Source organism: Bos taurus, chromosome 1, assembly GCF_002263795.3.
Source record: "Bos taurus isolate L1 Dominette 01449 registration number 42190680 breed Hereford chromosome 1, ARS-UCD2.0, whole genome shotgun sequence".
NCBI classification, from domain to species: domain Eukaryota; kingdom Metazoa; phylum Chordata; class Mammalia; order Artiodactyla; family Bovidae; genus Bos; species Bos taurus.
The window spans coordinates 150,489,714-150,633,892 of record NC_037328.1 but is presented as its reverse complement, the minus strand read 5'-3'; the positions used below and the strand labels follow the sequence as shown (position 1 = coordinate 150,633,892).

General features: G+C 43.7%; 1 protein-coding gene and 1 long non-coding RNA gene across 10 annotated transcripts; one reads left to right on the top strand and one right to left on the bottom strand.

Annotated features, from left to right (window-relative positions):
- Positions 1–36,494: 36,494 nt before the first annotated feature.
- On the bottom strand, positions 36,495–94,031 carry KCNJ15 (potassium inwardly rectifying channel subfamily J member 15). Of its 8 annotated transcripts, XM_059884657.1 has the most exons (5): positions 45,244–46,503; positions 43,405–43,550; positions 42,430–42,534; positions 40,939–41,072; positions 36,495–39,966 (listed from the first exon to the last, which is right to left on the bottom strand). In XM_059884657.1, the coding sequence occupies exon 5, from the start codon at positions 39,944–39,946 to the stop codon at positions 38,819–38,821; it is 1,128 nt and encodes a 375-aa protein (XP_059740640.1). In that variant the 5' UTR covers positions 39,947–39,966; positions 40,939–41,072; positions 42,430–42,534; positions 43,405–43,550; positions 45,244–46,503; the 3' UTR covers positions 36,495–38,818. The 8 variants fall into 8 exon arrangements, with proteins under 8 accessions (XP_059740640.1, XP_005202132.1, XP_024845302.1 ...); XM_005202075.5 differs by lacking the exon at positions 40,939–41,072 and having other exon boundaries at positions 45,244–46,502; XM_024989534.2 differs by lacking the exons at positions 40,939–41,072; positions 43,405–43,550; positions 45,244–46,503 and adding an exon at positions 93,944–94,031.
- LOC107132222 (uncharacterized) lies at positions 92,159–98,044 on the top strand. 2 transcript variants are annotated; one of them, XR_003036450.2, is made up of 4 exons: positions 92,159–92,692; positions 93,887–94,047; positions 94,550–96,949; positions 97,315–98,044. It is a non-coding gene; the product is annotated as an uncharacterized lncRNA (long non-coding RNA). The 2 variants fall into 2 exon arrangements; XR_003036449.2 differs by having other exon boundaries at positions 94,550–98,044.
- The last annotated feature ends 46,135 nt before the right edge of the window (positions 98,045–144,179 follow it).

Here is a 144,179-nt window from a genome sequence, read left to right as displayed (position 1 = left end):
GCTTGCCAATGCAGGAGACCCGGGTTCAATCCCTGGGTCAGGAAGATCCCCTGGAGGAGGAAATGGCAACCCAACCCAGTATTCTTGCCTGGAAAATTCCAGGACAAAGGAGCCTTGTGGGGCTACAGTCCATGGGGTCACAAGAGTCAGATATGATGAGTGACTAAACAGCAAGCAACAGCAACAACAAAAGTCTCAACTGGATGAAGCTTTAAATTGGCTCTTGTTTTTACTCCACGCCTCTCTGCTTTCCTGGGCTCCCCATCTAAAAGGTTGAGTATATCTCCACACCCCAGTCCATGGTTTTCAGACAGTCAGAGGATTATGTCAACTGGATTCGAGACTGGACTCGAAAAGATTTTCATTTTCTGCAAATAGACACAGCTCCCATCAGCTGGGCAGCCTCTGTGAGTCGGGCTGTTCTCTGAGTCTCAGCATTCCTGCCAGCAGGCTCCTAATCTCTCCTGTAATCAGGGTTCAGTCTCTCGCTGGGAGACCCGCACCAGTGGACACCATTCAACCACAGTGACCCCGAGACAGACTCAGCATAAACAGGGGTGAGTCCAGCTCCTGGGAGAAGTGAGCCAGGACTGGGCTGAAAACCGGAAGTGGGTATTGTTTCAGAACCGTCACCTGCTCTTCAGCACGCTCTGTAGCCCGGAGCTGGTGGGGTTGTGGAGTGTGTGCGGGGTCCAGAACTACACAGAGGCCAACAGCTTATCAACACTCACCAGCCAAGTAAACACTTGATTCACTGACTTTTTCCTGGCTTCGCTCTACTTGATAACACAGCAGAGGAAGTGTGCTGGGGAGAGAGGGTCACTGCAATGTCAGCAGAAATCACCGCTCTAGCATCAGGGGTGGTGGGTTTCCAGCTCGCTCCTGGGTTTGCCTGCACAGACAATGCCACAAGGGCATTGCTCCCCTGAGTCAATGGCAGCCTTTGCCTCATGTGAAGCTGTTGAGTTTGACTTCATGGAGGCTGAGGACTATTTGATTGTTATGAAGTGGGAAAGCCTGAACAAAACGATTGTCTCACAGTTCCAGTTATTGAGGCCATCAGATGAAAGGGACTGCTTCTTTCAACTTCACACCATTCCTGCCATTCTCAGAAGACCTACTTCTCTCTAGCCTACTGTAAGGCTTTGGGGGCATTTGAAGGGTCAGCATCTCTGAAGAAAATGCAAGACCAAAACTCTATAGTTATACATATGATTATGAATATGTTATATTGACAGCCTGGGTGCTTCAGAGACCTTCTTTTTAAAAAAAAACTGGGCTATAGCTTCTTTGGGCTTCCCCAATGGCTCAGTGGGTGAAGAATCTGCCTATAATGGAAGAGTCACTGGAGATGCGGGTTTGATCCCTGGGTCAGGAAGATCCCCTGGAGAAGGAAGTGGCAAACCACTGGGTGAAGCTTTAATTTGGCTTCACCAAATTTGACCTGTCTCAGGGTCACTTTGGTTGGGTGGTGTCCACTGGTGCGGGTCCCCCAGCAGGAGACTGAATGCTGATTACAGGAGAGATTTGGAGCCTGCTGGCAGGAAAACCGAGATTCAGAAAACAGTGTGAGTCACAGAGGCTGCCAGGTGCCTAGCTGATAGGAGCTGTGTCTACTTGCGGAAAATGAAGATCAGTCTCAAGTCCAGTTGACATAATCTTCTGACTGTCTGAAAACCATGGACTGGGGCTTGAATATATATATGCAGACTTTCAGATTGGGAGCCCAGGAGAGCAGAGAGGAGTGGAGTAAAAACAAGAGCAAATTTAAAGCTTCCCCAGTTGAGATCCCCTGGAGAAGGAAGTGAAAATCCCATTGTCAGAGGAGCCTGGAGGGTCACACAGAGCTGAACACCACTGAGCGATTAAGTACACACACAGGTGCTTTACAATGTTGTGTTAGTTTCTGCAGAGCCCTTTTAACCCTCAATTATGGTTCTTTTCTACAGTTGTTTCAGGGAAGTGAGGAGGTTGAAGGGAGAGGAATGAAAAGGAATTTGAGCAGATGGTTACGGAGGTATTTTTTGCTCCTTACCAGCTTAGGGGTTCTGGGGCTGAACCTCTCCCCATACTCCTATTCACACTTGGAGGTCAACTGGCGAAGATACTAGAAAAGCTCCCACCATGTGCTACAAGTGGATATGAGAGAGTGAGTTGGTTAATGAGTAGTGTACTCAGAGACCCAACTCTTGGTGGTAAAGATTTAAAGTTTTCTCTTTGGATGAAGACCTGGTACCATTTGCTCTTGGAGATATTCTGAGGCTGGCCTGGCAGAACATAGGGGGCAGTTAGAAAGAAAAAATTTCAGTTCAGTTGCTCAGTCATGTCCTACTCTTTGGGACCCCATAGATTGCAGCACGTCAGGCCTCCCTGTCCATCACCAACTCCCAGAGTTTACTCAAACTCATGTCCATTGAGTCAGTGTTGCCACCCAACCATCTCATCCTTTGTCATCCCCTTCTCCTCCTGCCTTCAATCTTTCCCAGCATCAGGGTCTTTTCCAATGAGTCAGTCCTTCACATCAGGTGGCCAAAATATTGGAGTTTCAGCTTCAACATCAGTCCTTCCAATGAATATTCAGGACTGATTTCCTTTAGGATGGACTTGTTGGATCTTCTTGCAGTCCAAGGGACTCTCAAGAGTCTCCTCCAACACCACAGTTCAAAGGATGAGTATAAGTTCATCCTTTCATGAACCTAGTAGAAGTAGGTTTACCTAGTGGGGTGTGGGATTTTCTAATCCTCCTGGTCTACCTGACCTTGAAAAGAGTCTTCTTTTAGAAGCATTGGACAGCACAAGTGCCTGGGATGAAAGGTAATATAGGTGAGTTGGATGAAGGTGACCCCTTTATCCTGTTGGGGTGGTGATGAAGTCCTGCAAAGAAATCTCTGCAAACTCTGAAAAGTTAGAGCAAAAGGGGTCATCATCAATGATTTTTTTGTGTTTGATGGAGTAAAAGCTTGATAAATGCCCTTTCAAATCAGACTGATTATTCATTCCATCAGTATTTGTTTAGGTATCAGCAGTGTGATCTATGCATCAGGGATAAAACAGGGATGTCCTTGCCTTCACTGAATTAAAATGCTATTCCCTGGAACAACATGGCAAAAATTAATTGAAGACATGGCTACCACAGACAACAGTATGCATTTTCCCAGAACTCTATCAGGCTTCATACCTTTTGATATAGAACATATGAGATCTCAGCATGAAACGTCTCACACTTCAATATTTGTATAACCTCAAGGATGAAGATACATGGATGAAGGCTCAACAGAGAAAATGTCCATTTAAGCCTCCCGACTTCTCCAAGGCTGAGACACTTGACTTTGCTGTATCAAGGGAGTGAGAACTCTTGGTCACCCCGGGGAGAGCACAGGCTCTACCAAGGGTGTGTCTGGAGCCTCAGAAGTCACTGGAGATGACTTCACATCTCTGTTTTTGCCTGGGGCTTGTTGTCTTGGCCCTCAGTCTAGGCTCTGCCCACATGTGTCCTCTGGCTGAAGTTCTGGTGATCACACGAGGGACTTTTCTCAGAGGCAAAACAAGGTTGTTGGTTAGTTAAGAAAGTGGGCTGATGGCCCACAGGCAAGGATGCTGGTTGTGACTCAGAGGCACCAGGAGTGGGCCAGGAAAACCCTCCTTTATGAAAACAGATAGGGTCCTTGGGGAGAAAGAATGGAGACTTGCAGTGGGGAATCTGCAACTCTGGGCAAAAATAAACCTGAAAGGAAAGCGAAGGCGTGACTGCCAGGAACCAGGTCTGCTGGGAACTGCCAGGGAAAGGGCCAGCCAGGAGCACCTGGCCAGGAAGTCAAGGACACTGCAGCCTCTGTGCTTCGAGGCTCTGTAGGTTGTGCAAGAAGGCGTTTGTTTCCATGCTCCTCCCCCAAAGAGGACAAGTTATCTGACTGCCCTACATGCTAATCTAAGGATAACAGATCAGAGTATTGGGATCTGGAGTCTACCCAGAAAAATCTAAATTATGTAGCTGTCATGTCTGGGGGGAGGTGACGCTTCTTCTCTGCCCCATGTGGAGGGATATTCATTGCACAATTTGACCTCCTATTTGTCTTTATTTACTAAAGGCTTGAGAACATGGGAACCTATGAGTGGTATTATTTTTTTCTATTGATAGTTACACTTATATTGTTCATATACATCTTTAAAAAAGGATGAGAAATCTTTCCACTCCATGTATGTGTTTTATAAGTTAGCATCTAAATGTTTTCATCATAAACTTGAAAAAGTCTATTTCTTGGTAATAAATAAGAATATACAATATTCTATATGATGAAATTAGGTGTTGATGGATGGTAATTAGAATAAATGTGATGTGACTTGATAAGTGTTAACTACATAAAGTTGTGAGTAAAACACACAAACTCTAAAAGGAATCTCATAAAAATTTTATGTGCACACTTTGCATACTGTATCTTGAGGAATTCAATAATCACAAAGCATTCTGTTTACATTTATAAGAACAAGTAACAAGGACCTCAACTACTTTAACTCCTCTATATCCAAAACATCACAATATAGGTCCAGATACACTATTTCTAATACCAAGATTCATCAGGTAACAGGAAATTCTATCAGATAGGGAAAGACAGGAAGCCTATGGTTCAATGCCTCTGTTTAACCAAAAAAATAGGATTTTTGTGCAATGCGGAAGACCTGAGTTCAATCCCTGGGTGGGGAAGATCCCCTGGAGAAGAAAATGGCAACCCACTCCAGTGTTCTTGCCTGGAGAATCCCATGGACAGATGATCCTGGTGGTCTACAGTCCATGGGATCACAAAGAGTTGGACATGACTGAGTGACTAACATATATGTGTGTGTGTGTGTGTGTGTGTGTGTGTGTGTATGGAGAGAGAGAGAGAGAGAGAGGAGGTAGGTAATTAGGTCATGAGAGTGTAGCCTTCGTGAATAGAATCAGTGCCCTTGTAACAGAGACCTCATATTGCTCTCAGCACTTTTCCACCATGTGGGGGCACAGAGAGAAGGTATTGGCCGTCTGCAACCTGGAAGAGGACTCTTATCAGAACCCAGCCATTTGGCAACCTTGTCTTGGACTTTCAACCTCCATAAGTGTGAGAAATTAATTTCTATTGTTTATAAATCACCTCATCTAAGGTTTTCTGTTATTGTTGCTGTTCAGTCACTCACTCGTGTCTGCCTCTTTGAGACCTCATGGACTGTAACACACCACTCTTCTCTGTCCTTCATTATCTCCCAGAATTTACTCTAACTCATGTCCATCGAGTCAGTGATGCCATCCAACCATCTCATTCTCTGTTGCCCCCTTCTCCTCCTGCCCTCAATCTTTCCCAGCATCAGGGTCTTTTCCAGTGAGTCAGATCTTCTCATCAGGTGGCCAAAGATTTGAGCTTCAGCATCAGTTCTTCAGGGTTGATTTCCTTTAGGATGTACTGGTTTGATCTCCTTGCAGTCCAAGGGACTCCAGCACCACAGTTCAAAAGCATCAATTCTTTGGTGCTCAGACTTCTTTCTGGTCCAGGTCTCACATCTGTACATGACTACTGGAAAAACCATAGCTTTGACACTATGGACCTTTGTCAACAAAATGATGTCTCTGTTTTTTAATATGCTGTCTTTTTAATACCATTTTTAATTTTTTACATTTTTAATGCCGTTTGTCATATCTCAAATGGACTAAGACCATCATTACCCCTTGTGCTGTCCAGATCTACTTTCTTCTTACAGTAAGTTTGCCCAGAGTGGGAAAAACTTTCACAGGATTCTGTGCGTTTCTGTTTTCTGGGCAATTACATGAGAAGCACTTTCAGAACCATTAGCACTTCTGCTGCTTCAGTTGGTCTTGAATTCATACTTGTCATCCCCCCTATCAACTATCCTGTATTGATTACCTTATCCTTGGCCCATCTCTGCAGGTAGGGGCAGTCAGTCTGATAGGCTGATGCAAACTCTTATCTATGAGGAATCTGAGTCCCTGTTTCCAACACCCTTTTAAGCTATGCTTACTTTCATTGTTTGGTTTGGGCATGAGAGCATGAAGAGCTGCCCAAGCCTTTTCCCAAGTGTCAAACATATTCTATCCTGTGTCCTTGGTGTAGCAGCAGCTTGACCACCTTCCAAAGATCAAGCCACTCACCACTGACAGCGTGGCCACCCCCTTCCTCACCCACAAGTCTCTTGGGCATAAGGAGCCTGAAGCTACTGGAAGACAGCTGTTGCACAAATTCCAATGTGACTCGATCTTCTCTCCCTGGGAGAAGCACTTCTCCACTCTGGGAACTAGGAACTTCTAGAGTTGCCTGCTCCTTGGAAGAAAGGCTATGACAAACCTAGACAGCATATGGACTGGTGAATTTGGTGGGCTACAGTCCATAAAGTTGCAAAGAGTCAGACATGACTGAAGCGACTGAGCACGCATGCACGCATACCAAACACATCATCTAAAATTCCCAATCACACACTGTCTTAAGAGACGATACTGCATGAGACTTGCATATGTAGATATCTCCAAGTATTGGAAACAATACCCTGGGTGCTGCCTGCTGAATAGATTTAAAATCCCAGGACCATTAAAAGCTGGTATTGATGCAGGGCTCTTGGTGCACAAGCACATAGTTTGGTGGAGGGAAGGTAGGGGCAGACTGAGCTCGAAGATCTCAGTTGTCTGCTCTTTTAACCAGAAACTCCTATCTTCACACCACTCTGTGTGCCAGTGAGATGGAGAAGACATGAAAAAACAAAGATCGGGCTGGTACTTTCTGAGCCCTCTTTCTAGAAGTAGAAAGAAGCTGAGATTCTGGCTTCATGGGTTCCTGGCTGTGCAGTCTTGGGCAGTATTCCCATTAACCACCCTAAGCCCCTGTTACTATCTCTCTAACATATGGATTGTAAGACTACAAATAGTAATAATAGCAGTATAGTCAAAGCTATGGTTTTTGCAGTAGTCATGTACAGATGTGAGAGTTGGACGATAAAAAAGGCTGAGCATTGAAAAATTGATGTTTTGAATTGTGGAGATTGAGAAGACTCTTGAGAGTCCTTTGGACAGCAAGGAGATCAAACCAGTCCATCCTAAAGGAAGTCAGTCCTGAGTATTCACTGGAAGAACTGAAGCTGAAGCTCCAATCCTTTGGCCATCTGATGTGAAGATCTGACTCATTGGAAAAGACCCTGATGCTGGGAAAGACTGAAGGCAGGAGGAGAAGGGGATGACAGAGGATGAGATGGTTGGATGGCATCACCAACTCAATAGGCATGAGTTTGAGTAAACTCCAGGAGTTGGTGGTAGACAGGGAGGCCTGGCGTGCTGCAGTTCATGGGGTCACAAAGAGTCAGACACTATTTAGTGACTAAACAGCAGCAGCAATAATAACTTCAAGAAAATTAATTCAATGCGTGTAGGTATAACCTTGTCAGGGTGCTCAGCACCCAGTTTCTCTGTGGGTGGGAGGGGTGGTTGTAGGGTGGTTGGCATAGGCAGGTGACAGGTGTACAGGCAGGCTGGTGAATGGCAGCAGGGCAGGCTTTGAGCATGTGGCAGGGCTGGGGCACAGTGCTGGAACAAAGGGACTGATTGATTCTGGTCCATGGACCATTGGATCAAGGTTTAGCTGAGAGCCCCCAAGTGGCTCCAGAAATCCTGGTGTGCATGAATCCCTGTATTTTGTGTTGAACTCAGCCTCCATAGACCCTCATGTTTCCTCCTAATTCCTGTCTTATTGTAAACCAAGCTCAGTGTGATTTGATTGAACCACGAAACATTGAGGGTGACCTTGGGATTGTAATCATCTCTGGAACCTGGGAAGCAGGTGTGGGTTGTGGGCTTGAAGCAGGAGTAGAGGTCTGATGGCCATGCTGCTGGGATGTCAGGAATGACATTTCATGACTACAGAGAGAAGGTCTGGGTGTGATGTCAATGCAAATCTACTGGCTGGGAAGTGGACTTGCAGGAACACACCCGAAAGTTATGGGCTCCTCCTCAAAGTACGGTCTGTGCACCATCTGCAGCATGTGGATCCCCTGGGAGCTTTCTGAAATGCAGAGACTCAGGCCTCCATGGCTGTGTCAGCAGCTCTGGGGTTCCTCTTATGGTTGAAAGACGCCTTCTCTGGTTTCAAGATTCATGTTCTCCCAGGCCACGATAGAACCCAGGGAGCAGGAGATGGTATATCCATCCTACCAACTGCCATGACAAAGGAGAACAGATCGGGGGCTTAAACACAGAAATGAATGGTCTTACAACTCTGGAGGCTGCGAGTCCAAGCAATAAGATGTGGGCAGGGTTGGTTTTTCTGAAGCGTCTCCTCTTGGCTTGTAGATGACCATCTTTTCTGTGTGTCCTCCTGTAGTCTTCTGTCTCTGCATGTCTGTGTCCTCATCTCCTCTTATTTATTTAGTTTTATTTGGGTATAATTGCTTTACAATGTTGTATTTGTTTCTGCTGTACAATGACATGAATCAGCTCTAAGTATACATATATCCCCTCCCTCTGGAACCTCCCTCCCACGCCCACATCCCACCCCTCTGCCTCATCACAGAGCACTGAGCTGAGCCCCCTGTGCTATGCAGCAGCTTCCCACTTCCCATTTTACATAAGATAGTGTATACATGGCAATGCTACACAATGGAATATATCAGCCATAAAAAAGGAATGAACTGGGCCATTTGTAGAGATGTGGATGGACCTAGAGTCTGTCATACAGAGTGAGGTAAGTCAGAAAGAGAAAAATATCACATATTAATGCATGTGTATGGAATGCTAATCTCTTATAAAGACACCAGTCATGTTAGACTTCGGCTCACCCTGGTGATTTCATTTTAACCTAATTAACCCTTTAAAAGCTGAATTTCCAAGTACCGTCATATTCCAAAGTATGGGGTGGTTAAGACTTCAACATCTGGGGGGACACAATTCAGCCCATAACAAATGGGCTGGGGAAACAATAGAGCTCTCTTTGCTTTCCTCTTCCCTCTGTCAGGAGGAAAAGTCTTTCCCAGATTCTCCCCAGCAGAGTTCTTCATGGCACAACATCTGGAAATGGGTCATACAGTCACCTGAACTGCAAAGGACATTGAAAAAGAGAGTGTCTGGCTTCTTTGACCCTTAGAGCAGAGGGGAGTGTGGGAGGAGGGTGTCAGTAAAGAGTAAGGAAGGGACTCAAGTAAACTTTGCTCCAACCAGTGTTGTGACCTTGGGGATGCCACTTAGCTTTAGTTTCTTTAACTGTGAAATCTGGGGGTTGAATTGGATGATATATAAGGTGTCCTTCAGTGCAAAGGCAATTATTCTAGAACTCCAGTCCCCATTGGCATACCCAGCATGCATGTGCAGGAGGGTAACTAATTTGGGGTTGTCTGGGCTTGGGATTTTGAAGCACCTGGGAGCTACATGAGCTGCTTGGATGGGTTCTTTCCTCTGGACTGTGTAATCAGAGAGCTTTCCTGGTGGCTCAGCTGGTAAAGAATCTGCTTGCAATGCAGGAGACCTGAGTTCGATCCCTGGTTGGGAAGATCTCCAGGAGAAGGGAACAGCTGCCCAGTCCAGTATTCTGGCCTGGAGAATTCCATGGACTGTATAGTGGGGTGTAATTAGAAATATGTCTGGACTGGCTGGGTTTGTAGACATTTCAGGGACCACAGATTAAAGTACAAGATTGGATATCAGAGGCAGAGCCTGGCTGCTAGTGGTCAGTGGGACTGTGTTATTAACATGTTTGCCTTGGGAGAAGGTTGAGTGGAACTCAAATAGTCAAGTGATAAGCCATGAAAGTAACCATGCTTGTTTAACTGAGGTTTCTGTCTATGGGGATGAGGTGTATTTGCTGATCTCCTTAATTTCTTTCTCTTCCCCTCTACTAGTTCATTTCTAAGATGGATTGTTACATCTGTCCTGGAAGCCATGGTTTATGGAGTTAAGTTCTGGGATTAGCAAGCCCAGATTTGAATACCAGCTCCGTCACTTACTACCTGGCCAACACTGAACTAGACACTAGCGCTTTTAGCCTTGAATCCACCATATGTAAAATGCTATGGTAATATTCCATAAGAGTGTTTTGATGATGAAGTTAGTTAGTTAATTTAACTAAAATTCAGTAATAAGTTAGACCTAAAATTAAGACTCAATATTTTGTCTTCCTTAAAGAGCCTCTTGATGAGGGTAGAGTAGAGTGAAAAAACTATCTTGAACTCAACATTATGAAGACTAAGATCATGGCATCCAGTCCCATCACTTCACGGCAAATAGAAGGGGGAAAAGTGGAGTCAGTGACCAATTCTATTTCTTGGGCTTCAAAATCACCATGGGTGCTGATTGCAGCCATGAAATTCAAAGGTGCTTGCTCCTTGGAAGGAAAGCTATGACAAACCTAGACAGTGTATTAAAAAGCAGAGATATCAATTGGCCAACAAAGGTCCATATCATCAAAGCTATGGTTTTTCCAGTAGTCATGTATGGATGTGAGAGTTGAACCATAAAGAAGGCTGAGCATCAAAGAATTGGTGCTTTTGAACTGTCATGTTGGAGAAGACTCTTGAGAGCCCCTTGCACTGCAAGGAGATCAAACCAGTCAGTTCTGAAGGAAATCAACCCTGAATATTCATTGGAAGGACTGATGCTGAAGCTGAAGCTCCAACACTTTGGCCACCTAATGAGAAGAGCCAATTCATTGGAAAAGACCCTGATGCTGGGAAAGATTGAAGGCAAAAGGAAAAGGGGATAACAGAGGATGAGATGGTTAGATAGCATCACTGACTCAACGGACAAGAATTTGAGCAAGCCCTGGGAGATAATGAAGGACAGGGGAACCTGGTGTGCTGCAGTCCATGGGGTCGTAAAGAGTCAAACACAGCTTAGTGACTGAACAACAACAGATGATATCTATTCTCATCAGAAGGGCCCCAAATGGCCTAGCCTCTGGTTTTTAGTTCCCTTTGAATGTTGCTGCTGCAATTAAGCAACCCCCATAGCCAAGCAACCCTCCTTATCAAACAGACCAAGTGTAGTTCTTGCTCTTCCTTGAGTAGTGGGTTTTATTCAGTTCCCTGCCAGCCTACAGAATTATTCAAGCAAGCTGATCACATCCTCAGACCTATAGGAACCAGGGGTTACCCTACCCTCTTGTTACTACAAAGCCAGTTTGTTCCCTCTGTGCCCCAGTTCAAGCCCTATCTTCCTCCACTGGGAGATAATGAAGGACAGGGGATGAGCATATATGAGTGTATATATTTGATAAACTGCTGTTGGTCTCATTTTCTAATTGTTGAATTTTCTGTGTTTGGCCATTCCCATAACTCTAGGGTAGGATCCCTCCCTTATCATACTTTTTGTCCATTCATCTATTGATGGACACTTAGATAATTTTCAAAACTTAGCTGTTGTATATGTTACTTCAATAAACATGGAGGTGCATATATCTCCATGTGACAACATGGATGCACCTCAAGGACATATGCTAACTAAAATAAGTCATACAAAGAAAGACAAATATTGTATGATCTCTATTACATGTGGAATTTAAAAAAAAAAAGAAAGAAAAGAAGCTCATAGGTACAGAGAAGAGACTGATGGTTTCCAGAGGTGGGGATGAGGAGATGAGAGAAATGGATGAAGAAGATTGAAAGGTAAAAAAGTAAAAATAAAAAGAAGTTGATGTAAAACAGACATAGAAATTTTGAATCATATTCAAAATGTTTATATATATGTATATTAAGAACAAAAATAAATGGAATTTATAAGTGAATGATCAAATGAATAGATGGATAGATGAATAAATAAACCAAAACTTTTTTTCAACAACCTGTTAGAATCTCTAGCTATTCAGATCCCTCTCTGGTCTTCTTTAGAGCATAACTTCTTGAAAGTGTTGTCTATAATCATTGGTTCCATTTCCTAACCTGAATTTTCTACTCAACCCACCCCACCCATCAATTTCTTCATCAGCACTGTTCTCCCATGATCCTCAGTAAATTCCATAACAGTGAACTCAAAGGGCACATTTTGTCTTCATTTTTTTTTTTTTTCAGTTCCATTTGCTAACCCTGACCTTGGCTTCTGTGACATTCACTATATTTTTTTTCTCCTCTTGGTGTCCAAAATAAAATTAAAAAATAAATAAAAGTCCTTTTTAAGTTAGAGTAAAGCTGTAACTCAGTGGCTTCACCCAGAAGCCACACCCAGATGAGAAGGAGGTTGACCCCTCCCCTGGCTCCCTACCTGTATGTTTCTGGCAGGCTGCTGTGACATGTTCACCTTGACCACACTTTCCAGCCGTCTCCGCTGGCTGCTTTCTATGGATGATGAAGCAAGAAGTATGGTGTCTGCTTCCTGAAACCTCACCCACCTGAGACTCTGTGGCTTGACTGAGCCTTCATCTCTGACCATTGCTCTGCGTCTTGGCATAGGTCCCACCATGGGCTCAGGCGTGAATTGGACTGGACCCCGATAGACCTTTATAGACACTCATACAACCATTTCCTCAGGGTGCAAGCCTGTCATCACCATGACAGGGATGGAAGTTTCTAGCATCAGAAACCTGACAAATCTTGAATTCCCACCACCTTCTCTTGCATGGTATTGATTCACCCAATAAATTAAAGAAAATTATTCAGTAAGGAGTTTATTGTATAAGCATACAATAACTTTCATAGACACTATGGAAACAGGAGAAAAAACATCCCAGGCCTCAGAGCCAATATTGACGGTGCTATTGCCATTTCCTGAAATTTGGCTTAAATCAAGATCCACTTCATCTGCCCACTGTGTCTTATACAGAGGGAAGAGTTTCTCTCTTTTCCATTTTATCCGATTTTATCCTATTGTTGTTGTACAGTTGCTAACTTGTGTCTCACTCTTTGAGACCTCATGGGCTACAGCTTCCCTGCCCTTCACCATCTCCTGGAATTTGCTCAAACTCATGTCCATTGAGTCAATGATGCCATCTAACTGTATCATCCTCTTTCTCCTTTCTCCTCTAGTCCTCAATCTTGCCTGAGGTCAAGGTCTTTTCCATTGAGTTGGCGCTTCGCATCAGGCGCCCAAAGTATTGGAGCTTCAACTTCAGCATCAGTTCTTCCAGGGAATATTCAGGGTTGATTTCCTTTAGAATGGATTGGTTGGATCTCCTTGCAGTCCAAGGGACTCTCAAGAGTCTTCTCCAACACTCCATTCAAAAGCATCAATTCTTTGGCTCTCAGCCTTCTTTATGGTCCAACTCCTATCCTTCTATGCCAATACCCAGAGTGTGTACCAGCAATTGGCATGCTGTGCCATCTGGGCAAACCAGGAGGTCGGCAGGTGGTGGTTGCATCAGAGGAGGATGCTGCATCTCCACCTACACAGCCAGGGCCCCTGTTTCATGAGGATAAATTTCCTCTGCTTCGTGTAGAAAGCCGCCTGCAACTTACTGCAGTAAATGACCTGGAAAGCATGAAAGCTTTCATGCTCACCTTGCCATCTCAGTATGCAGCTTTAGGACAGGGGTCTGGTCCACATAGTTTGAATAGAACAGGTTAGGCTCCTTTTACTCGTTCATGAGACCAGGGAGGATTGTAAGAACGGAGCAATTATATCATTACACTCCATCAGCCTGCTCTGTGAAGGATCATTGAAGCCCCTCTTTCCAATCTTAGGTGCAATCAATCATTCCATCCCCATCAGCTTCCTACAAGCCTGCTCTGGAGTAATAGTGTGATTTGAAATGCACCCACAAATTCTATGATACTCTCTTGAAAGTCAATCCCCCCTGCCTTGAATTTAGTGACTTACTAATAATAAACAGGGGGAAAAAAGCAGAAGTGACACAGTGCAACAGCAGAAGCTAAGCAAGAGAAGGCACGGTGGATTCCTGCTTGCTTTCTCTCTTGGATCACTCTCTCTGGAAGATTCTGGCTTTCATATCATGAGAATGACTATGGAGAGGCCCATGTGGTGAAGACTGAAAACTCTAGCCAATAACCAGTGAGAAATCAAGTCTACCTATTATCAGTGGATTCTCCAGCCCCGAACAAGCCTTCAAATGACTAAGGGTCCTGCCAACACCTTGCTTGCATATCATAAAGATGCTGAATCAGAACCACCTAACTAAGCCACTCCCACATTCCTGACCATCAAAACACCAAGATAAGAAATGCTTGTTGCTATAAACCAGCACCTTCCAAGATCAGTTTTTATGCAATAATAAGATAACCAATACAAGGTATCATTACAGTCTCAGAAACTTCAAAGAGTCTAGCCTAAAATCATCAGTTTTATTACTATCAGAGCATCACAATGATGTGTTTTAAATCAGCAACTCAAGGTTTACAGTGTGTGTTAATCGGGCTGGTTACCACTGGCTAGTGTCATAAACAAGCTTCCCTCCACCCACAAATTCCAGCTGCTTAACAGAGTAGAGGTTTAGTTCTTCTTTGAACTCTGTTGGCCAGAACCAATCACACGTCCTCAGCCTAACTACAAAGGAGACTGGGCAATGTCAGGTTTCCAAGGAATATTGGTCATTGCTATTGTCACTGTTCCTACAATGGCCCTACTTTAGTCTTCTACTTTCAAAGCCAGAAATTTTTATCAAAATTAACAGTTAAATCCGTAGTTCTAAAGAGATGTGTAACCTATGTTACACCAGCCTGGGGATTAAAATGGAGAATATACTAATCATAATAAACCCTATTCTATTGTTGCTTCCTGCATAAACTTTCCACTACAAATTGTTTTCCTGGGAATTCCCAGGGTATGTCTCCTAGGCACCTGAGACAAACTTGATCAGATTCCCAAAGAGTCCACCATTTCCTTCTTTTCTCCTGCTGGGCAGCGTCCCTTGCTCCACCAACTCCCCATCCCACTCTGCACAGAAGCGGGGCCATTAGTGATGAGTTTTGTGCTTCCTGAACAAGGCAAACAGACTGTCCCAGGGTTGGGGACAACTGCTGCTTTCCTGTTTGTGGCTTACTTTGTGCCCTGGAACTTCGGGATGACCTTTAAGTGAAAACGGTTCTTTGGAACTCACGAAGGAATCTGTGCTCTGAGCCACACCTCTGAAACAAAGATGGCCCCGAGGGTTCCCCCGCCCCACATACGCCCACCTCCTGCAACACATTTCTTCTACCCTCTCTGATTATGAAGCATTCCACAGCAGCTCCTTCATCATACATCTTATAAAAAGTAGAGATACATGGAGATATGGAGATTCATGCTGGCAGATGATGCTAGGGTGCTATAATTCTCCCCCACGTTTCAGTGGCTACTAGAGTTCCTCTGCCTGAGATAGATGAGAAAATCTGGACCATGTATTTAAAACGATGTTGTATTTTCCAGATTTCCCCCAAGCCTATCCTTATTGAAAGGACCCATCTTTCCCTCACTTTTCAAGAGATTTTCAAATACATTCCTTTAGCACATTTTTGACTGCATACCTCATATGTATGTAATTCTGGGCCTTAAACCCCACATTTTCTGGCATATACAATTTTCAACCTTCTCCATTGTTTTCTTTCCCTAAATGAAAAAGATTGAAAAAGGTTATAAAATATTTCTCACCCTTCCAGGAAATTGCATTAAACATCTTGATAAGTGAGGTGTAAAGAAGTTGAAATAGGCAGATCAAATTCCCTTTAAAGAACGTGAAGCCTCATACAAATGAGGGGACATGTGCTTTGCAGAACACTGGTTTTAGATTTTCTGAACCAAAAGCACTTGGGGAAAAAAAAGAGTTGGAGACTTTCAGCAATTCCAAACTGTGGCTGGGCTCACCCATCCCTAATTTCAAGGGAAATTAAATCCATGTGTTTCTCATTCATTTACACTCAGTTCATCAAAATATGATTCGGTAAGAGCAATGGGCTGCCCAGGAAGCTGCCCAGGCTGCTTTCAGCCGTGTTGTCCTCAGCTGGGAAGTGGGCTTGGCCAATGGCCATCAGCTTCACGGGCGGTTGATCTTCAACATGAAACCCACAGAGTCCTAACCGACTCGACACTGCTTGAGGTAGGCTCACAGACATGTGTGGGCCCAGAAAGGTCAATGGTCCAGCCCCTGCCTCGGGGCAGGTCTGCGTTGAGAGCCCTGATTACTCCTGTTTAGCTCTGTTTTCTTTGTTAATCCATTCTTGTCATCAACAACGCTTCCTTTCAGGAAGTACCTCCTTCTAGCCACCCTGGAAGGCTTGTATACCTTTCTGGACACTGTTCATGCACTACTCAGAGATCCTTGGATATCTTTTTTTTAATTGAAGTGCAGTTCATTCACAATATTGTGTTAGTTTCAAGTGTACAGCAAAGTGATTCAGATACACACACACACTGGACTTCCCAGGCGGTGCTAGTGGTAAAGAACCTGCCTGCCAGTGCAAGAGACATAAGAGATGCGCGTTTGATCCCTGGGTTGGGAAGACCCCCTGGAGGAAGGCATGGAAACCCACTTCAGTATTCTTTCTCAGAGAATCCAAAGGACAAAGGAGTCTGGCAGGCTATAGTCCATGGGGTTGCAAAGACTCAGACATGACTGAAGCGACTTAGCATAGCACATATGTACACCTACATATATGCAGTGTAGGTTCCTGTTTATCTATTTTATATATGTATCTGTTAATCCCAAACTCCTATTTTACCCCTTCCCTGTCCCCTTTGGTGACCATAGATTTATTTTATATGTCTATGCACCTATTTCTATTTTGTAAGTTCACTTGTTTGAAAATCCCACAGATGGAGGAGCCTGGTAGGCTGCAGTCCATGGGATCACTGAGAGTCGGACACAACTGAGTGACTTCCCTTTCACTTTTCACTTTCATGCATTGGAGAAGGAAATGGCAACCCACTCCAGCGTTCTTGCCTGGAGAATCCCAGGGATGGGGGAGCCTGATGGGCTGCCATCTATGGGGTCGCACAGAGTCGGACACGACTGAAGTGACTTAGCAGCAGCAGCAGCAGAAGTGATATCATACGATATTTGTCTTTTTTGTCTGACTTATTTTACTTAATATGATAATCTCTAGCTCCATCTACATTGCTGCAAATTTCATTATAAAATTTGACTTCCTGACCATACCTAGTCACCTGAATGGGATGCTCACAGCCTGTTCATGGGGATGCTGAGGCCACTGGAAAACAGGAAGATTTAAACTTTGCCCCACCAGTGTCCTCTTGGAGGCTGGATGATGAACCCAGGGTACCAGCTGTCTCCCCACAGACTGACTGAAGGGAATGTTTGACGGGCTAATAGGATGGAATGCCAAAGTCACTTCTGCCCTAAGAGTCTCAATGAATTTCTGCAAGTTGCAGGGATATCTGAACAATACTCCATTCCTTTGGGAGCCAGAGACTGAAATGGCAGCCCAAGTCCCCAGAGGCTTATGGCATGCATCGCTCATGGTGGGGGTTCTCTGATTTGAGGAGACACCAGGGCAAAGTGTGGGGCTGGTTCTGCTGGAACAGGACACCTTGAACAGAGGAGGGTGTAGGGAGCACCAGTCTGCATTCTTGGTAAACAGACACTGCTTGGATGCTGGGAAAGGTGACTCAGATGGTAAAGAATCTGCCTGCAATGCAGGAGACCTGGGTTCGATCCCTGGTTTGGGAAGATCCCCTGGAGGAAAGCATGGCAACCCACTCCAGAATTCTTGCCTGGAGAATCCCCATGGACAGAGGAGCCTGGTGGGCTACAGACCATGGGGTCACAAAGAGTCAGACACGACTGAGTGACTAAGCACACAGCACAGTATGTAATCAGGAGAACACAAAGAGCTGGCCCATCTTGTGGACAAGGCCTGATACAGAGCAAGTGCTGAATACATATTGAATGTTAAAACAGTCAAGTCCTCCATAAAGAACAGCAAAGTTGGAAGATTCTTGGACACAGATTAGTGGTTCTGAATTCAGGGCCAGAACCCGCCACATTTGGAGCATGACGATTGCTCTGAAGAGAAGCCAAAGAGCACAATGGTTAAGTGTGTGATGCTTGGGATTGAATCTGCCTCTTCTTGATTTCAATCATGACCTTGGGCAAGTCCTTTAAATTTTCTGTGCTTGGTTTTCGATGTTTGCTAAAATAGTAGGGATAAATAGTACTACCTGCCTTTGCATTGAGGATTAAATCAATAAATTCATACTCAGCTGTGAGAACAATGCCCAACACTCATGTGTATTTAATAAATGCCAGATGTGATGGTTATCATCCTTAGAAGTCTCGTGGCTGGATAACACTGTAGAGGAAGTTATGAGACATGACACAGCTCTATAAGAATGAGACCAGTGATGCTAATCACACATGGAGAGAGAATTTAGAAAATGCTCTTCGGCTGTATCTTATCTAGATTGAATAGTTGAGTATTAGGCTCCTTTAAGGCAGTGGCTGGAGAAGGCAATGGCACCCCACTCCAGTACCCTTGCCTGGAGAATCCCAGGGATGGAGGAGGCTGGTAGGCTGCAGTCCATGGGGTTGCTAAGAGTCGGACACGACTGAGCGACTTCACTTTCACTTTTCACTTTCATGCATTGGAGAAGGAAATGGCAAGCCACTCCAGTGTTCTTGCCTGGAGAATCCCAGGGACGGGGGAGCCTGATGGGTTGCTGTCTATGGGGTCGCATAGAGTCAGACACGACTGAAGCGACTTAGCAGCAGCAGCAGCAGCAGCAAGGCAGTGGCACCCCACTCCAGTACTCTTGCCTGGAGAATCCAATGGATGGAGGAGCCTGGTGGGCTGCAGTCCATGGGGTCGCTAAGAGTCGGACACGACTGAGCGACTTCACTTTCACTTTTCACTTTCATGCATGGGAGAAGGAAATGGCAACCCACTTCAGTATTCTTGCCTGGAGAATTCCGGGGACCAGGGAGCCTGGTGGGCTGCCGTCTATGGGGTCGCACAGAGTCGGACACGACTGAAGTGACTTAGCAGCAGCAGCAGCAGGAGGCTCCTTTAAATGTGGAACTTAGACCATCTCTTGGGTGTCACTGGAAGCTTGTACAAAATACAGAATCTCAAGGGGTAGCCCAAATTTAATGAACTAGACCCTTCATTTTAACTAGCTCCTTGGTGATTACCACTTATATCAATTATTTAATCCAATTTTATTATGTTATATTAAGAAATAATAACTGTGTGTTTAGATGATCCTGATTGGTGTTTAGCTTATTCAGGTATAATTGATATACAAAATTGCACACACATTAATGTACACATCTTGATAAGTACACATTGATATGCCATCACCACAACCAAGTACTAAAACTACCAGTCACTTCCAGAAATGTCCTTATGTTCTATTGTGTAATTGTGCAGGGTATGTTTGGAAAATCACCTGGCATGAGATTTATTCTCTTAACGTAGTTGAAAGTGCACTGTACTGTATTGTTAACTATAGCTACCCAGGTCTCCCACATTGCAGGTGGATTTTTTACCAGCTGAGTCACAAAGGAAGCCCAAGAATACTGCAGTGGGTAGCCTATCCCTTCTCCAGCGGATCTTCCCAACCAAGGAATTAAACTAGGGTCTCCTGCATTGCAGGTACATTCTTTACCAACTGAGCTCTCAGGGAAGCCCATATCACAGAGCAGATCTCTAGAATTCAGTTTTGTGATATATAGACCTGTGAGCCATCATCATAATAAAAATTAACATGATCTCCAATCACTTTGATTCTAGGAAAGATTGAGGACAGGAGGAGAAGAGGACGATAGATGAGGTGATTGGATGGCACCATCAACTCACTGGACATGAATTTGATTAAACTCCAGGAGATACTAAAAGACAGAGAAGCCTGGCATGCTGCACTCCATGGGGTTGCAAAGGTTGGACATGACTTAGCAACTGAACAACAACCATCACTCTCAAGAGATTTCTCATGCCTTTTTGTGGTCCATTTCTCTTTCCATCCCTGAATCCAGTGAACTGATGATTAGTATTCTGTTACTGTAGATTTTTTAGAATATTTTAGAATTTTATATGAATGAAATCATGCAGTATGCACTCTTTTATTTTAGCTTCTTTTACTTATATTTTTTGTTTGTTTGTTTGTTTTAAGATTCACCTGCATTGTCTTCATTAACTAATACTATATCATTAATTTTTATTTATTCCATTGTGTGGGTAAATCTGCTGTCTGTTGTCACCCTGTTTTCTTAATTTATACACAGAGCACATCATGAGAAATGCCCCACTGGATGAGTTACAAGCTGGAAGAAAAATAGGTGGGAGAAACATCAACAACCTCAGATATGCAGATGATATCACTCTAATGGCAGAAAGCAAAGAAGAACTAAAGAACTTCTTGATGAGGGTGAAGGAGGAGAGTGAAAAAGCCAGCTTAAAACCTAGAGTGAAATAAGCCAGAAAGAAAAACACCAATACAGTATACTAACATATATATGGAATTTAGAAAGACAGTAATGATAACCCTGTAAGTGAGACAGCAAAAGAGACACAGATGTATAGAACAGTCTTTTGGACTCTGTGGGAGAGGGAGAGGGTGGGATGATTTGGGAGAATGGCATTGAAACATGTATAATATCATATATGAAATGAATCCCCAGTCCAGGTTCAATGCATAATACTGGATGCTTGGGGCTGGTGCACTGGGATGACCCAGAGGGATGGTACGGGGAGGGAGGTGGGAGGAGGGTTCAGGATGGGAAACACGTATATACCCGTGGTGGATTCATGTTGATGTATGGCAAAACCAATACAATATTGTAAAGTAATTAGCCTCCAATTAAAATAAATAAATTTATATTAAAAATTTTTTTGAATTAAACAAAAACAAATTAAAAAATTAAGATCAGGGCATCCGGCCCCATTCAGTTTAGTTCAGTTCAGTTGCTCAGTTGTGTCTGACTCTTTGTGACCCCATGAATCGCAGCATGCCAGGCCTCCCTGTCCATCACCATCTCCCAGAGTTCACTCAAACTCACATCCATCTGGTCGGTGATGCCAGCCAGCCATCTCATCCTCTGTTGTCCCCTTCTCCTCCTGCCCTCAATCCCTCCCAGCATCAGAGTCTTTTCCAATGAGTCAACTCTTCAAATGAGGTGGCCAAAGTATTGGAGCTTCAGCTTTAGCATCAGTCCTTCCAAAGAACACCCAGGGCTGATCTCTTTTAGAATGGACTGGTTGGATCTCCTTGAAGTCCAAGGGACTCTCAAGAGTCTTCTCCAACACCACAGTTCAAAAGCATCAATTCTTCAGCTCTGGGCTTTCTTCACAGTCCAACTCTTGCATCCATACATGACCACTGGAAAAACCATAGCCTTGACTAGATGGACCTTTGTTGGCAAAGTAATGTCTCTGCTTTTCAATATGCTATCTAGGTTGGTCATAACTTTTCTTCCAAGGAGTAAGCGTCTTTTAATTTCATAGCTGCAGTCACCATCTGCTGTGATTTTGGAGCCCCCCAAAATAAAGTCTGACACTGTTTCCACTGTTTCCCCATCTATTTTCCATGAAGTGACCCATTACTTCATGGCAAATAGAAAGGGAGAAGGTGGAAGTAGTGACAGATTTCCTCTTCTTGGGCTCTGAAATCACTGCAGATGGTGACTGTAGCCATAAAATCAGCAGGCGATTGCTTCTTGAAAGGAAAGCTATGACAAACCTAGACACAGTATGTTGAAAATCAGAGATATCACTCTGCCAACAAAGGTCCATAGAGTCAAGGCTATGATCTTCCCAGTGGTCATGTACGGCTGTGAGAGCTGGACCGTAAAGAGGGCAGAGCCCCAGTGAATTGATGCCCCTGAACTATGGTCCTGGAGAAAACTCTTGAGAGTCCTTTGAAGAGCGAGGTGATCAAACCAGTCAATCTTAAAGGAAATCAACCCTGAATACTCATTGGAAGGACTGATGCTGAAGCTGAAGCTCCAGTATTTTGGTCACCTGATACGAACAGCTGACTCATTGGGAAAGTCCCTGATGCTGGGAAAGACTGAGGGCAGAAGAAGAGGGTGTCAGAGGATGAAATGACTGGGTGGCATCACTGACACACAATAGACATGAACTTGGGCAAATCCTGGGAGATGTGAGGGACAGAGAGGCCTGTTGTGCTGTAGTCCATGGGGTCACAAAGACTCAGACATGACTGGGTGACTGAATGACAGAAACAATGGGTAGATCAGATTTTCTCATCCATTTGCCTACTGATGAACATTTTGGCTGTTCATAGATTTACTGGCTATTACGAATCAAACTTCCATGAACAGTTAAGAATAAGCCTTTGAGTGGACATATGTTTTCATTTCACTTGGATAATTCCTAAGAATGGAATGGCTGTTTCTCAGCTTAATTGTGCATTATATATTTGACATTATTCTGCAGATCCCTGGGACTTATTACCTTTCTGAAGTCTTTTTTTCTTTTTCTTCTTTAGTTTGGATAACTCTGCTGATATATATTCAAGTTCACTCACCCTTTCCTTTTCATATCCATTGTCCTATTCAACCTATCTAGTGAATTTTTAAATTTCAGATATTTCATTTTTCAGTTCCAAAATTTCTTCTCAGTCCTGATTTATATGTTATATGCCTGTAGTAAGGTTTATCTTTTTTTTTTTTTTCATTCATTGTCGTATTTTCTCTACCTCATTGACCATAGTTTTAGCAATTGTCATCTTAGGGTTGGCCCCTGTTAATTGTCTTTTCTCTTGAGACTAGGTCACATTTTCTTGGTTCTTCATATGTCATTTAATTTGGAATTGTATCCTAAACATTTTCTAAGTCAAGTTGTAGATAATCTGAATTCTGTTCTCTTCTTACACAGTGTGCTAATGTTTTTTTTTTTTTTTCTTTGAGCAGGCAATCAACTTGTTCAGAGTTAAAATTCAAACTTGATTTCACCTGTGGTTATTTAGTAGCTATGTTCTCAATTTAGACTTTGCAGTCTGCCCTACATGTGTATGGTTCAGTGGTCACCCACAGACTTTTCTGGAGTTTATGTACAGACAGGATTCACAGTATGTGCTCTTTCCTTTCTTGGATTGATCCCACCCTCCAGTAGCTCTGATTGCCCTGGGCACCTTCCCTTTTCTCCTGAGCCAGAAACTTACTAACTTTCCATTGGTGTTTTAGTTGACCCATGAAACACCACAGTTGCAATTTTCCTTTGGGCAAAGCTGGAAAGATGGGGATATTCCCCCCTTCTCACTGCTTCCTACGAGTTTCAACTTTCCTCAAATGTTTCCTTGCCTTTGTTCACTCCAAAGAGTTGAGTAGTTGATTTAATATGTTTCCCAGCCCCACCCAGCTGTTATCTGTGGAGGATAAGTTTGTTACCAGAAGGAAAATTGTTATATATGGATTTTTCTATTTCATTGTTCTTTATAATTCATCTTGAATTCAGTTTTGTTTTTAAAACTTCTTGAAGCTAGAGCTTAAATCATTGATTTTTAGGACAGGTGACCTTTATTTTGAAGGATAAGGTTTTGAGTGAGAAAATCATATAATTGGATTTTAATATGATGAATTTTAGCATGGGCACAATGTGATGGAGTGGGAGGGAGAAAGACTAGAGGTGGTACAGCCAAGTGTAAAACTTTTCAAAGACACAGATAACAGAGGATGGTGGCCTGAGCTAAGGGAGGAACAATTAGAATGAGAGCAAAGAAACTGATTTGAGAGCCATTTCAGGGGTAGTAAAGACAGGGGTCTTCTATGAAGACCTATAAGACCTTTTAGAATGAACACCCCAAAAAGATGTCCTTTTCATTATAGGGAATGGGAATGCAAAAGTAGGAAGTCAAGAATCACCTGGAATAACAGGCAAATTTGGCCTTGGAATACAGAATGAAGCAGGGCAAAGACTAATAGAGCTCTGCCAAGAAAATGCACTCGTCATAGCAAACACCCTCTTCCAACATCACAAGAGAAGACTCTACACATGGACATCACCAGATAGTCAACACCAAAATCAGATTGATTATATTCTTTGCAGCTAAAGATGGAAAAGCTCTATACAGTCAACAAAAACAAGACCAGGAGCTGACTATAGCTCAGATCATGAACTCCTTATTGCCAAATTCAGACTTAAATTGAAGAAAGCAGGGAAAACTGCTAGACCATTCAGGTATGACCTAAATCAAATCCTTTATGATTATACAGTGGAAGTGAGAAATAGATTTAAGGGCCTAGATCTGATAGATAGAGTGCCTGATGAACTATGGAATGAGGTTTGTGACATTGTACAGGAGACAAGGATCAAGACCATCCCCATGGAAAAGAAATGTAAAAAAGCAAAATGGCTGTCTGGGGAGCCTTTACAAATAGCTGTGAAAAGAAGAGAAGTGAAAACCAAAGGAGAAAAGGAAAGATATAAGCACCTGAATGCAGAGTTCCAAAGAATAGCAAGAAGAGATAAAAAAGCCTTCTTCAGTGATCAATGCAAAGAAATAGAGGAAAACAACAGAATGGGAAAGATTAGAGATCTCTTCAAGAAAATTAGAGATACCAAGGGAACATTTCATGCAAAGATGGGCTCGATAAAGGACAGAAATGGTATGGACCTAATGGAAGCAGAAGATATTAAGAAGAGGTGGCAAGAATACACAGAAGAACTGTACAAAAAAGATCTTCACGACCCAGATAATCACGATGGTGTGATCACTCACTCACCTAGAGCCAGACATCCTGGAATGTGAAGTCAAGTGGGCCTTAGAAAGCATCACTACGAACAAAGCTAGTGGAAGTGATGGAATTCCAGTTGCGCTATTTCAAATCCTCAAAGACGTTGCTGTGAAAGTGCTGCACTCAATATGCCAGCAAATTTGGAAAACTCAGCATTGGCCATAGGACTGGAAAAGGTCAGTTTTCATTCCAATCCCAAAGAAAGGCAATGCCAAAGAATGCTCAAACTACCGCACAATTGCACTCATCTCACACTCTAGTAAAGTAATGCTCAAAATTCTCCAAGCCAGGCCTAAGCAATATGTGAACCGTGAACTTCCAGATGTTCAAGCTGGTTTTAGAAAAGGCAGAGGAACCAGAGACCAAATTGCCAACATCTGCTGGATCATGGAAAGAGCAAGAGAGTTACAGAAAAACATCTATTTTTGCTTTATTGATTATGCCAAAGCCTTTGACTGTGTGGATCTCAATAAACTGTGGGAAATTCTGAAAGAGATGGGAATACCAGACCACCTGACCTGCCTCTTGAGAAATTCGTATGCAGGTCAGGAATCAACAGTTAGTTAGAACTGGACATGGAACAACAGACTGGTTCCAAATAGGAAAAGGAGTACGTCAAGGCTGCATATTGTCACTCTGCTTATTTAACTTCTACGCAGAGTACATCATGAGAAACTCTGGGCTGGAAGAAGCACAAGCTGGAATCAAGATTGCCAGGAGAAATATCAATAACCTCAGATATGCAGATGACACCACCCTTATGGCAGAAAGTGAAGAGGAACTAAAAAGCCTCTTGATGAAGGTGAAAGAGGAGAGTGAAAAAGTTGGCTTAAAATTCAACATTCAGAAAACGAAGATCATGGCATCTGGTCCCATCACTTCATGGGAAATAGATGGGAAAACAGTGGAAACAGTGTCAGACTTTATTTTTTGGGGCTCCAAAATCACTGCACATGGTGACTGCAGCCATGAAATTAAAAGACGTTTACTCCTTGGAAGGAAAGTTATGTCCAACCTAGATAGCATATTCAAAAGCAGAGATGTTATTTTGCCAACAAAGGTCCATCTAGTCAAGGCTATGGTTTTTCCTGTGGTCATGTATGGATGTGAGAGTTGAACTGTGAAGAAAGCTGAGCGCCAAAGAATTGATGCTTTTGAACTGTGGTGTTGGAGAAGACACTTGAGAGTCCCTTGGACTGCCAGGAGATCCAACCAGTCCATTCTGAAGGAGATCGGCCCTGGGATTTCTTTGGAAGGAATGATGCTAAAGCTGAAACTCCAGTACTTTGGCCACCTCATGCGAAGAGTTGACTCATTGGAAAAGAGTCTGATGCTGGGAGGGATTGGGGGCAGGAGGAGAACGGGATGACAGAAGATGAGATGGCTGGATGGCATCACTGACTCAATGGACGTGAGTTTGAGTGAACTCCGGGAATTGGCGATGGACAGGGAGGCCTGGCATGCTGCGATTCATGGGGTTGCAAAGAGTCGGACATGACTGAGCAACTGAACTAAACCGAACTGAACTGAAAGACAGGGGTGGGTAATGCTTTAGATACTGGTGATGAGGGAGCAGGAGAAGACAAGTGAGGGTCTCAGGTTTCCTGCGCTGGAGGAGGAGATGCTTTGGGCAAGATAACAGGATATAAGAGCATTGTTCCCTGAATGACATGGTGCTATCTGATTCAGCAGCATGAAGCAAGCATGGGCGAACTCCAGGATACTACAGCATGTGAACTGGCAATGGCTACAGAGCCATCTCCAAGAAGCATGTCTTGGTTGAAGGAAGGGTTTTTAGTAATCTCTGCAGGAGGAGACATGAAATGCCCCAGAATGACAGACACAGAATTATGAAATGCATTTAAAAGTCAAGTACTTTCATGTCTTGGGAAATCAGCAAACTCTTGGTGGATAGCACTTGGAAGAGGAAGCCCAGTGTATGATTAACTCGTGGAAGCTAAAACTAGCCTCTGACTATTTGAAAACCAGGGTTAAAAAGTCTTCCTGTGTACAGAAATAGTGGACAGAACATCCGAGGAAGAAGACATTTTGTTCTCTACACTGAGAACGGAAAGCCCTCTCAGCAGTATCTAAAAGCATCCACTGGCATAGCTTTTAACAACAGAGCATCTGCTGCAAGTTTGCTTTGCCTGTCTATTCTGAAGAACTGGGGAACCAAGGACAATCACCATCACCAGAGGGACCCTTCATCTCTTTCAGGGGGAATGAAAGGAGGCTGAGCATAACCAAGCTGGTGAGGAAGCAGAAAGGAAAGAAAAGTGTTATAGATTGAATTGTGTCCCCTCAAAGAAACACAAGGAAGTCCCAATTCCTAGTGCCTTGGAATGGGACCTAATTTGGAAATAAATTTCTTACAAAGATAAAATGAACTCATTGAGAGGTCCCTCATCTAACTTTTGTCCTTATAAAAACAAAAAGGAGGAAATTTGAACACAGAGACAGACACACAGAGAGAGCAGACAGTGTGAAGACAAGGGGAAAAGACCATGGGAACATGGAGGCAGAGGTTTGCGTGATGCTGCCTCAAGCTAAGGAGCTTCTGGGGATACCAGAAGCTGGAGGAGGCTAGGAAGAACCCCATCCTACAGGTCTCAGAGGGCCACAACCCTGCCTATGCTGACTTCAGACTTCTTGCCTCCAGAACTTTAAGTTAACAAATTTCCACTATTTTAAATCATCAAGTTTGTAATCTGTCACAGCAGCCCTAGGGAAAGAATACAAATAGCATGGCCCTCCCAGGAATCTGCTTTTATCCTCTAATGCAATAACAGTGACTGCAGCCATGAAATTTAATGAGGCTTGCTCCTTGGAAGGAAAGCCATGATAAACCTAGACAGTGTATTAAAAAGCAGAGATATCCCTTTGCCAACAAAAGTCTGTAGAGTGAAAGCTATGGTTTATCTAGTAGTCATGTACAGATGTGAGAGTTGGACCATAAGGAAGGCTGGGCACCAAAAAACTGATGCTTTCAAATTGTGGTGTTGGAGAAGACTCTGAGAGTCTCTCCGACAACAAGATCAAATCAGTCAATCCTAAAGGAAATCAACCCTGAATCTTCATTGGAAGAAATGATGCTGATGCTGATGCTGAAGCTCCAATACTTTGGCCACCTGATGCGAAGAGCTGATTCATTGGAAAAGACCCTGATGCTGGGGAAAATGGAGAGCAGAAGGCGAAGGGGGCGGCAGAGGATGAGATGGTTACATAGCATCACCACCTCAATGGACATGAATTTGAGCAAACTTCAGAAGATAGTAGAGGACAGAGGAGGCTGGCATGCTATAGTCCATGGGGTCACAAAATGTCAGACACAACTGAGTGAGCAGCAACTCCTGTTGTGGTCAGCCTTTTTATGCCTGACTTCCAGCCTTAGATTTTAGACCCAGAAACAAGGTTTTGCTTGTTTCCTTTCTTCACTGACTCTTCCTGGGAGTTGGGTCCTGTCTCTGATTTGCCTGCCGTGGGTTTGGGTCCTGAAGTTCACTCCCTTGATCTCCCCTCTTTGTGGTGGATTTATTCACTATGTCTCTCTCACTTGCTCCTCTCTTTACCCACCTGTCTGTGAAATAGGGAGATTTTCAGCTCGGTCTTCCTGAGCATCAGGACATATCTGTCAGAACTTCACTCCACAGTCAACTTCCCTGGCATGTTTGCCCTGTGTTTCTAGCTTTTCTTGGTGTCTGGGTTCTGAGCCTGCCTGCTTAACCCTGGTCATTATGGTAGCAGTGACTGCATCTTCCAGGGCCACTCACTTGTCCCCACTAGGTCACCTACACTCAGGATCAAATTCTAGGGTATCTATCGGTTCTGTAGTGATTGCTCATCTCTACACAGCACTCTTTGTCTCTCCATCAGCCAAGATCTTAAAATGATCTCCAAATATCTCTTGGAGGTTCTCTGAAAAGCCCAGTATAAATTCTTGCAAGTCAGGTTTTCAGAATTCAGCAAAATAACCCCTTGGAAACTTACCACTCTAATGGTATTGGCAGCACTTGGACAAACCCCTTATTATTTGCCTTGCTGCTCTTCAGTATTAGTTTAGCTTCCAGGGGTCAGGTTTGTGGCAACATAGCAACTCAACTGTGGTTTGTTTTCACTTGACAAAAACACATGAAAGCTGAACAATGACTTCTTTGTTCCAAGAACATCAACTACCAAATCCTCCAGGCTCCTTTGTTCCAAGAATATCAACCACCAAATCCTCTAGGCTCCTTTGTAGGAAAAGAGCTTAGGAAGGAAGATGGACTTTCACTTTGGTCAGTCCTGGGTTTTCCTCCCAGCTCTGTCACTTCTTAGCTATGTGACTTTAGCCAAGTTGTTTAACTTCTCTGAACTTCAGTTTTATCACCTATAAAATGGGGATCATGACACACTTGCTTCCATGGTAGCTCGGTGGTAAAGAATCCACCTGCTAATGCAGGAGATGTGGGTTCAATCCCCGGGTTGGGAAGATCCCCAGGAGAAGGAAATGGCCACCTGCTCCACTCTTCTTGCCTGGGGAATCCCATGGACAGAAGAGCCTCACGGGCTATAGTCCATAGGGTCATGAAAGAGTCAAACATGGTTTAGTGACTTAACAGCAACAACAACAATGCTTACCTGATTTAAGGAGATACAACTCAATCATAATGGATGTAAGGAACTTAGAAGCGAACTAGCTACATACACTTGGCCACCAAGATCTTCCTCTGGAATTTCTTAATTCTGGTTACCACTCTGTCGATTCTTCGGCCAACTGTTCATCCCTACTCAGATAAACAGTCGGTTTGTTGGCTTTGTTTAAATCTTAGTGAGCAGTGTTCATATTCCTGTGCTCTTTTCTTTCACCTGATGGATTAATATCATTTCTACCTTCTGAATACTTATCCCATATGCTCAGCCTCTGAGTAACAGACCCCTGGTAGCATTCAGGACCTCCATATAATTATTCCAGGCTCCCAGATTCATGCTTTCCCTGGTTGATCTATTCTATCATCACCAAGCTCTGGTTTTGACCCATCACATGGAGAAACCAGCTCCATGGTGAAATTCCCATGTTGTAAATCTAGGGGATGGACTATTAGACCAGAAGGGAGAGACCTACATCACTGCACTGGTTTGTTGGGTGACACGGGATGAGACATTGAACCTCAGTTCGCTGTAGGGTCTTCTGTAAAGTACAGAAACTAGACATGCTACACTTCCTTCATTGGCTATAAAATGGACCAGTAAGTGTTTTGAAGTGGCTTAAAGCATTAAGAACCTATGAGTGTGTGTCTTATTTGCTCTCTGCAAATCCAAGTTGAGACTGGAAGGCTTGGGGCTTGTGTGCATGTGTGTGTGTGTGTGTGTGTGTGTGGCTTATATAAGTAGAAGAGGCATGTTGCAACAGAACACGCTACAACATGCTTCCCATGTACCAGGTCAGCCCGATTGATGGTGGGAATGAAGGTTAGGAAAACCACATATAGTTCCATGTTGGTGCAGAATGGGGTGTCTGTTGCTTACAGCAGACTTATGGCAGATCTCTAAATCACATGCAGATCTTCAAACCACATATAAACTGAGATCTGACAGATTAATAGAGGTAAACAAGAAAGATACAGAAAACAGCTCTAGAGGCTGGTGCGAACACATGTGGGACATTCAAATACGAGATTCCCTGGTGGTTCAGTAAGAATCTGCCTGTCAATGCAGGAGACACAGGTTTGATCCCTGGGTCGAGAAGATTCCCTGAAGAAAGAAATGGCAACCCCCTCCAGTATTCTTACCTGGAAAATCCCATGGACAGAGGAGGCTGGTGGGCTACTTAGTCCATGGGGTCACAAAGAGTCAGATGTGACTTAGCGACTGACCAAAAGCATGAGGTACTATAGAGGAAGTGTAAAATTCAAGTAAAGGGATAGAAAATTTGGGGACTAAAACCTCAAATTAGGTAGAAGTTTCTGGAAAGAATATGGACTTTTGCATTAAAAATTAAACCACAAAGCTTGTTTATCTGAAATCAAGGATTTCTGAGAAGAGAAATTATGGCTGCCAGGATGCTGTGTTTCCAGCCCAGAGCAAAGCTCCCGTGCTGCTGTGACAACGCCCCATACATTCACCGCCACAAAGACATGGTGTGGTGGAGGCAAACCTCTTTCATGTCTTGAACATAGACAGCTCAGTTCTTGGCCAAGGTCATCCCACGAGGGCAAGCAGATGCTTGAGATAATGGAATAGATGATATGTGTCTGAGAAATTTCATGCAAATTGAAATTAATAAAATGTCCTCCAAACTGATGAGCCTTATTACTGTATTCCAGATTACTGTGCACTTTCTGGAAAACTTTTTTTTTTTTTGGCCCAAACAGCATCCTCCAATTTGACTTCCTACCATATGCACCAGCCTTTTATATTTCCACCTATCACATGCTCACTAAAAGAAACTTATCTTGCCATCACTGAAAATACCACAATGAATCACCCAAGATTTCAAAAGAGCAGTTCCAAGAAACACCTGTAGAAAGTTTGGAGCTGTGGCAGCCACTTTGTTGTGTGTGTGTGTGTGTGTGGTGTCCCCATAGGAGGACCGTGGCTGTCTCTTGGGTACAAATCTCTACAGTGTGGATCTTAAACAGCTGTGCTGCTTTGCGGTCACACCCATACTGATACCTTTAAGGCTTATATAATTATGTGCTTTCTTTTTACCCATAAAAGTAAAAAGGCAATGGAGTACAAGAAACTTTAGTAAGAAATAAGGTGCAGAAAGGATGTTGTTAAATTGTTAACTTGATCTTTAATCATTGACTAAAATAAAATGAGCAAGTAGAACATCACGGCAAAAGAAAGACATAAGGTAGAAATTTCATATTCTTTTCTTTGATTAGAAAAGAAACAAAATACATTCCTTTAGGCCCTGGTAGAAAATACCATCTTAAAAAGTACCTGCTTATCCCCAAATTATTGTAATTACCATCATCAGAAAAAGATGTTTCAAATGAGAATTTTCTTCTGAGCTCTCTAGGAAAATATTAAATCCTTGTCCATCAAAGCATGAACTATAACATCATAACCCTTCCAATAAAATGAGAAGAAACTCAAGACTTCAAAATTAGCTTTATTGTATTTGCTATTATTTTACAGATGAGAGTGATTCTATATATATAATTAAAGACAGGTGATAGAGTTACATATAAAAACAAGAAATGGTTTGATAAATAGAGGGATGAATCCATAGAAAGTAAAAAGACCTATTTAAAGCTGATTGGTCATTGGGTTCAGTAGTGACTGAGTACACACACGTTAATTTGAGATTTCTAAAATGTACCAAATAGTAGCTCAACCTTGAGAAGCAGGAGTCACTGCTACGCTAAGACAAATTTAAGACTAGTTAAAAATCAGAAGAAAGCAAGGACATGCATCTTGCCGCATGGTATAGCGATCAGATCAGATGGAGTGCTATATATAGCAAGAGAGCATGGTGTGACGGAGATTTTGGTAAATGCACACTGCCAGGATTTACAAAAAGTAGGACTGTTCGCTTGTAAAGTCTGCCTGTCATTTGGGATTTCCATCTTCATAACATTCCCGTGAATTTCATTAAGTGGTATTTTGGAGTGAGTCCTTTTGGAATGGAGAAGACTGTTTACCAAAGCATTCTTTTTTGTAACTTACAATTCCATGACACTCTACAGAAATAATTCTTCAAAAATAGATCCAAGTTGGCTCTCATCCTGCCTTCCTCTCCTGACTGCTGTTAAATACTTTCTGTCAGCACACAAACACAGCTTCCTCTTGTGATCTGGAAGTTTGTTTTTGTAAAAAGTCCCTGATACCGTCATACTTCCTGTAATGATTTTATTTCATGCAACATCCTTAGTCTTAAGATTTGATTGCAGATGAAAGAATATGGTTACCTTATAGTAAACGGACAAAAAAAAAAAAGTCATTCCTTTGAACTCCCATCCAATCATGCTCTTGGAACTCTTTACTTTTTCAGCAATATTAAAGACATTAGCAATAATAACAATCATAGGAATAATAAGCTAAAAGGTCATACATCTTAGCTCGAAATCAACAGCTTCTGATTTTTTTTCTAAGAGAATGTGTACTATGCAATCAATTGTAGTAGCCCCCTTAGAGTCTAAATTTGAGTAGGTTCTATGTCTAACATGAATATTTTTGAGGGGTGAAATTAGATATCTTAGATTGTTGTGAAGGCATGTATAGTAGATAAGATTTAGCCTTGAGGAAAGATAAGATCATAGCTAAGTACATCACAAGGTTGGAGCTGTTAAACAAAAAACGTGGTAATGGGCTTTTAGGCAGATGCCTTTATCTTTGGTTTTACCCATCTAGTGGTGGTTAGTAATACAAAATGATGTGCCCATTGTTCCCAGCCTTTCTGTGATAAACAAAGAGCATGCCCAGAATTTACCCAAAGTCCCTGCATTTGGCTGAAATTATCTTTACTAGGGGGCTTTCTAGGTGGCACAGAGGTAAAGAATCTGCCTACCAATGCAGGAGACATGGGTTCAATCCCTGAGTTGTGAAGATCCCCTGAAGGAGGAAATGCAACCCACTCCAGTATTCTTGTCTGGAGCAAGACAAGAATCCCATGGACAGAGGAGGGCAGTGGGCTACAGTCCTTGGGGTCACAAAGAGCTGGACACGACTGAGCTCGCATGCGCTGCACTACCTTTACTAATCACATGGCCTTTATCCACATATATGACACCTTTGGCATTTATGCTCATGTGCCAATTATACCTTTTGACTTCCATAATCAATTCTTGTAATTTTATTAGGAATTAACTAAACACTCCAATCAACAGCTTTTTCTCTGTCTTCTATTTTAACATACTAGCAACGTACTCATTGAAAGATAAGAGTTCCTATCCCCAGTTTTTAGGCATCTAAATAGATGCCTAGTACAAATTATTACTACTAATTTGGATTGTTTATTTTTAACCCACGGGTTTATTTGGCTTGCTAGAATGGTTGGCAAGGATGAGGTATAGACAACCAAGCACATGGGCAGTTGAGAGGAAACTGACTCAGGAGAGCTGACAGAGGATGAAGATGAAGTGAAATGCCTGGAGCTTTATTTTTGCCTCGTGTTTCTCTCTCATTATGTATCTAGTGGAAAAATTTTGGAAAAAAATGTTGGACTTAATTCATCAATGTTTCTTAAGAGTTAGGAAAATTGCTACCCCTGGGAAGCCAAAGGATATGATGATGGTTTGTTGTAATGTGAGACTGAATGACCAATATTTTCTCTGAAGTTCTTTTTCACTGGCAGAAGTCTGTTTACATGGAAGCCTAGCTAAGTCAACTATTAGCTTTTTTTTTTTTTTTTACACCTTTCTCACTGCCTTCCTTACTCTGAAGACAAAGACTTTGTTTCAGATTTCTTTTAAAAAATCAAAACAACAGAACAGCAATTAAGAAAAAGTCTACCAAAGAATATACAAATGCCTCAAGAAGTAACTGCTTTATTTTTTTAATCTAATTCTAATTATAAAATTAAACTCTAATTATACTTTTTCATTGCAAATTCTTACTCTGGAGACTCAAAGTCTTCTTACAAGGTACCTTACTCTGAGAGAATAAGCCACTCTTTGCTGCCCAGAAACCCAAGGACGGGTTGGCAGGACATTCTGATTAAAGATAAACTGAAATTCACAAAAGGCAAAGTGTATGTATTAATAGTTAATCAATTAGAAGTGAAATGTTAAGCTTTAGACCTTCAGGGCTAAGTCTTTCTAAGGGAAGAAAATTAAGTGCACCTTGGACTTACACAGAGTCAATTGCTGACACACACATGCACAGTGCAGAACTTGGAAATTAAGACTTGAAATGCTGCCACCTTTCACTTGAGAAAAAAAATCCCTTCCAGAAGGCTATGATAAAATAGCCTGCATTCAAAACTAGCTATTTCAAATATTTAACAGAAAAAAAAAAATATATATAGCATGCATGAAAGCCAAGAGCGAGAGGCTGGATGGTTTGCTATTGTCACATCATTGGATGTCTAACTCTTTGACCAGAGACCAGGTACAGAACCATGCCTGAAGATGAGGCTGCTCCTTTACTGAGGTACCAGGGCAAAGGCTTCAGGTCTTCCTGACTTTGCTTTTTTCTTTTCTTCTTTCTCCAGATGGAATCCTGAGGATTCAAGAAGGAAGAAAGAGTCATCCTGCAGAAGTGTCCCTTTTTTAAAAAGTCTGACTCATTTAATCAACCCTGAATATTCATTGGAAGGATTGATGCTGAAGCTCCAATACTTTTACCACCTGATATGAAAAGCTGACTCTTCAGAAAAGACCCTGATGCTGGGAAAGACTGAGGTCAAGAGGAGAAGGGGGTGACAGAGGATGAGATGGTTGGATGGCATCACTGATTTGATGGACATGAGTTTGAGCAAACTCCAGGAGATAGCAAAGGATAAGGGAAGCCTGGCATGCTGCAGTCCTTGGGGTCACAAAGAGTCAAACATGATTGAGAGACTGAATACAACAAAATTTACATTTTTATGGGATTGAAATCAGTTAATTCAGAGAAAAATCAGACGAAATAATTGTCTAAATACCTAGTCCACTCATTCATGGCACTTTTTACTTTTCAGTTCAGTTCAGTTCAGTTCAGTCGCTCAGTCGTGTCCAACTCTTTGCGACCCCATGCATCGCAGCACACCACGCCTCCCTGTCCATCACCAACTCCCGGAGTTCACTCAGACTCACGTTCATCAAGTCAGTGATGCCATCCAGCCATCTCATCCTCTGTTGTCCCCTTCTCCTCCTGCCCCCAATCCCTCCCAGCATCAGACTCTTTTCCAATGAGTCAACTCTTCATGTGAGGTGGCCAAAGTACTGGAGTTTCAGCTTTAGCATCATTCCTTCCAAAGAAATCCCAGGGCTGATCTCCTTCAGAATGGACTGGTTGGACCTCCTTGCAGTCCAAGGGACTCTCAAGTGTCTTCTCCAACACCACAGTTCAAAAGCATCAATTCTTTGGCACTCAGCCTTCTTCACAGTCCAACTCTCACATCCATACATGACCACAGGAAAAACCATAGCCTTGACTAGCCGGACCTTTGTTGGCGAAGTAATGTCTCTGCTTTTGAATATGCTATCCAGGTTGGACATAACTTTCCTTCCAAGGAGTAAGTGTCTTTTAATTTCATGGCTGCAGTCACCATGTGCAGTGATTTTGGAGCCCAGAAAAATAAAGTCTGACACTGTTTCCACTGTTTCCCCATCTATTTCCCATGAAGTGATGGGACCGGATGCCATGATCTTTGTTTTACTTTTAACCAGTTCTTTTAGGTTTCTGGAGTCATTTCTGGGCTGTAATTTCCTGATAAGTAAGAAAGAAAACCAAAGATGGTTTGTCTTGGTCACTGAGTGAATCTTTACTGGACTGTTTGGTGCCATTGCCTACTGGATGCCACGTCAGCACAATGCTGTTGTCGTTGTTTAGTTGCAAAGTTGTGTCTGACTCTTTGGCTACCCCATGGACTGTAGCTTGCCAGGTTCCTCTATCCACAGCAAGAATACTGGAGTGGGTTACCATTACAATGCATTTTATTACATAAGACACGGCTTGCAGATTACACTAACTTGCTGCTGTTTACATTGTGATTTCTCAAATGGAACAGGATAGTTCTGAACAATTGCACTAAGAAGGCTTGATGCCCTGGAAATGTTTCAAAATGCAAAAACCCTTTTTATGGGTCAAAACACTCTATTAGTTTGACTGTCCTTAGTTGGATGTTGAGTATGAGTCTGTTTCAGTCAGATTCATGTCCAGATATAATCAAATAATTTTGCCACCTGAATCCTTTTGTGAGCATGTTAATACGAAAGGATTTTGTACAAAGTAATAATAAGTAAGTGTGCTTGGAAAATACTAAGCTTCAAATCAGACACAACTTTAGTGCTATTTATTGAATAGTTTCTTATAACATGATTTATTGACTGGTACAAGTATTGGGTTTTGAGAAACTACATATTTATTTTGTATGTATTGCAGATCAGATGATCAAGTCTTCCATATTTGGCCAAAACAGATATGCAAAGTGAACATAAAGAAAGACTTTTCAATCTTATGCCATATCATTGTACCATATACAATATAAGTATGTAAGATTCCCCATCTTCATCACACTTAAATTAGCACTGATGTAAATCTGTGAAAAAACTTTATGGTACAAGCAAAAAATTGTAAACATGCCGAGGCATTATTTTCCTGTGATTTCACTACATTATACAATTAAAAAGTTTAATAATTGAAAGGGCTAATATCTAACTACACTAACGTGATTTTTTAAGAAGAATGAAGATCTAAAACAAACTGCCATAAAGTGATCAACAGAAACAAACAAAAAAAAAACTTCCTGAATAACTGAAGACAATAACTTCTTGTGCACTAGGATTGTTTTTTAAACTTTTACAGCTTCAACTCCATTGTTTTCATACCTAAATGTTCACTTCTGGGTCAGAGGTTTCAGGCACATTTTCTGTTTAATGGAGGGAGACTTGAGATTATGGTAACATATGATATGACACCGTTTCACAGAAAACCTGAATCCAGATTACAGGCCCTGTTTGCTCCGAGTCCCAGCGCTCCCATTCTTAAAGAACCAAATAAACATGAGCACATTTGTCGAAGACTTGCTGTCTTAATCACAAATGTCTTTGTGGATGGTTTCCACAACCATGACAGAAGAGCCAGGAGGAGCATGCCTGTGTATGCGTGTGTGTGTGTGTTTAGGTCTATGTGTGTGCAGGTCAGTGTATGCATATACATGGGGTCACGCACACATCCATTCTTCTTGAATGAATGTTCAAATCTGTCCTTGTCTGAATGAAATGAGAGTTCACCTTTCGCAGATTTAGCTAATCCTAGCGCATTGATTCTCCGCCCCCAAAGAAATGCTCTAAATCTTGCCAAAATCCAAACGTTACTCTGTAACACTGAGTTGTATGAGACTTATTTCAATACTGAGAGCACCCTTTACATGCTATCAGGTATCAAGCTTTGTTCATGCTTTAAGGAGTCATCTGCATTTGAACCCCTTAGCCTTGGCTCCTCCTGTTCTTCATGGCCCCAGCCAAACTCCTGGATTTCAAAGTAGGAGCAAATTTTCGATTGTTATGAAGCTGAAATTTTCTTTTGTGCTGATTGTAATCAACAAGCATGTACTTGACTTGAGAGAGACAACCATTACTATCAAGAGTGTTATTTTGTTCTTGAAATGTCCATGCCAGTTCCTCTGTGGATAAGGTATTTTAACAGAAAGGAAGGAAACCCCTGAAAGGAATATTGGGCCATAATAAAGAACGGGATAAGGGATGAGCAGAGTCCCCTGGCTTCAGAAAGTTACTTCAGAAACTCTGTTGGGAGTGAAGCTTTTCAAAATTTCATTTTTGCATGAATCACTTGGCAATTCTGTTAAGATACAGACTATGACTCTCTAAGCCCATGTGGGGCTAATGTACTAATAAGGCTCCTGGATGATGCTGATGGGTGCTGCTTGTGAACTTCATTTTAAATAAAAAGGGGCTAGTACATTTCAACAAAAAATTTAATGTGAACAATCACATCAGCTCCATTTGCATATTTTTACAACAGTTCATTTCTAATTTGATCAATTTCACTCTATACAACAACATTCACTGAAAAAGGTAAAAACGGAATTATACTTTGTGAATACAGAGTCCCTTTGCCCCAGTTTATGTTTGACCAGATAGCCTCCATTATAAATACTGTTTTCTCTGCTTGAAAAAAACGAGTGTGTTTTAAAGCAACAATGTAAGTGGATACCGAACCACATTTCAGCTCTTGGTTGTGATGTCTTTCATACTTGGACTGAATAAATACCTCATATTATAGCTGACGTCCTTGTATAAGAAGTACATTTCCTTTCAGTATCAGCATCCTGAAATGTCTGTCCACTCAGCAGGACATTGTTCCCATAGCCCTCCACCAGCTTTTTTGAAATGCAGCCCCCTTTTGGAAAATTTGAATTTAGGGAGTTCGCTTCAGACAGAGCATTGAAGAAAGGAACCCTTTCAGATGTGGCAAAGGTTGTTTAAAGCCATCAGATCAGAGGAACAGGTCTGTAACACGCGCAGTGTTTCAGGGTGTGTCCACACATTTTCAGTTCCCTGGTGATCTCTGTGTTGGAAGGGATCTCAGATGCGAAAGCCGCTCGGAGATAAGCCGAGGCGACACCACTGCCGTCAGACATTGCTCTGCTGCAGCAAAAGCGTTCTCAGCTCTCTTTCCCTCTGATCCTCCTGCCTGTATTTCTCTTCGAGTTTCTGCTTCTCAGAATCCGCGCAGTAAAAGGTACAATCCGGGCTCTTCCGGATCTGTTCAAACTGACTGAAGTCAGCCACGTACTTGCCGGTTTTCGAGAGAGAGACGACAGGCACAAACTCAAAGCCCCAGTAGATCTCCTCCGGGATGTAAGATGTGCGGCTCTGGCACACGGCGCTGGTGGACTCCACGGTGGCATTGAGGAGGACCACCAGCTCAAACTCCTTCTCCTTCAGGTTTTGGGGGGTGAGATCCCGCAGGGGGCTTGTCTCATCCAGCACATGGTAGAACGTCATGGGCAGGATGAGGAAGGGGCTCTCAGAAGAGGAGTCCACGTGGAACTTGACGGTGGCCTGGTTCAGGAGGATCTGCTCGCCCTCCTTGGTGACGTGGGTCTGGAGGAGCTTCCCCGAGAGCTGGCACTGGATCAGGAGACTCTTCCTCATGTTGGCCACCTGGATCACCAAGCACAGCTTCCCGTTCTGCTTGGTGATAACGGCGCAGTGGCTGAACTTGATGGTCTCCGCCCGCTTTTTGGGTCTGGCGATTTTGGCCAGGAAGGTGCCCGTGATGAAGATCTCAATCAAGGTGGTGATGACCAGCTGGGCCACCAAGAGGAAGATGGCATGAGGACATTCCTCGGTGATAGAACGGACTCCGTAGCCGATGGTCGTCTGGGATTCCAGGGAAAACAGAAACGCCCCAGTGAGGGAGTCCACTCTCATGATGCATGGGGTGTGATTGGAAGGAGGCTCACTGGGCTCCAGGTCCCCATGGATAAAGGCGATGGCATAGTAGATCACCCCGAACAGGAACCAGGTCATCACGAACGTGGCAGCAAACAGGGTGAGCTTATATCTCCACTTCATGTCGATGACGGTAGTCCACAAGTCTTGGAGGTAGAGCAAATATATGCCATCCACTTTGTCAATTCTCACGTTGCTGTGCCCGCTCTTGGACATGACTCGGGGTCTGCTGGCCTTGAGGCCAGCACCAGCAGTGTGCTTCACCAGGGGCGCGCTGGCCATGCTGATGTGAATCGGGTCCATAGACCAGCTCACAGGGCCACCTAAGGAAAGGACAAAGGAAGATGTCCCCTTACTGTCACGTGTCCAGAAAGTAGAAACAGGATACTCCTATGAGATAAAAGTGAATGTACACGGAAGTTCACAAGAAAGGTGAAGACTGAAGGCCAGATTCATGGATGTGTACCTGGGGATGGTGGTAGGAGAGAGTGTGGAGCAGAGACTGGAGACAAAGAGACTGGGGTTAAATTCTTTCTTTCCAACTTACTCACTGTGTGACTGGGGCATGCTATTTAACCTCTCTGGACCCCAGCTACCTAATCTGTGAACTAGGAATACAGTCTACTTCTCAGAGTTTTTGTGATGGTTGAATGAGATAATGGCTGTAAAGTGTCAAAACAGAACTTCACACTCAAATGCAAATCTTCTCTTTCTGATATCATACTCACAAGCATCCACCCCACAGAGTATTATGAATATTTATGTATATTCTGCTTTCAAGGATTTTCAAGTATAGAAAATTAAAAAATAAGTTGACTTAGCATAGGGCCAGTACTGATATAAATAAAATGCACCATCCACAAGATACTTTTTGATATAGTGATGGAAAATGTTAGCACAAACTTTAAAACCTTGGGTACTATTCATAAAAAATTTTTAAAGCTGTTCTTTTGCATGATATAGCAATAGCCATTAATAGCCATTGATTTCCCCCCATAGTCTGATGAATTATTTGGAATCCTTGATCTGTCCCAGTTTTTGATTACAATGGGAAAGATCAAGTTATCCAACAGCCAAAAACAAACTTAGAACAAATAATCAAACTTTATTAATAGCTGGTTATGCTGAGATAGAAGTTATCAATATAGAATATTAGGCGTGGCATTTAGGTAAGGCACAAAAATCCTGCCTTACTTCTTTCGAGCTAAGTAGAACCAGCCTAAGTATCTATTTTAAAGAGCTAGTGAACAAATACATGAGTACAGGCATCTGACAATGTAGCAGAACAGACTTACCTGCAAGAGGTACTAGGCTGCCATGCTGAGCCCCAGAGAACGCTCCGCATTTACAGACAGGGAAAAGCTGGGGTGAGGCCACACAGCATCTTATAATGCCTGCCTTGTGACTGAGATAAGTTACCCCTACATTCCTTGGAAAAGATAATGTGAATGATTACAGGGTAACCACCTGGTTGGCATGATTTTCCACCTCAGTGGCATTTTAATAATAATAAAAAATTTCTCCCTTTAAAATGACACTGGTATACAGTGGTCTATGATTCATGCAGTAATCTTTGCTGTTGGAATAATGTTTTCTCAGCAGAGTTTCTAAAATAATCCTCTGGGCAAATCCCTTCAAGGAATCTGAAACTGTATCCATTAAAGGCTAACACCTGTTGAGGATACGGCTAATCTGTTGGGCTTTTTAGTTTTCCTCTTGCACTGTTAAAGTGTGCCATTTACTGCCTGCCCCTTGAAATGATCTTTTTTTTTTTTTTCTCAGAAAAGGGGAGTCTCTTTTTCATTTTCCTTGCAAAGAATGGCCCTATGTTATCCAGAATTTATTTTTCTTGTTGAAGCCTATCCCACTAATTTGGGGACCAGTCTAGATGAAAAGTAGGCTTCCCTGGTGATTTAGACAGGAAAGAATCTGCCTGCAATACAGGAGACCCGGGTTCAATCCCTGGATCAGGAAGCTCCCCTGGAGAAGGGAATGGCAACCCACTCCAGTGTTCTTGCCTGGAGAACCCCATGGACAGAAGAACCTAAAGGGCCACAGTCCATGGGGTTGTAAAGAGTTAGACACGACTGAGTGGCTAACACTTAGATGAAAAGTACAGGATATAATTTAGTGTGGGCTTTATCAGACCCTCAGCAGCCCCTCTCAGGAATCAAGAGGAAAGCGACCACAGTGGAAGTTTGGAAACATAATGCCAGGCTGGCATGCCCAAGTGCCTAGTCAAGCTCAGAACATGGGCGCTGGCAAAGACAAACGTAGCTTACGGACAAGTAACTGCACGAGCTTAAAATAAAACAAAGCTCTTAGGGGCAAGTGCATGCCATTCAACCCACCGAAGTGAAAACAGAAGCTTAAGTTTTCTTGTGCGCATGGTACACAACTGTCCTGCGGCACAAACGAAGCTCCCAGCTCAGCCTTCTGCCAGAGGCTGGGAGACTTGGCCCTGTTGTTACAAAGGCAGGGCCACGACGCTTCTGTTTTAACCTCTCCTTCAAAGGGGCAGAGGCTAGGGATGAGCTGACTCTGTCTCCTCTCTCTCCCCAAAGCTCCTGTGCTACAGTTTTGCACAACTGTTGTTGGAATCAATGACCCCAACGGCCATCTGAGGATGGGGGTCATATACGGGGGAAGAAAACCTAGATGGATGGGGATAAGGGCCTTGGGATCAGCCTCTCACTGTGGAAAAGAGTGGCTGGTGGACAGCACCCCAAGGCTAAACACCCACTCCCTCCCTCCCAACACCCCGTGCCCCCAGAACCGCATGCTACCTGGGGGCTCACTCAGCAGGCGGGTCAGATGGTGTCTTCTCCAAGGCAGGTGGATGGTCCTCACTCCCCTTCGCCCACCTGGCTACCATGGGACTCTGCTACTTCCTGAAAGAAAGAGGGCCACGTGGAGCTCACAGGTGTTTACTAAGAAACTGACCCAGTGAAACTGACCCTCAGCGTTCACCTTCCACCCCCGCACCCCCTGGCGATCTGGCAGGGTGCCCAGAATAGATCAAAGCTCAAGGAGTGTTTCAGGAATGAAACTGAAGCCCCAGCCACAATCCTCACTGTAGAATTCCCACCCTCTGGAGGGAGCTCAGTAGTAAAACACCCTGGAAAGAGTGGGTTAACTCACCCCCACAGAAGCCCACTATCAACTGGCCGGCAAACAGGGAGGCAGGAAGGGGAAGTGCAGAGGAAGTAAACAGTGAGAATTGGAAGGGAAGAGTCTAGAATATTTTTACCGCCTGTGGAAATGCATTATTACTGTTGAGTCATAGAACATTAGAGTTTAAAAGAATGTCAGAACCAAGGCATCTGACACACGGTTTTCAAATGAGGAGACCTGGGAGGTTGCAGTGACTTGTCTTGCCCATGGCAGAACGAACAAGCTCCAAAGTCTTTGGGAGCTAGACCAGCGTTCTTGTCAGCACACAAATCCCTCTTAAACCTCCGAAGTTTAATGCAATCTGTTCTGATGTCACTAGGCTCTTTGGCATTTTGGCATGCTCCTTTTCTGAAATAGTTTTTACTAAACTCTACTTATATATATATATGGTAAGAATGGAAGATCAAAGAAATGAACTACTGTGAGCTGGAACACACCATCCCATCAAAGAGAAACCTACCTGTAAATGGACAGAGAGACCCTGACCAATTAGGAGAAATACATATGCAAACACTAAGCAAGAACAGAGTAAGGACGGAGCCAGAAATGGTCCAAATTGGGAAGTGTTAGTCACAGTCATATCTTACTGTGTGACTCCACGGACTGTAGACTCTGTCCATGGAATTCTCCTGGCAAGAATACTGGAGTGGATTGCCATTCTCTTCTCCAGCGGCTCTTCCTGACCCAGGGATCGAATTCAGGTCTCCCGCATTATGGGCAGATTCTTTACCATCTAAGCCATCAGGGAAGCCCAAAGTGGGAAGGATACAGAAAATAAAACGACAGTAATGAAGATTCAGGTGAGTGGCAACAACACTAAAGCTTCAGATCACCAATTACAGTACTCATCATCATAAACAGATAACACTAGAGCCAGGGACCAGCCTCTCTCCTAGGTGCTTTTCATGTGTGGCCATAATTAGCCCTCACAGCATCCCCATAAGGAGGAAACAGGGCCACAGAAAATCCAAGCTCTCAACAGCTGGCACTGGGCAGAAGGGTCCCTGTGAAGCCCCTGTGCCCACATTCTTGACCAGCCTGACGAAGACGCTCAGACCCTAAGTGCCTGAGAACTTCCTGGCAGGCTTGGCATTTTTGATTTGGTAGGTTTGGTGTGGAACCCCCAAAAACTGCAGGTCTGAAGAGTTCCCAGATGATGCTGCTGCTCCAGGAACACACTTTGAGAACCAACACACTGGATACAGAAATTGAATCGTTATCAACATCTTAACAGCTCTCCCCTCTTGGTGAATATCCTATCCCCAACTCGCCCTTAGAGTCCTGAAGTAACACTATTGCATATAGACGTGGAGAACATCTGTTTATTACTTTCCAGAAATTCCCAGTCTCCACCATCCTTATAAATAAAGGAAAGCCAGTGACCCAGTGGCCCACGGCTAAGTATTAATTCTTTAAAGGAGCAGTAGGGCTTCCCTGGTGGTTCAGTGTCAAAGAATCTGCTTGCCAATGCAGGAGACACGGATTCAATCCCTGATTAGGGAAGATTCTGAATGTCAGAGAGCAACTGAACCCAGCCACCACAAATAGACTGTGCCCTAGAGCCCAGGACCTGCAGCCACTGAAGGCCACGCACCGAGGGCCTGTTTCCACAGCAAGAGAAGCCGCCACAGTGAGGGGCCTGCATACCGCAACTCGAGAGTCACCTCCACTCTTCACAACTAGAGAAAAGCTTGCTCAGTAACAAAGACCCCGCACAGCCAAAAGGAAGACAGATAAATAAATAAAATTATTTTTTTAAAGTAGCAATATATGGAGAATCTGATCAAAACTATAATACATTATCTATATTCATCATATAAATGTCATATACATATTGTGTTACAGAATATGTAAGCATTATATGCAATAAAATTTATGTTATATAACATTTACAGTAAACATGTTTATGTTTACTATACAATTTATGCTTATAATAAAATTTGTTATATAATATTTACAGTAAACATACAGTAAACATTTATATTACATTAAATATTTAATGGAATATAAATAATGCTAGTAGACAAATTAGCCAACATTAAGCATAGGCAAGTCTTTCATTTCCACAATAGACTTTCACCCACAACTTTTACTAACTAAACTGTGTTTACAGAGTATTTGACTCTCAAAAATGGGATAATCGTGCTAACTTTCATGTAACACTTGGTTAGGAAAAGAAAATATGGTTTAAGAAGGGTTTTTTTTTTCTCTTAGTACAACACTGAGAACTTCTAAGAATTTAGAACTCTGCTGAGTCAAATTTTGGAAGTTTTCAGTTTGTCCATCCTGGGAAAAAGTTCTGTGTTCCATGGTGGGCTAACAGAATGCATGCAGTTGCAGAAAACAATAATTTAAAAATGAGGAGACAGTCGCTCCCTAAACCTGGAGCTTCTCAATCACGCCTCCAGTGATATCATTCTACATACCTTCAAACGGGGTGGCGAGGCTTAAAGTAAAATTCAAATCCAACTACAACTTCCTGATTTCCAGACTAGAATTGGAATTTGAGGGACTCTGACTTGAGAACGCTGGCAAAACAGCTGCCTGTTTGTAAGAAAAGTTGCTTTAAAAGCTTTCTCAGGTGTCAAATATTTCTGACGAAGCAAACTTTTGATGATCTCTCTCTTTGCTACGAATCCGAAACACCTGGCTGATATTTTACTTGAAGGGTACATGGGTTTAAATATTAAGTGCTGAAATATGTTTTTTAAAAAGTGCTTGACAAGAATGTAGTTGGGGTTCACTGCACTCCAAAGGTTTAAACGTAATGGAAAATAAACTCAGCGAGGCTTAGCTATCCTGTCTTTGGGTCCTGTGACTGTGGTCACATAAACACGCGGGGGGGCCTTTGGCGCTGGCCTCCCGCCATCTTCCCCCCGCTCTTCCGAGCAGCCTCGGCCTCGCTCCAGCGGCTGCGCCTCCTTCTCTGAATCCGCTTCTTGGCTTCCTCCGCGTCAGCTGAGGGCACGGATGGCTTTGCCCAGGTGGCCTCAGAACTGGGCGTGCTCATTAACGACAACAAGGTGCCCCGAGTGGCCCCTCAACAGGTTCCCAAGGGTGCCCCTTTGGTTGTTATCTGCCGGGGAAATGACGCTTTCCTCCTGCAAACCCTTCTGAGGACTAAGGGTGGCTGGGAGGACTGGCAAGTTTGAGAGGCTGTGCCGTTGGACATTCTCCTCCATGAGGAATATGAGGATCTGGTTAAGGTTACGGCAAATTCACCACCCGGTGTCCTGTATCTTAATGAGCTGTCTTTGAAGAGAGGAACTTGGAGCCTCATTGGGGGAGCCACGGTCGCTTTTCCTTGTGGTGGTTGTGGCTTCCAGTCTCTGGGGGGCCCATCGTCAGTCTATGAGCCTCCTTACCCGAGGCGGTTCTGCTGGGGGATGTGTGTTCATCCTCTGGGTCAGATGTGGTCACGTGACTGCTTCGGCCAATGGCGTGTCCGCTGCGGGGACCCAAGTCTCACCTGAACGGAGTGAGGGTGGCTCAGTTCTGGTTCTGCCCCTGCTCTCAGGGGAGGCTCGGAGTGGACCGTTTCTTCCTCTTGACAGCGATGGGGACTGGGGTGGGGAGAAGTGAGCTGCAGCTGAACTCAGGCTGACTCGTAACACGGGAAAGAAAAGAGTCCCGTGACCTTGTTGAGTTCTTGGACTTGTCTGATACTGTAAGTGTTAGTCGCTCAGTAGTGCCCGACTCTTTGCGAACCCATGGACTGCAGCCCACCAGGCTCCTCTGTCCATGAGATTTTTCCAGGCAAGGATACTGGAATGGGTCGCCATTTCCTTCTCCAGGGGATCTTCCCAACCCGGGGATCAAACCCAGGTCTCCTGCAGTGCAGGCAGAATCTTTACAGACTGGGCTACAAGGGAAGCCCCTTGTCTGATACTGAGACACAACCTGGTGAAAGTCTGACTGCAGCGATACTCTTAGTACATATTTTTGTATTTCAGGACTAAGTGTCTGATCTAAAAGGTACTGTATTTAAAGAAAACAGGTTAAGTCTTGAAACAGCCCTCAGTGTGAACTTCAAATGTTGGTCTATGGCTAAACACCGAATAGGAAAAGAATATTTATACTACCATGTGTAAAATAGATAGCTGGTGAGAAGTTGCTATATAACACAGGGAGCCCAGCCTGGCACTCTGCGATGACCTAGATGGGTGATGCAGGGTGGGAGGGATGCTCAAGAGGGAGGGGACATGTGTACTTATGGCTGATTTTCATTGTAGTAATGCAGAGACCAGCACAGCATGGTGATTTTCCTCCAATTAAAAAATAAAGAAAAGAAATATAAACCTCTTAAGATTTCAACAAGAAGAAAGATTTGCCTGATCCTGAAGGACAGCATAGAAAAAGTGAATAATTTTTCTCTTTCCAATAGTTTGACATTGTGACTTAAATTTCTCAGGATAAGGCGATTTTTCAGGGTAAGATGTAAGAGCCTCAGATCCTGTTGTTCTTATTTCTGTGGCGCAAGAAGCCAGTGTTTAAGGATCATGTAGCACCATGATCTGTGATGCCCAGCATACCAGACTCTTATGTCATTAGTAGCCTTCATGTGGGCTGGGCGCTGCTTAAAAAGGGACTGGGCCCTTTTCAAACCCTGGTGGCTCCGATGGTAAAGAATGTGCCCGCAATATGGGAGACCCAGGTTCGATCCCTGGGTTGGGAAGATCCCCTGGAGAAGGAAATGACAACCCACTTCACTATTCTTGCCTGGAGAATTCCATGGACAGAGGAGCCTGGCAGGGTATAGTCCATGGGGTCGCAAGAGTCAGACATGACTGAATAACTAACATACACACACACAGTATTTTATTTAATCCTTCTCTTTACCTTGTGAAGAAAGTGTTTTCTCGATTTTCTAAATGAGGAAACTAAACTGAGAGATTCAATCATTTATACGCGTTCATAAAAGTTAAAGGACCCTGTTGGCAAGCCAGACCTGTCTTCACACCTGTGCTCCTGTCTAACCAAAACTAACTGTCCTCAAAACTAACTCATAGTAGACATCTCTCACTGTTGAGCAATTCTGTGCAGCACATTGTAAAATGAGTTCTGGCTCATTACATGTTAGTAGTCCTTAGAGAACAACAGCTATAATTGATTTATTGCTTATCCTGTGCACACCTTATCTAAGGGGCCGTGTATTAACTCTCACTTAGATTCAGAAAGGATTAATGCCATTATTCCAGGCGTCCAGGTAAAGAACAGATCCAGCACAAGGTCTGTTTGAGTCTGTAATCCTCATTTCTCACCTCTGTAACATGAGTTCTAGAACTTCAGCGAGCATCAGAATCACCCGGAGGCCTTAAAATACACATGGCTCTGCCCAGGAGGTTTAGAGTGCTCAGTCACTCAGTCGTGTCTGACTTTGTGACTCTATGGACTGCAGCCCTCCAAGCTTGTCTGCCCATGGAATTTCCCAGGCAAAAATACTGGAGTGGATTGCCATTTCCTCCTCCATGGGATCTTTCTGACCCAGGGATAAAACCCGTGTCTCTTGCATCTCCTGCCTTGGCAGGCAGACTCTTTACCATTGAGCCATCTGGGAAGCCCCTCGGATTAGAGGAGAGCCTAGAAATCTGCATTTCTAATGAGCTCCCAGGTGATGCTGAGGCTGCTCATCTAGAGACGATACTTTGAGATTAGAGTTATATAGAATCTGTGGGAAATTCACAAGCACATAAACTAGGTTACCTAAAAGTTCAGTCCTGTTGCTTTCAAGCAAAGGAGTGGGCCCTTGGGTGTGCGAAGGAATAGCAAGTTAAAGGGGCCAAGAATACAAATATATGATAGCTGTTGGGTGGCATTTTCAGTTAGCCAGAAAAGGGCCTCCTAGGGTTTAGAAGTTCAGATGAATTGTCTTGAGGGGGACAATGAGAATTTGGGGGGAAATGCAAGTAACTGTTTTAAAATTTCTCCAAGTTTTCTTTCTAGGATGATGGATACCATCTTACAGTAGACGAGGATTCACAAGCTAAGAACACCAGAGGCTGGAGGAAAGATCCTGGAGCTTAGGACTGAGAGCTGAAGCTAGAAGGGCCTTAGCAGTCCTCTTGCTCAGGCTTCCCCTAAGTGTGTGGCTCAGATGGTAAAGAATCCACCTTCAACGCAGGAGACATAGGTTCGATCCCTGGGAAGATCCCCTGGAGAAGGGAATAGCTACCCACTCCAGTATTCTTGCCTAGAGAATCCCATGGACAGAGGAACCTGGCGGGCTACTGTCCATGGGGTCAAAAAAATCAGACAGGACTAAGCGACTAACATAGATAACTGGTAGAGGTGCTCCACAAATAAAGTGACTTGCCTTGCATCCCGAACCCTCAAGTACCCCACTGTCTCTACCTACTGTAGACTCACACTGCACATCTGTTTAGTACAGGGTCTGAGAATTCTATAGCAAAGAAACACGCTTAACCCTCTAAATCCTCCACTTGGCCAACATTTGAGAGCACCCTAAGGAGGGCTGATCTGGTTTAAACTTTGCACTTTGTATCCAGGGAAAAAGAGGATCACAAAGGTTGAGTGATTTATTCAAGGTCATTGAGTCAGTGGCAGAAGTAGGGCTGGAAACAAGGCTTTGTGAGTCTTAGTCCATTTGATGGGGGGATGTCTAGCTCTCATTGTGGACATGAAATATCCTGAGATGAGCTATCCATCACCCTGGACCCTGAAGACAGGGCAGCATATAAAAGAAGGCCAGAAGCACCAGCATCACTTAGAAATGTTCATCAGAAGTGCCAGCTAAAGTGGTCCTCTGCTTGGGCCACTGAATCAGAACCAGTGTCTTAAAAACACCCGACTTCCGAAAGGATTATGTGGCTGGAGGTTCTCGCTTGGAGAACTGGCAAAGTCTTTTGTGCCTTATTGTATGTTGGAAAAGCATCAAGTACTGCTTTAAAGACAAATCCCACATTTGACATTGCATGTGGGTCTCTAATGATCCAATTTGCCTCTGTGGTCAAATATTTAGCCTTTTTCCTATGTTTCCATTCCATTATTATTGTTTCAAATTCCATAAGTAACTAAAAAATCCTTTTCCATCTCTCCATGCGGTTTGCATAGTTATGCTCTTTGCCCCTCAATGTAGGCTCTTCTAAATTTTTTTTTTTTAATTCTGTAGAATATCAAGCTTTCTCTGGATAAAGACAGGTTTAAACAGATACTGAGTTCACTAGCAGACTCATTTTCCATTTTCCATGGCAAAGAATCCGAGCCCTGGAATAAGGTATCATTTGCTGAATATTTTTCTAAAGACAGTTTAATTTCAGGCCCTTTATTTTGGGAGAGAGCTGGCTAACCCAAATAAAACATTATACATCTGTCTGTTGTTACGAGTGACCAACTTCAGCTGAACATCATTACTTACTAACAGTTAACTTTCCTATAGAGTAAAAATGTGCAGCAGCTAAAAAGCAAATGGAAATTTCCTTTGGTTTACCACCCTTGATCTCTCCATGCTCCGACATGTGAAGAACTTGGGTAATAAGCATATACTCCCCTCTAATCACAGCATGGTTTGGACATGCATTGTTGTAAGATGACTGGCAAAACAGGAAAATTTATGTCTGAGGGGAAAAAAAAACAAGGCCAACTGGATTGCACTAGACGCCCTAATGCACTGCTTCCAACTTTGTCTTTAGGGAAGAGATTTAAGTAGCCCGCGGAATCTTACTTTCTATTCTTGTCTGGATTCATTCAAATGTGCCACAGGGGAGATGGCTCCAAACTTGAGATAAAGAGGTGAAAATATAGAGTGTTCGGGTGTGTCTGATCATAACTGGTAACCTGGAAATAATTCAGGACAGCAGGTACTGGTTTTTTTTCAGATGATACTTGTAGAGAAACAAATATTGTATTTAGTGTATTCTATTCAATGAAACTTCAAACTGGGTATCGTCATAGCTCTAAAAGAGGACGAAAAAAATGGAAAGCAAGAAAGCAAGTTTGTTTTCTCAAGCCCCCATCTCTGGCCTTCAAAAGTTGCTTGAGGCTAGATCACTGCACTTATACATTGCATCAGTATATAATTTGAAATATTCAGACTGACTTTTCCCTAAAATGTCTCACTCACTAAGACGTCGAACCCACCGCCTTTAACAATAACAATTTTTCTTTGTCTCACATTTATAATATATTTTTTACTATGACGAAGGCACAGATTTACAGAAAGAGTGTGTGTGCGTGTGTGTGTGTGTGTGTGTGTGTGTGTGTGTGTGTGTGTGTATTCTCAGCCACTCAGTCATGTCCAGTTCTTTGCAACCTGTGAACTGTAGCCCACTAGGCTCCTCTGTCAAGTAGATTCTCCAGGCAAGAATACTGGAGTGGGTTGCCATTTCCTACTTCAGGGGATCTTCCTGACCCAGGGATCAAACCCATGTCTCCTGCATCTCCTATGTTGCAAGTGGATTCTTTGACCAATGAGTCACTGCTGATAAAAAGAGTGTCGTATTATAAATATATGTACTGAATTTCAGCTGGCTTGTTTTTCTGGCTTCATGTTGACTAGTTTCTTCTGTTCAAAATAAATTTGGACTTCTTGGCCTTGAACAATTAATGATTAATGGGTTTTGGTGTGATTCCCCTGGACGCAAGAGTGAAATTCTCCTCGGTCATTTCTATGCTCTTCATTGTCATGATTGAAATCTCATCCCAGACAAAGGAAATTATGACTATTCCTTGATTTAGAACCAAGGAGTTATTTAACAATAGAATGAGTGTCAAAGGTTTTGAAATTCAGTTTCACTGTCAGTCTAAACTTTGACCACATTTCTCTGATATAGAAAATGAATTATCATGAGATCTCAAGGAGACACAATCAAAACTAAAATTCTTGGATGGTGGTCAAGGTACTTTAAGGTCTGGCAATATTTCTGAGTTGTCCACTTTTCCCAAAGTTGAAAATATAGGTGTTTGTGATCACTGAGTAATAATAAGAAAATTTCAGACTTCAAAATATTAATAGCATCACATTTAGTCTGAGATCTTTGGCAGTTAACTAACCTCCATCAGTCAACAGAGTAAGAAAACACATTCTAATCATCTGTTGGGGAATATTGGCCCAATTTTAGTGTTTTTAGGGTTGCCAGATAGGATATGAGATGGTGAGTTAAAACTGAATTTCAAATGGACAACAAATGATTTTTAGTTTAAGTATGTCATTCAGTACTTGATAAATATTTATTCTCAAAATTAGGCATTGTTTATTTGAAATCCACATATATGTACCATATAGATAGAGTCAAAAGGAGTCCTATATTTTTATTTGCTAAACCTGGGAACCCTAGGTTAGAGCAGACCAATGTTCTAGAGAAGCTCAGAAAGTAAAAAAAAAAAAAAAAAAAAAAAACTCAGACAAGGTTCAAAGCACAGACAACTTTCTTAGAAGAAGAGCAACCCATACTTTCCCAGTACTAGGAGTCCTGGAAACAACTCAGACGTTAATGGGAGGAAAGCTTTATCATGTGTGATGCACCAGAAGGTGTCAGGAAGTCCAGTCAATCTAGTAAGCTGGCCTCATTTTTAATATTTCAGCTCGGAGATTCTTTTAAAAATGCCTTTTATTGAAGTATAGTTGATTTGCAATGTTGTGTTAATTCCTGCTGTGTAGCAAAGTGACTCAGTTATACAGATGCTTATATTCTTTTTCATATACTTTTCTACTATGGTTTATCACTACGGTTCCCTGTGCTATACAGTCGGATCTTATAGATATGTTGTTAATCCATTCTGTGTATAATAGTTTGCATCTGGTAACCCCAAACTCCCACTTCATTCCTCCCCCTCCCTCATGGCAACCACGAGTCTGTTTTCTACATGGCTCAGGGATTTCTGGGATAAGGCAGTGGCACCCCACTCCAGTACTCTTGCCTGGAAAATCCCATGGACAGAGGAGCCTGGTAGGTTGCAGTCCATGGGGTCGAGAAGAGTCGGACACGGCTGAGCGACTTCACTTTCACTTTTCACTTTCATGCACTGGAGAAGGAAATGGCAACCCACTCCAGTGTTCTTGCCTGGAGAATCCCAGAGACGGGGGATCCTGGTGGGCTGCCGTCTACGGGGTCACACAGAGTTGGACACGACTGACGTGACTTAGCAGCAGCAGCAGCAGGGATTTTTTAACCATTTTTGCATTATAGTCCTTTTTGGCAGACAGGTAAGACCTAAGACTGCCATCTCAGAATGTGTTTAAATACATAAAAATAAAACAAGTATGACTACAAAAGACATCAATTATTTTAAAAACAAAGTTGCGCTTCTTTTGCAAGTATTAATTAGGAAGAGCTCACCATATTGAAGGGCTTCCCTGGTAGTTCAGCTGGTAAAGAATCTGCCTGCAAATCAGGGGACCCAGGTTGGATTCCTGGGTCCGGAAAATCTACTGGAGAAGGGAATAGGCTACCCACTCCGGTATTCTTGGGCTTCCCTGGTGGCTCAACTGGTAAAGAATCTATCTGCAATGTGGGAGACCTGGGTTCGATCCCTGGGTTAGGAAAATGCCCTGGAGAAGAGAAAGGCTACCCACTCCAGAATTCTCGCCTGGAGAATTCCATAGAAAGGGTGGTGAGCTGAAATGTTATTTCAAGATCTCTGAAGCAACTGTGTGTTGAAATACCATGACTTCCACTATAATGAAATCACACTTGGGACTAAAATGATGGTGGTGTGTTACACATTCATAGTAAAAAAAAAAAAATAAAAGTCTAGATTTTAGCTACAGGTGATATTCCCCTGCCCTACCTCATCTGTCCCCACCATCCCAGGTCACAGACATGCTTGATTCTACCCCTCATTTCTCCAGGTTTCATGGACCTGGGTGTAAACCTTGCTGTGGGTGAGACAGTAATTCTGATAATGTCAATAATGTCACATCTGATAATGTTAACATCTGATCATGTCAGTTGGGCCAACCTATTGAATCCTTCTTGATTAATTTCCTGTAAACACTCTCTTGCCATTGATAATGACTAGCCTTTCAGATGGAGAAGGCAATGGCACCCCACTCCAGTACTCTTGCCTGGAAAATCCCATGGATGGAGGAGCCTGGAAGGCTGCAGTCCATGGGGTAGCTAAGAGTCAGACACGACTGAGTGACTTCACCTTCCCTTTTTACTTTCTTGCATCCGAGAAGGAAATGGCAACTCACTCCAGTGTTCTTGCCTGGAGAATCCCAGGGACGGGGGAGCCTGGTGGGCTGCCGTCTATGGGATCGCACAGAGTCGGACACGACTGAAGTGAGTTAGCAGTATCGGTAGCAGCAGCCTTTCAGATAGATAACTTCCCTGGTAGCTCAGGCAGTAAAGAATCTGCCTGCAATGCAGAAGACCCAGGTTTGATCCTGAGTCAAGAAGATCCCTTGGAAGAGGGAATGGCAACCCACTCCCGTAGTCTCGTCAGGAGAATCCCATGGACAGAGGAGCCTGGCAGGACACAGTCCATGGGGTTGCAAAAGAGTCAGACACAACTGAGTGACTAACACTTTTTTTCACTTTCTTCTTTTTTCAGATAGATTCTATTTCTTTTGGAAGAAGAATTGGGATATTTCACAGCTGAAATCACCGTGGACTCCTTTTCTGGTAAGACATCTCTGTGGGCGCTAGCATTGGCAGTGACCATTCCTTTGGTGCTCACATCATTGGAGCAAGCATACCCCCCACAGAGACAGTCCAACATCCCCTCCTCTGGAACTCACGGCTGATTTCTCAGGACTGGAAAGGTGAATTTTTGCTAACCAAACACTATTTGGTTGCATGCAACTATATGCTAGCATGATTTCATCATAACTCTTACCAGGAAAAAAGAAAGCTTACTTATCTGGAGAGTATTGTAGACAATAGACACCTTCATAAATCCTCCAGCAGCCTCTACTGCTAACAGGATAGATCTTGATCACCTTCACAAAGCAGAAAGCTCTTCTAAGCCCTGGCTGTCTATCCTCTTCAGCTTTGTTGCCTCCAGAATGTAGCCTGAGTGTGTACTTGCCTTTTCCTGACCGCTCAGTGCATTCGTGGCTCCATGACCAGCAGCTGCCCCTTCCTAAGGGCACTTGTCCTGCTCTCTCCTTCTCTGTCAAATTCTACCTGTTCTTCAAATGGCAGGTTGATTATTACCTCCTCTGTACTTAAAATAAATAAATAAACCCTTCTTCAGAGGCAGCGTCGTGTAAAGGTTAAGAGGACAGGGTCCTACGTCCACCCTGCTCTATTTTAAAATGCCCAACCAACAAAGACCCACCATACAGCTCAGGGAACTCTCCTCAGTGGTGTGTGGCAGGCTGGATGGGAGGGGAGTTTGGAGGAGAATGGGCACATGTGCAGGTATGACTGAGTCCCTTTGCTGTTTACCTGAAACTATAACAATAATGTTAACCGACTGCATCCCAATACAAAACAAAAAGCTTTAAAGAGGAGAAAAAAAATCATATAAAAGAGGATAGGGTCCTGTTTCTGCTAAAAGTTGCTGTGTGACTTCCAACAACTTAATTAAACCCTCTGAAATTCAGTTTCCTCCTCTGCACAGCAGTGCTAATAATCATGCTGATTTATGCTAGGGTGGTGTGAGGTTAAACATAAAAAGCACCTTAAAGCTCCACCTGTTCACACTCGTGATGATATGAGTTAGCTGTTACTGTCATATGCTTGCAATGAACAAAACACACAAAATGTGACTTACCCAGAGACAATTTACCACCGAGGACAGAGTTCTTGTAAGTCAATAGAAATCCTTTTCCCCCAAATAGTAACATTTACAAATAAACAATTTCAAATAAACGCACTGGAAGCTATTTCAACAGTTATTCATTCATTCGGTCACCAAGAGTGTATGAAGCACCTCCTACGTGCAGCACTGTGGAGGGGCCTGGAGATCCAGCAGGCAAAAAGACTGACTCGCTGCTTGCTTTCATGGAGTGTCCAACAGAGCAGGGGAAGAAAGTACTAAATAAGTCATTAGAATAGAACATGGGGTGTACAACATGTCCTAGCACGGGGTTCCAGGAAGACTTCTTTGGGGGAGGTGGCATTAAGGTGGAGACATCAAGAAGGATGAGCACTTGGCAGGTTAGCAGGCAGGCTGGGAGAAGGATGAGTGTTCGGGCAGAGGGCCACTTGGCATTTGCCAAGGCTTGGAGTTTTCACCTTCCAGGAAGTGAGTTGGGGAGAGTGGAGGGGGTGTGGGAAGGAGCTTAGGGCTGAACCACTCCATGCAGGGCTTGGTGGGCCCCACTGAGGACCATCAGCATCTTCCTAGGTGAACGAGAAACATCTCCGGGTTTCCTTCGAGGAAGAGAAAGGATTGGACTTGCTTTCCAAAATCATCAAGAGGCAAGCATAGATGCTGGAAGTCTGGTTATCAGGCGCTTTCTATAAACCAAGCTAAAATCACTGATGTGTGTGTGGACAAGCATGGTGTCAGTGGACCAAGAGGAGCCAGGAGCTCAGAGTCACACACTCCAGGTAGAAGCAATATGCATCTCTGACAGCTGGGTGCTGGGGGGTGAGCGGAGTGGTGGATGAGGTCTCAGAGATGACTCCTGACATGAGAAAGAGATGGATTGGGTGTGGGCGAGCTGCGGATGCAGAGGACACAGGATCTTCACCTGTAGCTAAAAACCACTCCTGCATTATCAGATACCCACATTGTTAGAAGGTTTTGATATTGATCAATGTGGAGCTCACTCTGGTACAAAATCTCAGTACAGAAACAGGATCCTGATCTGGAGGTGAGGTTCGAGGGGGTGCACTAGGGTAGGCTCCGATGAGAACTGGGGTCTGAGCTGATGGACCTGATGATGCCCAACAGAGAGGGCTGGGCAGGATGGATGCCTCTATTGTTTAAGTCTACAAATAGAGTGAGACATGGAAATGGATGAGCTTCTCCTAGACCTAGGGTGTGAAAGAAGCAGCCCCAGACTGAGGCGTGAGCAGCCCAGGGGCCAGGCAGAGTGGAAGGCCTTGGCAAACCAGACCAAGAAGGACTCAGGGATCCAAGAAACACAGCTTACTGATCAAATAATCAGAGATTTTAAAAGATGTGTCAACATACTATATCCACAAGTGTGCAGAGATAAATGGCTTTGTACACAGCCTCAGATTGAGTCATTTGGCATAGCTTTTTTCTGGCAACAACTTGACCGTACATAACCAAAGTTTAAAATTACTTATTTTTAATCTTTGACCCAGTCAATTTACTTCTAAGAATTAATAAAGTATGCATCAGGATTATGTACAAGCGTGCTCTCTACATTAGTTATAATACTGAAACCTCCAAGCCAACCTGGATTATCAGTAACATGGACCCGATTTTAAATTTATAAAATATTTATAAGCTGAAATACTATGTAGTCTTTAAAAGTCATGACAAAATGCTAACCACGTTAAATTTTAGAAAAGCATTTAGCTGAAAGGACAGGATAAGTGCTCTACTTTTCTCTTTCTTTAGATAAGATTAAAATGTTAACAAACAGCAGTTAATCTCTTCAAAGGAAAACAAAATTAGGAAGGTCTTTTTTAAACCAGACTTTCCATTTTTATGCAGCTAATCTGAAAATTCAATTTTCCTAACCCAGACCATTCCCAAACATTCCAGATTTTACTGTAAATGAGAAGTACTCACCGTGCTGTGCTGAGAAACTTTCCACACGCTGTCGTGGCCAAACCATACGAAATCATTTACTCTCAGAGTTGTTTCGAATGTGCAAACCCAAGAGCCTACTGTTCAGTAAGTGCACTGGGTTATTATTACACATCAATTTAAATCACTTCATTTAAATGACTGAGTTAGAAGACTTTGTCCTTCACCCAAGAGGAATGCTGATGAAGCAGGTTTCCTGCCTGATGCTTTTGCTCAGGAAGGTCCCTTTACCTCAGACTCCTTCTCTGTGCCCTGTGTCTGGCAAACTCCTATGCATTCCTTGAAGCCCAGCTCAAATGTCACCTCCTCCAGCTTTTGGAGGGAGTTCCTCTTACTCCCCTCTTCTGCCTTTTGCAAGTTGTCCACACCTGATGGCAATACTTATGTGTTGCCATAATGATCTGTTTTAAAGCTTCTTTTTCTCCTTAAACCAGGTTCTGTGGCATGGGTGGGCAATTTGTCTTTTAATCCCAATGTCAACACGAGACTTGCCACATGGGAAGGACTCACTGTGTGAGGAAGGAAGAGGATGGGCAGAGACGATGTTCAAGTGACCTCAGAACCATCCAGATTTAATAACTGATGTAATTCATCAGTTATGTTCTAGGTCACAGGGAACCTCACCAAAGCAAGGTACGTTGGAGAACAGGGGAGACCAAATATATTATTGACTTGAATGACTGAACTAGAAGTAAAGATTTAGACTTCCTATTTTGACTCATAGTGCAAAGAATATCCTACAACATCTTACCTTGAAGAGAGAAAAGAGTTTTGCATTTCTCAACTGATGAAATTGATGAGCGCTAAATACAAATGTGTGAAACATGTGGTGGCTCAGATGGTAAAGAATCTGCCCACAGTGCAGAAGACCTGGGTTTGATCCCTGGGTTGGGAAGATCCCCTGGCGAAGGAAATGGCAACCCACTCCAGGATTCTTGCCTGAAGAATCCCATGGACAGGAGAGCCTGGCAGGCTATCGTCCATGGGACTGCAAAGAGTCAGGAACGACTGAGTAGCTAACACTTTAACACTTCCACTTCACAAACATGAATGCATATGCTGGGCATATGGGTTTACCTATGGGAGGCATAAATATATTCAAATTTAGCCCCACAGATTATTTTCTGTGCGTGCTTTGTGCTCCCTGCAGCACCCTGACAAAGTGTTCTAAGATTCCCTTCAGCTCTGTGTTTCCTTCCTTAGAACAGGGGTCTCCAAAGTATTATACCCCAGTAACCTAAAAGGGTACATTAAGAAAGCAATCAAATTATTCAAATTTAGCTTCTACTTTATCCTTTGAAATGTTTGTATCTTGTGCATACTTTAACTCATACATTATATATTCATAAGAACAAAAAATTTATATACTTTACATGTGTGTCCCAAAGTGTTCATGAGTGTGTGTGTGTGTGATTGTGCATTTTTGAATCCATTGCCTTGTGTGCTAGGTCACTTCAGTTGTGCCCAACTCTTTATGACCGTATGGACTGTAGCCCACCAGGCTCCTCTGTCCATAGGATTCCCCAGGCAAGAAGACTGGAGTGGATTGCCATGCCCTCCTTCAGGGGAACTTCCCGACCCAGAGATGGAACTGAATCTATGTCTCCTGCATGGGCAGGTGAGTCTTTACCACTGGCACCACCTGGGGAGCCCCATCCATTGCTTTAGACCAGTGCATATTAAACTGTAATGTGCGGGCAGATATCCTAGGGGTCATGTTAAAATGCAGATTCTCATTTAGAAGGTCTGGACTGAGGTCTAGAATTGGCATGTCCAGTAAGCTCCCGGGTGAAGTGCTGCTGAGGCTGGAGGCAGCTACACCTGGAGTGGCAGCCCGCCTTTTGCAACCCCAGGGCCTCCTCTGAACTACACAGCACAGAACACGGATGGTGGTGCCGGCACTGTTTTCTGGTGGCTCCCACGGGGAGCCGTGGCTAGCGTCGCTTGAGAGCAGAGGAGAGACAATAACTCATTCTAAGCAGAGGAAGCTCAGGGCCACAAAGGCTGATTTAGGAGAAAGGGACCTCCGAGAAGCATGCTGGCACATGGCTTTTCAGTTCAATTCAGTCGCTCAGTCATGTCTGACTCTTTGCAACCCTGTGAACTGCAGCACGCTGGCTCATGACTACCTACTGGAGAAAGTTCAGGCACTAGCTGACTTCATTAAAAAAAAAAAAAAAAGCACTGTTTAAAATCACCATCAGTTTTATAAAACAGTCCTGGGGTCAGCATTTCTTGCTCAGTGTTTGGCTTCTATGTGACAACTTCCTTTATGAGAAACATAGCTGGAAACCAAGGTCTTGACCACTTCTGATGGTCAAAGACCCTGGGGTGCTAACTTACGTGGCAGAGTGCTGAGTCTGGAGTTTCTGGCTAATCAGGGCCACCTCCATATACCCTCACTCAGGGTATCAACCCTGATATTGAGTCAGCGTGTTACAGACATTCTCCATCCAAAAGAAGAAGAGAAAAATGACACAGATACACATATAGTCCGCTGGTGAATATTTGTGAGTGAATATACACACTCATAGGCTTCCCAGGTAAGTGGTGAAGAATCCACCTGCCAATGCAGGAGACATAATAAAGACAGGCTCAATCCCTGAGTTGAGATTATCCCCTGGAGGAGGAACTGGCAACCCACTCCAGCATTCCTGCTTGGAGAATCTCATGGACAGAGGAGCCTGGCAGGTACAGTCCCTAGGGTTGCAAAGAGTCAGACATGACTGCACAGCTGAGCACGAATGCATACACAGTCTCACACACATGCATACACATTATTGATAAATAAATTGATTCCCCTAGTTCGCAAAGTCTACCCAGCAATTCATGTTTGGGTGTCCCATACAGTTTTATTAAGACTACTTCAGTCTAATATGAACCATATGCCTTAGTTTGATTTCTGAGCTGGTTTACTATGCAAAAGTGGTTATAAATACATTTTCGAATATCTAACATCTTCTCCACTGTGTAACTTGTGTCCACAAAAAGGTTATGTATCAATGAATTAGAGATGCTTCTTCTGACGAGGTCTGCCGTCCATACAAACATAAGGCATCCTAACAGGACTCAGCCTCTGACCACATCAACACAATAGAGTACATGTTCAAGATTAACCATGAAAATGGAGACGTGAGGATGAAGAGCACGTGCCAAGGGGCCTTTATGTTGTCCACTTGAGATGAGTTGGGCCCTAAATTCAGACCTACTTGGCCAATTCTTAATATTTTACTCTGAACCTATCTTCAGTCCTGTTTCAGCTGAGAGAGCCAATTTTGAGAGCTGACATTTTAAGGCGCCCTGGTTGAAAGACCCGGGCATGGCCCTCTTATTTGTTCTGGCTGACATCTTTTGTTTCCTCTTAATTATTGGTAATAAAAGTCATGAAATGAAAAAGGCCAAACCACCTCTCTTTGGGATGTGGGGAGAGACAAGGAGGATACCTTGTATCACAAAGCCAAATGGCTCATGCAACTTGATATTAAAAAAAAAAAAAAAAAGCAACCCAATCAAATAATGGGCAGAAAACCTAAACAGACATTTCTCAAAAGAAGACATACAGAGCAACAAGGACATGAAAAGATGTTCAACATCACTAATTATCAGAGAAACACAAATCAAAACTACATGAGGTATCACCTCACACTGGTCAGAATGGCCATCCTCACAAAATCTACAAACAAATGCTGGAGAGGGTGTGGGGGAAAGGGAGCCTTCTTGCACTGTTGGTGGGGATGCAGATTGGTACAGCCATTATGGAGAACAGTGTGGAGTTTCCTTAAAACACTAAAACTAGAACTATCATGTGGCCCAGCAATCCGACTGCTGGGCACATACCCAGGCAAGTCCATAATTCAGAAAAGATGCATGCACTCCAGTGTTCATTGCAGTTCTGTTTGCAATAGCTGGGACATGGACACAACCAAAATGTCCATCAGCAGAGGAATGGATAAAGAAGATATGGTGTGTGTGTGTGTGTGTGTATGTATGTATGTATATGATGGAATATTACTTAGCCGTAAAAAGGAATGGAACTGGGTCATGGATGGAGAGACATGGATGGACCTAGAGCCTGTCATACAGAGTGAAGTAAGTCAGAAAGAGAAAAAAAATATATAAAGTCGCTTATATGTGGAATCTGAAAAAAGTGGTATAGATGAATGCAGAGTTCCAAAGAAGAACAAGGAGGGATAACAAAGCCTTCTTAAGTAAACAATGCAAAGAAATAGAGGAAAACAATAAAATGGGAAAGACTAGAGAACTCTTCAAGAAAATTAGAGATACCAAGGGAACATTTCATGCAAAGTTGGGCACAATAAAGGACAGAAATGGTATGGACCTAACGGAAGCAGAAAAGATTAAGAAGAGGTGGAAAGAATACACAGAAGCACTGTATAGAAAAGTCTTAATGACTCAGATAACCACAATGGTGTGGTCACTCACCTAAAGCCAGATATCCTGGACTGTGAACTCAAGTAGGCCTTAGGAAGCATTACTACAAACAAAGCTAGTGGAAGTAATGGAATTCCAGCAGAGCTATTTCAAATTCTAAAAGATGATGCTGTTGAAGTGTTGCACTCAATATGCCAGCAAAATTGGAAAACTCAGCAGTGGCCACAGGACTGGAAAAGGTCAGTTTTCATTCCGATCCCAAAGAAGGGCAATGCCAAAGAAAGTTCAAAGTACCGTACAGTTGCTCTCATTTCACATGCTAGCAGGGTAATGCTCAAAATCCTTCAAGCTAGGCTTCAACAGTATGTGAATCAAGAACTTACAGATATACAAGCTGGATTTAGAAAAGGCAGAGGAACCAGAGATCAAATTGCCAACATCCGTTGGATCATAGAAAACACAAGGGAATTTCAGAAAAACATCTACTTCTGCTTCAATGACTCCACTAAAGCCTTTGACTGTGTGGATCACAGCAAATGGTGGAAAATTCTTAAAGAGATGGGAATACCAGACCACCTAACCTAACTCCTGCAAAACCTGTATGCAGGTCAAGAAGCAACAATTAGAACTGGACGTGGAACAACAGACTGGTTCCAAATTGGGAAAGGAGTATGTCAAGGCTGTATATTGTCACCCTGTTTATTTAACTTATACGCATCATGCAAAATGCTGGGCTGGATGAAGCACAAGCTGGAATCAAGATTGCCGGGAGACGTATCTCTAACCTCACATACACAGGTGACACCACCTTAAAGGCAGAAAGTGAAGAAGAACAAAGAGGAAAAGGAACTCTGGGCTGTGGATAGGTATGTCCTATCTGATTAGTAGCAGCATTAGATTGGAAAACAGATGCACACAGGCAACTCTGCTTGACGTTATGTGGCAGCCTGGATAGGAGGGGAATTTGGGCCAAAATGTTGAGTCTCTTTGCTGAAACTGTGACAACAATTGTTTGTTAATCAGCTATACCCCAAAACCAAATAAAAAGGTTTTTTAAAGATACATAAAATTAACACAGTTTTGTGAGCTGCAGTCCAGGGGGGTCTCAAAGAGTTGAACATGACTGAGCGACCGAACCGATCTGAGTTCAGTTCGGTCATACAACTGATACGAGTTGTATTCCAATGAGCTTTTACAAAAAAAAAAAAAAATATATATATATATATATATATGAGAGAGAGAGAGAGAAATAATTCAGTTCAGTTCAGTCGAAATTTGGATATATATCCTTCTAGAGGCTTTTTAATAAAATGTAATTATACAAAAAAAAAAAAGAGAGAGAGAGAAGGTGCCCAATAAATAGAAAGTGCTTTGAATCATCCCCAAAACATTCCCCACCACTTCTGGTCCATGGAAAGATTATCCTCCACGAAATCGGTCCCTGGTGCCCAAAAGGTTGGGGACTGCTAATGTACAAAGCATAGCCTCAGCTCCTGACCTTGTGAACAGGGCATAGGAAACCTTAGCCTTGACACCAGCTGGTCTGCAGTCTGCTCCCTGCTGAATGGCTTTCTGTCGTCCCCATGGGTTGGTCCTCTACTGACAGAGTCAATGCATTGGGGGCCACCTGCTGAAAGCCCCCTTCCTTCTGCTTTCTCATATGTATTTATTTATAAATTAAATTTTTTAATTGGAAGATAATTGCTTTACAATGTCTTGTTGCTTTCTGCTGTACAACAATGCGAATCAGCCAGAATTATATATATATATATATATATATATATATATATATATATATATATACTTGTTCTCTGTGGAGCCTCCCTCCCCCACACCTCCATCCTCTCCCAGGTCATCCCAGAGCACCAGCCTGGGCTCCCTGTGCTGCACAGCAGGTCCCCAGTAGCTACTTATTGTACACATGGTATATATGTCACCGCTACTCTCTCTATTCATCCCATCTTCTCTTTCCCCTGCTGTGTCCACAAGTCCGATCTCTAAGTATGACAACGGAACCCTCCTGCACTGTTGGTGGGAATGTAAATCCATACAGGCACTATGGAGAAGGGAACAGAGATGGCTTCAAAAACTAGGAATAAAACTACCATATGACCCAACAACCCCACTGCTGGGCATATACCCGGAGAAAACCGCAATTCAAAAAGATGCATTCATCCCACTATTCATTCAGTTCAGTTCAATTCAGTTCAGTTCAGTCGCTCAATTGTGTCCGACTCTTTGCGACCCCATGAATTGCAGCACGCCAGGCCTCCCTGTCCATCACCAACTCTCCGAGTTCACTCAAACTCATGTCCATTGAGTCGGTGATGCCATCCAGCCATCTCATCCTCTGTCATCCCCTTCTCCTGCCCCCAATCCCTCCCACCAGCAGAGTCTTTTCCAATGAGTCAACTCTTCGCATGAGGTGGCCAAAGTACTGGACGTTCAGCTTTAGCATCATTCCTTCCAAAGAACACCCAGGACCAATCTCCTTTAGAAGGGACTGGTTGGATCTCCTTGCAGTCCAAGGGACTCTCAAGAGTCTTCTCCAACACCACAGTTCAAAAGCATCAATTCTTCGGTGCTCAACCTTCTTCACAGTCCAACTCTCACATCCATACATGACCACTGGAAAAACCATAGCATTGACTAGACGGACCTTTGTTGGCAAAGTAATGTCTCTGCTTTTGAATATGCTATCTAGGTTGGTCATAACTTTCCTTCCAAGGAGTAAACGTCTTTTAATTTCATGGCTGCAGTCACCAGCTGCAGTGATTTTGGAGCCCAAAAAAATAGTCTGACACTGTTTCCCCATCTGTTCATTGCAGCACTATTAATAAGTCGTATCTTTTTTTTTTTTTTTTTAGCATTGCTGCTTCTAGGTAGGTGCTTTCCCTACCTGTTCTCACGGGTTAGGTGCTTTCTTTGTGGTTTTGTCTCCCCGAGTATTTATCTCAGTGTAGTGGAATTGCTTACTTGTACATGTTTAATTCTGGAAAAGGGAATGGCAACCCACTCCAATATTCTTGCTTGGAGAATTCCATGGACAGAGGAGCCTGGCTGGCTATCACTGGGGCCCCAGCGTCAGACAGGAAATCTAATTAGGACTTCACAGGTGGCACTAACACTAAAGAACCCGCCTGCAGTGCGGGAAATGTAAGAGACTCAGGTTCAATCCCTGGGTTGGGAAGATCCCCTGGAGAAGGGCATGGCAACCCATTCCAGTATTCTTGCCTGGAGAATCCCAGGGACAGAGAAGCCTGGTGGGCTACGGTCCATGTGGTCACAAAGAGTCAGACACGACTGAAGCCACTTAGCATGGACCCATGCATATGTCTAGTTGCAATAATAATTATCAAACTAATAGCTACCAGTAGCAGAGAACAGACATGTCACCAGTTCATTTACTTGAACTTCTGAGCAACTCTGGTAAAACACTGGTCAAAATAAGTAAATGGAGACTCTAGTAAGTTAGAGAGTTTGCCTAAGGTCACATAACTGGTTAGAACTGGCGACAACATCCAGATCCTGGTCTGTAACTCAAAAGCCAGCTGGCTATCCATCACACCCCACTGCCTCTCACTAGAATGTGAGCTATCATATGTTACCTGATTTATGCCGGTGCTTAGGTTCTGGCAGGGGCTTAGTGTTTTCGAATGTATGAATGAGTGAATGCATGAATGACAACAAAGCGAGCTTGGAATCTTCAAGTTCTGGAAAAGCAGCTTGGGGTCTCCAAAAAAAAAAAAAAAGCTCCTATCTATCAGTTGAATTGATGAGCTAAGTGGAGGGAAAATTACTTTGCCTCAGTCCCTTATTGTGCAGTCCAGTGTTTACCGTTGGAAGACACGGATGGTTCTGTGCCTACAGAGTCAGTGCTCCTAAGCTGCACTGCACCGCCCTGCCCGCAGCCTCACCTGGAAGTGCTCCTCACCCTGTGTTGTTTACTTCCGGCGTCTGCCTCCCCGTCCCTCTCCTCCATGGCCGCACGTTGTGCCTTTTTATCTCCTGAGTGAGCCCTCTTTCCCCCTCCTGCTCCCCTGCCCTTTCACGGCTTCCCCCTCCTCAGCAGCCTGCTGGGTCCTCCTGACGCCTCTCCACGCTGCCTCCCATTCAGAGCCAGGATCTCCCTAACCGCAACCATAACCTTGCAACAAGTAGAACGTGTCCAAGTCAGGGCCCCGTGCCAGTTCTCAGGTGGGTCTTTGGGTCTCACATGTTAAAGTCTATAATCTGTTTTCCCAGTGTCTGAATCTTCCAGCTACCAGTCACATTTCTGGATGTTCCCTCCATGGTCCAGGCTTTGACAATGATGAGTGACTTTCCCTTCTTCCCACCTGATACGACACCCCACCGTTTTACAGCTGCTTTTGCTCCCAATGTCCCTCCTGCCTGCAAAGTCTATCCTAGAACCAGATCCCTCAATGTTCCCTTGGATTCTCCCCCTGCCAAACTCCCCTACTGCTTCTTCATTTAAGATCCCGCTTCTCCTTTACCACTGTAAAGTGTCATATGAATACACTCACCACAGTATCATGGTTTCCTCTCCGTGTTTCTTCTCCCCTTCTACATGCCGGCATGGATTGGACCACAGTCATCGTTTTACCCTCAGTAACACAGCCCCTGGCATATAGCAGCAGATGCTCAAACCAAAAAAATAGAAAATGATAACTCATACTCATGACTCTATAAATGAGTCAATGAATAAATAAGTGGATTAATAGTCTATCCATAAATTAAAGGATGAATAAATGTCAAAGACAGGGCCCAGAACATGTGAGCAGTTTCATCGCGTGTATCATGCCAGGCGAAGTTTTTAAATGGCTTCTTTGAAGTGATTTATATTTGCACATTGTTGTAACTCTGTGGGAAATGAGTTTCCATAGTGTTGAAATCCTCTGGATTAAGAAACATTTCCTTTTATCTGAGTCAGACGCTCCCGGAAGCTGGGCTAACCCTTTCAGCTCGCTCAGTTGATGACTCTTGATGCTGCAGTTCACTAGCATCCTCAGAGTACATGGATGTTCAGATACTGATTTCTCCCCAAGGATGATTTACTTCTTAGAGTATGATTGATTACTTGAAGGATTAGAGGTTTCTACTGGAGAAGCCAATGACTTTCACATGTGCATTGGTTCCTCACTTGCTTAATTCTGTCCCCCACCCCACCTCCAATTAGCCTGAAAATTACTGCAGGGTCCTATTTGTCTCATTTTGAGTTTTTCCCGTAGTCATGTATGGATGTGAGAGTTGGACTGTAAAGAAGGCTGAGTGCCAAGGAATTGATGCTTTTGAACTGTGGTGTTGGAGAAGACTTTTTTTTTTTTTTTTTTTGGAGAAGACTCTGGAGAGTCCCTTGGACTGCAAGGAGATCCAACCAGTCCATCCTAAAGGAAATCAGTCCTGAATATTCATTGGAAGGACTGATGCTGAAGCTCCAATTCTTTGGCCACCTAATGTGAAGAACTGACTCATTGGAAAAGACCCTGATGTTGGGAAAGATTGAAGGCAGGAGAAGGAGGGGACAGCAGAGGATGGGATGGCTGGATGGCATCACCAGCTTGATGGACATGATTTGGAGCAAGCTTCAGGAGTTGGTGATGGACAGGGAGGCCTGGTGTGCTGCAGTCCATTGGGTCACAAAGAATCAGACACAACTGAGTGACTGAACTAACTGATTTGATTTCATTCATTTGGTGGCTATTTCTTTTTATTTGGACACTTTTTATTGTCACACTTCATCACATGTGGGATCTTAGTTCTCTGACCAGGGATTGAACCCACAGCCCTTGCACTGGAAGCACAGAGTCTTAAACACTGGACAGCCAGGGAAGTCCTTCATTTGGTGTCCATTTTTAGCAGCTTTCTCAACAACATCTTTAAGAGACCCAAGGACTTAAAGACCATAGCAAGGTCAAAAGGGAAGGAGAAATTCTCATGGACCTATAGGCTGGGCAGGTGTTTCTTCCACCCACCTCCACCCCAGTTCTTCCCATTAGCCATCAAACCATCACATTTGATCTCTAGGATTTGCTTATTAAATTCAAAGAGGTTAAGTATTGTTTAGGACAGACCATTACCACCTTCTAGTCTTAAGAGAATGGACCTAGTTTCTAATACACTATTCTTATTACCATTTAAAATAGACTATGGAATAAATGGTTGAGGGAAATTGAAACCCACACATGGCTTAGGACTGAAAATGATGACGTGAGTCTTTGAACTCCTGTGGGACACCCTCCACCCTGGGCAGGCAGTAAACTATGGCACTGTTTTTCTTGAAGCTGCAAGTATTTCCCAATGACTCCTAATCACTAACATATTATTAATTCACTTGTTCACTCATTCATTGATTCAGCAGACATTTACACTATTTTAAGAAAAAAGTGGTCTTTGAAATACATCTCAAGAGTCCCTTGGACTACGAAGAAATAAAATAAATCAATCCTAGAGGAAATCAACCCTGGATATTCATTGGAAGCACTGATGCTGAAGCTCCAGTAATTTGGCCACCTGATTCAAAGAGTAGACTCATTGGAAAAGACTTTAATGCTGGGAAAGACTGAAGGCAAAAGGAGAAGGGGGCCACAGAGGATGACATGGTTAGAGCGTGACACCAACACAATGAACATGAATTTGAGCCAACTCCAGGAGACAGTGCAGGACAGGGCAGCCTGGCGGGCTGCAGTCCACGGAGACACAAAGAGACGCAGCTTCATGACTGAGCAACAATAGCAATGTATGCATATGTCATCATTTACTGCACATAAACTGTTAGAGATTTTTATGCCTAAACACTGTCTCATGAACACTTCCATACTTCTATCGTGAAACTTACAATACTTGGTGTTTTATGTGTTTCTTGTGTCTTTCGTCCCAAAAGATGGGAAGCAGTGAAAAGACAGAGACCTTGTCTTATTCTAACACTCCATTTATCTTATCTGACAAGGACTCTTCCAGGAAGGTTACTGAAGATTTCCGGGAAAAGGATGGACTCCAGTGAGAAGAATCACAGAAGTCTTTATGCATATTCTGTAGGAAGAAGCAGACAGCAAAGAGAATTGCCCTCAAGAAGAATTTTCCAGCAAAATATGGGGTGGTAGTAAAGTACTTTCTTAATTGCCCTCACTAGATTGTATCAAAAGGTATATCCTGACTATCAACTATCACTGCATGTAATAAACACCTGGGAAATTGTAAAATGCACTAAAATACTTTGGCTTCACCATAGGTCAGTTGAATCAGACTATTTCAGGGAGGTGGGGTGGTGGGGAGACGTGAGTAGGAGCCAGAATTTGGGTGCTTTTTCCAAGCACCTCATTTGCTCCTAGTATGCAGCCAGATTGGAAGCTATATGGGCAACAGATTTTAAAAGGCCATGGAGATCAAACTGAAAAATTTGACCTTTCAATAGGCAAAAAGAAGCCAGGTGCATCTAGCTAAATAGATTGAGAAGGAAAGAATAGCTATAAAGAGATTATTTAGGAGGCTGTTGAATTCATTAAGCAATGCACGAATCTGGGGGTACCACCACCTATGTTCACCAACAGGTAAGCCTCACACCCCTATTAGATGTGAAGTGGGGGTGGGGTTTAAGAGCTTAGATGACTTGAGTCTGGCCCCTGGATGAAGAGGTGGCCCTGCCTGAGAAGCAGAGGTTGTTGGGGGCAACATGTCGAGGTTGGCTCTGAGCATGTTTCCTTTGAGGAGTCCATCCCTAGAAATTGGGGACTGGCAATGGAGATTCGGAGATCACTGTATAAGATGTAGACATTGACCACCATGAGCCAAAGAGCTCTGCAGAAAAGAAACCAATACAAGAAAGCAGCTGAGTTTAGACTCTTGGGGACTGCCTGTATTGAAGACAGGGAGAACTTTCTAACAAAGTAACTGGAGGAAGAGCACCAGCTGGTGAGACAGTTCTGGATACTCATCAAGGGGATGACTAAGGAGGCAAGATATCAAAAATGAGGACATGATCCAGAGGTCAGAGATTTCAAGGTGAACAAGGAGGCACTGATGCTCCCAGGGGGTTAGGTATGAGACTGGAGGCGGGTACCTGCTTCCCTAAGAGAGGAAGGAAGGGGGAAAGGTTACATTCATTACACATGTACATGTCAAGAGCCCTTATTATTTTCCAGACTCACCTAGATGCTGGGGATACAGAGTACAGACAAGATGCTTGTTCCATGAAGCTTCTGGTCCAGGTGTAGAGAAGAAAAAAAAAGATGAGAAAGTTATAAGAATTTTTTGAGCAGTTGAGAATGAAACTTGAGGAATTAGGCCCTTAGTCCAAGCACTGATGCTTCAGTCCTATGGCATAAGAGGAACAAGGCTGAAAAATGTTGAACAGTCCTGGGCTGCCTCCTGAGAAGCACAGGGAGAAGTGATAAGGACTGGAGAAAGAAGTTCAACCAGCTGCAAAGGCCCTAGATGCTGCTCAAGCACAAGCTGGCATCTTCGGTGACACTTGTCGTGACTTTGCAGCCTGGAGGCGCTGGCTGAGATGTGGGAAGAGGTAGGGTGCTCTGAGTTAGGTATTGGCAAGAGCTCCAGTGGTGCCTGGGACTCGGGATGACAAATAACCATGTTAGAAACATAAGCATTGGAAACCCACAGAATGGAAATGCTCAAGGTCACAGCAGACTCATCAGCTCATGGAGTCCAGATAGTAATTGAGCACATTAAGAAGCCTATGAACTCTGCTATCGAGTTTTAGGAGAGCTGTAATTTGGTATTGCTAGCTATCAATTAGTCCTGTTTTCCTCATCTGTAAAATGAGAGGTTCGGACAAAATGACCTCAGAGTTCTCTCCCAGCACGGTCAGTACTGATCCTGAGAGCACATGTGAAATTCTGAAAGTTAATTTCCTCCCTTAACGTCTACGTCTAATGTTTAACTGTTAGTGTTCGGAAATGCAGCTGCTGAGCAAACAGGACTTGGTTAGGTCTGTGCACACAAAACCCTTAGTTGATCTGTGAAAATACACAACTCAGTTGTGGTGGGAGAAATTGCAAGTGTCATGGGTAGGTGAGCAGTGTAATTGGTAGGTTTTTTATAGGACATTGATACGACTGACTAGAAAATGATTAGAAATGAGTTCTAATATTTGCAAACCTGGGGAATTTCTTTGTGAGTGATGGAAGAAAAGAGAGAAATATTGGTCAAATGGTATTGAGAGAGAGAGCGAGAGAGAAGGATCTTTTCAAATACTAGGGTGATAATAGGTAGGAATATTAGATAAAGTGATGCAAATATGACTTGTCTTTCAGAGCTAAAATTAATTTACAGTAATATCTGTAGGATCTTATTTTAAATATCTATTTTATTGAAGTATAGTTGATTTACAAGGTTGTATTAAATGCTGCTGTATAGCAAAATGATTCACATATGTACACATACATACACACACACATTCTTTTCCATACTCTTTTCCATTGTGTTTTATCACCAGATGATGAATATAGTTCCCTGTGCCATATATAGGAACATTTTTATCCCTCTCAAAATTTATGAAAAAGAGTTAGCCAGACCTTGAGCAAATCTTTAGTCTTTAATAATAAATAATACTAATAATAAACAAAATAATCAATATTAAAGATAAATGTTTAATAATCTTTAATGATGAAAGTGAAAGAGGAGAGTGAGTTGACTTAAAACTCAACATTTAAAAAACTAAGATCATGGCATCCAGTCCCATTACTTCACAGCAGTAGATGGGAAACCAATGATAACAGTGAAGGACTTTGTTTTTGGGAGCTCCAAAATCACTGCAGATGGTGACTGCAGCTATGAAATTAAAAGACACTTGCTCTTTGGAAGAAAAGTTATGACCAACCTAGACAGCATATTCAAGAGCAGAGACATTACCTTGCCAATGAAGTTCCATCTAGTCAAAGCTATGGTTTTTCCAGTAGTCATGTATGCATGTGAGAGTTGGACTATAAAGAAAGCTGAGCACCGATGAATTGATGCTTTTGAACTGTGGTGTTGGAGAAGACTCTTGAGAGTCCCTTGGATGGCAAGGAAATCCAACCAGTTCATCCTAAAGGAAATCAGTCCTGAATATTCATTGGAAAGACTGATGCTGAAGCTGAAACTCCAATACTTTGGCCACCTGATGTGAAGAACTGACTCCCTCAGAAAGACCCTGATGCTGGGAAAGATTGGGTGGGAGGAGAAGAGGACGACAGAGGATGAGATGATTGGATGGCATCGCCAACTTGATGGACATGAGTTTGAATAAGCTCCGGGAGTCTGGCGTGGTGCAGTCCATGGGGTCGCAAAGAGTCAGACATGACTGAGCAACTGAACTGAACTGAACTGAGAGCTTGAGTGGATTCTGAAAACTTAAAATGTGATCACTAGGGTACTAGTGAGCAACTTGCAAATAACAAGTATACACAATCATGTATACACATGATCTTGAAAGAAATGTGCCTAAGTATCTGTGCTTTTTCAAACAGTTGCATGTTTATGCATCTTTCACTGAAATCAAAGTCTTTAAGGGTTAAAACTCAGCACTAACCCTGCAAATTATTTACTTATAAATATTATCTGGATTAATAGCTAATTGCTCTTTATGAAAGCATGTTCAGTGAAGTACTGTTGAAAGGAGTCTTTGGCCTGGGGAACTGTATTTTAGTTTTATATACCAAGGTCCTTGTTTATGCAAATAAATTGAGATTTCAGTTTTACAATATAGGATACAAGTCTTAATTGCTAGCTTTTCTGACAAAAATGAATATTTTATTCACAGCGTCACAGAGTAGCGCGTGGGCTTCCCAGGTTTCTCAATGGGTAAAGAATCCCCCTGCAATGCAGGAGATGCAGGTTCAATCGCTGAATCAGGAAGATACCCTGGAGGAGGGCATGGCAACCCACTTCACTATTCTTGCCTGGAAGATCCCGAGGACAGAGGAGTCTGGCAGGCTACAGTCCTTGGGGTTGCAGAGGAGTCAGACACAACAGAAGCTGCTGAGCAAGCATGCACAGTAGTGCTTATTCATTTTTAAGCACTGGAAGTTTCCAAAGTGAGAGTTTTCTTCAAATCAGTAAGATATATACAAGTTAAAATTAGAGTACGGGAAAAAAATCGTGCCTGAGGTCCATCACTCTGGTTGGATCTTCCAGAAATCCCCTGGTCCTTTGAGGGTGTTTTATTTTCCCTTCCTTTTCTACCACCCTGGTGATCAGTGGAAAGCACTCTGGGGTCTTACCTGGAGTCTAGGTTCCCATCCCAGCTCAGCTCAAGATCCCAGCCATCTGGGGAAGTGATGAAGAAGCCTGGCTCTGCAGAGAGGAAGTGTGAGGTGCCAGGAGGCTGGTTTCTGATCCACACCTCTAGGCTTTCTGCTGACGTCAGAGCCCAGGGCGTGGGCCACAAGTGCCCTCCACCCTGGAGGCGGAACCTGGACATGGAACAGGGGCCTCTGTCCCCACCCCAGCAGCCCCAGCTCACCTCCAAGGACAGAGCCCGTGGGCCAGGAATGCATCTAACACAAGGCTTGGTTTGTGTGCATAAAATACTGTCCCCTTGCGTCATAAGATAATTATATCTGATACAGCCCCAGACTTTTTTTAAGCTGAAATACTGAAAGTGTGAGTTGCTCAGTCATGTCCTACTCTTTGCAATCCCATGAACTGTAGCCCAGCAGACTCCTCTGTCCATGAAATTTTTCAGGTAAGAATACTGGAGTGGGTAGCCATTCCCTTCTCCAGGGGATCTTCCTGACCCAGGGGTTGAACCTGGGTCTCTCGCAATGCTGGTGGATTCTTTACTGTCTGAGCCACCAGGGAAGCCCTATTTGACAAAAATAACTGCCGAGCAGCACCACCACCGAGGCCTGGGAAGCAGCACTGCTGCTGCTGCTAAGTCGCTTCGGTCGTGTCCAACTCTGTGCGACCCCAGAGAGGGCAGCCCACCAGGCTCCCCCGTCCCTGGGATTCTCCAGGCAAGAACACTGGAGTGGGTTGCCATTTCCTTCTCCAATGCATGAAAGTGAAACGTGAAAGTGAAGTTGCTCAGTGGTGTCCAACTCCTAGGGACCCCATGGACTGCAGCCTACTGGGCTCCTCCATCCATGGGATTTTCCAGGCAAGAGTACTGGAGTGGGGTGCTATCGCCTTCTCCGGGGGGGCAGCACAGGGTTGTCTTATTCTTCAGAGGAGCTAGGGGACACCAGGAGTTCTTGCTCTCTCTTGATTTATATCTGGAGGGTTCTGGGACCTTGGGAAATTACCTGGGAAAACCTCACATTTTAGCAGCTCTCAGAGCTGTCCTAGGGCTTCATACTTTCCCTCCTGGGTCTGATCCTGGCACTAAGCCACAGGTTTTGCAGTTGGCTTTTAAAATGTCAGGTAACTACACAGACGCCTGTGGTGGATAAATATTTCAAACAAATGATAACGTGCTAGAAACTTCCCGTGACGTTGGCTGGATCTTTCGTACCTTCTTTACTTGGACCTCCCAGTGCATTCTACAGACCTTTCTTCCCTGCACAGTTCATTCCCACAGTGACCTCAGGACAGGATGTGGACAATCTGCACATGGTAACAAGGACCAGGTCCAGCATCCAGGGCCATAGCACACAGGCTGACCACTTCCCGATTAGAAAAAAGACTAACATGTCTTATAGTCAAAACTGTGGTTTTTCCAGTAGTCACATGTGGATGTGAGAGTTTGACCATTAAGAACACTGAGCGCCAAAGAGATGCTTTCAAACTGTGGTGTTGGAGAAGACTCTTGAGAGTCCCTTGGACAGCAAGGAGATCAAACCAGTCCATCCTAAAGGAAATCAACCCTGAAGCTCCAATACTTTGGCCACCTGATGAGAAGAGCTGACTCATCAGAAAAGACCCTGATGCTGGGAAAGATTGAGGGCAGGAGGAGGAGACAACAGAGGATGAGATGGTTGGATGGCATCACCGACTCAATGGACATGAGTTTGGGCAAAGTCGAGTAGATGGTGAAGGACAGGGAATTCTGGTGTGCTGCAGTCCATGGGGTTGCTAAGAGTCAGACACAGCTTAGCAACTGAACAATGACATGTCTTATAGGACTTCTGTTCGGAATGAGAGTTCAGAGAAGGACATGTTGACAAATGTCAACAGTTTAGGAAAAGTAGGACTCCTCTTTTTATAGAAAAACGGCAAATATTTAACTGATTTTCTGATTCTTTCCATTCACTCCTCTCCTCTGTTTCCAAATTATAAGACAGTTCAGTTATCTGGCATCCCTCTGAGTTTGGGCTCCCCTTTTCCTCTTGGGTTCCTCCTGGGATAAGAGGAGCCCTGGTGACAGGTCTCAAGCACCATCAGCTCCACTACATGCTGCAAAACCCCAGGTGAGTCACATGACCCCCAGGCTTCCATTTCCTTATCTTTAATAGGAGAGGAGTTCACACTGATTTCTCTGATACCCCCTGAAGCTTTAACTTTCTATGAAGTGAATCTTCAAGATAAAGCAAAGAGAGCCTGAACTCCATATGTGTGCTCATCTAAGCATGTACAGCAGTTTTATAAGAACACCGGTCTGGGAGGCTGCCCTGCTCAGTTTTGCCACTGAAAAGATGCAGAAAGATGGAAGTTCTTGCAGCTAAGACACCTGCTGATTCTGGTGTTTCCTGGGGCTGCTGGGAACTTGGCTCCATGAGATGAGAGCCATGCTGCCACTCAGAAGCATCTTCGGTTATTCAAGAAATTGGGATAGAAACATATCTGGTGCATTTGAAATTCTTTATGAGGCACGTGACAGGTATGGAAGTATGGTGACTCAGGTGATAAAATAGTTACGCACTCTCTTAAACATTAACATGTTGATACATATTTTTAGCCTATTACTTTAAAGTGAAGAGTCAAGTATTGTCTTGATACTCTCATAAATATACAAGGAGGATGAGCTATCAAGCCATGCAAAGACACGAAGACAACGTCAGTGTATATAGTACTAGGTGTAAGAAGCCAATCTGAACTGCATGACATTCTGGAACAGGAAAAACTGTGGAAACAGAAAAGGAACAGTAGTTGCCAGAAGTTAGGGAGGGGAAGAATGAATAGAGAGGTCTGAGGGATTTTTAGGGCAGTGAAAATACTCTGGTGGTGGTAGTTTAGTCGCTAAGTCATGTCTGACTCTTTGCAACCCCATGGACTGTAGCCCCCCAGGCTCCTCTGTCCATGGGATTTCCCAGACAAGCATACTGGAGTGGGTAGCCTTTCTCTTTTCTGGAAAACACTCTACAAGATATTATAATGATGGATACACACCATTACACATGTGTCCTAACGCACAGAATGTTCAACACCAAGGGTGAGCCCTATGACCATCAATGGATTGGGGATGGTTGGGATGGATCAGTGTATGTTCATCCTTGATTAAAAAAAAAAAAAAGATCTACCATCTGGTGAATGATGTTGATTATATGGAAATCTGTGCTTGTGTGGGAGCAGGCAGTGAATGAGAAACCTCTGAACTTCCCTCTCAATTCTGTTGTAAACCTAAAGCTGCCCTAAAAAAGGTATTGAAAAAATAATATGTATAATTTTAATATTTATATTTTTATTATGCTCATATTATTGTTCAGTGATAAAGTCATATCTGACTCTTTGTGACCTCATAGACTACAGCACGCAAGGCTTCTCTGTCCTCCACTATCTCCTGGAGTTCGCTCAAGTTCATGTCCATTGAATTGGTGCCGTTATCCAATCACCTCATCCTCTGCCAGCCCTTTCTCCTTTTGCCTTCAATATTTATATATATTTTTGTACACACATGCATGCACACATATATATATACACACTCTTCATATACATATACACTCTCTATATATGTATTTATAATTATTTATATAAATAAAGGTGGAGAGAGGGCAAGGGAATACTACTTCTCTGGTCAAATTCAGGGGTTTGTCATAGTCCTTTAGTTTTGACAAAGTGAGATGGATCATTCATCATGTATTCATTTATTACTATTTCATGGTCCATTTGTCTGGAGCATTCTATGACAGGGAAGCCATGTGATCAAGTGTAAATGTGTAGGGTTGGAGCCACACACAGACTTGGGTTCAAATCTCAGGTCTTCTGGTTACAACAGTGGCGGGGAGGGGCAAGTTACTTAAAGTCTGAAAGCTGGAGTCAGGGTTGATCTAACAGGGTCACCTTGGTGAGGAAGTGAGATGCCTTACGAAAAGTGATTGGGCTGGTGACTTTGAACAAGGGGCTTAGTCTCCTTGATTTTCAGCTTCCTTTTTTTACAAAAGAGAGATGATAAAGCTCACCTGGCATCAGACTGGGATGGCAAACAGTGAGCTGAATGTGCCCAATTCAAGGTGAAAATAGGACTCTGCAGAGGGTAGTCAGCTGGCTTTTACTCAGTCAAGTGTGGCGTGACCTTCACAGTCCCGGGGCTGGTAATCTGATGGGGAAGAAGGCAGGAACTGCACCCAGCAAATGTCCACATCAGGACACTGATATGTGATTAGGTCTTAGTGGCAGGGATACACTCTTCGTTTGATTCAGCCTCAAGAAAATGAAATTTAGGAAGCATGCAGCGGTCAGGCTCAAGGGGGGAAGGGAAAACCCGAGCCTAACATGCCTTGAAGAGTCGTGAAGGATGGATAATGAGATTCTGAGAGTTTTCAGGGAAGAGACCTTGCAGACAAAGGCAACAAGGTGGAATGAAATCTAGAAGCAACAAAACGGGGAGTGAAGTCAGGTGTTGGAGACCCTGATAAGCAGGTCCTAGAACAGGTAACTGCCGGGCACCATCGTAGACGCTTTTGACTACCGGGTCCCACAGAGCCAGTTAGGACTACTGCTGACTGTGAACATCTCCACCTCCCAAGGGCACCTGGTGTTCCTTCCCTGCCAAATTCACTCTGTCTCCTCTTTTTGGATTTTGGGAGACTTGCGGTCTCTTTCCATTTCAGCCTGTGCAGTGTGTAGTCAATTTATAGTTCACAGAGGCTTCTCCCACACCCATGTATGTTTTCCACTGAAGTCTGTACTTTTTCCTAGACCCACCCAAATTCCAGGGCATAGTTCAATGGTATGCCAAGTTCATAATCTTTCTCTCTGTCATTCTCCTCTGCTTGTAAAACCTAGGAGAAAGTTACCTTTTGAATGTGTCTGTGTACTTTTAAAAGAAAAGAATGAAGGATCTCCAAAAAAGTTACAAGAGTAATTTCTAGTTTAATTTGCATTGAGAACTACAGTCATTTCTAGAGGGAGGCACAGTAAACTAGTCTTGCCGAAACCAAACTCTCCTCCATCAAAGTTTGAGTTGTTACAGGAGTATAGTCCCTTTTAAAAATTAAAAAAAAAAAGTAAAAAGCGGCCTACAGATATTGTATGGGGGATAACCTAGACTGTGGAATGGTGAGTTTCTTTATAAAGTAAGTTTTTCAAAAGCATAATTGTATAAAAAGGGAATTAGGTCCTCAGGGAGGAATGGAGGGTCATTTTGAGAATGCCAGTTCCCTACTGATTCATAGAACCAGACGTGGTTTCCCCACATTTTTACAAAAACCAGCTCATCAGGCTCTCCTGTTTTCTTCTTGTGAGTCAGAATTTCTCCAGGTTTACCGATAAGAAGCTAAGAGGTTAGATAACTTTCAGAGGACCACACAGCCCAGAAGTGAGGACTCCAAGAAGTGAGGACTCCAACGCAGGGATTCCACTTTCAAGTCTAGCTTTTTATTTATGTATTTTTTTTCCACCAGCTGCCTTAAAGAAAAACCTTGTGTTGCCCTTGGGGTGGGAAGTGATGGTAAGGGATCAGTGGAGGAGAGTGGGGAATGGGGAGAGAAGGGACCAGCCTCTGTTGATTGCTTCCCGTAAGCCACGTAAGATACACTGAGGCTTTGATGGTTAGGGCACCTCACCCGAGGGAGTCTGCACACCTGAAATTCACATCCAAGAGTGTCAGTACCAAGTTCAAAATCTCTTCCTGAGACTGCCTGGCCCTCTTCACAGGTGGCCTCTCTCAGGTTTCCACATTATTTGCCTTGAGGCTTTCCTCACTTCCCTTTCATCATTTTTTCTCTAGGGCTTCAAGAACTCTTCTCAAACACACTCTGGAAAAAAATAAAATCTGCATTTTCTCCCTCCCCTCCCCTACATTTTATGATTTTGAGGTCCTCCTTTACATCTTCATGTTTATCCTTTTACTGTTCAATATAGTTATCAGCTATACATCAACAAAAAAGTTGAAAAAAAGAACAGTTATCAGATATTCATATTCTCTTATCCAGGAGTTTCCAAAAGATTACTCACTTGATTTTTTTCTAAACAAATTAAGACTTTGATTTTTTTAAAAAAATCTACTCACATATTTTTCAAAACTACTATAAAGTAGCATTTTAGGTGTTGCTTAACTTTTGCTTGGGGTTTCCCTGGCGGCTCAGATGGTAAAAAATCTGCCTGCAATATAGGAGACCTGAGTTCGATCCCTGAGTCAGGAAGATCCTCTGGAGAAGTGAATGACTACCCACTCCAGTATTCTTGCCTGGAAAATTCCAAGGACAGAGGAACCTGGCGGGATACAGTCCATGAGGTCGCAAAGAGTTGGACACGACTGAGTGACTAAGACACGCACAAGTTTTGCTTAATCCTATTACAGCACCAAAAAAAAGTAGAAGATCTTCCCAGCAAAACAAACTTTAAACTGTAAGTTCAAAGCCAGCGGCAAGGAATTGTTCTGAAGGACCTGGCTTTGCTTGCTTGCTCTCTCTGCATCATTGAGACTATCTGCTAGGTCCTGCTGCTGCTGCTGCTAATTCGCTTCAGTCGTGTCTGACTCTGTGCGACCCCATAGATGGCAGCCCACCAGGCTCCTCTGTCCCTGGGATTCTCCAGGCAAGAACACTGGAGTGGGTTGCCATTTCCTTCTCCAATGCATGAAAGTGAAAAGGGAAAGTGAAGTTGCTCAGTCATGTCCAACTCTAGCGACCCCATGGACTGCAGCCTACCAGGCTCCTCTGTCCATGGGATTTTCTAGGCAAAAGTACTGGAGTGGGGTGCCATTGCCTTCTCCATCTGCTAGGTCCTGTTTGTGTTCAAAAGGTTGCTGATCTTATTAAAAAAAAAAAAAAAATCAACTTGAAAAGTTTTGCTTTAATCATGGCAGTAATTAGCAAATCTGGACACTGCATTATCTTTTCTTTTTTACTGGAAATACATTCAAGAAAGGACTTGTACTTTATCCAGAGTGTCTCAGAAAGCTAAATCACAGAACTTGCAAAGACGAGGTATTCATGCTGTTCCCAGGGGCTGTGAGTTGATAGAATCTTCCTTTGGGTACACATATAACCAATCTTGAAGCTAAGCATAGACTCAGATGGTAAAGAGTCTGCCTGCCGGGCAGGAGACCGGAGTTTGATCCCTGGGTTGGGAAGATCCCCTGGAGAAGGGCATGACAACACACTCCAGTATTCTTGCCTGGAAAATCCCATGGACAGAGGAGCCTGGTGGGCTACAGTCCAGGGGGTAGCAAAGAGTCAGACATGACTGAGCAACTAACACACTTTAAAATCATGATGTATATTAAATTATGGAATAACTTGATTGGCTTTAAAAGGAAAGGGAATGGGTTAAGCATACTTAAACCAGGAAATAAAGGGAAAGAAACTTGTGGCATTATCTGATTTAGAAGTAGCCATCCTCCAAGCCCTCGCTCAGTTGGTAAAGAATCTGCCTGCAATGCAGGAGACCCCAATTCAATTCCTGGATTGGGAAAATCCTCTGGAGAAGGGATAGGCCACCCACTCCAGTATTCTTGGGCTTTCCTGGTGGCTCAGCTGGTGAAGAATCTGCCTGAAGTGCGGGAGACCTGGGTTCGATCCCTGGGTTGGGAAGCTCCCATGGAGGAGGGAAAGGCTACCCACTCCAGTATCCTGGCCTGGAGAATTCCATGGATTGTACAGTCCACAGGATCACAAAGAGTCAGACATGACTGAGTGACTTTCACTTACTCACTCACTCATTCTCCAAGCCTCTGAGACTCTGATTTACCAGTCAAATGATAATCTCAATTCCTCTGACTTTTTATCTGGAGGGTGAGTTGGGAGGGAGCTACACAGCCCTTCTCCCCCATCTTTTCTTCAGACTCTCCGCTGCTTCTCTCCTTCAGCTTCCACACAAGTTCTTGTGTTCTCTGACATGTGGGCCAGAGGGGTATTAGTGGCAGTGTCTTCAGAAAGTTCTTTCTGCCTGTTGCTACTGGGTCAGAAGACTGTGTAGTCTTCCAGGGGCTGCCCTGATTATCCACTCGCTTTCTGCTTGGTGGACTTCTGTTCTTCCCCTTCCCACCCTCAGTCATATCCCCCAGGTCTTACTTGCAGCCTCCTTTATTTCTCTTTGTTCTCTCTCAGCATCCTTGGCCTTACTCTCTTGGCCATCCCTGGCCCCACTTCTTTACTTGTGGCTCCTCCCTCTGAGATTCACTCTGTTTCCAGCATCCCCTGGTTCACCTCCCTTAGAGAACTGCTCAGAACAGACTAGTCCAAAACTTGGCTCCATTGTTCTCCATATATCAAACTACTTCTGGTTTCGGGGTCCAAACAATGGTGTCCCCTTCTCCCACCTGCCTGTCCGGACACTCCCTCATTCCTGCCTAATCTAGACTCAGCCCAGGCGTCCTACCTTCTTAGTGCATCTCCTGGGTGTCCCGTTCCCTCTCTCCTGCCCCTGCTCTGCTCCAGTTCCCCATTCCCTTCTCCCAGACTCTCAAAATACCCTTCTGACAAGTCGCATAACTTTCCTGCTGGGATGATACTCAAGTGCAGCTCAAGCAAAACCTTCAGTGACTTTTCATTGCTTTGGTGTTATTCGCTAAGCTGTGTCCAGTTCTTTGCAACCCCATGGACTGGAGCATGCCAGAATTCCCTGTCCTTCACTATCTCCCAGAGTTTGCTCAAACTCACGTCCATTGAATCAGTGATGCCACACAGCCATCTCATCCTCAGTTCAGTTCAGTTCAGTTCAGTTGCTCAATCATGTCCGACCCCTTGTGACCCCATGGACTGCAGCACACCAGGCCTCCCTGTCCATCACCAACTCCCAGAGTTTACACAAACTCATGTCCATTGAGTCTGCGATGCCATCCAACCATCTCATCCTCTGTCGTCCCCTTCTCCTCCCACCTTCAATCTTTCCCAGAATCAGGGTCTTTTCCAATGAATCAGCTCTTCGCATCAGGTGGCCAAAGTATTGGAGTTTGAGCTTCAACATCAGTCCTTCCAATGAATATTCAGGACTGATCTCCTTTAGGATGTACTTGTTGGATCTCCTTGCAGTCCAAGGGACTCTCAAGAGTCTTATCCAACACCACAGTTCAATAGCATCAGTTCTTCAGCACTCAGCTTCCTTTATAGTCCAACTCACATCCATACATGACTACTGGCAAAACCATAGCCTTGACTAGATGGACCTTTGTTATCAAAGTAATGTCTCTGCTTTTTAATATGCTGTCTAGGTTGGTCATAACTTTTCTTCCAAAGAGTAAGTGTTTTTTAATTTCATGGCTTCAGTCGCCATCTGTACTTTATTTTGGAGCCCCCAAAATAAAGTCTGTCACTGTTTCACTGTTTCCCCATATATTTGCCATGAAGTGATGGGACCAGATGCCATGATCTTAGTTTTCTGATTGTTGAGTTTTAAGCCAACTTTTTCACTCTCCACTTTCACTTTCATCAAGAGGCTTTTTAGTTCCTCTTCCCTTTCTGCCATAAGGGTGGTGTCATCTGCATATCTGAGGTTATTGATATTTCTCCCCGCAATCTTGATTCCAGCCTGTGTTTCTTCCAGTCCAGCGTTTCTCTCATGATGTACTCTGTGTATAAGTTAAATAAGCAGGGTGACAATATACAACCTTGACGTACTCCTTTTCCTATTTGGATCCAGTCTGTTGTTCCACGTCCAGTTCTAACTGTTGCTTCCTGACCTGCATACAGATTTCTCAAGAGGCAGGTCAGGTGGTCTGGTATTCCCATCTCTTTCAGAATTTTCCACAGTTTGTTGTGATCCACACAGTCAAAGGCTTTGGCATAGTCAATAAAGCAGAAGTAGGTGTTTTTCTGGAATTCTCTTGCTCTTTAGATGATCCAACAGATGTTGATCTCTGGTTCCTCTGCCTTTTCTAAAACCACCTTGAACATCTGGAAGTTTGCCATTCAGGTATAGCTGAAGCCTGGCTTGGAGAATTTTGAGCATTACTTTACTAGCATGTGAGATAAGTGCAATTGTGCAGTAGTTTGAGCATTCTTTGGCATTGCCTTTCTTTGGGATTGGAATGAAAACTGACCTTTTCCAGTCCTGTGGCCACTGCTGAGTTTTCCACATTTGCTGGCATATTGAGTGCAGCACTTTCACAGCATCATCTTTCAGGATTTGAAATAGCTCAATTGGAATTCCATCACCTCCACTAGCTTTGTTCATGGTCATGCTTCCTAAGGCTCACTTGACTTTACATTCCAGGATGTCTGGCTCTAGGTCAGTGATCACACCATCGTGATTATCTGGGTCATGAAGATCGTTTTTATACAGTTCTTCTGTGTATTCTTGCCACCTCTTAATATCTTCTGCTTCTGTTAGGTCCATACCATTTCTGTCCTTCATTGTGCTCATCTTTGCATGTAATGTTCCCTTGGTATCTCTAATTTTCTTGAAGAGATCTCTAGTCTTTCCCATTCTGTTGTTTTCCTCTATTTCTTTGCACTGATCACTGAGGAAGGCTTTCTTTTTTTTAAATTTATTTTAATTGGAGGCTAATTACTTTACAATATTGTGGTAGTTTTTGCCATACATTCACATGAATCAGCCATGGGTGTATGTGTGTTCCCTATCCTAACCCTCCCTCCCACCTCCCTCCGCACCTTGTCCCTCAGGAAGGCTTTCTTATCTCTCCTTGCTGTTCATTGGAACACTGCATTCAAATAAGTATACCTTTCCTTTTCTCCTTTGCCTTTAGCTTCTCTTCTTTTCTCAGCTATTTGTAAGGCCTCCTCAGACAACAATTTTGCCTTTTGGCATTTCTTTTTCTTGGGGATGGTCTTGATGTCTGCCTCCTGTACAGTGTCATGAACCTCCTTCCATAGTTCTTCAGATCTAATCCCTTGAATATATTTGTCACTTCCATTGTATAATCGTAGGGATTTGATTTAGGTCATACCTGAATGGTCTAGTGGTTTTCCCTACTTTCTTCAGTTTAAGTCTGAATTTGGCAATAGGGAGTTCATGATCTGAGCCACAGTTGGCTCACCCTGTGTCACCCCCTTTTCTTCCAGTTCTCAATCTTTCCCAGCATCAGGGTCTTTTCCAATGAGTCGGCTCTTTGCATCAGGTGGCCAAAGGATTGGAACTTCAGCATCAGTCCTTCCAATGAATATTCAGCATTGATTTCCTGTAGGATTGACTGGTTTGATCTCCTTACAGTTCAAGAGTCTTCTCCAGCCCCACAGTTTGAAAGCATCAACTCTTCAGCACTCAGCCTTCTTTACGGTCCAACTCTCACATCTGTACTTGACTACCAGAAAACCATAGCTCTGACTCTACAGACCAATTTCTCAAACAAGGTGAATAAGAAAGCTCACTGGAGAGCCAGTAGTTTCGAGAACTCAGAGGCACCTAGAGTGACTCAGCCTTTGGTGAGTGCTCAGAAGTGTCTTCCACCATCAGTATCACCTGGACTCCAGTCATCTCTCCCGACTCCCACGCTGCCCATGCCAGACTCAACCCCTCTGCCCACTCTGGGCCTCCCTGCCTTCCCTTCGGGTGCACCCCTGTGTCTGCCATGCTCCTGACCTCTGAAGGCTGCTCCTCCCCATCCTGACATTAAAGTCCTATTCATTCTCCCGGTTTGTCTCCAGTGCCCAAGGTCTTTCTCAGATCCCCGAATGGACCTAGTCTTTCCCTCTTGGACTCTCCTCAGCCCTTTGTTAAGGCCTCACTTAACGCTCATCACATTCTGCCTGGTGCCACGGTTGTTCATGGGTTTTGAGTATGAATATTATTATCACTTTTTTTTACAATTTTGCCCCTCCATCCACATGCACGTGGCCTCCCAGCAGGGGAATGCAGATTCCTTGAGATCACAGACAGTCCTCTCCTCCTGTATCATCTGAGACACCTCACCCAGCCTCCTGCAGAGCGAGTTGCCAGCACATGTGTACAAGTGGACAGAACGGAGTGTCAGAGCCTAACCAACCAAAATACTGATGGGCATTGGTGAAGAAACCCATTAAATGTGTATTTCGACCAACCACAGTGCTAGGAGGTCACAGATCATTTCTTCACATATTGAAAACAAAGCAAAACGCTGTGCCAAAGGGCTAGTTAAGAGAGCATCCCCAGGATATTGGACTTTAGATAAGTTAATACCCACAGTTACAAAATGTAGGTTTAACTATCCATACCCTTGTGCGGATTCTGAAACACCATGTACAGGCATGCACTACCCCCAGTCGGAATGATACGCATTTGATTGTAACCACAGAAAAGTGGCTCTTCTCAATTTTAGTCCTATAATATTTCATCTTTAAAATGGGCAAATCTTAGGAAATTCTCTTCATCTTAAAATTCAAAACACATTGTGAGCCAAATACCCTCATTGCCACAGGTATGCTAACACAGACCGTATCGAAACATAGCATTTGAGGGAGCCTGAAATGATGTGAATTCCCTGTCTCCTGGATGGGTCTCGCCATGGATCAAATCACCCTTTCCTGCCTACTAAGATCGCAGTAAATTCTTTCTGTCCTTCCTTTCCATTATTCTCTTCCCCAGGATCAAACTTTCAGCCCACACAGAGCACTGCTGGCTCCATATTTATTATTTTTTTTGCTTTATTTCAATTTTCTTCTTTCCAAAATACACTGTGTGTGTGTTTCCTATTTCCACTGCGTGGGTTCACCCAACTGCTGCCACAGCTACTGGTGGCCTGCTTCTTCTCCCTCATACAAATACGTTTTGCTCTTTAATAACCCCCGTTAAGCAATTCCAACAGCCAATCTACCACTTTGCAAATATCATTAAGGGAGAAAATGCCCTAGTCAGGAGTTTTCAGATAAATGTATTTTCAAAACACCTCAGGCACAGGGTTCTGTCCTCTATGTTTGCAGGATGGGGTGGGTGTAAATCATGGTTCAACTGAAGATGTAATTATAGCAGAAATCATGCCTTCACGTCAATGCATGTTGATTCAAAAGCATTGCCCGAGGAATTATTTAGACTCAGCTCTGGGAGCACAGAGACAGAATAAGGTAAAATCTCCACTGACGTTGAGCTTACTGCCTGGTAGGGGAAAGAGGCAAATAGACAGACCATTGTAAAGTGGAGTGATGTGGGATCAGTCAGCTACATTCTGGATGAAGAAAGCTTATAACCTCACTTATAGACAGTTAAATCATAGCCCTAATGAGCAACAGAAAAGAAGAAAGGGATCTCAAGAGGCAGAATTAATATTGTTAATTATAATTCTTTTAATTATAATAGTCATTATAATTCTTTCAAAAGAATTATAAAACATGGTGTGAGTAAAACTAGGTTCAGGGAGAGCCTAATTGATTTCCAGGGTCAAACATAAAACATATTTTAAAACATACGTTTAATTCTGAAGCACAAACACAATTCTGCGGCTATAGGTCTGTGTACATTTAGTTTGTGGTTTCTAAAAAATAGATGAAAACTCATGTAAGTAAATGATTTCATCAGACTGCTTCTTTGAGACTTACCTTTATTTTCTTTTCCATCTACCATTAATTCATGTTAATCTGTGTGAGGGTGTGTGGGTGTATCTCTGCAGACTCATTCTAATCCTTCTGGGAATGAGATGCACAAGAGAAACAAGGGCCTTCCCTGGTGGCTTAGGGGTAAAGAATCTGCCTGCAGTGTAGGAGACCAGGGTTCGATCCCCGGGTCGGGAAGATCCCCTGGAGGAGGGAATGGCAACCCACTCCAGTATTCTTTGGTGAATTCCATGGACAGAAGAGCCTACAGTCCATGGGGTCACAAAGAGTTGGACACGACTGAATGACTTACACTTCAAAGATACAAAGAAACAAAAAGGAAATCCGTTTTTTTGTGGCTGAGTCCTTGAGGCCACTTTGAAATCCCAAAAGCTGGCCAGTCACCTGCACGTCCCCAAAGTACAACTCACAGCCAAGTGGAGTATCAAAGTCATAACGTGTTTTTCCCTTGGACAGTGTGGAACCTCTCCACCCCACACCAATCAGAGTCTGCGTAAGTGTCCTTGATGGGGTCATGCGAAATATTAGTCAGAGGACTGAATCGGAGTTGCAAGGAGGTGGAAGGAGGTGGCAGGCGGCTTTGTAGTCCAGAATGGTTAAACATCTTGGGATTCAAAGTTAAAGGATGTCTTTGCTGCCAGATCTCTTAGACTGTTCATTATGGTAATGATAACTGGGACCTTCCAAAGGGAACTTTATAGACTATGATGAATTTCCCAAACTTATCAGAAAGAAAAGTGAAAGTGAAAGTCGCTCGGTTGTGTCCTACTCTTTGCAGCCCCATGGACTATACAGTCCATGGAATTCTCTAGGCCGGAATGCTGGAGTGGGTAGCCTCTCCCTTATCAGAGTATCTGCTTAGTCGCTCAGCCGTGTCCATCTCTTTGCGACCCCATGGACTGTAACCTGCCAGGCTCCTCTGTTCATGGGGTTTCTCTAGGCAAGAATACTGGAGTGGGTTGCCATGTCCTCCTCCAGTGGATCTTCCCAACCCAGAGATCAAACCCAAGTCTCCCACATTGCAGGTGGATTCTTTACTGACTGAGCCACTAGGGAAGCCCAATCAGAGTATAGACCTTCTTATTTCCTACAGGGCAAGGAGCACACAAAACTCTCCCCAGGACCCTTTGCTGACCAGTAGAGCTTACCAGGAGAGATGCTGCCTTACTTGTATTGACTGTGTTTTGGGATGCTCCCTTCAGCCTTCTGGCTAGGGAATTTCTCCTTTCCCTAGACTCCTAGGACAAGCAATAGACAGCCAGCTTCTGAGGGATCTTTCTCAAGTTTCCAAGAGACTGAGTCACAAAGGCATCGGAAAGGAGCCTTCACTCCCTTAATCTCCCCAAGGCAGTAGGAGTCAGGGAGGCTGTGAATTCAAGAGCTGAACCCCTGAGTGTTTCTTGCTCAGATTATCATGCCATCCATGTCAACAAGAATTGAGTCACATGACATGAAACCACCTCCTTTGTTAAAGAGGGATGCTGAGACTAACGTCACTATGGAAGCACTGTTCAGAGGGCAATTGTTAAACACTTAATCTAACTATAGATTTGAAATTTACAAGCAAGGCAAAATTTTGAAAGCAAAGCCCCATTGTATTGTGACATTGTTGGCACTTGAATATTCCCTCTATATCTCACCGTCAGTTTCATTATTAAGCGTTAGTTGCTCAGTCATGTCTGACTCTTTGTGACCCCCATGGGCTGTAGCCCTCCAGGATTCTCTCTCCATGGAATTCTTCAGGCAAAACTACTGGAGTGTGTTCCCTTCTCCAGGGGATCTTCTCAACCCAGGGATCGAATCTGGGTCTCCCACATTGCAGGCAGAGTCTTTACCATCTGAGCCACCATGGCTAAACACACACACACACACACACACACACACACACACTGCCTTTGTCAGTTGCAAATATATGTCTGCAAGTGATGTAGCTCACTTTTCGCTTATACATAGATTCCTTCCATTTGTTCCATTCCTTTGGACTTTTGAAAATAGGAAGAAGACATTCTTTAGTTGTTAGATGGCTCTTGACACAGGATCCAGGGGCTCCTGTGCTCACATATTTTCTTTAACTTGTTGCAAGTATTTGGGGATGAGGTTGGTAGGAAGAGTAGAGATGATGTCAAATTTCATGATATTTCAAAGCTAATGATAAGCTTCTCAAATATATTTTTGAAAGGTAGACAAAGAATAACTCAGGAAGTAAGAAAGCCAGATTCATTTGGAGAGCCAACCTTACATTCTTTGGCAAAGGATATGAAGATGAACAAGATACAAATCTGCAAATATTTGAAGACGGAAACATTACTGAGTAAGAGCATTATTTGACCTGGCAGGCATGGGTTTAGCCAGCATTCACACTGAGAAATGACACTGATAACTACTATTGGAATTGAACACAGCATTCATAGAAATAGAAGAGGCTGTCCCTAGACAGACACGTAGATATTTTGCTAGGCAAAGCCTCAGGCCTGTTCGAAGTGTTTTATTGATGCCTTTCAGAGGGTGAATGGTTGGATAGCATCACCAACTCAATGGACATAAACTTGGGCAAACTCCAGGAGATAGTGAGGGATGTGGAGGACTGGCATGCTGCAGTCCATGGGGTCACAAAGAGTCGGACACAACCTAGCAGCTGAACAACAACAACAACAAAAGATCTTTCTTTCCAGGTGTCGCAGTGGTAAAGAATCCATCCGCCAATGCAAAACATACGGGTTCCTTCCCTGGGTTGGCAAGATCCCCTGGAGGAGGAAATGGCAACCCACTCCAGTATTCTTGCCTGCAGAATCTTACGGTCAGAGGAGCTGAGCAGGTTAGTGTCCATAGGTTCACAAAGAGTCAGACGTGACAAATGCGAGCTTCAGGGCTCCTCCCTGCACCAACTCTCTCCAGAGCTTGTGCCCAATTTTATAGTCATAATCTTGCACTCCTTTTTCTTAAAGAGGGCCCTCTAAATTGCATAATCTTGAAGATCCATAAAGTCTTGATCAGCCTCTGGTCCTGGGAGAGTTTTCTCAACTCACAAGAAGTTCATAGTTATCAGCCCCACTGCAGGGTAATTTCTGCTGAAACAGGTTGTGGATTGAAACCCAAAGCCAGCCATCTGGACCCTCAAAACACCCCAAATACTGAATCCTTTTCTGCAGCTTTCCTCCTCAGAGCCACCTCCTTTGTATTCCGACAGCTCTGACGGTGACTCTGAGGATTAGTGTGATTTGTAATCAGAGGGACAGGGTCAGGCCCTGGCTGTCATTTCTCTGAACTCAGAACCCTGAATGGGAGCCTACATAGTCAATGCAGCCATGTGGCTTCAGACACATTCCTTTCCTGTAGGAAAGGAACTGCTTGCCTTGTTTAATGTGGATCAATATGCTTTTAGATTGCTCTGAAGCTGAGCTGTAGGGTCATGCGGAAGAACAGAACCAAACTGGGCTTCTTCTATCGCTACGTGCTAAGTTGCTTCAGTCATGTCCAACTCTTTGCGACCCCATGGACTGTAACCTGCCAGGCTCCTCTGTCCATGGGATTTCCCAGGCAAGAGTACTGGAGTGGGTCGCCATTTCCTCCTCCAGGGGATCTTCCCGATCCAGGGATGGAACCCATGGGCTTTTATGTCTGCTGCATTGGCAGATAGGTCTTTACCATTAGCACCACCTGGGAAGCCCTATTCTATTGCTCGCTAATTCCTTTTAAGAGGGATTACTGAAGTCCTCCGAGTCCTCAGCCCTCAGGTAGCACAGACATGCTCTTCTACTTCACTCTTTCCTGTGGACAGGTGTGTTCCTACAGACAGGTATGTTTTAGTGCTTCAAATCAACACCTTGTCCTTCTCGTGTGTCTTCTGATACTGTGAACCCTGATCAGGAAACCCTGGCTCATCTTGGAAGCATGATGGAAATACCTGGGATTCTGTGCTATAGAGTTTTAGGTGTGGAAGAACTATTCTCGAATTAGGCCAGGTGTGAACTTGTAGAGTCCAGTTGGATTGTGGTGACTCTTGTTTAATGGATGCCTTCACCAGTTAATTCACAGTACCAGCTGAAGGGAAGTCAGGTACACAGGCTCCTCACAAGCTCTGACCTTGTTTATAAGAGCAGAAATGTTTTTGGGTAAAAAGCCTTGGGGATACGGTGGGAACCTCCATGTGGACTCAGCTGCATTGTGAGCAAAATTGCCCACACCACTGCCTGCATTGGCTCAACCAGCATTTTGCAGGGAGGACAGATTCTCAGCCTCCCCCACTTTAAAAAAAAAAATTAAAAAAAAAACATCATTTAGCTATGCTGCAGGGCATGTAGGATCTTTGTTCCCCAATCAGGGATTGAACCCAGGCCCCCTGCATTGGAAGGATGAAATCTCAACCAGTGGGCCACCAGGGACGTCCCCCAGGCTCCCTTATCTTGTTTTGTCTTCCACCAGGAATGAGTATGTGCTCATTTTTCTCCTTTCATCCTAACAAAATCACATTTAGCAAATAAAGCTTCTTTCCCGGGACATTTGCTTTTAGATTCTAAGTTATTTTTCTCTTCTCTCAATTCTCCACTCCAGGTGGCCAAGCAGGCTGCCCTTCACTCCTTTAGCTGTGGGAGGATCTGTCACTTCTGGAGCTACTGCTTCTGGCCACCGTAGGCTTTCCCTGGTCGTTAAAACTGACGCAGGAAGCCACCTGCATGGCAGCAAAGAGCAAGGCGTCTGGGCTCAAACCTGCCCCCTTCCACAGTGCCACCTCCTCCTTGAGATGCCCAGAGCAAGCTCCCCTCCTGCTTGTATCACTCCACGCCTCTCCTGCCTCTTCCCTCTCTGTATCCAGCCCCCAGCCACTCCCAAGGCACCCCAGCCCCACTCCCAAGATGTTTGCATCCAAGGAAGGTGAAGAGCAGGAGAGAGGAGAACGAAGAACTGCTTCTCCCTGATATGCATCTCATGTACCCATTAATAAGCAACACACTCTGCTTCACAAGCACATAAGCTAACCTTAACCCTGGCCATAGCTAACTACCGCTTTGAGGAGCAGAATTCTTTTTACTTGAAAGAAGAATGGAAACAGCAGGATTGGCGCAGTACCTGATCGACTCTGGCATGAAGTGCTTCACAGGTTGCAGGGGAGAAGACGGGAGCTGAATTCCTTACAGAGTGAAGGCTGAAGGAAATGATCAGGGAGGCTTATATGCCTTAAGCAAGCGTCCCCAGGGGCCGGTCGTCAGCGACTCTAGCAAGCTCATGCCTCATTCTTTGGCCTTTTGTGCCGCCTCTAAGGTTCTGATGCATCCACCAGGCAAACACACTCGACAAACAACCCTGAAGCAGAGTCAGGAAGTAAAGTCAGTGGCTGCCCCGTGTCTCTGAGTGATGAGAGGGGGGTGTGGCAGGAAAGGAGGCTTCAGAGTCTTGACATTTAGTGACAAAGTCTGAAAAAGTTTGCCTCTCCTCTCTCGGCTGCCTCAAGCCACACAGTGGTGGTTTTCCTTGTACCAGGCATGTTGTCATTCAGGTATATAATTACACATGCACACATCCCCAAACAAGAAAGTTCAATCCCTTTAAGAGTTCCTCCACGCAAGGGCAGAGAGAGAGTGGAAGGAGCCGGCAGCGCTGCTTTTGTTGGCTCTTCTGGACGGTGGGCGTGGGAAGCCTGGGGTCTCACTCTGTCTCTTTCCCCCTCAAACACTGGCTGTCTGCACTGGCTCTAAGTGTCAGGAGAGGAAATAGGGGAAAGGAGCATTTTCTGGAAAATGACCACAACGGTTGACTGGGGGAGGAGGGATGAGAGGGCGGGAGGACTTTTTAAAGTTATGTTTTCCTTAAGCCACCAGAATCACGAAATCCAGCTAAGTCTACTTCTAGGAAACCCCCAAATGACTTGGGCATTTATTTAACTCAATGAGAACCTGTCAGGCCCATTATTTCATTAGTATTTCTGAGACACCACTACCGGGGATTTGGTGAAACTCTTCTACCTTCTAGACTTTTAAAGAGACTTGTCATACGACCTCTGGGTCACTCCCTGCCTGGCCATTTATTATATTTATCACTAGGGAAGAAGGAAAACTGCTACAGAATAAAACCCAGAACAAGAACAGCACCAAGGGGAGCTGTGTGCAAGGTAAGTGCTTAGTTGTTCAACTGGAAATCTCCTAAATTTTCATAAAATGATGGCATCTGAATATGCATGATGATTGCATTTGACTCTTCTCTTTTGATTTTTAGGGCAATTTTGTGAAAGAATTGGTCACCTAAGGCTGTTGCTGATTGTTCCATATTTGTTTAAACATTTATGAGAGAAGGCAGAATGGAATAGGATCTAGGATTAACTGTGTGTGTGTCAGTGTGATTTTGAGAATCTCAAAAAAAGAACTTCAAGAATCACTTGTCACTTTTTTTTTCAAAATCCTTCCTATAGGTTAAAAAAAAGATTAAGATATTTTCTGATAAGAAGAATTCAGTCTGAAGGTTTGAGTTGAATTTGAAGGACCAAATTTTGGTCCTTGGTTTTACCGAGTGGAACACTGCATTTGTTGTAAGCTTCCTAACCTGTGACTTAAAGAACTCATGAGGTCAAGAGACATCTATTGAACAACACGTCCTTATTTCCTTTGGGCAACTAAATGCGGAAGTGGAGAGAGGAGATAAAAAACCAGATTCACAAGAACAATATGGAAATTGCACCCAGTATAACACTGATTAGCCGACAGCAGTCTAGACGCCCATGAAATTACACACAGACTATAAAACACATTAGCCATGGGTTGTGAACCAGGTTCCTAATGTTGCCATAGTCAGAACTGTTTACATTCCTCATACCTACCATGGAAAACTTACATAACTATTTTCTCGTAAGGATAGGTAAAAGATTTTAAAATATTCTGGAGAGGTTTCCCCTTACGCCAACTTAAACTGATTTCTCCACCGACAAAGGAAAATAACTACCAAAGAACGACGCAAAACAAAACAAAACACTATATAATCACTGAAAATCCATAACAAACTTGCTCTCACAGACACTAGAAGGGGGAAAAAAAAACCTTGCAAAGAGAGTAAGCCTTCTCCCTCCATCTAGAGCGCTTCTACCCACAGTATACAAGATAACATCTGGATATTGTTTTACGGGCATGAATAAAGCCTTTTTTTTTTTAGCCCCATCATTAAGTAAAAACCTGTTTTCCACAGCAAACAGCACTTGTAAATTCCCTCAGATAAGTTTGGACGTCTTGAATGATTTCAGTCAGTTTCAACAGAGTCATACTTTTTTCATTACCTTTCGAAGGAAAGTTGGTTTTTTTTTTTTTTTTTTTTTCAGAAATTCCTTCAGGGTGCAGCATGCTCCAGTAATGACCAACAAGCTTGCAACTCTTACCTGCAAGGACGGGTGAACGCAGATGCCTGGCTAGATGTGGACTTAGGACAAGGCCAGGGAAGGGACCGTCCACGCCGGCTGCCTGGGGAAGGCTGGGTCCTGAGGTGTGCTCCAAAGCAAGAAAGCTCTCTTCGCTGTTCACTGTCAGTCAAAAACAAGTTGGTGCAAGTTGGAGTAGGATTTACCTGAAGGAGCTGAAGAGAGGGAGAAGGAGACTGGGGGAGATTGGGCGAAGGGAGGGAGGGACGGGCAAGGAGGGAGGGAGGGAGGGAAGGAGAGAAAAGTGAGAGAGAGAGAGAGAGAGAGAGAGAGAGGGGAATCTGAGAAAGGAGGCCATGATGTCAGCAGTGTGTCTTAAGGGGATCTACAGACCAGCAAGGTTCTGAGGGCCACCCAGTCCTGCATCCTCCAGACACCTGCGTGAAAGAAGGCCAATGCCCTCTTAAAGGAGGCCGGTTAATCTTTAAGAAACTCTGGCCCCTCTTATCAAAGCCCTTGCAAAGGTCCCTTTGCGGAAATAAACTATAAATAAATAACCGGGTTATCTTTTCTCACAAGCTCTCCTTCACTCCTGTTCTCCCCTCCTCTCCCCTCTTTCCTCTACAGGTGAAGAGTAACAAAATCCTCTCCCCTGGGAAAATTGGAATGAACCCATATAGACACACGCAAGCATCAAATACGTTGCTGCTGTTCAGTCTCCCAGGCGTGTCTGCCTTTTTGAGACCCCACGGGCTGCAGCATGCCAGGCCTCCCTGTCCCTCACCATGGCCCGGAGTTTACCCAAGTTCAAGTCCGCTGTATCGGTGATGCCGTCCAGCCACCTCATCCTCTGACGCCCTCAGTCTTTATCAGGCATTCATATATGCAAGTGTGGCAGAGGGACACTGTGTTTCCAACTCAGCCCCTCTTACGGCCGTATTGATTTGTTCCTATAGCCTTTGTTTTCCTTGATCAAAAAGCATAAAAGTGGATAGACGCGGGTAAAACCAGTTTCTTTCACAGCGTGGAAGTTGTACTTGAAGTTCAGTGTTGGAACTGGCCAGCATCAGTCCACAGGGTTTCGCACTTCTGTGAGAAACAGTCAGAACTCCGTCCTTGAAGCCAGGGTCTAAGGGGTGAGCTCTCAGCCTCTGGCAATGGGAGCAGTGGGCTTCTTCCTGGAATGTATCAGCGTGTCCTTCCTACCCCACCAGTTTCTGGTAGTCATCACACCTAGGGAGACCAGTCCGTGGTTCTTGTCAGTTACCCCCATCCTGTGACCCGAGTGCATGCTAAGTCGCTGCAGTCATGTCAGACTCTTTGTGATCCTATGGACTGTAGCCCACCAGGCTTTTCTGCCCTGTGGACCCTGGTAAATCCTAAGGGATAAGACTCCCACAGGCACTTTCCCCAGTGAGATTCCCCGATGCTGGTCCAGACGCAACACCGGGTGGGATGCAAAGACTGTCACCATGGAGACACTGATACGCTCACACAGTCCCCTACCCCAGAACCTGGGCAGAGCCCAGGGCCCTGCAGCTGCTTCACGTCAGAGACACCAGGGAGTGACTTGATTTGATGAAAAAAAGTGATGTGTTAACTTTTCCTGAGTTTTGGGTTCCAGGCTCCTGTGCATCCCCTCTCCTTGATCCTGGGTTCAGCTGTTGCTGTTTAGGGATCTTGAACTCAATGAAGGCAGGAAAGGGTGAGGAGTTATTCTGCTTTGGGGGGAAAAGGTCCGAGACCTGCCCCTTTCTCCTACTTTTCCCCTTGATTCTGAGCCAAGGCATAATCGTTCCCTGATCACTTCCCCAGAGGGAACAAGCATCTGCCTCCATCCTTGGGTCCTCTTCTTTCTCATGAAGCAAAGCTTTCCTCTTCAATCAGAAGAGTATGTGCCCGCCCCCCCCGCCCCAAGAAAAGACCCTGGGCTCCAGGGGTTCAGGACTTGAGACAATGAAGAAGCCACATAAGGTCCAGACCTCTTCCTGAGTTTTGGGTTCCAGGCTCCTGTGCATCCCCTCTCCTTGATCCTGGGTTCAGCTGTTGCTGTTTAGGGATCTTGAACTCTGAAGGCAGGAAAGGGTGAGGAGTTATTCAGGTCCACCTGGTCTTCCTCCAGGTGGGTAGACTCAGATAGACCTCCCAGGAGGTTGGATATAAAAGCCCCCTAATAAAATAGGTAAACTCAAAGATGAAGAAGAACGAGCAAGGGAAAAATGCAGCCTTTAAGACCTGACTGTATCCCTCCTGAGGGTCTGCATGAGCTGTCCCTTCTGTCTGCAGTCTTTTCCTTCAGGTCTTCGTCTGCTGGCTGGACCCCTCAGCAGGGTCCAGGTTTAGCCCACATGGTACCATTTCATTCCCTCTCACTTTGTATGTCATTTAGCATGGTCTAAACTGATAAGTTACATGAATCCTCATGTTTTATCAATTACTGTCTGTGCTTCACTGCAGAACTCGATCACACCTGTCTGGTTCCCCACAAGTTTCTGGAGGGATGCCTGACACATCATAGCCCCTCAGAAAATTAATTCTCAGGTAGATCTATGAAAGATTATAAATGGATGGTCTGTTTGTTACAAATGAACTTTAATTCTTATTATTTTAATGCATATTTCCAGTCTCAGCTCTTATTAGTAAACTAATATGTGACTGTTCTTTCTCAGCTCATAGGGCTTCCCTGGTGGCTCAGATAGTAAACAATTCACCTGCAAAGAGGAGACCTCGGTTCCATCCCTGGGTCAGGAAGATCCCCTGGAGAAGGGAATGGCAACCCACTCCAGTATTCTTGCCTGGAGACTCCCATGGACAGAGGAGCCTAGAGGGCTACAGTCCACGGGGTCACAAAAGAGTCAGACACGACTGAGAGGCTGACACTAACACGTCTCGGCTTACAAAGCTCTTCAGAAATGTGATTAACTGGATGCTCAGAGCCAAAAGGCATAATTAGTTGCACCTTAGGGTTGACGAAGTGGAAGCCAGAGACAGCGAGTGATTTTCTCAAAGCCTCAGAGCTAGAAAGAGGTGGGTTGAGTCTCAACACAGCTCTTCTCATGCTCAGCGCATGCATTTTTCATTAGGCTACATTTTTCCCAAGTTAGTCTTCCGTGGGCATAGAGGTACACGTGTAGATTCCTTTGAGTATCAAGTAATACACTGCACAAATTTAATCACAGGCTAATACTCTGGCAAGTGTTAGTTCTTGCAGGACCATACACAGTAGAGATTGGATTCATTCAGTCAGTCTTTAAAAATGATGAAAGAAGAAAATGAGTAAAAAGAGGATGAACACACGAAGTAACTTAAATTTTAAGGCAATATTTTTCACTTTGGTGATGTTAACCTGTTTTTTTTTTTTTTTTTCCATTTGGGGAAATATCACTAATCAGATGATGTTGCAGATCTGATAGAATTCACAAGAGAAGGTGAGGCATCATAAAGGCATGATTAAAGAGCTGACAGGTGAGAACGAAAATTCTAGAATCAGCATCCATGAGATTTCTGTCACAGGGGACAGACTTTATTATGCATGTTTTAATAAGTGGATAATCTAAGCATTTCTGGAAATTTCTGAGGGTAAATGGGGGAATGGGGCTTACGTGGTAGCTCAGAGGTAAAGAATCCACCTGCCATGCAGGAGACACTGGAGACATGGGTTCAATCCTTGGGTGGGGAAGATCCCCTGGAGGAGGGCAAGGAACCCCACTCCAGTATTCTAGCCTGGAGAATCCCATGGACAGAGGAGCCTGGCGGGCTACAGTCCATGGGGTTGCAAAGCGTTGGACACGAATGAAGCGACTGAGCATGCATGCAAATGAGGGGACCAGGGCAAATCACTAGTCTTGACAAAATATGTTTTTTGTCACCTCAGCTCCCTCTCATCCAGTGAACAAATGTTTTTACACAGTCAGGTTCTACGGAGTGGATTCTGCAATCTACCTTTTGAGATTTCGTCAAAGAACACAGCTAATTTGTAATGGAAGATGGTCGATGCTATTGATCCTTTAGCCTAAAATAAAAAATAACGTGAGTGACTCTTCAGCAAGTCATCTGTCTTCTCTCTTTCTTGCTTTCTTCTCACTTCACCGAAAGCAAGACTCTTATGTTGTCCAGTTTGAAAAGAATATACATCTAGAGTCTGGACTTTTATCTAAAGTTCTAAAGGGATGTCTGAAAACTGGGCAAAAAAAAAAACAAAAACAAAAAACTCACTAGAACCAGCTTTTTTAAGAGAACCATTTCCCAAGAATAATTTCCTAAAAAGGAAAAAAAAAAAAAAAAAGCCTGTAGTGCTTCCAATTTTCATCTTGGCTTGAATCGAGACATTAAAAAACCTTGTAGTGTGATGAGAGGAAAAAACATACATTTTACCTTTGACTAAATCTATTTCAGTTGAGTTAGATATGGAACTATTTATGGAGGACTATGTGAGTTTTTGAAACTTCTGGAAACCTCCTATGGTGCCGCCCACTTAAAGCACCCTCCACAGCCTAGGTGGGATTTCGGTGGCCGCCTCCAGTTTGCACCCGCAATCCCCATGACAGGTTGGCGGAAAGTCCCCTCGGAAGGAGGGTGCTGTGGAGGGTGGAGGGGCCCATACACAGCATTTCAGGACACTGCAGGCCAGAGGCAGGGTCCCACTTGCCTTTCACCTTTCCAGCGAGAAGCTTCCCTTAGAAAACCATCAGTTGGAATTCTGTCTCGAAGAAGATGCTCCAGAAGCAGATGTTGAGACACCGTTACACATGCAATTTATTAAAGCACGATTTCTCCGAGGAAGCCAGGGAGTGGGGGAAGCCAACTGGGGGAAAGGAAGAAGTCACGTGACACTGAGATTTCAGGCCACAGCCAATTCCCTGCCTGATTTTGGAGGGAGTTCTGGAGTGAAGGTAGCATCTTAGGAAAAGGTACTTATTGGGTACTGGGTGATTAGGTAACAGGGCTTTCATGCTCTTGTCCCAATCAGCCTTTGCTAAGAATAAGAGTGCCAGGCTATGCAAGCTCCCAAGAGCTCTGGAATCCTGCATCTGCCAAGAAAAGGCTCCCGGGGCCAAAGGGGAGGCTCGGGGAGATGGCAGCAGGCACTCCAGGCCAAGGGGATGTGGGAAGACCACCACATTGGCCAAAGTCATGAATCCTGTGATTCTGGAATGATTCCCTTCCATTGGCACAGCACCATCCCCTTATCTCGGCTCCCTCACTCCGAAAGCCTCTTCTGCCCCCTCCATGACAGCAGGTTTCTGACCAAAACAAAATTAGGGAATCTCAGCACTAACTCTGGAATTTGATTTAGATGCACATAGCCTTGCTGTGCTGATGGTCAGTTGTTCAAAGTGCCGGGAAGTCCACAGCATAGCCTTCTGTTACTAATAGAACCCACTGTGATGGATGTCACATCAATTTAATTTGATTAATAGCTAAGATGAATGCCTTCTTTTTGCCACTCTCTTCCTAGATGGTTCAGATGGTAAAGAATCTGCCTGCAATGCAGGAGACCTGAGTTCGATCCTTGGGTTGGGAAGATCCCCTGGAGAAGGGAAAGGCTATCCACTCCAGTATCCTTGCCTGGAAAATCCCAAGGACACAGGAGTCCGGTGGGCTACAGTCCATGGGGTTTCGAAGAGTCAGACATGACTCAGTGACTAACACTTTAAACACCCTGGCATAAATTACAGTTCAGCAGAAAGATGGGCAAATAGCTGACTATAATGCAATGTCGTGTGTGTATGGTCAAAATATTCCCATAGGAAGGGCAGTGAATTCTGACTGGGAGTTCTAAGATGCGCTTTCAGAAGAGGGAACAGATTCAACTGACAAGATTTCCATAGGTGGAGTCAGAGAAGAGTTGTACACTTTCCAAGAGAAAGAAACAGAACAAATAATGGTGAAGAGTAAGGAGCCAAGAAATCTGAACTCTGGGTCAGTTGAACAATGGTGGAGCCTGATGTTACAGCTTTACCCTTAGACAGCACAAATCCAGAAAAATGGTTTAAGCACAGAACCATTATGGGTGTTTCATTAAGCATGAAATAATACAGGTTAAATTAGTATGGCCACATGGGACCAAAAGTTGCTCTTTTCTTAATAATATCAGATGAAAAGCAGTCACATTTTATTTATTAACATTCAGTTCAGTTCAGTTCAGTCTCTCAGTCGTGTCTGACTCTTTGTGACCCCATGGACTGCAGCACGCCAGGCCTCCCTGTCCATTACCAACCAACCATCCAACCATCTCGTCCTCTGTCGTCTCCTTCTCCTCCTGCCTTCAATCTTTCCCAGCATCAGGGTCCTTTCCAGTGAGTCAGTTCTTTGCATCAAGTGGGCAAAGTACTGGAGTTTCAGCTTCAGTATCAGTCCTTCCAATGAATATTCAGGACTGATCTCCTTTAGGATGGACTGGTTGGATCTCCTTGCAGTCCAAGGGACTCTCAAGAGTCTTCTCCAACACCACAGTTTAAAAGCATCAGTTCTTCAGTGCTCAGCTTTCTTTACAGTCCAACTCTCACATCCATATGTGACTACTGGAAAAACCATAGTCTTGACTAGACGAACTTTGTTGGCAAAGTGATGTCTCTGCTTTTGAATATGCTGTCTAGGTTGGTCCTAACTTCCCTTCCAAGGAGTAAGTGTCTTTTAATTTCATGGCTGCAGTCATCATCTGCAGTGATTTTGGAGCCCAAAAACATAAAGTCTGCCACTGTTTCCACTGTTTTCCCATCTATTTGCCATGAAGTGATGGGACGGGATGCCATGATCTTAGTTTTCTGAATGTTGAGTTTTAAGCCAACTTTTTCACTCTCCTCTTTCACTTTCATCATGAGGCTCTTTAGTTCTTCTTCACTTTCTGCTATAACATTAACAGTATTAACATTCAGTTCAGTTCAGTTGCTCAGTCATGTCCGACTCTTTGCGACTCCATGAACCACAGCATGCCAGGCCTCCCTGTGCATCACCAATTCCCAGAGTTTACCCAAACCCATGTCCATTGAGTCGGTGATGCCATCCAACCATCTCATCCTCTGTCGTCCCCTTCTCCTCCTGCCCTCAATCTTTCCCAGCATCAGGGTTTATGCTGCTGCTGCTATGCTGCTGCTGCTACTGCTGCTAAGTCATTTCAGTCATGTCCAACCCTATGTGACCCCATGGACGGCAGCCCACCAGGCTCCCCCGTCCCTTGGATTCTCCAGGCAAGAACACTGGAGTGGGTTGCCATTTCCTTCTCCAATGTATGAAAGTGAAAAGTGAAAGTGAGGTCGCTCAGTCGTGTCCGACTCTTAGCGACCCCATGGACTATAGCCCACCAGGCTCCTCTGTCCATGGGATTCTCCAGGCAAGAGTACTAGATTGGGGGTCCCATTGCCTTCTCCAATCAGGGTCTATAGCACTTTGTAAATAGTATTCATTTTTGAATGGAAGAATCAAAATGTGTTCTCTCTTATTTCTATCTTCCAATCAGACTTTTAAGTCACTGAATAGAAATTTCAAATTTCATCAAGGAAAATTTCACTTCTTTTCATCAAGGCAACTCACCAGTTCTCCTTGCCACTCCCATACATATAAGTGGCTCCTCTCTTCCTCTGGCAGCCTTGCCTCCTGCACTCAACAACTTTTTCCCACTCAGCTTCTCCTCTGCTGGGCTTGGCTCTGAGAGAAATGGAAACTTTCACTAAGGGCTGTGTTGCAGAAAGCAAGGAGAAAGAAGAATCACAAAGGCTTGGTTAAACCTTGAAGGAGCCTAGAAATACCCCTGTCCAGTTTTGCAATGTTCCTAGTTAAGACAGTGACAGAGAGTGACTTTCATAGCATCTACAGAGACTGGAACCCACGATTCAAGTTGAAATTTCACAGGTTTTCATACACTGCACCATGCTCTGGTAAGCTAGTCCCTCCACTGACACATGTATATTCATATCAAGTGCCAGAAACCTGTGTAAAAATTTGTATCTCACCCTCTGTTGTCCCCTTTTCCTCCTACCTTCAATCTTTCCCAGCAGCAGGGATTTTTCCAATGAGTCATTTCTCTGCATCAGGTGGCCAAAGTATTGAAGTTTCAGCTTCAGCATCAGTCCTTCCAATGAACACCCAGGACTGATCTCCTTTAGGATGGACTGGTTGGATCTCCTTGCAGCCCAAGGGACTCTCAAGAGTCTCCTCCAACACCACAGTTCAAAAGCATCAATTCTTCAGTGCTCAGCCTCCTTTATGGGTGAACTCTCACATCCATACATGACTACCGGAAAAACCATAGCTTTGACTACATGGACCTTTTTCAGCAGAGTGATGTCTTTGCTTTTTAATATGCTATCTAGGTTTGTCATAGCTTTTCTTCCAAGGAGCAAGTGTCTTCATTTTGTGGCTGCAGGCACCTTCCACAGTGATTTTGGAGCCCAAAAAAAGAAAGTCTATCCCTGTTTCTATTTAAAAGCCTCGGGCGTGGGAAGCCCTCCTAGTGGACACTGCACCAGATTAGGTGAGAAACAGAACAGTGTCCCCAGGAATTTAGCTCAGAGTGGAAGCAGGTGCTGGCCCCTGTCTCCAGGGCTGTCTGTCCTTCCTTTTGGTGCTTCCGTGGCTGATCACTGAGACACTTAGAACATTTGCGATGACTATGAGAACACTCCCAGGACCGTTTCATTTTGCCTGGTGAGGATACTGATGGGTGCCAGCATTCACTGCCTCTCTGCGCCTGCCTCTCTTCACACGTCTCGTGGCCAAAACCCCATCCTTGATGGGTTCACTTCTTCCCCCTGTCAGTTTGCCCCAACACAGGACTCAAAGGCCACTTAATATTTTTTCCTAACTGAAGGTTCAGATACCTAAGTGTGGTCCTCTGCTGTTACAATCATGGCCACAGATGTTAAGTTTTAGGGCACTACTTAGGGTGAGGAACGGGGCTATTCTTTGAAAGACCTGAGAAGTTTTGAAGTTATCAACAACAAAGTCTGACTAGGAGCTTAAGAAACCAATTACTTTAAGTCACAGTGCTGAGTACATAAGGTCAAGTAACTGTTTTTCAAGGATCCTAATAGAGAATCTGGCCCTGTGGCTCAGCTGACTTTTAAAATTGTCCACAGCCCTTGTGATAAGGCCAGTTACTTCTGTTGGGCTAAAGGAAGAGCTCTGGAAAAGAACAGGAAAATCTCCCTCCCTGAATGGCTTAAAAGTGCATGTGATTGGGTTGTTTGTTTTTTGGTATTGAGCTGCATAAGTTATTTGTATATTTTGAAAATTAATCCTTTTCAGTTGCTTCATTTTGCAAAGCAACAGTAGAGACATCAGATCAGATCAATCGCTCAGTCGTGTCCGACTCTTTGCAACCCCATGAATAGCAGCACGCCAGGCCTCCCTATCCATCACCAACTCCCCATATACATAGACAAATATATGGGCATCAAGTGGAAAAGAGGGGGTGGGATAAATTGGGAGAATGGGATTGACATTTGCACACTGCTAGGTGTAAAATAGATAACTAATGAGCAGGTGGTGATTGAAGCCATGAAATTAAAAGACGCTTACTCCATGGAAGGAAAGTTATAACTAACCTAGACAGCATATTAAAAGGCAGAGACATTACTTTGATAACAAAGGTCCATCTAGTCAAGGCTATGGTTTTTCCAATAGTCATGTATGGATGTGAGAGTTGGACTATAAAGAAAGCTGAGTGCAGAAGAATTGATGCTTTTGAATTATGGTATTGGAGAAGACTCTTGAGAGTCTCTTGGACTGCAAGGAGATCCAACCAGTCCATCCTAAAGGAGATCAGTCCTGGGTGTTCATTGGAAGGACTGAAGTTGAAACTGAAACTTCAACACTTTGACCACCTGATGCAAAGAGCTGACTCATTGGAAAAGAGCCTGATGCTAGGAAAGATTGAGGGCAGGAGGAGAAGGGGACGACAGAGGATGAGATGGTTGGATGGCATCACCGACTCAATGGACATGGGTTTGGGTAGACTCCGGGAGTTGGTGCTAGACAGGGAGACCTGGTGTGCTGCAGTTCATGGGGTCACAAAGAGTTGGACACAACTGAGCGACTGAACTGAACTGAACTGAATAAGAACCTACCGTGTAGCACAGGGAACTCTATTTAATGCTCTGTGTGTGTGTGGAAGTCGTTCAGCTGCGTGACTCTTTGCTCCTCTGTCTGTGGAATTCTCCAGGCAGGAATACTAGAGTGGGTAGTCATTCCCTTCTCCAGGGGATCTTTCTGATCCAGGGATTGAACCCACGTGTCCTGCATTGCAGGCAGATTCTTTACCATCTGAGCCGCCAGGAAACCCCACTCAATGTTCTATGTTGACCTAAATGGGAATGAAATCCAAAAGGAGGGGAGATACATATATATCTGTGGAGGGGAGATACATATATATCTGTATGTACACACACAGATATATACATATACATACATATATATATACATCCATATGGCTGGTGAACTATACTATACTGCAGAAACTAAGACAACACTGTAAAATAACTATACTCCAATGAATGTCAAATGTAATCACTGTGGGTGCATTTGTTATATAACATTTGAACAATTAAATTGTAAGTCATTTCAGCTTATTGTGAGATATCGAGGGTAGTCCCTCTGCTGTGTAATGGGTCCTTGTTGCTCGTCTGTTTTATATATGGTAGTTCGTATGTGCTAATCACAATTATAATCTTAGAAAATGTATAACAGAATCACTTTGCTGCATACCTGAAATTAACACAGTATTATAAATCAACTATACTTCAATTAAAAATAAGTCATTTTAGGATACAACAAAGTGCATATGCTCTTTAACTTGTGTCCACATCTTGGTTTTTAAACCAGGTCTTGTGGAACAAAGTCCAGCATCTGGCTGGCAGGTCGTCTGGCTGCGGGCTCTTCTAGGAAGTCCCAAGTTCTCTGCCTCCTCTTGCTCCTCAGGGTTCCCAGGCCATCACCTGCGGGAGGTTTCTCCAGCTTTCTACCACCATTCCCAACTAAAAAGAGTTCCTCTGAAAAACACTGAGGCCACTGTGGGGCTTTCTCACATTCTTCTTTAATGGGACAGCACAAAAATTATACGCAAATGGAAATGTCACTTAACAAAAGTGTTTCCTCCAAGTGAATCCTCTGTAGACAAGTCAGTCTGGCTTTCCAAGACTGTCCCAGCATCAACTCTGAAAATCTCATGTGCTGGGCCTTTGCTTGGTCCTAGACAAACTGTGATGGTTGGTCACCCTATTTCTCTGTCTCCAGCTCTTTTGGAGGCAATTGTCAAACTTTAACATATAATTTTTAAAAAAATTTTAATGTAAGTATAGGCACAATTTCCTAATCTGTTAGCACCAAGTGGACATTTCCTAGAGCATTTGTAAAATCCAGTTTTGTCAGATGGGAAGATATATACCCAGTTAGACACAGGAAATGCCCAACAATCTGCATAGAGGCACTCTGCGTAGTGATAGACTTTATTTTCTTGGGCTCCAAAATCACTGCAGATGTTGACTACAGCTATGAAATTAAAAGACAGTTGATTTTGGAAGAAAAGCTCCTTGGAAGAAAAGCTATGACCAACCTAGACAGCATATTAAAAAGCAGAGACATTACTTTGCCAACAAAGATCCATCTAGTCAAGGCTATGGTTTTTCTAGTAGTCATGTATGGATGTGAGAGTTGGACCATAAAGAAAGCTGAGCACTGAAGAATTGATACTTTTGAACTGTGGTGTTGGTGAAGACTCTTGAGATTCTCTTGGACTGCAAGGAGATCCAACCAGTTCATCCAAAAGGAAATCAACCCTGAATATCCACTGGAAGAACTGATGCTGAAGCTGAAGCTCCAGTCCTTTGGCCACATGATGCAAAAAACTGACTCATTTGAAAAGACCCCGATGCTGGGAAAGATTGAAGGCAGGAGGAGAAGGCGACGCCAAAGGATGAGATGGCAGGATGGCATCACCGACACAATGGACATGAGTTTGAGAAAATTCCAGGAGTTGGTGATAGACAGGGAGGCCTGGCGTGCTTCAGTCCATGGGGTCGCAAAGAATCAGACACGACTGAGCGACTGAACTGAACTGCATAGAGGCCGGTCACATTCCTTTAACCCCATACCCTCCAGGGTTTGTCGGTAGTTCCAAGTCCCTGTCCCAGCATGACCTGGGAGTCAGTGAGTCTCAAAGCACTACAGACATGGATCCAGTGGTGATCCAGCTTCCTCCTGCCTTATTCAAGTTGGGCTTTGTTGCTTTAGCCCTTGTGGGTGCAGACTTACACTGCACATTAAATACACACATTTCGTTCCTGGGTCACTTCAGACCCACCTTAGTAAGTGACCTGTTTTTTGGCAATTTCCATCAATGAAAGGTATATGGTTATGCCTGTTTTTCACTCTTGACACATGGCTGGTAAATAGGAATGCAGTTCCTACAGTACAGTTTTCACCTCCAGGCTACTGCAGCCGGAATGATCCCACCTTCCTTACAAAACCTGTCATTCATCTGGCCACGTGCTACCTGCTGGATTGAATTAACTTACGTCCTCTATTGCTGTGTTCTGGTTGTTAACTCTAAATCAACCACACGAGTGACCTTCTAGGCCATACAGTGAGATGTCTGTGGTCACAGACCCCATCTCCATCCAGTGGCCAATCTGTACACAGTAGTTGTCTGAGTACAAAACTCAGAGTCACATTTAGATTATTTAAAATACAGTAGTACAGGGGCTTCCCTGGTGGTCCTGGTGGTCCCCTTGCAAGGCAGTGGACGCAGGTTCGATACCTGCTGGGGGAACTAAGATCCCACATGCCCCAAGGCAGACAAGTCTGTACAACAAAGACCTGGTGCAGACAAAAAAAAAAAGATAGACTACAGAAAGTGCTGTCATAACCCCCAAATAATTTCAACGATTAATTGGAGAACACAAAAGTAGTGGATCATTCTACCTTTTTCCTTGTGCTAAGTTGCTCAGTCGTGTCCAACTCTGTGACTTCATGGACTGTAGCCTGCCAGGCTTCTCTGTCCATGGGATTTTCCTGGCAAGAATACTGGAGTGGGTTGCGACTCCCTTCTCCAAGGGATCTTCCTGAACCAGGGATCAAACCCTGCACTGCCGGCAGATTCTTTACCATCTGAGCTACCAGAGCCCCTTTTTCCTTTGGTTTTCATAGTTTAGCTTCCCAGCTGGCACTAGTGGCAAAGAATCTACCTGCCAGTGCAGGTGATGTTTAAGAGATGCAGGTTCAATCCTTGGGTCGAGAAGATCCCCTAGAGAAGGTTATGGCAACCCACTCTAGTAGTCTTGCTGGAAAATTTCATGGGCAGAGGAGCCTGGCAGGCTACAGTGCACGGGGTTGCAAAGAGTTGGACACAACTGAGCATGTACCGGCACACACACACACACACACACACACACTGGTAAGCTACATACTTCAGCTTTAAAAACCTCATCCAGTCAACAGAAGAGTATATTTCTTCTTGGAATGGAGATATCAAAGTATAGGCAACGTGTTTGATTTTATCTGCTGGACACAGGCATTACTTTTAAAGCATCCGAGTTCCATCAAACTGTCCCCTCTTTAAAGGTTTCATTGTTCTAAAGTTTCTTGCCATAATATTTTGGATCCTGAGCACTCATAAAGCCTCTTTCCCACTTTTCCCAAGTTCAGTCCCTCGCTTCTGGTACAGCCCATTGGGTCCACATTGTATGTTTTCTTGCTCTTTATTTGGTTTAGCATTTAGTGATGCTATTATGAGATAACTCATCTATAATGTTCCAGAACTCTTCTCTACGCATCCATATAGTTTCTACCTCTGGTAACCATACAGAAGAAAGTAAAACCCTGATTCTCCATCAGTACCCCCATTCCTACATGGTGTAAATGCAGAGAGCCTAGGAGAATTCTCAGGACTCATTTGAGGTACTTATTATTAACAGAACTGGGTAAACAACTAGGATTTTACTTTGAGATCCTTCCCATTGCAAAACTGTACCTTTTTGCCAAACATTCTAGTTATTGTGGAAAAACTGAGCAAAGAAAATTGGCTAATTATGTACAGTGGAGGTCCCAGCCGAGTTGTCATAAACTCCAGAGGACTTAGCACTGAAGCAGTAGTCTGGGTGTAGAAAGATGGTGTTGGGTACTCAAACTACAGCACCAAACCCCAGCAAATCGTGGTCTTCTTTATCAAGTGCAAGTACTCATTGAGCAAACACTGCCTGGAGAACTTGTCGTTTACCCAAGGCTACACACATTTGTTAAAGAAAAAAAAAAAAAGAATGACCTCAGAAGGAAAACTGTCCACGGTCATTCTTGTTTGTCTTATTAAGTGCACTTGTAGAGGCAGCTGAGTCACCAGCAGAACAAAGAGGTGATAAAGAATTCCAATAAAAGTACTCTCTTCCCCTTATTTTTCTCCTTCTAGATTGGTCCAACCTGAAGAATATAAGGAGACATAGGAGGCAGGGTTGGGCTCCTGAAACCAAGTGATACAGGATTCCCTTTCGTTGATTCTTGATCTACGTACACTGGCAAAGGAGTGACTGATTTTTTTAAATTCTCCCTTTAAGAAATATCGCTAGGATTATTGCACCCCTGTGAATTTATTTTTGATCACATTCTAAAGAATATTTCCTGTCTCTTATTTGCTCCATCCCACCAGCCTGGGTTTGGTGGGTAGTCACGTGAACCCAGAGTGAGTGTTGACTTAAGACTTGCTCTTCTTCAAACTGCTTTCATGAGTGAACTTCTAGTCCTTGCAAACTTGCCTTTGCTCACTTCTTTCCTGAAATCTGTGTGTACCTAACAAGCTGCAGTGATTGCAAAAGTACAGCCTTACTATTTATCAGTCAGTAAGTACACTTATCACCCAGTGAAGCACGCACCCCAACAAGAGTGCTTGGATCATCAGCTTAGACTCAGGGCAGCCTCTTAGGCAAACACTGTTATGTTTTGTTTTTCAAATTTCTTAATGGTATCGCTTATCTTACTAGCCAACTCTCACTTTATCCTTGCCTCAGAACATTGACTTGTTATACTATTTTTTTCTCAAAAGCTATACAGTATAAGTAAAAGTACATGTCTAGTCTTAGATAGACATGGATTTAATTCCAGAATGGCTATGTATTGAATACTAACACAAATGCATGACCTGGGGCACGTTCACTGACGACTCTGAGCTGGTTTTTGCTCTAGTGAACTTAGGAAAACAAATGCACTTTCCAGGGTGCTAATGGAGCTTACTCGAGTGTGCGTGTAGGAAGAGTCCAGTGCCGCAAGGGATTCTATCAGAGAACTTTAGGGAGTGGTGAAGGTGGCCAGGGTCTAGACAGACACTCTTCCTGCCCACTGTGGTCTGCCGCTGGGACAGGAAGCCCAGAACTCTGATCCAAGAATGGTCACAGGCAAATCCTTATTCTAACACCCAGATTCTCCTCTCTTCCTCTGGATTTGACGGTAGGACAGATAAACTGGGTATTCCAGTTCCTCTAAGATCTGCTCTTCACACTAGTCCTTCTGCAGAGACCCTGAGCTGGTTTAAAACCCCTTAAGTGATTTGCAGTCCCTGCTGCTGCTGCTGCTGCTAAGTCACTTCAGTCGTGTCCGACTCTATGCGACCCCATAGATGGCGGCCCACCAGGCTCCCCTGTCCCTGGGATTCTCCAGGCAAGAACACTGGAGTGGGTGGCCATTTCCTTCTCCAATGCATGAAAGGGAAAATTGAAAGTGAAGTCGCTCAGTCATGTCCGACTCTTCGCGACCCCATGGTCTGCAGCCTACCAGGCTCCTCCATCCATGGGATTTTCCAGGCAAGAGTACTGGAGTGGGTTGCCATTGCCTTCTCCATCGCAGTCCCTAGAAGCCCCCAACTGAACTCCAGCAAGAACCCCCTGCTGGTTCTTCCAAGGACAGCGTGAGGCACGAGGGCTTTCTGAGCCCACTCTATTTTTTTATTGCAAGCCATTTGAATAGTCAGCTAGTTTAGGTTACTTGAATAAACAGAGCTCAATTAGATTGTTCCTAGGAAACTGAGTTTTCTCGTGCCAATTTTCCTGAAGTGCATTGCATTGCAGTGATAAGCTATAAACTTTAGGCCGCTTAGTTAAGCATTATTCCTTGACTTTTATAGGACCTTAGTATTACCAGCAGTTGAGAATGAGAATGTATCTCCTATCTTGGTTGTAGAACTTAGAATAATATTTGATGCTGCTCAGAAACCGCCCCTGTTCCTCATTTGCTATTGAAGTGCTTTCACCAGCCAACCCTGAACCAAGGACAGATACAGCTAATTTGCTGATGTGTGCGAGTCTGGAGGGGCAAGGTTAAGGGGGGTTTTATGTATGGTATTGGCTGTTCCTTGTGATGTAATGTGCTTTTGCGGGAGATAAACACACAAGGAAAACTTCCCCCTGAACTGTAGGAATCACAAAGGCAGGTGACGGAAAGCTTCTTTCCAGTCGAACATGCTAAACCATGTGTGTGTTTATAAGAAATCTGGGAAAACATGGAACCCAGGCACAAGTGAAACAAAAAGACGACTGTATTACCGTTCTTCCACCAGAAGCCTCGCTGTTCAAGTGGCCTTGGAGAACAGGCAGGCGTGCAGAGTAGCTCCAGTGTTTTATGAAACTCGTCTGTCCAACAACGTACACATCTGCCTAGCCAGTCATCTGCCCTTCGCTTTCTGATTTTATAACGTAAACTTTGCCTTTTTCTTCTTTTTTGTTTCTCTATTTTTTCTTTTCTTTCTTCTTTTTCTTTTTCTTCAACTTTGTCTTTTTCTTGAAATTGAAGCTCAGGGTAATTTCCAACTACAGAAGTCTCCTGTCGAAAGGTCTAAGTTCAAGTATGGTTCTCAAACACACATTTCTATTATTGTGAACAGCAAATCCCAAATGTTAGAATTTGCGGAAAAGGACTGGTACTACCAGTCTGATAGCGAAGTAGGTAAATACATGCCCGTTTAACACACACATACTCACACCACACACATGTGCACACACACACAAGACACATGCACTCACATACCCCCACACTCACACACAAACACACGCACACTCACACAACACACATGCACTCATACCAACATTCACACCCACACACATGTACACACACACCCCGTACTGGCCTGGCCAGGTAGCAAGGATTATGGTCATAATGCAGCACCCAGGAAACACAAATTAACTTCTAAAGATTACGTTGGAATTCTGCTTTCTTTGTGGTATATTTATTCTTTATTTTTTAAATTGAAATTTAAATCAAGCATTGAAAGAATTGAAATCATGCATTGGAGATATTCACACTTTACCTACATGCTTAATACAAACCCTAACCAAGATTTTAAAAACACCTCTTTCAGGTCATCTCTTGACCCCCAGCAGATAGAAGGGAATGTGGAAATATCTTCACCCCTCATGTGAGCTGCTGTGACTTTAAAGGAAATCAGAGGTGGCCCTGGAGTTTTTATTCTTGGCCTGCATCTCACAGCAAGATTCCTCCAGAAGTATGTCTTCATTGTACGCCGACAGCAACCAGTACTCCTGGATCTCGTTGAACTTGGCAACACAAGGAGACTCTAATGAGCTCATTGTTTCAAGAAAAATCAAGACTTTAGTATTAGTGGATTCAATTCTTATCCTTGAGTCATTATCCCATAACACAAGGAACCAAGACTCTGACACACAATTCATTTTAGTTGTAATAATAATAACTGTCATTTGTTGAAGGATTAGAAAGGGTCAGGAATTTGATTTAGGTGTTTTATATCCACCACCTTGTTTAATTATTATTGATTATTATTTATTCTAGTTTCATACCTGGTCAATCCCTGGGTCAAGAAAATCTCCTGGAGAAGGAAACAGTTACCCACTCCAGTAACCTGGCCTGGAGAATTCCATGGACAGAGGAGCCAGGTGAGCTACATACAGTTCATGGAGTCACAAAGAGTTGGACGTGACTGAGCAACTAACACAGGGAAGGCATTTATGGAAGACATCATATTAACAAATCTATCTTTGAGACAGAGAGTATTCTTCCCACTTTGTAGGTGAGAAAACTAAGTCTTAAATTAAGTCACTTGCCAGAGGTCAAATAGTTAGCAATCTAAGCATTGCTCCATAAGCATTAGTGGAGATTCAGATCTCCGTCTCCATTCCAAGACCACACTCTGAGTCCCTGCATTTTACAGTTACCCGTAAATTCACAGCCTGCGCGGGTCTCCTCAGGCTTAACTAAGCTGCAGTAATGAACCACACCATGAAGAAGGCTGAAATGAACAACAATGAATACATGATGTCTGCCCTGGTTCTATTTGATTTCCAGCTATAGGCCTCTTTCATCTTTTCAAAAAGTATTAATAAATGGCATTATTCATAAGGCAACCTCACAGCTTAGTTTCAGATGCAGCCTTATCTGAAATTTATCTACAAGTCTTAACTGAGCAGGTTCTCAAACGAAAAGATTTCAGGGTAGCTGATAGCCTTCCTGATTTCCTTCCTGTAGTATTTCAACATCAAGGTGATAATGAATTAGAACAGTGGTCTCCAACCCTGCCTACACATTAAAATCACCCAGAGACTTTTTAAATGTCCAAGAGATTCTAGTTTAGTTGGCCTGGGGTGAGGTCTTAACACCAGATTTGGGTTTAAGAGCCTGAGATGACTTGGATAAAACAGAGTTGAGAATAGGAGACTGGACACAGAGAGAGAACGCTGGGAACCAGGAGGTGATAAACTCAGCTTTTGGTCTCCAGTCCGTCTCCTTCTGCTGAGTCTCTCCCTCTGACCTTGTCCTGTGTCAGACCCTGTCACGACAGTGCCTGTGGTCAGGAAGGGGCGTGTCTTTCTCTGCACACTATGGACGAGTCACCAGCCCCCAGAGAGCATCTTAGACCCATGGTGTCCACGTGGTCGTCGACCTCAGGGTGTGCCCAACTCCCTCAGCTGGCCCATTGGTCTGCTTCCAGTCCACAATGCGACTTTGATTATGTCATCTCAGGAAGAAAAGAGGCTCTTTTTAGTCCACAGGACCCACTGGTTCCCATTACTTCTGCAGAATAAATGCCATAAAAGTATCAAGACGATTTGCTGCTGTCTCATTAGCCGCCAATGCTTTTGCCCTGAGGGCCTGCGGAGAAACCTAGCTTTCCAGAGGTCTGGGACCTGAAGTTGTTTGGAACTCAGGGGTGTGAAGGGACTGGGGTGGAGTCAGAGATTAAGATCTAACTGCTGAGGTCTTCGTTCTGCTTATAAGGGGCCTTCGGAGACCGTGGGGCTCTGGGTTTCCCTTCCTGCCAGGAGAGAGGACAGTTTCAAGGATAATCTCTGACCCACCTTAGACTGATGGAGGTGGTGTTCAGGTGAAGGAGAAGGCATACCTATGCAGAAGCTGGTTTGGCCACCACTGGATGAGGAAAGACAGTAGCTGTGTATGCAGTCCTAGACCCAGGTTAGGTCGGGTTTCCGCCCTAAGCATGGAACGTAGACTCTTCTCTGCTTCCCTGGGATTTTTAAAGTCTCAACTAAGGCACCAAAGCCCACCCCTTAGTTCCCACTTGTGTATGAGGATTGCTTGCAACTGGGCCTGGGGAGAGTGAAGGAGGTACAATCTGGTTTATATTACGTATTGATCCCTCTTTAAAACATGTCTAATCTGGTGTTTCTTTCCCTCTTCCAGAGTGTGGTGGGTGAGAAACCAGTTTAACCACAAAGAGCTTAGCAAGCCAGCGCTAGAAGCCTTGTCTCAGGTTTAGTTTATGTGAACAAGAGGGTCACAAAAATGGGTGCTGTGTGGGAAAAAAGAGGAAAGAAAGAAGAAAAGGCAGCCTTAGTACACTTCTGAGGTGCGTCAAGATTTGTACAATCTAAACATTAAATAAGGACTCAAACTTGGGAGTCACTTAGCAAGTCTTTATTCAATTAACCACAAGACAACAATAGAAATGAAACTAAAATTATCTCACACAGCTCATGCCCAATTCAGAAACGCAACAGACACAAACAGCTTATTTTCAGGACCAGTTCTTTCATGGCAAGTGTAGTCTAGCACAGGGGCCAGCAAACTACAACCTAGAGACCACACATAGCCCACCATTTGTTTCTGTAAACCCAGTGTTATTGCATTAGAGCCACACCATTTGTTTACAAATTTTGTGTGTCTGCTTTCACACTAGAACAGCAGAACTGTAGAATAGTGACCAAAAAGTGAGAAGCGAAGCCCACGAAATTGAAAATGCTTTCTATCTGGTCTTTTTCAGAAAAACTTTGCCAACTCTAGCAGATCAAACAATATAAAATATATCATGTGAAATATATATCATATATCATCTTCCTGGTCACAGTGAGTAGAAGTCTCCAGAAGAAAAAGAGGTTCTTCCCAACAAGTAAGTATTGAGCACGAATTAAGTGCAGGGTTTGTCCTGGGCCTACCAGAGAATAAAATTAGGTGCATTTTACAAACCTGTCCAGAAAGCTATAGTCCAACAGAAAAAGTCAAGAGAATTTCTTCCTTTAGAGAGAAAATATTCCTAAACCATTATAAGCTTGAAAAGCCATCCAAAGTTTGACCTTTAAGATATAAGCATCTGAATGCAGAGTTCCAAAGAATAGCAAGGAGAGTTAAGAAAGCCTTCCTCAGCGATCAATGCAAAGAAATAGAGGAAAACAGAATGGGAAAGACTAGAGATCTCTTCAAGAAAATTAGATACCAAGGGAACATTTCATGCAAAGATGGGCTCGATAAGGACAGAAATGGTATGGACCTAACAGAAGCAGAAGATATTAAGAAGAGGTGGCAAGAATACACAGAAGAACTGTACAAGAAAGATCTTCACAACCAAGATAATCACGATGGTATGATCACTCACCTAGAGCCAGACATCCTGGAATATGAAGTCAAGTGGACCTTAGAAAGCATCACTATGAACAAGGCTAGTGGAGGTGATGGAATTCCAGTTGTGCTATTTCAAATCCTGAAAGATGATGCTGTGAAAGTGCTGTATTCAATATGCCAGCAAATTTGGAAAACTCAGCATTGGCCACAGGACTGGAAAAGGTCAGTTTTCATTCCAATCCCAAAGAAACACAATGACAAAGAATGCTCAAACTACCACACAACTCACACGCTAATAAAGTAATGCTCAAAATTCTCCAAGCCAGTCTTCAACAATATGTAAACTGTGAACTTCCAGATGTTCAAGCTGGTTTTAGAAAAGGCAGAGGAACCAGAGATCAAATTGCCAACATCTGCTGGATCATTGAAAAAGCAAGAGAGTTCCAGAAAAACATCTATTTCTGCTTTGTTGACTATGCCAAAGCCTTTGACTGTGTGGATCACAATCAACTGTGGAAAATTCTTCAAGAGATGGGAATACCAGACCACCTGACCTGCCTCTTGAGAAACCTATATGCAGGTCAGGAAGCAACAGTTAGAACTGGACATGGAACAACAGACTGGTTCCAAATAGGAAAAGGAGTACGTCAAGGCTGTATATCGTCACCCTGATTATTTAAATTCTATGCAGAGTACATCATGAGAAACGCTGGGCTGGAAGAAGTACAAGCTGGAATCAAGATTTCTGGGAAAAATATCAATAACCTCAGATATGCAGATGATACCACCCTTATGGCAGAAAGTGAAGAGGAACTAAAAACCTCTTGATGAAAGTGAAGGAGGAGAGCGAAAAAGTTGGCTTAAAGCTCAACATTCAGAAAACGAAGATCATGGCATCCAGTCCCATCACTTCATGGGAAATAGATGGGGAAACAGTGGAAAAAGTGTCAGACTTTATGTTTTTGGGCTCCAAAATCACTGCAGATGGTGACTGCAGCCATGAAATTAAAAGACGCTTACTCCTTGGAAGGGAAGTTATAACCAACCTAGATAGCATATTCAAAAGCAGAGACATTACTTTGCCAACAAAGGTCCGTCTAGTCAAGGCTATGGTTTTTCCAGTGGTCATGTATGGATGTGAGAGTTGGACTGTGAGGAAAGCTGAGCACTGAAGAATTGATACTTTTGAACTGTGGTGTTGGAGAAGACTCTTGAGAGTCCCTTGGACTGCAAGGAGATCCAACCAGTCCATCCTAAAGGAGATCAGTCCTGAGTGTTTATTGGAAGGACTGATGCTCAAGCTGAAACTCCAATACTTTGGCCACCTCATGCAAAGAGCTGACTCCTTGGAAAAGACTCTGATGCTGGGAGGGATTGGAGGCAGGAGGAGAAGGGGACGACAGAGGATGAGATGGTTGGATGGCATCACTGACTCGATGGACACGGGTTTGGGTGTACTCCAGGAGTTGGTGATGGACAGGGAGGCCTGGTGTGCTGCAATTCATAGGGTTGCAAAGAGTTGGACAGGAAATGAGCAACTGAACTGAATCTCAGTAATGGTACAGACAAAGGCCTGAGAAGTTCAATGCTTCTGAAATAGACATAAGCAAGGTGGGATGATTTGAGTTGCATTCCTATCGCTGGCCATTTGTTACTTAAACAAACATTTGCTAAGTGATGCTCAAGCTTGAGTCCTTGCTTATTTCACTTTTAAACTGGACTGAGGTCAGGCAGCCAGTGGAGAGGCAGGAAAGTGAATCTCTACACTGTGTTTCCTCCTTGATCATTCGGCTTGATAATTTCAGTTATTCGACACTCACCAAGTTTAGTTAAGCAACTCAGTTATGATCCGGGCACTCTTCTATAGGCGTTTGAGACGGCAGGAAACAAAACAGGCCCTCCACCCAATCCAGTTTCCTTTATCTTTGCCTTGAGTGTGTAAGTAAGCATATAAGCATGCAGCTTATCAGGTGACGACGCAGGAAAAGAAAGCAGGTGAGGGTGATGGAAAATACGGAGGTTGCTGGAAGGCCAGGACGGTGCCACTTACAAGGTTACTTTGGGACAGAGCCCAGTGGAGATGGAGAAGCTAGCCAAACAGACAGAAAGGGCCTGAGAGGAGAAGGACAGCTTGGGTGTGCCCCGGGAGGAGAGCCGGGATGCCTGGGTGGTAGGAAAGGCCCAGGGCTGTGGGCTTGGGAAGAAAATCTTGTAGAGCCTCGAGACCTTCGTAAGAATTGGAAACGAAGCTACTTTGACATTGTATTTATTTATTTTAATTTTTATATAATTTTAAAGGTTATTTTCCATTTGCTTATTACAAAATACTGCTGTATTTCCCATGTTGTATGATACATCCTTGTTGTTCAGTCGCTCATTCGTGTCCGACTCTTTGCGACCCCATGGACTGCAGCACGCCAGGCCTCCGTGTCCTTCACCGTCTCCTGGAGTTTGCTTAAACTCATGTCCATTGAGTCTATAACACCATCCAACCATCTCATCCTCTGTTGTCCCCTTCTTGTCCTGCCTTCTATCTTTCTCAGCATCAGGATCTTTCCAATAAGTCGGCTCTCCACATCAGGTGGCCAAAGTATTGAAGCTTCAGCTTCAGCATCAGTCCTTCCAATGAATATTCAGGACTGATTTCCTTTAGGGTGGACTGGTTGGATCTCTTTGCAGTCCAAGGGACTGTCAAGAATCTTCTCCAACACCACAGTTCTAAAGCATCAGTACTGCGGTGCTCAGCTTTGTTCATGCATCCTTGAGTCTTTCTTATACCGTAGCTTGTAACTCCCACTCCCCAACCCCTATGCTGTCCCTCCCACTTGCCCTCTTCCCACTGGTAACCACTAGCTTTTCTGTACCTGCAAGTCTACTTCTTTTATGTTATATTCAATAGGGTATTGTATTTTTTAGATACCACATGTAACGATATCATACAGTATTCATCTTTCTCTGACTTATTTCACTTAAATTAATGCCCTCCGAGTCCATCCATGATGCTGCAAATGGCAAAATTTCATTCCTTTTCTATGACCGAATAATATTCCATTGTATATATGTATCATATTTTCGTTATCCATTCATCTGTTAATGGACACGCAGATCGCTTCCATGTCTTGACTATCATAAATAGTGCTGCCATGAGCCTGGAGGTGCAGGTATCTTTTTGAGTTTTTTTTTTTTCTCAGATATTTGCCTGGGAGTGGAACTGTGGGATCATACGGCAACTCTATTCTTAATTTTTCTGTGAAACCTCCATTCTGTTTTCCAATTTTCATGACCACACCAATTTTCATTCCCACCACCACTGTACTTGGTCCCCTTTTCTGTGTGCTGTGCTCAGTCACTTCAGTCGTGTGCAACTCTTTGTGATCCCACGGACTGTAGCCCACTGGGCTCCTCTGTCCATAGGATTCTCCAGGCAAGAATAGTGGAGTGGGTTGCCATTTCCTACTCCAAGGGATCTTCCAGACCCAGGGATCAAACCTGTGTCTCCTGCATTGCAGGGACAATCTTTACCACTGAACCACCTAGGAAGCCTTTTTCTCTACTTGAGCATTTTATATGATTTAAATGTTGGGTGAGGCCCTCTCTCTTTAAACCCCTTGTCCTTCGTTTTGGTTTGGTTTGGTCTCACGGATGTGTGTGCAGGGGAAGGGGTCTCTCCCACACACAGCCCCACATGCAATCCTGGCATTCAGGTAACCCCAGATTATGGTCAGTGTGGCAGAAACACACATCAGAGAAGCAGCAGTGAACAGTACACATACAAGAACAGCTGGGAGTCCAGCCGGGACGCACATAACCACCATCTTGCCACTCCCTGGCCACATTTTCTGTTTGAGTAAATAACCAACACAGAGGGTGGAAAATGCACCATCCAGGTCTCAACTGCACAAAACAAAATGACCAGTGGACCCAGCGTAGGGCAGGGATAACCAGAGTACCGAAGGGCAGCTGGGGCTCCAGGTGCCCGAGCCTGTGTTAAAGAAAAGGTGTCCATCCCTGGACAGAGGAAAGCGGGTTGCACACACCAACACTGGGCCTTTGTGGACAAAGAGATAGGAAGGAGCGAGTCACGCCTCACTGACTCCGTGGACACGCTGCTGCTAAGTCACTTCAGTGGTGTCCGACTCTGTGAGACCCCATAGACAGAAGCCCACCAGGCTCCCCTGTCCCTGGGATTCTCCAGGAAAGAACGCTGGAGTGGGCTGCCATTTCCTTCTCCAATGCATGAAGGTGAAAAGTGAAAGTGAAGTCGCTCAGTTGTGTCTGACTCTTAGCGACCCCCCTACCAGGCTGCTCCGTCCATGGGGTTTTCCAAGCAAGAGTACTGGAGTGGGGTGCTGTTGCCTTCCCCTCAATGGACATGAATCTGAGCAAATTCTGAGAGATAGTGAAGGACAGGGAGGCCTGCCCATGGGGTCGCAAAGAGCCAGACTCGACTGAGTGACTGAACAACAACAAAGGCCTTCTTGAAAATTTAGACTGAAAAGAGGGATAATCCATGCAAGACAGAAATCCCATATTGCTCCAAGAGTACATTTTGCCCAAATTTATTTAGGTAATGGCCTCAACTCTACACACTGTCACAAACTTGCTATTCATAGCGGAGAGCTTCGATCTGGACAGTGAGACTATTTGTACAAGATGAAAATCCACCGAGCTGCCTCTAGCCCCACCATCCACCCAGACCTGGGCTCTTCACGGAGGTCGTGGGCACCTGCTGTTCATTGATGTTGTGATTGCTGGTGCCCCAACCTTCAGGGAGCTATCCGGAACAAAAGCAGTACCCCAGTGCATTGGAAGGTGACCCGGCTGCCTTGCATGGGGGAATTGCAAACCTGAAAATTCTCAGCAAGAAAAACATGTCTTACCAAAGCACAAACCAGACACTTGGCACCCACTCTCTGTGACGCAGGGCTCCCCGACTGGCAGGAAAACCACAGTAAAGAACTGATTATGCTGCTAGAACACATTCCATGGGCTGTCCAAGGCTATTTTTATTTTACTATAAGGTACAATATGTTCCATGATGCTCCCTGTCCTGGACACTTTTTAAAAATTGTATTCGCCGAATCATTAATCCCAGTAAATCACCAACTATCCAAAATTTGAATAAATTAACAGACCTGGGTGCATTTATTAAATTCAGCAGCACTAATAATACACATGTGCAATTTTTATCCTAAGCAGAGCACTCATGGCTGGCACCACCTGTTGAAAATCTTTTTTGGGAGATGGGCATTTTGAGAGACTGAGCTCCATGAAAATTCTTGAATTTATAGTCCAGAAGTGTCTGCCTTTTTAAATCCTTTTTTTTTTTCTTTTTCTTTTAGAGATGTCAATTGTGAAAACAATGTTTGGTCAAGAAATGGACGAAAATCCTCATAATAAAGCATTCCAAGTGTTCTACCGATAAAAAACTTTCTGTTTGAACTTAGGTTCCATAAAAATTAAAACTGTTTTGAAAGAAGGAATGACTTCCCTGAAACATAATGGATATTCAACAACTCAGATGCATTATGAGAACAACTTTCCATCCATCTCTAAAAGGAAAACAGACAAGCAGTGTAAGATTACTCGTAAAGCCCAGACCATGGGTTAAGACTCATGCTCAAGCAAAACTTCCTTACTAATGCCTAACTTGTTATGATAACCGCTTTTGCTTTTTCAGTACTTCCTAGCTCCTTTGTAACCATTTTCAATCAGGCAAACTGGACAGAGTGCATCAAATCCAATCAGTAGGTCCACTAAGGAAGATCTAGGACGTGATGAACTTTGAGTGTTCGCCATTATTTTTATTCTTTGCAGACTTTGAAAAATCTAAGGGTCACGAGAGGGTTAGGCATCTGCAATTCCATGGTGGAAGTTTACCTTTCTTAATGGCCATTAGAAAACACAGGCCGTCACTGTGATGTTGCGGGCGGGGGAGATGTCCTTGAGCCTGCTGGCTCGAATGGTAAAGAATCTGCTTGCAATGCAAGAGATCCAGGTTCCATCCCTGGGTTGGAAAGACGCCCTGGAGAAGGGAATGACTACCCACTTTGGTACTCTTGCCTGCAGAATTCCATGGACAGAGGGGCTTACAGTCCATGCAGTCTCCAAGAGTCAGACATGACTGGGTGACTAACACTTTCACTTTTTCACTTTTGAAGATACAAGAGTGGGGAGAGACAGAAATGATCAGTAAATTTAAGTAATATATCTAGCTACTCATAACAGGGAGAAAGAATAGGAGACATATCCTAGAACTAGAAGCTCTGTAAGGGACTGCAGTACAAATAATGCTTATATATGCAGATTTACACCTCATAAGAAAACATAAATAAGCCAAGAATCTTGTTCTAATTTTTTAATGGCAGTTTTTTTGACAAGATCAGGAGACTTGAGCCAAACATCTGCATCATATGATAAAGTCATGGCAAAAATGTCCATTTTTTCCACTGTAGGGAAGTCACAGAAAAGCAGACACATAGAAATGTTTTCTGCTTCCACTTAAAGCTGAGATGAGGGTCCAAGCAGAGCTCCCCACGCTGGGAGTGGTAGGGCTTGTATTTCCCTTGTAACCTTAATTTCTATCTTCAGATGAGGTTGGAGGAGCCGACTCTCTTCATATGTTTGGTTTGCTCATTGGCCTGCAGAGACCATGCACTTCTATGCTATGCTTTGTTCACGATTTAACTATTATTTCTATTTAGCTTTTATAGGGTACCAAAAATGTGGTTGAAGTTAAATAGCTTTCCTGCTTTGCCAGCTACAATGGAAATTTTTTTTTTGAAGCTTTTTAAAAGAAAAATAGGAGAAAGGGGAAAAATAAAAATAAATCAGGACTCCAGAAGAGGTTTATCAGAACCCATGCGTTCAGATTCCCTGCCAAAGGAGTCCTCTGGGTTGCCTGTGGATTCTCCAGGGAGATAGCATGTCTTCCCTGAGCACCCTCCATGGCTGTGACATTTCATTTGATGTGCTTTCTGGGTGGGTGGCTTTGTGACCTTGGACTGGTCAGATAGTGAGCTTGTGGGAACTGAGAAATGTTACAAACATTAAAGTTGTAAAGTAAATGTCACATCAAACAGAGAAACGGCATTCTGGTTGGAATCTAGTAAGTATGAACACGCCTCTAGGGACATCTGACTCCCTGAAATATCAAAGACCAAAATCAAATGGCTAGATCTGAGTTCTTCTCCATCAGCTCCTGTGGGCACGTCTTTTCTCCCCAGCTTCTATGGTGCTGTGGAAAATGGCTTGTTTCTGCAAATTGACTCTCATCCAGAAACAGCCCAGACGTTCCCTGTCACATCTGTAACCCTACTCGTAGGGTTTTAACTGTCAGACATCCCCAAGTGACTTTCCTCCCAGCTACAAGGTCATGTCTAACCAGGGAACAGCCTCTAAGTATGCAAATGCTGTATGAGGGAAACACAGGTGAAAGATGTAAAGAACCGAAGGGGAGAAGCATTTCCCTCTGTCCACTCTCTTTCCACACAAATCCCTGGACATGGTGTATTGGAACTATACTCAGTATCTTGTACTAACCAAGAATGGAAGAGAATGTAAAAAAGGAATATATATATATATATATTCCTTATATATATATACACATATATATACATACATACGTGTGTGTATATATATACATATACATACACACACACACACTACGTGGGCTTCCCAGGTTGCTCAGTGGTAAAGAACCACTTGCCAATGCAGGAGTCACAGGAGACGTGGGTTCGATCCCTGAGTTGGAAGATCCCCTGGAGAAGGAAATGACAACCCACTCCCGTATTTTTGCTTGGAAAATTCTAAGGACAGAGGAGCCTGGTGGGCTGCAGTCCATGGGGTCACAAGAATCAGACACGATTGAATGACTGAGGACACAGGCACATACTAATTACATATATATATATATATATATATATATATATATATATTTATAATGGAATCACATTGCTGTATACCTGAAACTAACACATTATAATCAACTGTATTTCAATTTTTAAAAAGTTATGGGCCAAAGGAAATAGCAATACAATTGCAGAATAAAAATATTAGCACAGTCTAAATCACCTATCTTTAGGAAAAAAGATGAACTTATTCCAGAGAAAACCATCTTTGATTGGCGATCAACAAAGATCCAGATGTTTTATCTTCACACTTCTCTTTGTTGCCCATAAAGTTTAACAAACAATTTCCAGAGTACTTCACAGACTGGTGGACACTGATGGCTTCAAGTAGTTTTTAAAGTAGTTTTAAGTACTCAGTATCTTAGTGTTTTTGGTGGTCTACTTTTCAGACAAAATGTATGACCTTTATTCACAGGGTAAAAGTAGGGCTTCCCTGGTGGCTCAGACACTAAAGAATCTGCCTGCAATGTGGGAGACCCAGGTTCGAACCCTGGGTCAGGAAGATCCCCTGGAGAAGGGAAGGGCTACCCACTCCAGTATTTTTGCCTGGAGAATTCCACGGACAGAGGAGCCTGGTGGGCTATAGTCCATGGGGTCGCAAAGAGTCACACACGCCTGAGCAAATAACACACACGGCGTAAAAGTACAATCACAGAAACCCAGGAGAGCAAACCGTTCCCTAGGCGCCTGTCTCAGCCCTCCCTGGGGGAGCAATGCGAGGTCTACCCCTCCTTCTCTGGGAACAGCTGGTAAAACCTCAATTCTAGTTCAGCTTTGTGAGCAAAAGAAGATGAGTTTAGGCAAAATCTGATGCAGTTTGTCCAAAGATTTTTCAACAAACAGAGGTAAAATGAAAAGGGAGGAAATGTTTTATATGATTCGAGAAAGACTGCACAGGAGAGATTTTGTGTCAAAACCTACGAAATCTGCTGAAACTGTATCTGGACTGTATTGGTTTTTCTTAAGAGTTAAGATCTTAGTTGAAATCCCAGCTCTTATTAATTTGAGCAGGAAACTACTTTCATGGGTGTCTGGACTTTACAGGGTGTCTGGACTTTACAGGCTGTCTGAGCAAGGAGAGAGTGATCCAGCCACACACCTAACCTGCCTGACCGGTATGGCCTCTGCCTGGATGGCTCACTCATGAGTCAGAAAACACCTCCGTTGCCAGGCTTGTATTTCGTTTTGTTCTTAACCTTGTCTGACTTAAGATGCTAAGCAAGTTTTAAAATTCAGAAATGTAAAATGTTGTCAAAAGCATGTGCTTATTATTCAGATTCCTCAAATAACAAATGTCTTTATATATAAACTCTCATGTATTGAAATGTTAATATAGGCAGAAAGGAACCCTGTAATGCCTTTGCCAGCATTCAAGCTGGGTCTCTACAGGTACAGGAGTAGCGGACACTAAAGACGTTGTGATTCTTTCACTGCCTGGTCGGTCTGATCAGAAAGGGCTCCAAGTTGTGAAGCCTTTGTTAATAAATCGGAGAGAATCTTTAGACACAGCCTTGGCTGGTCCTGCCAACAGACCACAAGTCATGAAGTCCCTTAATTTCCATGATTACATCTTGCTTGAAGAAAGTTGTTTCTTTGACTCTTTGGTCTACCAAGAACCCAGGTCTGTAGTAACTAGTAAATTTACTATGTGTAGAACTTCTACTCAAAATTTGATTCATACATATAAATATATATCCTGCTGCTGCTGCTACGTCGTTTCAGTCATGTCCAACTCTGTGCGACCCCAGAGACGGCAGCCCACCAGGCTCCCCCGTCTGGGATTCTCCAGGCAAGAACACTGGAGCGGGTTGCCATTTCATTCTCCAGTGCATGAAAGTGAAAAGTGAAAGTGAAGTCGCTCAGTCGTGTCCGACTCTTAGCGACCCCATGGACTGCAGCCCACCAGGCTCCTCCGTCCATGGGATTTTCCAGGCAAGAGTACTGGAGTGGGGTGCCATTGCCTTCTCCGATAAATATATATAATATATAGTAAACTCCGGGAGTTGGTGATGGACAGGGAGGCCTGGGATGCTGCAGTCCATGGGGTCACAAAGAGTCGGACACAACTGAGTGACTGAATTGAACTGATGAATATAAACATAATAGAAATGTAATATATCTGACAATAAAAGCATAAAGAAGGTGGGAGAGAACAAAGATATTTTGGAGTGAAGAGTTGACACTAGATGGTAACTTGAATCTGTAGGATTAAGCAGGATACCAAAGATGAAAACTAAGAAGATTGAGATAAACAAATCTTCAGATATATTTTTTCTCTTCTCTCTTACCTCAGCTTCCTTAAATGATATAATACTAGATAAAATATTAACTATAGAAATGTATTGTTGGATATATTATATATATGACAGAGAGAGATAATGTGTGTTGGGTTGGCCAAAAAGTTTGTTTGGGCTTTTCTGTAAGATGATATGGAAAAATCGGAACAAACTTTTTGGCCAACCCCGTGTATGTGTGTGTGTGTGTGTGTGTGTGTGTGTAAGAGAAAGATAGCATGTATAATAATCATATCACAAAATGTAAATAATTATAGCAATGAATTGTGGGGTTTATTTCATATATATATATGTGTGTGTGTATATAGAGAGAGAGAACACATGGAGCAAGAGAGAGAGAAGTAATATGTATTATCACAAAAAAGGAGGACGGTGGCATAGAACTAGGTAAGGGTAAAGTTTCTATATCTCACTGGTTGGTATTAAGTCAGGACAAAACTAAAGTCAATTCTGATAAATTAAGATGCATACTATAAACCTTAGAAAATAACTTATTTTAAGTCACTAAGAAAGTAACTCAAAAATACAGTCAAAAATTATTAGAGAATTAAAATATCGCACTGGAAATGTTTATTCAATGCAAAAGAAAGCAGAAAAAGAACGGAGGAATGAAATGTGGCATAAGCTACATAGAAAGCAAAAGTAAAATGAAAGACATGAATCCAACCATATAGTAACAGTGCTAATTATGAATAGATCAAATAGTCTGATCAAAAAGCAGACATTGTTAAGGAGAGAACTTTATTTTTCAAACTTTAAACTTCTTATCTTTTATTGGGGTATAGATGATTAACCACACGGTGATAGTCTCAGGTGAAAATTGAAGATACTCAGTCATACATACACATGTATCCATTCTCCCCCAAACCCCCGTCCCATCCAGCCTACCGTGAAACATCAAACCATTTTCTTAGCTGTACAGTAGGTCCTTGTTGGCTATCTGTTTTGAATATAGCAGTGGGTACATGACCGTCCCCAACTCCCTAACTATCCCCTCCACCTGACAACCATAGGTTTCCTAAGTCAGAAAGTCTGTTTCGTAGCTTCATTTGCATCATTTCTTTTTATATTCCACATATGAGGGATGCCATACAGAATTCCTGCTCCTCTGTCTGACTTACTTAACCTTAACCCGTGTGACACTCTCTGGATCCATCCGTGTTGCTGCAAATGGCCTTATTTCATTCTTTTTAATGCCCAAGGAATATTCCATTGTGTATATGTACCACTTCTTCTTTGTCCATTCCTCTGTCTGTGGGCACTTAGGTTGCTTCTGTGAAAGCAGAAATTGTTAGATTGCATTAGAAAAAAAAAACAAACAAACAAACAAAAAACATGATTCAACTATATGTTGTCCATAGGTCATAAACTTAATATTCAAAGATAAAAATAAGTTGAAAAATTAAAAATGTAAAAAAATGTTCCATTTAAATAACAACCATAAGGTACTGCTAATATCAGGAAAAATATACTTTAAGGCTAAATAAATGGATACTGGAAATAGCAGGACATTTTGTCATGATTTAAGGGTCAATCTATCAGAAAAAAATATTAACATATTTTCCACCTAACAAATCTGAATAGGCCTATAAAAGATAAAAAGATTGAATGACTAAAGCCCTGGCCCAGATAACTTCACTAGTGCATTTACCAAACATTAAAAGAGAACTAATAGTGACTATTCAGAAATTATTTGAAAAAAATAGAACAGAAGGGCAGCAAGACAATTCAATGGTGACATGAAAGTCTTATCAATGAACGGAGACGTAACAATTGCACACTCACGTGCAGAAGAATGAAGTTGGATGCTTTCCTTACACTCAGAAATTAACTCAGAATAGATCATAGACCTAAATGTAAGAGCTAAAATTACAAAACTCTTGAGAGAAAACCTGGAAGGAAGCCTTCGTCACCTAGAGTTAGCCAAAGCCTTACATATGAAATTAAAAAAAAAAAACCAAGTGACAAAAAATTAAACTGGAACTTTACAAAATTAAAATATTTTATGCTGCAAATGACACCATCAAGAAAGCAAAAAGACAACCCACAGGATGACAGAAAATATTTGCAAATCATATATCAAAGAACTTATATCTATATAAAGAATTTTTAATTTTTAATAATAAAAATAGAAGCAACTGAATTAAAAATGGATGATTGATCTGAATAGACATTTCTCCAAAGAGTGGGTTAATAGGACATGAAAAGATGCTCAACATCATTCCTCATTGGGGAAATGTAAATTGAAACTTTAGTGAGGAACTGCTTCACACCCACTAGGGTAATAAGGATGAAAGACAGGTAACAATAAAAGATGAGGATGTGGAGAATTTGAAATGTTCTTACATTAGTGGTGGTGATGGAAAATTAAAATGTGAAAAGTGGCGTTATCTGATCTAGTAATCCTATTCCTGGTACAGATATATTCCTGGCATTCCTAAATGAAAACGCACACTGGCACAAAAACTTATACACGAACATACTTGGCAACACTATTCAAAATAAGCCTGAAAAGGAAGCAGCCCAATGCCCTACCACTGATGAATGCATAAATAAGACAGTTTATTTACAAACCGTGTTATTTATTCATCAGTGAAAAGGAATGAAGAGCTGAAACCTGCCATGATATGGATGAACTTTGAAAACGCTGTGCTAAGTGAACAAAGACAGGCACATATTATATGCGAAAGTCACTCAGTCGTGTTCAACCGACTCTCTGTGAACCCATGGACTATACAGTCCATGGAATTCTCCAGGCCAGAATACTGGAGTGGGTAGCCTTCCACTTCTCCAGGGGATCTTCCCAACCCAGGGATCAAACCCAGGTCTCCCGCATTGCAGGTGGATTCTTTATCACCTGAGCCACCAGGGAAGCCCACATTAATTCCATTTATATGAAATAAACAGAAGAGGCAAATCTACACAGTTACAGAGTAGATTAGTGTTTGCCAAGGGCTTGGGGAGGGTAGGAGGAGGGTGGGGAGATTATGACTGAAGTGTAATGTGTTTCTTTTAGGGGAGATAAAAATGTAAAATTGAACTGTGACTACACAGTTCCATGAAAAGCAAAAACCATTGAATAGTATACTCCAAATGTGTAAATTGTTTGGTATGTGAATTATATCTCAATGCAACCATGAAATTAAAAGATGTATCCTCCTTGGAAGGAAAGCTACAACAAACTTAGCATATTAAAAAAGCATAGACGTCACTTTGCCAACAAAGATCCGTAGAGTCAAAGCTATATTTTTTCCAGTAGTCATTTACAGATGTGAGAGTTGGACCATAATGAAGGCTGGGCACTGCAGAATTGATGCTTTTGAACTGTGGTGCTGGAGAAGTCTCTTGAGAGTCCCTTGAACAGCGAGGAAATCAAACCAGTCAATCCTTAAGGAAATCAACCCTGAATATTCACTGGAAGGACTGATGCTGAAGCTGAGGCTCCAATAGTTTGGGCCACCTGATGTGAAGAGCCGACTCATTGAAAAAGACCCTGATGCTGGGAAAGATTGAAGGCGGGAGGAGAAGGGGATGACAGAGGACGAGATGGTTAGACAGCATCACCAACTACACGGACATGAATTTGAGTGAACCCCGGGAGATAATGGAGGACAGAGGGTGGTGTGCACTGCAGCCCATGGGGTTGCCAAGCATCTGACACGACTCAGCGACTGAACAACAAAGGTGTGAGAAATTTAACAGACTTACGAGTCATGTCGTATGAGGTTCGGTTTCTTTAGTAAAATCACTCACTATAGTAACAGTTATTAATGTGGCCACCTTTGACATTCTGGGCCAAGGCGTTTGTTGTTGTGGGAGGACGGGTCCCCCGTACTATGCATTGCTGGGTGTTTGGCTGCATCTTTGGCTCCTGCTCCTCAGATGCTTGTAACACCCTTTCCCCTGGTTATAACCACTACAACTGTCCCCAGACATTGGCACATGTCCCTTGGGGACAGGGGGAAAGTAGCGCCTGGTGAGGACCACTGTATACAGTGCTTAATAGCAGTAATTAATTGGCTTAAAAATAATTTATATTTCTAGAAGCTTAAACACTCCTTATCACTCACTGTAAAACTAAAGGACAGATTATTTTTGTTACTTGCAGCTCATATCCTGGAGCTCAAAGGGAACCCAGTCAGGAGAACGGTCTAGGTGTAATTATAACTTTCCACGGATTAAGGACTGACTGTGTTTCTATTTAACTGCCATACTTGGTACTGTAGCTTTAGTGACTGTCCAAAAAATACAAAATTTGCTTGCCACACATTTAACAGAGAGTCCTTCTAAACAAGAAAATATTTAGAAAGGTAAAAAATACCTTCATCTTTTACCAATATTGGATTGGTAATAGAACGGATGTTATTAATGCTTATACAAAGTAAGAAAAAGCAGGATTTTATGGGGGGTTAAAAAAATATTTCTCTCGAATTTACATGTTCTGATAAATGAGCCATCGAGCTTCTCAATCTGTATTCAAGGAGTTCAGTGAAAACTCCAGTGATTGATTGAAACACACTGAAGTTGATTTCCAAGTGAGGCAAGAAGGCCCGAGATTTATTCTAACTCTGTGTAACACAAAAGCTAAAAAGGAATTGATGAGAAAAATTAACTGTGTCGAAACCGCAGGAGAACACAGAAGCAGCACTGTGACTGCAGAGGAAAAAATGAGAAAAGTGTGACAAACGTAACAAGAGGGTGTTGAGTCAGTCACTGAAGAAGGGCTGCTTCACAGAGTTTCAGCAACAAAAAAACAAACAAGAAACAACCAGGAAAGCTCCCACTCGATGTAACCGGAAGACATTTGGGTTTCACACTTGCATGCTCATGCACACATTGTTATCACTGAATAGTAATACTCACTGTCAGACCCTCATTTCTAACCACGAAAATTGGAAGTCTCACGTTAACCAGCTTCCCCCACCACAAAGTAGTATTTCCAAGTTGGAGCTTGCATGCCAATGAAACATCCTGCCTCGCCCTCCGAATGTGTACAAAGGGCCGTAGGCTGGGGTGGGTGGGATTTGATCTGAGGGTCCCATTCTTGCCTTTCCACCTTGCCCCAGACCAGCCCCAACCACAACTGGGTATTTTCAGCCCATGTGGGCTTCACGGTGCTTTCTTGCTTCCCTCAGTGCTTATTTTTGTTTTCCAGTCTATGCCATTCACAGCATCACGCACCGTGAAAGTCATCTCTCTGCCCTACCCTTGACATTCACACCCCGATCTGGATATGTCGCATCGCCCTCTTCCCTCTTCCTGCGACTTTTTCATCCTGGAGTTTTGCCCCAGGCGTGGCACTGAGCCTCCAGCTGCAAAGCCCAGGCGACCTTGGCCGCATGTGAAGGAGACGGGAAGGGCTCTCGTCACCCAGCTGATGTGAGAAACAGTTCTGGATCCTTCTTTGCCTCAACACGTACTCCTGGGATTGGCCCGTGTCTTGCTCCTCTGGGAAATCCCAGAGGAGAGGATGAGAAGGCACCCCCAGGTAGGTAGGTGCGTGTGCTCCTGGGGCTGCACACTCAGCTGTGTGTCTCCTGTCGCTGCGTGCAGATCGTGAGGTGTAACGAGGCCTTCTGTTCCTCTAAAGTAAGGCGCCAAGGCTGGGGATTCTAAAGACTGCTCTTCTCCAAAGATTTCCTGGTCTTTGGATTTCTCCCACGTCCCTGGAACTGACAGGAACCAGACAAGCCCATGCACTGGGCGATCTCAGGGCTGGACTCTCTTCCCATCAGCGTTGGAGCTGCCAATTCGCAGAGACACAGGGATCTTCTTCTGAAGAGGAAAGTCGATCCCGGGGCAAAACCAGCTGAGCATGGGTTAGTTTTTGTTTGTTTTGTGTTTGGGGGCAGGGGAAGTAGGGTGGGTTCATTTTTTAATCAACCAAGGGGAAAAGAAATGGTGTTTTACCATCAAAGAAAGGACCACCCAGTGAAAATATTCCATAAAATTCAGACTTTTCCCCCTCTTTGAGTACTTTTCTCTTCCTCCTGCTCTGCTGTTGGGAAAACCACTTTTTTCCCCCCTTTTGAGGAACTTGAATGAAATTAAATGGAGTTGTGTTGGCCTGAGATATTTTCCTGTGTCGCTGGGGTCACATTAAGACATATGGGCTTTCCTGACTGCCTCAGACTTCACACAACTCCAGCCCTCCGACCAAACTCTCCTTGAGATGATAAACGGTTCTCCTCTCTGCTTATTCTTGGCTCTGGAGGAGCATTTAGACCATATCCTGGAGGCTGAGGGCATTTCTGCCACCTGCTGGGGGCTGGTGGAACTGCATCTGCTGCTGCCAGCCCTGCAGTATGATTCTTCCGTGCATTGACGGACAGCTTAAGAAACAAATACACAGTTCATCATTGAGAACAACAGGAGGGACATCGCAGATATTAATTTCATTTTTTCAGAAATATCTTTAAAGAGGGTATGTTCCATATTTTAACTTTTTAGTTCTTTACATTGATTCTAAGAAGCATTTTCTTTGAGATCAGATTGAACACATGTTTACAACCTGACCTTAAAATGACCAGCATTTTTGGTACCCTGCATAATCTTACAAGTGTCATGCCACAGTTATTTAAAAGTGCTGCATAGCATTTAAAAGAGATCTTTTAAAAAGTTGCAGCTAAATATAAAACATAAAAAATGAAGTTTGATTAAACTAATAAGAAACTATAGCCTAAAAGGTGAGAGAGAGTGATTGGGCTTCAAGAAAATGGCTGAGGTGCTCATTAATATTAGACTCAGGTATGTATGCTAAATATTTAAAAGATGCCAGTTAAAGACCAAAAGAAGTAAAATATGCAACGCACAAAAGACTGGGAAAGGGAATTAAAAAGTAATTTCTAAAAAAAAAATCAGAAGAGGAGAAGAAAAGAAGCAAAACAATATAGCCTATGTTGCTATGGTTCTTTAGTCACTAAGTCGCGTCCGGTGCTTTGCAACCCCATGGGCTGCAGCACACCGGGCCCCTCTGTCCCCTTCTGCCTCCAGAAGTTTGCTCAGATTCATGTCCATTGAATCAGGGACACTATCTAACCATCTCATCTATTTTCATCTAAAACTGAAAATAACATGGTACACATTTTCTTAGTGATTAATTAAAATGGGCTGTGTTTACTAATTAAAAGATTGGGATTTTTCAAGTCAGACTTTTAAAAATCCAGCTATATGCCGTTTAAATTTTTAAAAAGTAAACAAAGACAGAAGAAAAGGGATATCTTTACTATTAATGTCAGAAAAAAATGGTCTTTAATGTAAAAACAAAACAAACAACAACAACAAAAAACATCTGAAATAAAGAGGGTCACCATATCATGAAAGACTAATAATTCAATATATAAAAATTCTGAAAGTGTATGGATCTAACTTTGTAGCCTAAAGATACAGGAAATACAATTAAGAAAATTATCGAGAAAGAATTTAAAATCTACAGGAAGAATTAAAAATGTTAGCACATATATCTCAGAAAAACTGACCAAGTAGAAAAAGTATTAGGTATGTAGGATTTTAGGTGAGAAAGCTGGCAACCTTGATCTAGTTAGTATTTACGAAGCTCCTATCTCATCATTAGAGGGCATAAATAAATTGTTTTTATATACCCATGGAGCACACAAAAATTACCACTTCATAAGCCATAAAACAAATATTTAAATGTCAAAATAGTTATATATCATGGAGCTATGTTCTTTTGGCATACTATTCTAAAAAACAGAAAGTAACAATTTAAAATTAATTCAAAGCATGAGTTTTAAAACTTTCTGTAAGTTTAAAAACACATTTCTAATAAACATAGGTCCTAGAACAGATCAAAATGAAAAGATTGTTAGAAATAAATGGAAAGAAAAATACCATACCCCCCAAACGTAACAGTATTTAAGAGGAAATATGTAGACTTGAATGGGCTTCCCTCATAGCTCAGTCGGTAAAGAATCTGCCTGCCAGGCAGAAGACCCGGGTTCAATTCCTGAGTCGGGAAGATCCCCTGGAGAAGGAAATGGCAACCCACTCCAGTATTCTTGCCTGAAGAATCCTATGGCCAGAGGAGCCTGGTGGGCTCTAGTCCATGGGGTCACAACAGTCGGACACGATTTAGTGACTAAACCACCACCACCATGTAGACCTGAACAGAAATATATATCATGTTCATACATGTCCCCGCTTCTCCTTTTGCCTTCAGTCTTTTTCAGCATCAGAGTCTTTTCTAATGAGTTAGTTTTCACATCAGGTGACCAAAGTATTAGAGTTTCAGCTTTAGCCTCATTGCATATTTATTATATTTCAAATTTTTCCCTTGCCTCTTGAAAATCTCCTTATACTAGACTGGCCTCAATTTTTGAGCTCTTTGTTGGAAGTGACTTCACCGTACCCTAAACTCTCCTGTTCTGATTGAATATGCTCAGGACACTTCTAAAAACAAAGACTTGTTTTTATAACAGGCACATTAATGAATTAGAAGTTGTGTTTTGTTTTGTTTGAAATCCCCATAAGCTTAAAAATTAATGGGAAAAAATTGTTTATCTCAATAAGCCAAGTGCTTGGAAAGAAACTTGATGGGTTTAGTGACCTCTACTGTGGGGCACGTCTAGAATTTAGACTCTGCTTTCTTCTCTGACAACAATTTGACAAGTGCTCCAAGCTGCTTGTCAAAGAATCTTTCTTATTTTAGGGCTTTTTCTTTCACAGCTGAAGCAACCACAAGAGCTGAATGGTATCTTATTCTTACCATTCTAGGCACTTTCACAGTCAATCTTTTTTTCTTGCTACTATTCTATTTTCCCTTTGCAATATTATCAGTAGTTTTATTTGAAAAATATTCATAGTAACAGCTATGGTAAGAGAACAATATCATGTGCTATCAGTTAGTAAATAAAAGCCATACACAAAATTTTCAACTCAACTTATGCTCATGTGGACCCCTTCAGACCCACAGTTAGTTAACGAGGTGATCTGTATTACTTCAAACAATGACTGTGTTCATATATTAGTTCTATTCTTACCAGTTAGTGAGCTGCTCTGCAAGTTGATATTCTTATCTGTAAAAGCAAAATAATAATGGCATTTTCCCCAGAGAATTGCTCTGAGTGGAATCACGGAGGTAACATTCTCAGTTCGAGTTGGTGCTCATTATGTATTATTCACAATCCTTTCCTTCCATAAAAAGTAGTAGTAGAAAGAGCAGTCATAGTAAATACATAAATAATGTGAATAAATACAAATCTTTACTTACAATGGGTTACATGCCAAATTGAAGATATTGTAAAACAAAAATTTGTTTAATTCTACTTAACCGATGAATACCTTAGCTGATCCTTGTTGTCGTTCAGTTGTTCAGTCCTGTCCGACTCTTTGTGACCCCGTGGACTGCAGCACGCCAGGCTCCTCTGTCCTCTGTATCTCCCGGAGTCTGCTCAGACTCATGTCCATTGAGTTGATGATGCCATCCAACATCTCATCCTCCTTTGCCCCTTGTCCTCCTGCCCTCAATCTTTCAGTACCTTGAATACTGTGCTGAAAATGAAAAACAGAATGGTTGTCTGGGTATAGAATGGGTGTCCGTGTGATTGTTTTTGTTTTTTACCTATGTGATTGTGTGGCTGACTGGGAGCCTGCCCAGAATCATAGCAGACTTCCGTACCATATATTGTTAGTCCTGGAAAAGATCAAAATTCAAAATTTGAAGTATGATTTTACTGAATACACATTGTCTTTCTGCCATTGTAAAGTCAAAAATTGTGAAGTCCAGTCATCTGTAATGCTAAAAGTAATAGCCACAATAACAATTGTTATTGTATTTATTGGAATATTATATACTATGCTAAGCAGTCCCTGTTACTAACTAACTCATTAAGTGAAGTGAAAGTTGCTCGGTCATGTCCAACTCTTTGCAACCCCATGGACTATACAGTGCATGGAATTCTCTACGCCAGAATACTGGAGTGGGTAGCCTTTCCCTTCTCCAGGGGATCTTCCCGACCCAGGGATCAAACCCAGGTCTCCCACATTGCAGGCGGATTCTTTACCAGCTGAGCCACAGGGAAGCCCTCTAAACAACCACTTTGGGAAGGTACTATTACTATTATCCCCATTTTACAGATGGGGAAACAGGGCTAGAGAAGTTAAGTTAGAGGTTGGCTTCTAGGGGCAGGCCTACAGCTGAACTCATCCCTTCTGCCCACATGCCCTGGGCCATAGTTCAGAAACACGGCCTCATTTAGCTAGAAAGACAGCTGTCAGGGAAGGGAAGTGGGTTTTGTGTACACTCAGCCAGCCTTCACTAAAATATAATTCTGCAACTTGCTTTTTTCATTTGATGTTACATTATATTTCATTTATTACATTATATTTCATTCTATTTTGCCCATGCTGATATGTGCAGACCGAATTTTACTTTGGTGTATTTATTTCATTGTGTGGCCTTAGCACAATTTTTTTTTTATGCAGTATACCATTGATAGACATGTGGATTGTTTCCAGTTTCAGGTAATTGCAAACCACACTGCAGTGAACACAGTTGAATTGGTCTCCCTGGGCACATAGAAAGTTTCTATATTGTATAAACCAATAACGAGAATAACCCTATGGTCCACTGACCTGAGACTTTACCAGGTATTGCAACATTGCTCTCCACTACACGTGAAACAATTTGTAGACTCAGCAGAAAGAGTTAGGACTATTTTCCAACATGCGTCTTACATGTTTTAAATTTTGCCCATCTAATGGATATAAGGAAACATTTCAGACCTATTTAGTATTAAATATACAGATATAAGGAAACACTTCAAACTTAATTAGTATTAAATATACATTGAAAAGAGCCATCTCAACCTAAATGGTGATTTTCACAAGATGGATGGTTTGGGTGATGTTTCATAATTGAAGGTGGCCATGGGCTGGACATCCTGCTGCAAGACAAGGGCAAATTTTGACAGACCAGATATAAAGCTCGTGATAACTGTCAGATCTCTCTCATGTCACCATCACTTCAGATTTATGTGCCAACGTCATGAACTTCTCTGTGATGTTTAGTGCAGGCTCCCCATTCCCAAACCCAAACTACAAACTACAAAGCCTGGCTTTGTAGAAGACATTTTTGACTTTGACCGTGTACTCGGGCAGTGCCAGGACGCAGTGATGCTGCACAAGCTGATGCGTTGGGACTCCCTGCCCGACTCAGTCTCTCACTCCCAAGGTAAGACACAGGAGAGTTCAGGGCTAGTTATTTTCTAATTATCACCCAGGTTTTGATTGTTTCCAAGATTTGTATGGTCGAGAAGAACAAGAGCTAAGCATCGCTTCCAGATAAAATTAGGTTGCACCCAGGGCTGCCTTCTTCCAACAATGTGTGTGCACAGGAACACATGCGTGCACACACACATAGACACACAGAGCCTGGATAAGAAAGAAGTCTGGCATTCCCTGGCAGCAGACTAAATGGACCTGACTTCCTGGGAACACGTCTTTCCAGTAAACCTACGAGTGTTTCAAGTGGAGAAAGCTCTCAGGTGAAGAGCATCACATTTCAGTATGTGCCCTTGAGCACATATCTAATGCCACTAATTCCGGGTATGGTTTCCTAATGTTTGGACAACAGTAAGCACACAGTTGAATATTAGATTCCTGAGCCTAATCTCTGTTGCTTAATATCTTGCTGCCAAATGTGTTCCAGCAATGTCCTGGAGCTGTGAGAGCACCCCTCCTTCCCTTTCGGGAGGTTGAGCGGCATCAGACAATATCCATCATGGTGCCCATACAGATGGACATTGAAGGAGCCAATGGTTTCATCAAGTGATCCCACTGGAAAGACTGATTGAAGAGGGGTCCATATTCTCAGACATATAGAGTAAGGGTCATGGGAAGTAAGTAAGTTACCTTAAGATGAGTGGGAAATTTCACCTCCTACTGAGGGCTAATAATCATATTCTTTTTGATTTCCTCTGAGTTAGAACCAGACATGGAACAGGAGATTGGTTCCAAATCGGGAAAGGAGTACATCAAGGCTGTATATTGTCACCCTGCTTATTTAACTTATATGGAAAGAACATCATGGGAATTGCTGGATTGGATGAAGCACAAGCTGGAATCAAGATTGCCGGGAGAAATATCAATAACCTCACATATGCAGATGACACCACCCTTATGGCAGAAAGCAAAGAAAAACTAAAGAGCCTCTTGATGACAGTGAAAGAGGAGAGTAAAAAAGCTGGCTTAAAACTGAACATTCAGAAAACTAAGATTATGGCATCGAGTCCCATCACTTCATAGATGGGGAAATAGTGGAAACAGTGACTTAATTTAGGGGGGCTCCAAAATCTCTGCAGATGGTGACTGCAGCCATGAAATAAAAAGACACTTGCTCTTTGGAAGAAAAGCTATGACCAATCTAGACAGCATATTAAAAAACAGAGACATTACGTTGCCAACAAAGGTCCATCTAATCAAAGCTAGGCTTTTCCGGTAGTCATATATGGTTGTGAGAGTTGGACTATAAAGAAAGCTGAATGCTGAAGAATTGATGCTTTTGAACTGTGGTGTTGGAGAAGGCTCTTGAGAGTCCCTTGGTCTGCAAGGAGATCCAACCAGTCCATTCTAAAGGAAATCAGTCCTGGGTGTTCATTGGAAGGACTGATGCTGAAGCTGAAACTCCAATACTTTGGCCACCTTGTGGGAAGAACCGACTCATTAGAAAAGAGCCTGATGCTGGGAAAGATTGAGGGCAGGAGGAGAAGGGGATGACAGAGGATGAGATGGTTGGATGGCATCACCAACTCGATGGACATGAGTTTGAGTAAACTCCAGGAGTTGGTGATGGACAGGGAGGCCTGGTGTGCTGCAGTCCATGGGGTCACAAGGGGTCAGACACAACTGAGCGACTGAACTGAACTGAAGTGACAAGTAGATAATTAAATTTTTGTATCAGTTCAGTTCAGTTCAGTCGCTCAGTCATGTCCAACTCTTTGTGACCCCATGGACTACAGCACATAAGGCTTCCCTGTACTCACCATCTCCTGGAGCTTGCTCAAACTCATGTCCATTGAGTCAGTGATGCCATCCAAACATCTCATCCCCTGTTGCCCCTTTTCCTCCTGCCGTCAATCTTTCCTAGCTTCAGAGTCTTCTCCAATGAGTCAGATGCTTCAGTCAATAAAGAGTCCCTAACCTCTTTATGGGCCAATAGTTTTAACTCCATTTCACACATTTTAGGGCTAGCTGCGGACTCTGGAGATCACTGTCATTTCTTCAGCCCACATTTGATCCTTTTTAAAGATCGACCATGTGAACTTGCAGGCTTGGGTCTTGCTGCCCTGAAAAGAGTCTGACTTCCCTCAGGAGGGTTTGCTGCCCACACCCCACTCAACGCACCAGGGGATCTCGAGCCCTGGAACTGTCAGGACCTTTGCAAGGGTCTCAGATGCCAGCTCCCTTGCTTCCCTGTCCAGTAAAGGAACTGAGGATGAGATGCTAGGCAGAGTCTGAGAGCCTGACTAAGAGGCTCTGAGCTTGGGCCTGCCAGAGAGACACTAGAAGAGACAGAAATGGTTTAGTGGGATTTAAAGAGGGCAAACTGAGCCACTACACCCTTCCCATTTCTAAGAGGACTCTGTGGGTTACAGATCCACTCAGGGGCCAGTAAAATGGGAAGCATGGGCTGCAAATGGCAGAACCACACTAGGAAATCAGCCCAGGCCACCAGGCCACCTGGGAGCAGAGTCCCCTTGTACCAGGGACTCAGTAAGAACATGCTGGCTGCACAGAACCTATGCGACTGTAAGACCCTGACATTCAGGTTGATTTCTCCTGAGCTGTTTGAGCTGGGGTACTAGTCTCACAGCTAGCACCTGGTGGCAATACCCTCAAGTCCTGGGCTCTGCCTGCATGGTGAGCACACGGAAGGGGAGGGGGAGCCTTAGAGGAGGGCGGGCCTGTGGACTTTGGGGACAGACCCCGGTTTTTCTGCAGTAGGAGAAACTTTAAGTCCAGAGATCAGGCCTCACCCAGGGAAGCAGCCCCATCTCTCTGCCCCTGTGTGCACTTGTGCACAGAAACGGGCATGGCCTGGCCCTGCTCTGACCCCCTAGGTTTGCTGTAGGGCCAGCTGTGCCTAGAGGGCCCAGATCCAAGCTGAGATCAGCTGTTTCCACCTCCCCCAGGCCCTGTGTAGGGGATTAGATCACTATTTCAGAGCACTTAGGGAGAACTGTTTCCTAGAACCTGGCTGGCCTCCCCTCCCCCAGCCTAACTGACAGCCCTGGTTGTCAGGCACATGTTTACCTTGGAGACGGAACACTTCGCAGGGTTCTCAGTGGTCTGCTGAGGTCCCCGGGACACTGGATATCAGAGACAGAGCAGTGGAGCCCTCGCAGACATGGAGGGCCTGCTGCCTGCCCTGGGATCTGCCTTCCAGCTGATGCTGGAGCATTTATGGGGCACTCTGCTGGTGGTTTCTGAGAGCTGGACACATGACTCAGGTCTCCCTGAGTTTCCCTGGGAGATCCTGGTATGTGCTATGGTGCTGGGTCTCATGATAAAGAGATGGCACAATTTAAGAAGTGTGAAGTCCCTAGGGAAAAGGTCTTCTGCCCGCGAGGAAGTCTGCGGAAAATGTAGTGAGAATGTTGGGCCACGGGCTCAGGCTGACGAAGCCCTCAAGCCACCTCGGGTGGAGGCCAGTTCTCCCACGTCACAAACCTTGTGCTTGTCGGCCGTGAACGCAAACCTGAGCGGGTCATCGTTTCAGGACACGGCGGACTTCCTGGAGAAGGCATGGAGCGGTCAGTCTTCTTCCCTTTCCCAAGTTACTGATGGAAAACATGCCTTCAAAGCATCAGAGGATGGTGGAGAACGACCTCAGAAGAAAGACATGAGTGATTTGAACAACAGTGTTGATTTTCCAGAAAGTCCAGAACCATCTGACCAAGAAATTGAGAGAGAAAAGCAGCAAGTCCAGGAAAAGGAGGGGCAGGGAGGAGGCCCAGAGCCGTCCAAGGCCCTCAAGGAGCGGGTCCTGGAAGACAGGATTAACCGACTAAGATTCATAGCAAAACACCTGCTGACCGTCTTCCCCTTTCCTGAGCTCCTAGGAGACTGCAGGGATGAAGGGAACCCAGACGTCCAGCCAAAGAAGGAAGCCAAAAACGGCCATCCCCCTGTCCAGGGGTTGGAGGGTGACCTGAAGGGCGTCCCTGACGATGCTGACTGCAGTGTGTCCCTGCCACGTCCCGAAGAGGAACAGCAAGCAACCGCCAGATACCCGAGGGAAGATCAGCAAAGGAGGGAAGAGTTTCCAGGACGAATCACAAGTCTCCACATTGAGGAAGCGTCCCTGCGGTGTGAAAATTCACAGCTCGACAGTGAGATCCAGCTGCTGAAGCGGAAACTTCAAAGCCTGCCTGATTTACACGACAGCTACGTGATGCAACTTCACAGAAGACTGTTCAAGAAAGAAGCGCGCTGCTTGGAAGCGAAGAAGAAACTCCTCAACGTGTGTAGAGAGCTGAACTCCGTGTGTCAGATCCGCAACCTCTCCAAGAAGATAGCTGGAGACATGAGCAAAGAATTAGAGAGAACCGCTGCCTACCATCGCCAGGAGGTGGGTCTCTGCCAGGAAAGAGCTCAGGAAAGCTGGGTGGCAGCCCTGGGGATGGAGAGAGCGCTCAGCGAGCTGACCCGAGAAAACACCCGCCTCAGGCAGCTGCTGGCCCAGGTCGAGTTCAACTCCCAGCTCTCCCCGAGGGGCCTTCATGCCCCTGCTGCTCCACCCACAGCCCACAGGGGCCTGGAGGGGTCAGGGGAACCCCTGGGTCAGGAGGCATCCCCGGCGAGGGGGAGGGTCCAGCCGTGAGGACTCGGGCCCGAGGTCACCTGCAGGCGGGACTCAGCTCAGCGCAGCCGGGTCCGGACACTCACGACCAGGACACAACATCAGCGTGTGTTTTCCCTTTTTAAAGGAAGTTCTGTTTTTCTCTTTATTTTTAGCTACTGTAACTTAATCGATTGTTTTTTTCAAGTAGATAAAGCATTATAGTTTGTAAGATTTTTTTCAGTTTTTCACTTACTTGTATTTCTGTTGAAGTAATTTTGATCTGTGCTTTTTTAGTTGTTACTATTATTCAATTGATCCACAACTACTCTTATTAGTATAGCATTATAACCTTATGGCAGTATTATTTAAATATACAGTCAGTAATATAATTCTCATCAATACATCATATCTCCGTTGGACCTTTCAGTATTATATAAGAATTTTACTTGGATTTACCTTAAACGTCCACTATGACGTCAAGCATCCTTTAAGTTTGACATGGATGGAAAAGTTTAATACAATACCAGACCATTTCTGTATACTATGGCTATTTTTAAACATCTGAAGAGGTAACTTAATTTTTGCCTTAGCAAACTTCAGTTGGTTTTAAAAAAAAACTTAAAACAACACCACATTCAAACTACATATTTGTCAGTGTAGTCCTTCCTACATTCATATTTAGCAATAAATTATTAAGATGGATCCTAAATATTTAGATTAGAAGACTTAAGATTTTGTAACGATGTCTTTCTAATAACTTTTTCTTAACTTTTATTGTTTTGTTCAAGATAGTGTTTGTTTTTCAACATTCCCAAGGTTTACGAAGTCAAAATTCAAAAGTTTTCTCTTCAGGGCAAACACACACACACACACACGGTACAGATAGATACTGGGCCTATTTAGTTGTTTTGTGAATAACTGAAAATGTAAAAATAGAGTTTCAAAAATGTTTAGATGTTTTAAAATAAATAGTGAAAAGAAAATGTGTGTTTATATAATTTGTGTATAGAGAAAATATTCCTAAATCGTATGCACAGAAATGAAATTACCCGATGTTCCAATAAGTTTCCAACTAGCACGAGTCAGACACGACTGAGCGACTTGACTTTCACTTTTCCCTTCCCTGCATTGGAGAAGGAAATGGCAACCCACTCCAGTGTTCTTGCCTGGAGAATCCCAGGGACCAGGGAGCCTGGTGGGCTGCCTTCTATGGGGTCGCAGAGTCAGACACGACTGAAGTGACTTAGCAGCAGCAGTAGCAGCAGCAGCAGCGCTTCATCCAAATGGAGCAGGTGGAGGGACTGGAAGGAAGGTCTTTCCCTGGGCTGCGGCAGGGATTGGGGAAGGGCCGAGGATGGGACCTCCAGGTGCCTGCCAGAGGGAGGCTGCCCCCACCCCTGGGCCTGGAGGGAACAGGGGCCAGTGGTGTCATCCGAGTTCAGTGCAGGGCTGTTATGGGACCAGAAATGACTTCCAGAACCTTCTGTCCTGTTCTTCCATTTACTGTGGAGGCCAAAGGCGCCACCCAGGGGGCCTGGTAGTGCAGACAGGAGGCAGGCCTGGGGAATATAACACAGCCCAGAAAAGGGCCTGCTAGAATTTGGAGGATTGCCAGCACTTTTGACCTTTTTTTTTTTCTTTTGAGAGTTGTGAGTGAAGTTTTATTTGTGGAAAACGAGGTCTGCAGCCCGGGAGGCAGCATCTCAGATAGCTCTGAGACTGCTCCAAAGCGGCAGTGGGGGAAAGTCAAAATATAAGGGTTTGGAGAAGGTGGAGTTCAATACAATGAAGTACTGGTTTTACAAAGGCTTTTTGTTAGTCATGAGGGTCTGATGTCCCCATGAAGGGATTCAGTGCTTCTCTAGATTTGAGGAGATGCAAGGATTGAGATCATAAACTCTGTTCCTAAAAACATCCAACAATCTAAAGACCTGTCCCACCAGATTCCCTGGAGCACAGAGTGCCTCTTATTTGCACAAAAGTTTGTTTGTTTTGCTCATCCGCACCATTTTATCTAGTCAATATCTGTGGAGTTTCTATGATCTTTTTCATCGCTCAGGTATTTGGGATGCAGAGATGAACAAAAATGAGCTGAGGCTTTCAAGCCCAGTAGGTTACACGGTAGTGAGAGAAGAACTCTGCTCCTAAAGAAACAGAGATAAAGGGTGGTGATACTTGCTCTGCACATAATCCAGATAGGGTGGTGGTTAACCAGGGAGCAGGCTGACGCCAGGGCGCTGCCATGGATGCTGCTATCAAAATGGCAGGAGAGTTCACCTGGGGAAGTCAAGGGGCAGAATGCTCCAGGTAGAGAAGGGGGGTTATAAAGGCCTGGGAACCGGGTACCCAGGCATGGACACAGGGCAGAGGTGAAGCTAGCAGGGAGCAGACCCGCTGCACAGAGGGCTCTGGAATGCAGAGTGCTGACCCCAGGAGAGGGGCGGGCCTGGGGGAGAGGGTGCAGGCTGAGGACACAGTGCCAAGTGAGCTCGAAGCAGATCTCGGTGGCCGTGGGGAGGGCGGACGGTGGGACGTGGAGGGGATGGAATCGGGGGGACAGGCCATACGGGGGTCCTCACGGGTGGGGTGGGCTGGCTCTGGGGTGGCTGAGACAGAGGTGGAGGAAGACAGAGGGGACTGTGAGCTGGCGTCTGCTGGAAGGCAGGCAGTTAAGAGGAATAAGAAACAACACAGAGCTTTTCTAATCCCTCTGTGTATCTTGGCGCTGCTTCAAGTAACTCTTACAAAACTCTTCAGAGGAAACCTGAGCGAATTCAGCCAAGTGTCGCCGTGTTACACGGCGTGAGAGCCTGCCTCTCTGAGGACTGAAGTGTGCTGTAGGCAGGCCCCTGGGCACTCCACATGGTTTTGGCCCTGCCCAAGGGTTCTCCGGACCAGGCGGTCTCCCTTCCCAGGTGCGCCCCCACAACAGGGGCTCCAAGGGCAGGAACAGGAAGAGCTGGAGGTGAAGACCAGGTTCACTCCTGCAGAGCACAGCCATGGAAGAGACAGCCTCTGGGCCTGGAAGTGGCTCATGAAGATAGCGGGACACTCACTGTTGGCGCCACACCAGGCTCTCAAGCAGGCTGGGGAGTGGGGTGGGAGATCTGGGAGGGCTCTCTGGAGGAGGTGGCCCTGAGCTGATGACTGAAGGATGAGCAGGGTTTATCTCCAGTGCTTTTCACACATTCAGGGACATGGGGTCTTCCCAGCTGGCTCAGTGGGTAAAGAATCTGCCTGCAATACTGGAGATAACAGGAGTTGCAGGTTCAGTTTCTGGGTTGGGAAGATCCCCTGGAGAAGGGCATGGCAACCCACTCCAGTATTCTTGCCTAGAGAGTTCCATGGACAGAGGAGCCTGGTGGGCCAGGGTCTGTATGGTGGCAAAGAGTCAGACACGACTGAAGTGACTGAGCATGCAGGCATGCAGGGGCGTATGAGTCACTTGC

Excerpts from the sequence above, each read along its gene's own strand:
- KCNJ15 (XM_024989534.2), bottom strand. The coding sequence starts at position 39,946 with ATGGACCCGATTCACATCAGCATGGCCAGCGCGCCCCTGGTGAAGCAC.